At 36.1% G+C, this 121,896-nt stretch overlaps 2 protein-coding genes across 3 annotated transcripts; both read left to right on the top strand.

Annotated features, from left to right (window-relative positions):
* Nucleotides 1–1,449: 1,449 nt before the first annotated feature.
* Nucleotides 1,450–27,024, top strand: LOC139141724 (ribosomal biogenesis protein LAS1L-like). Of its 2 annotated transcripts, XM_070711336.1 has the most exons (11): nt 1,450–1,660; nt 7,263–7,388; nt 12,499–12,571; nt 12,742–12,948; nt 13,944–14,038; nt 14,759–14,844; nt 18,481–18,693; nt 20,112–20,223; nt 20,870–21,141; nt 24,874–25,033; nt 25,826–27,024. In XM_070711336.1, exons 1-11 carry the CDS (start codon nt 1,503–1,505, stop codon nt 25,965–25,967), a joined length of 1,644 nt encoding a protein of 547 aa, XP_070567437.1. In that variant the 5' UTR covers nt 1,450–1,502; the 3' UTR covers nt 25,968–27,024. The 2 variants fall into 2 exon arrangements, with proteins under 2 accessions (XP_070567437.1, XP_070567438.1); XM_070711337.1 differs by lacking the exons at nt 1,450–1,660; nt 7,263–7,388 and adding an exon at nt 10,979–10,998.
* Nucleotides 27,025–30,180: 3,156 nt separating this feature from the next.
* Nucleotides 30,181–93,259, top strand: LOC139141723 (ribosomal protein S6 kinase 2 beta-like). The gene is given in 21 exon segments (XM_070711335.1): nt 30,181–30,357; nt 30,527–30,577; nt 57,650–57,772; nt 74,889–74,970; nt 76,062–76,142; nt 76,577–76,656; nt 76,873–76,979; nt 77,168–77,348; nt 78,821–78,891; nt 79,885–80,038; nt 80,446–80,545; nt 82,156–82,277; nt 82,940–82,996; nt 83,406–83,537; nt 83,540–83,572; nt 84,581–84,739; nt 86,303–86,464; nt 86,800–86,876; nt 87,177–87,294; nt 88,434–88,574; nt 89,593–93,259. Coding segments are annotated over 21 exon segments (2,214 nt in total). The 5' UTR covers nt 30,181–30,300; the 3' UTR covers nt 89,719–93,259.
* The last annotated feature ends 28,637 nt before the right edge of the window (nt 93,260–121,896 follow it).

Genomic DNA, 121,896 nt, shown 5'->3' with positions numbered 1-121,896 from the left:
CAAATGGTCAAAGAGTGGAATTTTAAGGCTTAGGGACATCTGGAATGATGACAGAAATGACTGCCTTCAACAATGGGAAATAATTGCAAAAATTAGAGGAGGTACAAATAGACATGTGCAAGAGGAAATCAAAACAGAGTATGAAACACTCCTCAATGCTATTCCAGATTCCTGGAAACAAATCATTTCTTCAAACATCCCAAATGAAGAAAACTATGATATCTTAGACTTAGAGAATTATGGTCTGACAAAAAGTGAGGTCAAAACCAAGTCACTTTATTGGAAATTAGTTGATAAGAAATGGCATGCAGTCAGAGTTCAGATTGGTCAAAAATGGGCTGAGAATCTAAGTCTTACTGACAGTTACAAAGCTACTCTATTCAGCCGTCTTAATTCAACAGAAATTGTCAGCAATTCAGTAAATGATTTAAATTGGAAGATTTTCCATCGAGGCCTAGTCACAGGAAGCTTGGCCAAAACTTTCAATTTAAGTGATGGGAAATGCCATATTTGTGGCCAAGAAGAAACACTGGAACACATCTTATTTGAGTGTAAATATGTTAAAGAAATCTGGCAGAAATGTATTTCTTTCTTTGTCAGAAACCACAACTTTGATAATAATATCAATATCAAAAGATTAGCAATTGCAGGAATCGAAAATGATAATAATGCAACATCTGACATTATTTACTGTATTACTTCCTTTGTAAAATATACAGTTTGGAATATTCGAAATTCGGTTACTCTTGATGGGATTAAAGTTTCCCTTCAATCCTATGTCATGCAATTGAAATGTCATCTCTCCTCATGGATGAATACATTGTATTTCACTTATAAGATGATGAACAATACTGAGGATTTTATGACAAAGTTTTCAAGCCTTGCAAGACTGGAAGGAGAAGAATGCATCCTGAATGCATTCATATGATGATCTTTGTAATCAAACAGCTAATTATTTGTTTTTTTTTTCACACAAGACGCAATGTAATTTTAACGCATTCACAGTTATGTAGATTTGTTTTATTTTGTGACTATGTTGAAATAAATTTATCTTTTTCAAAAAAAAAAAAAAAAAAAAAGAACCATGAGTGATGCTCACAGGCGCTCCTTAGTTGGGTAGTCTGCTAAGTGGATCGATTTTCGGATCGATCTATTGATCCCGTAGTCGATATGCCCGCCACTGCAACCTAAGGTTGCAGTGGCGGGCATATTGACTACGGGATCAATAGATTGATCCGAAAATCGATCTACTTAGCAGACTACCCACCTAAGGAGCGCCTGTGGTGATGCTTGAGTCTTGAGATGCACTGTGAGTCATAGTGTTATGCTTACGCAAATCATACAAAAATCGTTGTATTTCAAACTGGTTCAACCACAGTTCAATTACTTTACCGGGGCTCAGTCTTCGTTAATGTTAATAATGACAGTAAGTTGTTTGTCTATGTAAGGTGCGCTACGCACGGTCAAAGGGCAAAGTGCAAGAGTGTAAGGCTACAAACAATATGGCGGCCTCCGCAGGGGGAAACGTGACTCGTGGAGAAACCCGTGTTGTTGGATGGATTAACAGGGAAGAATGGGAATACGTGTATAAATCGTTGTATAGTGATGATATCGACTTAAAGAAGAATGCACTTGAAAGAATAGCAGCGTGGAGATGTCGGTAAGACCCACGGGCAACTATAGCAGCTGTATTACTTAGCTGCAAAATTGTAGCTCTACGGTGAGGCGGTCGATGAGTTTTGGTTTTTGCGACCTCGCTCACCAGTAGAGCTACAATGCCGAAGGCCCTGTAGCATACAAAATAAGCGCGCCGCACATGGCGCGGCATTTTCATGTAAAATCCCACATATTTACTGCATTTGATAGTACTGATTTATCACTACTGAAGACTAAATACTATACTTACACTAACCTTGTCGTTTATGGGGTTTGGTATTAGCACAGACACGTCGATCGCGTTCCATAAACATTGAACGTGTTTCTGGGAGCCGCCATTACCGGAAGTTGGTAATGGAGGCTCCAAGAAATGTTTTTGGAACGCGATCGACGTATTCGAACAAATACCAAACCCCATACACGACAAGGTTAGTTTAGTATAGTGTTTTATCTTCAGTAGTGATAAATCAGTATGACCAAATGCAGTAAATATATGGGATTTTACATCAAAATGCCATGCCATGTGCAGCGTGCTTATTTGTATGCTTCAGGGCCTTCGGCATTGTAGCTCTACTGGTGAGCGAGGTCGCAAAAACCAAAACTCACCGACCGCCTCACCGTAGAGCTACAATTTTGCAGCTACTGTATTACTGTAAGGCTGCGTTCACAAAGACATATGCTACTCCAAAGTGACAATACTGGAAGGTTAAAATATTCTATCAAATAAATGTTTTAATCTCTGAAATGTTGGGTGTAATAATGGCAAATTTGGTTAAAAAATAAATAATTCCATTTAGTTACATTTTAGTCTTTACTGTTCAAAGTTTTACTTTTGTATTATTTTATGATGCGAATTTGAAAATCAATCAGTGACCCCATCTTTTTTCTTTAATATTTGATTATTCTCATATGCCAGAATTCAAAATCCCCGATAACTTTTCAAGTGTCCTGGTCTTCCATGTGTTGCTCTCTGGCCTGATCTTGTGTACAAGTATGTTTCACTGTCATGAGCATCATTTGACCCAAACTCTTCTTCAACTACCATGTACATCAGAGTCAGAGCTATCTCTGTCACTGCTCAGGTATGCAGTGACAGTGACACTGCAGTAGCAGGGCAGCATCTAATAGTGACACTGCCCGTAGGCAGTAGCTGTATTAACTTTGATAATTTTGACAATATTCTTGTTCAGTTTATACAACTGCGTTCTTGTTCTACTCCCTACAGCATGTTGAACTGTCAAACATTCAGCTTGCTGTCACAGTCCCCCCTCTACTACCCCCAAAATTTTTGAATCCCCCCTGAATTCCTCCAGCCCTCCCTTACTGTTTTTTGTGAACGCAGCCTAACTTGAGGTTTGGCCTGGGGTTGCTTGGGCAAAGAATTAGCGATCAAAGTACATATAATTGTTTCACAATTAGGGGTCCAGACTCTTCGCACCAAAACCAGTTCACCCCACACAACTTCATCCCAAAGCCATTTTGCACCAAAACCACTTCGTCCCAAGTACTACCTCATCCAAGGCCACTTTGCCCAAAGTTTTACCACATCATACTGAAACCACTTCGCCCAAAGTATAGTACCATCAATTCGTCCTAAAACAACGATGCCACGATGTGTCATAACATTGTTTTTATCACAACTGGAAGTTGTGATATAGAGGTGGTTTCAACCTGTGTTTGATGTCGTCCATTTCCGTAAACGACAAAAAGTCAAAAACTGCTGAACAGACTGCGTTGATATTTGGTACCGATACATAGACTGGTTCCAAGGTTCCAATTCTGAAAAAGTGAGCCAAACGGAGCGGAGGTTATATAGTTTTGGGAAATTTCTAACCCCCTTTTTTAACTAATTGATTTTAGGGGTCTTTCATATATGTAGTTTTGGAATGTACACCAATCCTGCATTGTGGACTGTTTTATGAGTTGTGGAACAGAAATGAGGTTTTGATGAATGTTAGAAATATGCAGGATGGCTGATTCAAAGTATAAGAGATTTCTATGCTCTTTTGGGTATCAAAAGCAATAAAAAAAAACATATTTCATAGTTTAGATTCTCACTTTTGAGATGACCCTAAGCATTTGTTATGTAAACATCCTTGAGTCAATATACAATCTTTGACATTCCTGAGATTAAGTATCCATGACCTCACATGTTACAGTCTTTCACTACCATGGTATGGCCCAAACCCATTGTTATCAATGGTGAGTGTGGACCTGTCTACAGGAAATTGGGGTGAACAGGTTAGACAATGCCATGACAAGTTGCAAGGTAGCACCAGCATAGAGTCCTACGCATGTCCATGTGTTCTCACAGGAAATTGCAGGGAAAAAAATTATTTGAGAAGTTTCTCTCCTTTAAATAGAAGTATATTACAATTTAAACCTGTCATGGATGGATTGCTCTCAAATGATCTGAAACACAGTTATTGCCCATTAGCAACAAATCTATAGCAAGATTTATGTAAAGTTCATGAACTTACACAAGGTATTAGACAAAAGATGACCATGACTTTGCTACTTTTCAACATTTATTTCATTCAGATTTCCTCAGCTTAGTGTATAAATTTTGTAATCTTAATTACTGTCAACTTAGCTTGACTAACTTATTCTAACCTCATTATTCTTACACTACTGTTATACCTTATAACCACAAAATTTCAAGAGATGCATATATGATTGTCACTTAACAAACAATTTACAAATATGTCTTCTGCTGTTTTCTCCATATACATATACATGTCCCTTTTCTCATAAAAATGGGCTTAAAATCGCAATGTGAAAAATAGTCTTTCAGCTGTTTGTTGCTCATTGACTTCGTGGTCTGTCTAATTAGTCTCCACGGACACCGTCCGGGGGGACTTATAGGCTTGGTCATGTCCGTGTGTGCGTGCCTACGTCCGTGTGTGCATCCGTCCGTCTGTTCACGCAGATATCTCAGACATGCCCTGGTCAATTTCTTTCAAACTTTGCACAAGGATAGTACCCTACCCCATACAGATGCACGTCGATTTGGCCATGTTAGAGGACTTTTTAGTTTACACCACCATAGACTACCATGTATAAGTCAGCTGTCCATAGAATCCCATGTATCTATAAGGCCAAGTAAAATAAAAATTTAGTTTGTCATCATATTCATATTGCAAAAAGGATTCAGTGACACAGTTTTTAGTCCCCATGGATGAAGTCCAGGGCCTTATAGATTGGGTCATGTCCCTCCGTTCACGCAGATATATAAAATATTTTGACAAAATCTCCCGTGACCTCGGTGACCTTTGACCTCAAATATACATATTTGTCCATAACTCAGTAACCACAAGTGCTACACCCTTCATATATGGTATGATGGGACACCTTATGACGCCACATATTGTACCTCATTAATTATGTGCATATCTAATTTTGAGCGAGCCAATAGAGCTAGGTCTGATTTTTGGTATATAGGGATGACTTAGCAATTCAATTTTTTTGACAAAATGTCACATGACCTCAGTGACATTTGACCTGAAATATACATATTTGTCCATAACTCAGTAACCACAAGTGCTACACCCTTCATATATGGTATGATGGGACACCGCATGACGCCACATATTGTACCTCATTAATTATGAGTAGTTTCACAATGTGCCAGTTGTGATCAAGTGCCATTGGCGCTATTTTTACATTGTGCCAGGACATTTTGGCTACCACGAACCATTTACGCTTACACAAAACCATAAAAGGTATATAGAAAAAAGAAACAGGTGAACTACTAAATGCTGCAACCCAGGTGCTGTTCGCTGGATTGCACAGTCCCTATTCTTGAAATGTGTACAATTTCAAGATTGTAGTCCTGGGATGATAGAAAGGTGATTAAAACTTTGATGGCAGTGGTTCAGCTTTTAACAGTTAGCGATAAGTTGGGGGCGAAGTGGCACTTTTTTGGGGGGGAGGGGAAATGGTTTTGGGCGACGTGACTTTTAGGGCAAAGAGGTTTTTGTACAAGGTTGTTTTGGTGCAAAGTGGTTTTGGTGCGAAGTGTCTGGGAGCCCACATTACTAGTAATTGCCAGTGACCCAGGGAGTGGTAGAGTTAGGGATTGGGATGGAGTACCAGGCTGCCAAAGACCCTAGGAAACCTGTTTTAGCTCTTATCAAAATGTCTGTGTCCACTGTTGATGTTGTTGGGGTTGGACGGCAACCACCACCCATGACCCAACAGGCAAAACCTGGTGCTACAGTACTGCAGCTTTGCGTGGAGTTTTTGTTTGGAATGCATATCCAGATTTTGCAATCCAACTGACACCTTTTTGCAAATCCTTGAGCTACAGTATCTGAGTACCGCAGCAATGAATCATGGAGATAACGTTCAATTCCTTAATGTTACGTCTGGTATGTAGAAGTACCTTTTCACAACTAGTATCAAGAGATTTGTGAGTGTTGGAAGGTGAGAGTTACAGAGTAAAGGGTCGTAGGTCGCAGTGCGCCGGAGCGCCCGCACGCGACGGAATCTTTCAGTCTAGGCAGTGCAGAGATGATAGTGTACATGTACAATGTTGAGGTACTGCTGATGTTGTGCACTCCCTAATATATATAATAGCCAAAACATCAGAATATGAGCCCTATGACTATGAGGGTAAGTGACCATTTTCCTGATGCAAGGAGAGCAAATGGTCTCCAGTCTCAAGGGTATATAGTCCCTTGTTTGGGCTGTAATGTTTTTATTACATGCATCTCTTTACATAGTTTTCACTCCAAATATTTAGGATTAAAGGCAAATACTTTACTTCCATCTTAGACAAAAATTCGTTAAAAATGGAATGATTTTCATCATTTAATGGCACACTGATATATTTAAACCACTGTTATGCAGTTTATCAATTTTTTTATGCAAAATTTTCTAAAAATTAGATCTCCTATGCAAAACGTAATTTCAACAGTTGTCAAGTTGAAAATAGGTCTGGTTCAATTTCAGTCAAATGATAACTACATTTATGTGGCCTGCAACATCATCAACGAATTATGGAGCGTGCGACATTCAATTCATTCAATATACGAGGCATGAAATAAGAATTACTTCTGTCCGCTCAGAATATTACTATGTACATCAAATACATGCCCAACATATTTAAAGCCCAATTACAAGAAATTTTGAAAGGATATATATTTTTCCCTCCTGTCAAAATATTTTTGTTGTTCAAAATAGTAGCTCTACACCTGGTGGGGTTATCAGAGATTTCCACATTTGAAGAATGCTGCAAAGAAAGGGATTTACCATAAGCAAATAGGCAATGTTGAAGTGAGAGTGCAATAGTAATTCAGTACCATCCTCTGCAGTGAAACTGATTTTGGAGAAATCACTTCCAGGGTTGTGCAACAGAATCATCTCAAAACAACTTAGCTAATTGATGTGTTTAGCTTTTATAATTGCATATATGCATACATGCTCAGACACCCTTCTTGTATGTAATAACAATCTATCTAAGTCTTTCTGCCTTGGTTATTCCATAGAAACTTGAAAAGGATAGTATTAGTTTCTTTGAGATATCTCCCTTAATTGTCAATGAAATTTAAGACATACAAGACACAGGAAATTCCCATTGCTTTAACAATTTCAATTCATTTCAGGTTTGTTAGCAAAATACCAGTAGCCGTTGATTGCACTGCAGCCCTGGTTAATGCTGTAATTCAAGATGAACTGAACACAACAGATGACACTAGTTTGAGTTCCATTTACAGCATGGCATTAATCAGGTATGTAGTGTTATAGTGACTGGATAGACCATGTCCATTTACAGCATGGCATTAATCAGGTATGTAGTGTTATAGTGACTGGATAGACCATGTCCATTTACAGCATGGCATTAATCAGGTATGTAGTGTTATAGTGACTGGATAGACCATGTCCATTTACAGCATGGCATTAATCAGGTATGTAGTGTTGTAGTGACCGGATAGACCATGTCCATTTACAGCATGGCATTAATCAGGTATGTAGTGTTATAGTGACTGGATAGACCATGTCCATTGACAGCATGGCATTAATCAGGTATGTAGTGTTATAGTGACTGGATAGACCATGCCCATTTACAGCATGGCATTAATCAGGTATGTAGTGTTATAGTGACTGGATAGACCATGCCCATTTACAGCATGGCATTAATTAGGTATGTAGTGTTATAGTGACTGGATAGACCATGTCCATTTACAGCATGGCATTAATCAGGTATGTAGTGTTATAGTGACTGGATAGACCATGTCCATTTACAGCATGGCATTAATCAGTATGTAGTGTTATAGTGACTGGATAGACCATGCCATTTACAGCATGGCATTAATTAGGTATGTAGTGTCATAGTGACTTGATAGACCATGTCCATTTACAGCATGGCATTAATCAGGTATGTAGTGTTATAGTGACTGGATAGACCATGCCCATTTACAGCATGGCATTAATCAGGTATGTAGTGTTATAGTGACTGGATAGACCATGTCCATTTACAGCATGGCATTAATCAGGTATGTAGTGTTATAGTGACTGGATAGACCATGTCCATTTACAGCATGGCATTAATCAGGTATGTAGTGTTATAGTGACTGGATAGACCATGTCCATTTACAGCATGGCATTAATCAGGTATGTAGTGTCATAGTGACTTGATAGACCATGTCCATTTACAGCATGGCATTAATCAGGTATGTAGTGGTTATAGTGACTGGATAGACCATGTCCATTTACAGCATGGCATTAATCAGGTATGTAGTGTTATAGTGACTGGATAGACCATGTCCATTTACAGCATGGCATTAATCAGGTATGTAGTGTCATAGTGACTTGATAGACCATGTCCATTTACAGCATGGCATTAATCAGGTATGTAGTGTTATAGTGACTGGATAGACCATGTCCATTTACAGCATGGCATTAATTAGGTATGTAGTGTCATAGTGACTTGATAGACCATGTCCATTTACAGCATGGCATTAATCAGGTATGTAGTGTTATAGTGACTGGATAGACCATGTCCATTTACAGCATGGCATTAATCAGGTATGTAGTGTTATAGTGACTGGATAGACCATGTCCATTTACAGCATGGCATCACAGTCCCTCTATCCACCTGTCTGGAAACGTGGCTGGTTTCTTTGTGACACTCCGTGAATGAACCAACACACGATTCACACCTTAAACAAAGGACACTGACAATGTTCAACTGGCCGCTATATCGATGTCGCTACCCCACGATCCTATGACAGCCGCAATGTGATCGTTCAAAAACATGACGTTTGTGGTTGTTATTTTCAGAATATCACAAAACATTACAACTTGTTCACTTTAGAAACACTAAACAATTTATTTTTTCATTAAATGGGTAACGTTGCCCCTCTAGATAAAGCTTGAAAGGGACCACACATTATGGTTGCATTATGGTCACGATCGAAACACAAAATGGCCATGCACTGTTCGCAAGTGTCATGGACTATTGCCCAAATCAAGAAGACAGGCAAAATCAGCTGAATATTAACATCGACAGCTGAGTAGTTCATTACCAAACTTGTTATTGTGTTGACATGATAGCATTTTGTAAAAGGTATTTACTGTGCCTGAGCGCGAGCGTACGTATCGAGAGTTCGACATATCACAGTCCCTCTAGTGGATAGAGGACTGTGGCCATATTGACGCTACATGGGAAAATATATATGCGAAAAAAATCTACGTGCATTTCTGCAGTTATCGTTCCTATTCTGCTCAAATAACAGACATAATTTCACAGAATATTACACAGAAAACATAATTATTTAGATCATATTTGGAGGCACTGACTTCTAGCATTGCAAGAGAAATGGACGACAAATTTTCCGGTGTGTTTCCAGCCGTGCCTGAGCGAGCGTACGTATCGAGAGTTCGCCATATTGACGCTGCATGGGAAAATGTGCGACCACATGACACAACTAAAATCTACATGCATTTCTGCAGTTGTCTTTCCTATTCTGTTCAGTTAACAGACATGATTTCACAGAATATTACACAGAAAACATATTTAGATCATATTTGGAGACACTGACTACTAGCATTGCAAGAGAAAGGGACCACAAATTTTCCGGTGTGATTCCGGCCGTTGCTTGTACTACGTACGTCAACACACTCGCAACGGTCAACCCCAGAAATTATCGCACACTATCATCATTTACGATGGGATAAGGATCACGAAAAACACACACCGGTTTCAGGATATGATAATTTCTGTCTTCGTGTCGTAGATAGACGCAGAGAACACTTAATAGAGCCAAAAACAGCGAAAATTCGAGAAAAGCGTACACACAATCGGGACTGTGGTATGCAGGACAAACCAAGCTACGCATTATCACGTGACTGGCCCTCGTATCGCGGTTCGGCTGTGCGGTCTAGGTGATTGACACCTTTTACAATAGGCGTTTCCAGACCGGTGGATAGAGGGACTGTGATGGCATTAATCAGGTATGTAGTGTTATAGTGACTGGATAGACCATGTCCATTTACAGCATGGCATTAATCAGGTATGTAGTGTTATAGTGACTGGATAGACCATGTCCATTTACAGCATGGCATTAATCAGGTATGTAGTGTTATAGTGACTGGATAGACCATGTCCATTTACAGCATGGCATTAATCAGGTATGTAGTGTTATAGTGACTGGATAGACCATGTCCATTTACAGCATGGCATTAATCAGGTATGTAGTGTTATAGTGACTGGATAGACCATGTCCATTTACAGCATGGCATTAATCAGGTATGTAGTGTTATAGTGACTGGATAGACCATGTCCATTTACAGCATGGCATTAATCAGGTATGTAGTGTTATAGTGACTGGATAGACCATGTCCATTTACAGCATGGCATTAATCAGGTATGTAGTGTTATAGTGACTGGATAGACCATGTCCATTTACAGCATGGTATTAATCAGGTATGTAGTGTTATAGTGACTGGATAGACCATGTCCATTTACAGCATGGCATTAATCAGGTATGTAGTGTTATAGTGACTGGATAGACCATGTCCATTTACAGCATGGCATTAATCAGGTATGTAGTGTTATAGTGACTGGATAGACCATGTCCATTTACAGCATGGCATTAATCAGGTATGTAGTGTTATAGTGACTGGATAGACCATGTCCATTTACAGCATGGCACTAATCAGGTATGTAGTGTTATAGTGACTGGATAGACCATGTCCATTTACAGCATGGCATTAATCAGGTATGTAGTGTTATAGTGACTGGATAGACCATGTCCATTTACAGCATGGCATTAATCAGGTATGTAGTGTTATAGTGACTGGATAGACCATGTCCATTTACAGCATGGCATTAATCAGGTATGTAGTGTTATAGTGACTGGATAGACCATGTCCAAGGGAAGGCTACAGCAAGGCAATCTGCACCAAACTGGAGATAATCTCCCCATCAGGAGATGAAATGACACCCTCCCCCTCCCCTCCCCAATCTTGAGAAAAACTCTAGACTCGGAGGCAACTGTTGACAGAAAAGTTCTATGCACTGTAATAGACATACCGGTATCTGCACTTCTCTTCTAGAAAAATATACCCAGATGTTCATTGTTCAATTTGAGGGTATGTCTAATATATAAATCTCACAACCCCAAGGACCTGGGATCCGATTTCTCATACGAGTTGGCGTTGAGCGTGAGACAGAATTCTTAAAAATTCATTCTTCCACCATTTAATAGATATCTGTTTACCAATATCACTTCACCATCATTTCCGTCAGTGGTTTCCAAAATCATTAACTGAGTGGAGACTATGTCATTGACAGTGGCTTGTTTTAACTGTATCAGTGGCTGTCCTCTTTGTCGCAATGTAGTATTTCATGCCACGAACACGAACTCCGTGGCGAGTTTCACTGCCAATATTTCAACTTCTGCTCCGGATGAGATATCCATCAGGAAAAATTGGCGATATATTCCAAGTGGCCTATGTTCACTTGTTATTTGGAAAATTCCACAATCTTTTGAGAGTCTGTCACCAACAATGTACAACAATATCCAAAATCATGAAAACACTGTCATCTGCCACTGCACTGTGACCTGCTAACTTTGCAGTTCCGGTCTATGTGCATCAAAATATTGGATAATATTTTGCACATGGAACGAAAGGGCATTTATTATCCAGTCAGAGCATGTGTAATAATATACCACTTTTGAATATGTGAATTTATAAAAAGTGTGGGATTGATTTTTCCCACACCATCGATCCCACACTCCTAGTGGCCAGGAATGTGAGAATTGACCTTTGCATTGTTCCAAATTTATTCAATATTAATGATATCTGCTATGGAAAAGAGAAACAGCTATGTGTCATGTACATGAATTGTGGGTATTTTATCTGCATTGATCAACTCCATTTGTACTTTATTATGTCAAATTAATGTCAAGGAATTTAACAGTAATGTATTCAAACTGTTACACATGTAACAGATAAGTTTCCCAATCAGGAGATTTCTTTATAAGAGAAAATGCTGTAACTAGGCCTGCCTTATAAAAATATTTTGATTATGTTGTTGTCTGATGGGTACAGTATCTTTCCATCGGGACTATGTTTCCTTATGGTCTAGAGTGTGTTGCATTGCTGTGATATGGTAATGGGGTATTTTCAATGGTATTTGTAGTTTCCCAAACAACCAATAAAGCATTTAACCAAGAGATAGGGACATATGGACATCTGAATTTGTGTTCTGAAAGATTTGTGTTCTGAAAAACTAAGATACCTAATTAGCATATATTTAGACCAAATAATTTACATTATGAATGTATAAGTAACATGATGGTATAATTTTGAAACTATCTTTAAATTTTTCAGATTCGTTAACATGATCACTGACAAAGGTCAAACCAAACAGTATGCAAAGCCAGTGCACATAGTAGCTGAGGAGGTGAGTTGATATTGTTTTTAAAGTATTAAAATATTCAAGATTAGTAAAAATCAGATTGCCCAATCAAATGAGACAAGTACATGTTATGATTTATTTCTTCCTTGTTTCTTGTGTTTTGATTTATTTGATCTCCTATTTGTACATTTTGAATTCTGTTTAATGTGCTGTAGATGGGTCTACCAGAGTGGCTTGTCAACGTAAGACATGAAGCGACACACACAGATATGCCATCTCTCAGAGTATTAAAGACAGGTGTCAGATATGCATTGCTATGGTTACAACTAGAATACTGGGAGGAAAATAGTGATGTTTTAAATATTGATGATAGTGATGAAATGAGAGAGATCTTGATAAATTACCAACAGGAACAGTTTAAGGTAAGAACAAAAGTGAGTGATATACTCTAGAATTATTAATATTTGCTATTGTAGACATGCATATCAATGTTGAAGTTTATCCTGTTTAATTCAATATTAGATATTTAATGATAGTCTCATAAGGTAAAGAAAAAGACCAGAATAGTGATCACCATTATTGACGTTTAGTGTGTCGTAGGTAAGTCTGGTAGATTTTGATGTTTCACCAATCATGAAAGAGGAGATTTATCTTTATCTCCAAGCAAAGAGGAAATTTCAAAATGTTAATATTATTCATTAGGTACATATGCGTGTCCTGTTCCATGAAGACCAATGAACATTGGCATTTTAGTCTGTAAAATAGATCAGAGTGTTCTTTGTGTGATCTTTACCACTCGGTACCATTGTATTGGTATCATGTCATGTGGTTTGTTTCATCTGAAGTATTTTCCATTTTAATGAAAAGATGAACTTAGTAATATGGATCTTTAGAGAATAATGTCTGTGTTTTTAATTCCAATAAATTGCATTATTAAGACATCAAGGACATCTTTCTTCAGTGTTGTCAATTGCTACCTAGACAAAGTCCAATATTTTGTATGGGTTTGAAGAAATCTTAATTCAAGCACCAAAAGAATTGGTACCAAAAATAGCCTTTTTGCTACATTAAAGTTGAAGTCAGGTATATGGAACTTTGCCTTAACTTTGTTATAATAACATTTTTATTTTGTTCAATAATAATAGGTTCTGAGGTGTAGAGTAAGTGTAATTTGTGCGCTAGCAAGAAGTTTTAAAAAAAACCCAAATTTTAACTGCTCTGAAACTGTTGACACGAAACACTGTGTCAGTGACTTTGTAATTTTGCAGCAGTTTTAGCTTTGACGATTGTTGAGAGGTTCTGCTAAGTAATTCATACTGCCTGTCATCTAGCATGTATCTTTACTAATATCTTCGATTTCATTTTAAGAGTTTAATGATGAGATTATGATAAAGATATGAGTAAATTATCTCTACAGCTCATCAAAGACCCAATGACAGCCTCTCAAAGATCACGCAGACCTATAAAAGCAATCTTGGATGTGATAAAGGAAGTCTTACAAAGTAAAAGAAGGTAAACCCTATGCAGTATCATACCAGTATATAGATGGTGTAAATACATTGATTGTCAAACTTGAAATGCTAAAATAACAGTATTAGAGTTTTGATATACATCAATTACGTTAGAACCTGTTCTAGTGGCCCTGAATAGGAATTGTATAGTTTTCTGCATTGTAAATACGGATCAGGGAGCAGGTTATGTAGCTGTTTGGATGAATACAGTAAAATTGATACATAAAATAAATTAATAATGTAAAATTGCATTCATTTTTTATAATGGCATACATACATTCTTGCAATAAAGTGGTCAGGTGATATTGGGTATTATATCATACTAGTGTATTGATGGCGCAAATACAGCTATCCGATTGGTCTAGACACGAAAAGAACTGTGGTATATTGGTGATATACCACGGTTGGCATAGGCGCGCGCTCTCAGCTTGAGCAAAAATCCCTTTTTGACATTCCATGCCAGAAGAATTTCAACATACTATTATGATATAATAGCAATAAATCACACCCAGCAATGGTATACCACTCGATTTTGACCAGTTCATGAATATATGCAATTGCTATTGCTTGTGCATATACAGTATGTAGTGAACTGGTCAAAATTTCGTGGTATACCGTTGCTGGCTGTGCTTTATTGCTTAAATAACGGATTATCATATACCCATGCCCGTAATTTTACAATGATAGGAAACACCAGTGATCAAATTGCTGTTCATTTCAGACAGTCTCTGGTTCAGCAATTATTACAAGATGGCTTTCTAGTCCCTTCATTGGAACAATTACAGTCTTTGAAAATCACTGAAGATGGTAAGTGACTTTTGTAATGAACACTTTTCTTCCTGTTGAAGTGTTTAGTTTCACAACAAGAGTTGAAATTTTGAATTCTTTAAAGAGGACAGAGTTTGGATAGAGTGGGGATCTCTTACTTTACATCTGATACTGAAGCCCATAGACATGAGTTCAAATGATCCAATGCATTCTGGGATATCACATGGATGTTAACTCAGCACAAAGATTTCCCATCTGCTTGCTTGTTCTTCATGTTGATCACAAGTAAAATTGTCAGTTACTTATCAGAATAAACTTACATAACAATGAATTAGTAAGTAAAACTCTGACTGTGTCAGAATGAAATAAACTCAGAATAAACTTACATAACAATGAATTAGTAAGTAAAACTCTGACTGTGTCAGAATGAAATGATGGTTGACTGGTTACAATAACACTCATCATCTCTGTCTGCCAAGTGTCTCATATGTCACAACAATTCATTGTCACATAGTCAGTTCCTGGAAAAGTATGGAGTACATATTATAAAAAAAATTTCATGGAAATTCTATTTGAAAACCACATCCAAAAGTGAATCTTCTTGACTGTGGAATGAAATGAGATCACCTTAGAAGACTTACACAGCACCTGAAAGTCAAAAGAATTGTATACGGTGTGGCGTGCACCAGTTATTCAAGTATTGTAGTATCAGGGTATACTACATTATAAACTTGATATAAAGAGCGCTTGTCAACTATGGCAAATAATCACAGAAATTGACCACTTCCAGTGTGCAATGTAAGTTAAATTCCTAGGCCAATAAGCTTACAAAAATAAATTAAATACTTTCAAAATGAAATGCACTGGAAGTTGTTGAGAATACCACACAGTACATACAACAAATACCACTCAGTTTTGGAAGAGTTTTATCGGAAAGAAAAAATGTTGAAATGCTTCTCTTGGGCCATGTTACAAGACATAATGACCTAGCTACTCCCACTGTCAAACAACACACTACTACTTTAAGTGGTACATGTAGGACCACGGAAACAGCGGAAAAGGTAGACTCAGATTATGCTGGGCACAAAATATTTGAGACAAGACAGGCTTTAATATCTAAATTTAGGCAATTTGAGAAGCCAAATGATCTGGAGAAATATCATATGATAGAAGAAGTTAACCAGTTCACTCCACATATGCACTCGTGATTGCTTGTTAGTGTATGTTGTGAACTGGTCAAAATCTCATGGTATACCTGTTGCTTGGGTGGTTTATTGCTAATAAACATGAACTTAAACTCAGACAAGGTGTCATGCAGTTAACCTTTGAAACCTGACCCCTAGTGACCTATGTTATCATATAGAGATCTATCCCTGAACCCTAACTCTGAGTGACCCATGCTGTAATATATCACAGACCAAATATGAGACCATATGCCCCAGGTTAGGTGACCATTTGCTTGATGTAAAGAAGGCAAATGGTTTCCTGCCTTGAGGGTACATAGTCCCATGTGTCTATTAGTGCAAGAGCGAGGTATAATGATATTCAAATATGCAGATTACATTAATGAGCATTGTTTCTGTATTAAAATTCTATGCTAATGACCCTTAATCAATGTGGAATATTCATGTGATAATAATAATAATATTTATTTCTTACACGCACTACACATACGTCTCAGTGCGATTTACATATTTTAAAAAAGAAACAAACAAATACTAAAAACCAGCAACAGCAATAGAAGAAAACGAAAACAAACAATGTCAAAATCTATCAACACCTGTACCATTCTCGTACAATAAACAAAAGACGGTGATAAAAAAATTTAAAAAATTAATTGATAAAAATAAAATAGAACAAAAGACGGTGATAAAAAAATCATTACGAAAGCAGCAGAATAAATTAAAAATCCCAGTTAAAAAGTCCCAGTTAAAAACCATACAGAAGATGATCATAAAAACTCAATCACAAATAGCACTGATTAAAAAGATGAGTTTTTAAAAGACGTTTAAAACAGTCAACAGATCTGGCGTTGCGAATCACTGGCGGCAGCGAATTCCACAGAGCAGGTGCACAAACAGAGAATGCTCTCTGCCCATATGCCTTATTAAAGTTTCCATGAGGTGGCACCAACCGCAAAGAGTCAGCTGATCTGAGATCTCTGACTGGGGTGTAAATTTCAAGTAAATCAATTAAATAAAGTGGTGCGAAGCGATGAATGGTTTTATAGGTGATTAACAAAATTTTGAATTTGATGCGAGCACCAACTGGCAGCCAATGAAGATCAATGAGAACAGGTGTGATGTGATCGAATTTCCGAGTCCGGGAGACGAGACGAGCCGCAGCATTTTGAAGTGATTGTAGGCGATCCAGCTGAGTCTTATTAACACCATACAGGAGACTATTACAATAATCAAGCTGAGACGTAATGAATGCATGAACCATCTTTTCCGTTGTAGGTTTGTCCAATAATGGGCGGATCTTGCCAATTCTAGATAGTGCGTAGAAACCTTTCCTGCAGACATGACTAATATGATCAGAAGCAGAACCGTCGTTGTTGAGTTTAACACCAAGATTGCGAACTGAAGTGGACGGGGCGATATCAAACTCGCCTATCCTAAGGCTGGAAATTTTCACTGCATCTGATCTCAGGCATGACGAAAACTGAATCACCTCTGTCTTATTGTCGTTGAGAATCAACATATTGGATCTCATCCACCTGCGAATTTCATCTACGCATATCTCAAGAGAAACTTGCACTTCATCAGGTCTCTTGCACACAACATAAATCTGCGAGTCATCCGCATACAACATATAGTTGAAGTCATGCTTGACAATGATGTCTTCAAGTGGTGCTGTATACAGTGTAAAGAGAATTGGTCCCAAAACAGAACCTTGGGGGACGCCATATGTCATATTTGTACTGGGTGATGTAAATGAGTCTATCTTTACACGCTGATTACGATTGTTGAGATAGGATCCGAACCATGATAGAGCTTTACCAGTGATGCCAAAACGGAATTTAGGTCTGTGAAGGAGTACATCATGGTACCTCGGATCTTGCATTGTATACCATGTGTAGGCTATTATTATAATGTTTTTATTACATGCCTTTGCTCTAGACTGAAAGATCAGTCATTTGAGGATGCTTTAGAGGGGAGAGCGTAGAGAACACCCTGGAGAAATGGATCTTTCAGTGTAATGCCTCTCTTACATAATATTTTATCTCCAAAGTTTTGGGTTTACATACAAATTACAATCATATGCTTTATTTCTATGTTAGACAGAAATCTGTTGAAAAAATAAAATGATTTTCATCATCAAAGGGCACATTGATATATTCAAATCACTGTTATGTGGTTTATCAAATATTTTAGTCATAATTTTGTAAAAACATAATTTACTATGTCAAACATGTAATTTGATCATTGAAGTTGAAAATATAAGGCATGTACAACATGTTAAGATTTATGCCGGAACACCGATGTTCAGTGACCTTTGATATTATGTGTAGATTTGTCTAGATTCAATGGGAAAAGATGTAGAATGCAGATAGAATAAGATTATTTAGGGTTACAGATCATGCATGATAGTTGCTGCATCAACTTGTTTTTCATTTCCATATTCATGACCCTCAGTTAATGGTTTCCTGTTTCATTCATGTTTTATTTGCAGATTTTGTGTACGATTCCAAACATGTTGAGATTCCTCCATCATTCTGCGCTCTCTGGAATCCTGTACTTGATCTGTTTGACCAATCAGCTTTCACCGACCTCTTAATCTGTAGTCTCCTAACTGAACTCTGCAAATTTACAAGCCAAGATGTCTTTGCTGCAAAATGTCTAGCAGGGTGGACATTCAAACTTATAGAGACTGTGTCAAGCAAAGGTATCAATGTCACTTCATTGTCTAATCGGTAGCTGCCTGCCTTGCCTTGCACCCTACGGTAACAATGCTATCATCAGAGTATCTTTGTGTGTGTGAAGTAATAATGTATGTGTACAAAATTGATAGTACCGGTATGTTTAATTCCAAATGTGTATTAATTACTGTATGTTTGTCACAAAATTTCATGTACAGATTTTATGATTTTCTAGGTGAGCCAAAGTTTTAGGAAAGACCATAGTGGTGATTTTCTGTAATAAAGCAAGGAGTTTAAGGTGGAGCTGCATGTTGCCAAACAAGTTTTTTCAAAGCTATGTGTCTCAGCAAAGATGACAAGGACCTCCCCCAACTATATATTTTCAAAAAGCAGAGACTCTAAAGTTTAGTATGGTAGCAATAGTTTACTCAAAGGTTGAAGGGGTGCATATTTTGGGTGAAAAACCTCAATTAAGTCAAAAACTTGACACTACTTTCTGAAATGTAATATTTCACTTGAAAAAAGAGTACATGTAAAACAAAACATAACTATTTTGTTTTGCATTGTCTATCCTCATTCTAGAATGGCAAGGGTTGAAAGACTGACACTCAAAAACAGCGATTAAAATCATGATAATTAAAATGTCTCTTATTCAAAATTTAAGAACTTAATTGCCAAACAAAATAGTTGTTTTGTTATATAGCATTAAAGAACATAATGTAAAAATTTCAGAAAATTTGACCCAGCCAGAGTGGAGTTAAATTCTTTGGAAATATTGAAATTGGGAGAAAAGAGGAGCCAGAAAATCGGGTGACTTGCATACATTTGCATAAATTAACACTTCTTTATCACGCAATTTACGATTGCTTGACAAGCTTAAAGGTGAACCCAACCAATATTTTAATCTTTGGTTAACAAAGTAATTAAAGTTTAATGAATATTTGCAAAAAAGTGATTTTTGAGCAAAATGCACTGTGTTGGGTGCAGCGCCCCCTTAAAAATATGGTTTATATTAAATGAAAATATAGATTCATTTGATCAGAACATTATCATCTCAAGTTTACAAATTGGTGATTAGAGTTTGATTTGTCTTTTAAAGAAGTAAGATATTTTAATCTTACATGTAGTATGTAGAGAAGATGATCTTCATTGTGTAACTGCTGATATTCTTGAACATTATGTACATCAAATAGTAACACATTACTGATCAATACATTTAACATTATGTACATCAAATAGTAACACATTACTGATCAATACATTTAACATTATTAATGTGAACATTATGTACATCAAATAGTAACACATTACTGATCAATACATTTAACATTATGTACATCAAATAGTAACACATTACTGATCAATACATTTAACATTATGTACATCAAATAGTAACACATTACTGATCAATACATTTAACATTATTAATGTGAACGTTTTTCAGGTTCTGGATCTGGCAACACTCAATCAGATGCAAAGTTTGATGGAAACTGGAAGAGATTCTTTGAATTGTGTGTGGACAATCCTGGCAGATGGACAGTATCCATCATGACTAGGTAACCACAATGAAAAATCCAACTTATGTTATCATAATATCATAGATATCATAATAAGCTTCCGCCTTTTTTTTGCATTGCCATAAAAGAAATATTAAAACTCACAGACATTGTTATGTATACCATAGGTCTTGATCAAACATCTTTAATAAAATTTGCAATCCTTTACAATTTGAAAATAATTGTCATAGTTAGAAGATGGGAAATCCTGTTGTGTCAATGCTACATAGCCACTATCTGTTCAAATTCCATGTACACACAAGATAAATGCAAGCTAAGTATTAATTCAGAAAATTTGTTTTGTATGATGTGAGTTACCACCTTTCATCATAGACCGATGTATTGCTGAGTAGTCTATACAGGCTTGTAATACCTTACAGAGATGACAAACTTGTCAGCTGTAATTCATACAAATGATTTTCAAGATGTATGTTTGTTAGCTGTTTGTGAATCCTTGTTGCTTTTGAGTCTTTTAAACATTCAACTTTTCTCGTTTTTTTGACTGATCATTTTATCTTAATAAATAATGGAATGACAATAATTATTATATTGTCATTTGTTAATGTATCATTCTGCAGTTTCCTCATAGAATAATGTCATAGGTGATGCCTCCAATACCTGATACTGTTCAACATTTTTCTTTTAGAATCATGGCATACGTGAGGCCTCGAATATCTCCTACCGTTAAAAACAAACTCAGAAAACTTGCATCTGTATTTGTCAGCTCAGAAGATGACATAAAGGATGAAATAAAAGATGCTTGTAAAAGTATTTTCACGAGTGAAGATGTTCTCCTACATGCGAAGAGTAATTCTGATGAGATCGCTGACAAGGCCAATTATAGCATAAACGATAACCAGACAACAAACACAGAATGCCATTTGAAGGATGGAGCTCTTAGCTGGCAACTTAGTTCAGGTTAGAAATGAACAAAATCATCGATGAGAATATAAACTAGAAGTGGACACTGCAGAATATACACTCTTCTTACACTTGTTTTTTTGTTTTTATTTGATATATGATTTCAGAATATCAAAAGGTACAAAAACTGAAACTTACAATTACCAGTATCTGTACAGTTTCATGGGTTTTTATTCACACATGTGTTTTGCTCATTACCAGGTATGATTTCATTCAGATCTATTCAATCTATTGTAAAACTGAATTTTGTATTTTTAGGTCAATTGTTTCTGTTGAAGATCTTCTCAACAGCAATATAACCTCCTTGTATGATTTTCTGATGTGAAGAATTTTCCTGATTTAGATTTAGTCAAAGTACTAGTATGACTAGTAAAGAATAGGAAGAATATGTCACTTAAACAGGAACTTCCCCTACAAAAGCCGGATTATCATAAATCTATGCAAATGTAAAAAAGCCACGCTACTGATCAGACGTATCATGTTTGGTCCCAGAATCCCATAATTTTGCCATGTTTCAGGTGTTCCTTGTCATTGAATCTTGCATATGATGTCTGTGAACACCTTATATAGTGACTAACTTTGAGTTGAAAATAAACTGAAAAAATGTTCCATTTTTGTCTTAGAAAGCATATGTATCAAAATGTGTACCCTGTACAACCATTTGACCTCACTTTGCATATATCATGAAAGTGCCCATCATGATTATTCAAATTTATCATACAGTCAAAGTGACACTACAGTGTTTTGCCCAGAGTGCGTTCTTGCGTCTTTTGACGCAAAATTAGCAACAATGTCCCGCAAAAATACCGGACATGGGTCACAGGGACGCACTAAAATCAGGGCTAGAATTGTAAGTCCAGCGTCCACAGACAGACTACTTTTTTAGCTACCAAATTACACACTTGATAGCCCATACAGTTATTGCTTCTCTATTGAGACTATGAAACATTTAAAATTTAGTCTATTTTTTTGTCACAACGTAAACACTATTGGGAAATCAGTTAGTCTGTGGCAGTCTTCAGGGTATGAGCAAGGCGATGTGCGTCCACTGGCCCTGCAGCCTTGGGGACAAAAATCAAATGCCGGGCCACGTGTACGATATCGATAACCAGACAATGATTTCGGAAGCGGAAGGCTTGTAAAAAGAACAACTAACTTTTCACAAAGTAAATTTTATTGACCACCAATTTGAAATAAAACGCTTACATGTAAATATATGCTAGTACAGTGAAGTACGGAGAATCAAATTTTCAGTCATTATACTAGCCCGGGGCCGGGCACATGGCATCAAACGGAATTGACTGTACGTGTATTTGGTGTACTGGAAGCTCATGACTTCACCTTAAAATGTCATCAACCCCACAATTTTGTTGAAATACTATATCCCTGACTTTCATAGTAGTAATTTGCCTTACATTTCCCCAGAAGGAGTCTCATACAACTCTCCGATCGTCTGCAAGCCAGCCCAGGTCACCATGCTGAATTCCTTACAGCTTACTATGTGCATCGAACTATTGTCTTCAACCACTTCTAATTGTGGAGTCATAAGTGCAATGAAACTTCTTTATTTCTGTTAAACACATGTAATGCAGTAACTTGCAAGAATGCCCATAAAAGAAAACTGTGCATGAAATTGATTTTATCATGATGTCTTTTTTTACAATTCAAAACTGTAAAATACAACCAGTTAAAATGACTTTGTCACAAACCATTATACCGGTAGGAGACGTCCAGCAATCTTAATTTTAAAATGAATGTATGTATTCATGATATCAAATTTTCGATGAACAACAACAGCCCTACATGTTTACAATACCTTTCTGCCTTGGTGACTTTAATTTGCTTTGTGTTCTTCACTCACACATTGACCCCCTATTGTAACTCAGTGTCCCCCTACTTTAACAATCATGAGACGCTGTGTCCAACCTTCACAATTCCTGGGCAAAACACTGCACTATGGAAATTCAAAAACTCCCGCCCAGTGTATGCAAATGGTTGCGTCATCAGTAATCCCCCTATTGTGCGCCCACGGTCCTGTAACTTCCCGTTTAAAGTTAATGTTCTTTTGAATTATACAATACCAGACAAATTAGATCATTTTCTTTCACATTGTGAGTGAAATATCACAATAAAGCAATATTAGCTACAAAGCCATCAGTGTTGTATGTTTTAATACCCTGCTGACTCACCAGTATCATCAAATGACTTGAAACTTCTGTCAACAATAGTTGAAAACACTTATTTTTAAATCTTTAGACCTAAATGTAACTCTTGTTTTTGAAAATAACATTGTCATTTGATACTGATCTCAACAAAATTTATTCAGTAGATTGATCAGATGACAGTCACTAATGATCAACAAAGTTTGAAATTTAAAGATCCTCAGAAGTCAGCATACATCTGTCAGCATAGTCAGTGAAATTTCATTTTGAATTCTCACTCTGCTATATGAGAGACAATTCATCCAGCTCCACTTCAACACTGTTAAACTCTTACATGCAATTAAAACACAGAAAAGCGATGTCATAGTTGTTAATCTAAATCTGTTTGTTCCAAGAATTACACATTAACTGAGAGTTAGCATGGGAGGATGTAGGTGGTAGGAAAGCTAGGTATTTAAAAATGTCAACAGATGAAATGTATGGTTTGTCAAATTGTTTTCTGAAAAATAAAATATATACATATGATACTGATTCAGTTGAATATTAAACCAGTTTGAAAACACATTCAATGTGAAATTTGTGAGAGATATAGTTTGTAGTCTAGACCAGAAGAGTTAGTAGTACTCACTGTTATCATGAATTCTGAAAGTTCAGTCACTGTTCAGTTCCTACTAACATAACTTTCATTTCCATCAGATTCAACATCAAACGTTAACATTTCTATCTACCTCTTTTACTCTTTCTGAAATTCTGTTATTCTTCTTGAAAAGTGATTTTCTCCATCTACATCATTGTATTTATAGCTTGCAAAAATTATTACCAGATTTCTTGTTAACAGAAGTGGTAATTTTGTTTAGCACAAAAGGTTCTGTTTAACCCTTTCATCACCATGTTTTGGCCCAAATCTATCGTTATCAATGGTGCTTGTGGACCTGTATATAGGCAATCAGGGTGGAACAATGATGGCACATGAAATCATTCTACATATATATTGACTTTAAAGGCCCGTGAGCTGCAACTCTGAGAAATTTGTCCACCCTCAAGGTACCTCCAATTTGCTCAGATATTCATTGCAATCTGCAAATTGAACTATATAGTCATTAACCATGTCTCAACAATGTTTTCTTGTGGCAGAATAGGCAAGAAATTGAACATATTTTTGTTCATTTTAAATTTCCCGCCATTTTCAAAATCTTGCCATGTTATGTGAAAAACAGAGAATTTTTGTCAAAGTGGAGTGAATCCCTTTCCCGTCCTTTCAGTGGGTTGCACCATGTTGTATTTGTAAAGATTCAAATGTGTACATGCAACATTTATGCTGTTTATCATGTAGTTGTATGGAGGCGGCCATATTTGGGTGCGGCACCCGTTTATTATTTGTCTTACTGAAACCTCCCCATGCAGTCCCACTCAGTGGATAATTATACTTGAGTAAACATCTCTGAGTAAGAACATTTCTATGAACTAATTATAATCTAAATATAAAATCATGAAAATAATGCCAAAAGTTGCAGCTCATGTGCCTTTAAATTCTGGAGAAATTTTGACAATTCGTTTCTGTTGACAGATGCTGTGGACTGGTCAATGTATCCTCTTGGATTGGTTCCGGATCAATCCATGCAAGATCCACAACATCTGGAGTTACCAGTATCTATGGAACCCTTGGAACAATATGGCACGGACACGGAACAATGTGGCACTGACATGGAACAATATGGCACTGACACGTAATAATGATAAAGATTCAAAGTCAATGGCATTAATTTTTTGATTACAGATTATCACTGTTTGGCCAAAGCCCCCTATTTTGTTTCACAATAGCATGTCAACCATTTGTCACATATATGACAAGAAGGCATACAGAGTTAAATCTGTCTCACTCGTCATGTTAAAAATCTCACTGAATTTGCTATGGTGCACAGTTAAATGTGGATCAAACGCTTACAGTTTCTGTTTCCTAATATATTTCCCTTTGTATTTTGATATTTTGACAATAATTTCAAAAATGAATCCTGAAAATCCTTCAGAGAATGTTGAGAAGAAAAGTTAAATTGTGCCATTTCAAATGTCTCAAATTATTAGCAAGCACCAACAAATACCTACCTTACCAAGTCATTGACAAATTAGATCATCATCCATGTTGAGTTTCATACTTTGAATAATAGTCTCGTCCATCAACGACAAGAAGATCATCTTACTATCTACTTATCTGTGTCTGTCAGACATGGTCCTTGAAATTTTACATTTTCTTTTATCTGCCTTCTGACCTCTGTTTAAGTTTGAGATTTGCTATCTTTGATTTTGCTCCCTTCCTGTTCTTAGCTTCTGTTTTGTTGAAGTGTTCACATATTGGATGCCATCACATTGCTGCCCAGAAAAAAAATTGGATGGCAAGTCATTTTTCTGTACTATTCATAATTGGTTGAGCCAAAAGTTAGGTGACAAAATGACCTGAGATTCCTTATTGAAATGTAAGATGCACAATGTGATTGGTTGATATTCCACCATCTTTATTTCAGGGAAGAGAGTGAAATGGAGTGTGATGATGAAAGAGATATTCAAGAATTGATAAACGATAATGAGGCCATGGTTGCCACTTTCAAAGCTGGATGGCCTCCAAGAGAACTTGAGACTTTCAAGGAAAACATCAAATTATGGTAAATGGTTGTGACTGCATAGTGACACTGGAGTTACATAGAAAACTTGATGTTTAACTGTGGCATTAAGACAAAACACTTTTGAAGCATTTTCCAAGCAGTTACAGATGTAGATATGTCAGAACATAGAGATACGTCAATCTAGAGTCACAAATTTGGATAAAAGACTGCAACACTTTTTTTCACACTCAATACAAACACCTTGTTGTGTCTCAATGGTTATGCCAAGGCAATATGTACACAGTGAAAATATGTGCAGGAAGTTTCAAGATGAGATGATGTCAGCCAATGGAAACACTTTGCTGAGATGATGTCAGCCAATGGAAACACTTTGTTGAGAGTCACATCACTCTGAAATGCTGAGACCAGTGACCTACTCATCAACCATTCATTGGTCAAGAATCTTCAATAGTTGGCTTTAAAATGACACATGATAAAAAAAAAGTGCTTACCAGCTACAATAATTTGCTACCATAACAATATCGGACAAAAATATCTATCCTTTATTATTTTGTCCCACCATGTTCTTATTGAAAGGGCATTTGGTCATCACAATGGTAAATTCTCTGGACAAAATTTGTTCTTTATGTTGAGCAAGAGACAAAGTCAAAGAGTAGATTGTATTTAGATGTGTGTCTAAAGATTCACTAACACTGATGGCAATGTACATGAAATGCATTGAAACATATTTCAGTGGCGACAATCTTACCAAGGGTATCCTTGAAATGATAATGGCAAGGAAGCCAGTTTTCACAAAATTATGGAACCTAAAAAATGCATTTGTTCAATGGAGTTTAAAGTTTGAATATTTATTTCATGTCATAAAGAAGTGGAAAATAAACAACATTATATTTGAATTTGATGCCTTTGCTTGACCAGGACAATGTTACATATGTTTCAAAGATAGAACACTTCTTAAGAAGTCATCCAGTGCATAATTGGTCAACTGTGTAAATACTTGTCTTACAAAGATGATACAAAGTTTGAAAAAGATGAAATGACAGTAATAGTTTGTAATGGTGTATTTCTTTCATATTAAATAAAAAGGTTGATGCACTGAAGTGGAAATATCTCCATGTGTGAGTCATTAGGTCAACATTTTGTCCAAGAATTTTATTCGTTAATGAAAATTTTATTGAGTTATTCCTCAAAGGTACATTAGGGCATCTTACATTGTCCTTCCAACAGCAAGAGCCAACAAAATAGATAACAATACTTGTGCCATGCATATAGTTCTGAGTAATTTTGCTAGTTGAGATACATTGCCCCTGTAGGTATTGGATTCTGACTCTAAAGGCAGCATAGTACAGATACTCTGTGATGTGACAAGGGAGAATTTGAGATTGAAATTAGACCTTTTCTGGCATAGGATTAGTAACTAAATGTGAACATGTATGTTATACATTGCATGATTCATCTTGATCAGTTTATAGGTGTAAGTTTCTGTTCATAACTCCGTCAATGTTGTGTGACAATACATTGTATACATGGTCGCTTAGGGACTGATCAGTTTCTTTGGCCTGGGGGGGGTCACCCTGTTTTTGACTTTGGTGATGGGGGGGGTCATCATGTTTTTGAAATGCCCAACAGGGGGGTCAGTGTGTTTTGAATTTGATACAGGCTCATTATTGCCTAAAATGCATCGCGTCAGCCACAAATTTCATCATTCAGTTGCATTTTTCAGTGCGCCCTTTGGGCGCGTAACTTTTACAATCAGAGATATATTTCAGCATGCCCGACTTTAACATATCAGGCACACATATATCAGAGATATCTGTATGTTCAATATTTTTCAGTGTGCTCTTCAAGCGCATTACTTTAATATATCAGACATTTTTCAGCACGCCCTTCCGGTGCATGACTTTAATATGCAAGACATATATATCAGAGATATCAGGATGTTTCATATATTTCGGTACGCCCTTCGGGCACCATACTTTAATAAATCAGAGATATATGTCAGAGATATCTTGATGTTTGCTAAGTGAAAGTGTACCATTATGATATCTACAGTTCATATGGAAAGCATGACAAATTCCTGATACTTTTCTGTAGTCTCTATGAGAATTCAGTATGAGAAAGCAACATGCACAAATATTTCACAATATATATATTTGATACAGTGACTTATTTTAGAGATAGAAAAATGACAAGATATCTTTCGTTCTCATTGATGCAACTATTTTCCTTTGTGTCTCAGGTTTTCTCTAAAAAGATGCTTTTTTATGACTAAAATAACAGTTAAAAAAAGGCAGTTTTCGTCATAATTAGCTATGCTTTTATGGTTTCAATGTTAGAAGAAAAGGTCCTCTCAGACACTACACACATCAGATTTGGCTAAAATAGCTCTCTACGCCTCTCAGGAGATTTAATAGGATGGCTGGATTCACTGGGGGGTCACCCTGTTTTTGACTATGGTGATAGGGGGTCACCAATCAAAGTTTTGGATTTGCTGCTTTTTCCTCTCTGATATCAATGATTGACATCCATTTCTGTACAACAGTTCAGGACATCTGGTTAAGGATAGAAAGTGTGAAATACATTCACAGCTCATTCAAAATGTACTGTATTCAAACTTTAAAATTGACTCTTTGAAATTCCTATCTTATAACTGACATGTCAACAATTTCATTAAAACACAGAATGACTGTTGAAAATAAATATATATAAGATATAATATATATTATATATATATATAATACGAAAATGGTTTGCTTGTCAATGCAGGCAAAGTATAGTGCTCAATGCATTTCTGCAGGGCGGTAATACTGAGAATCTAGGAACTTGTAGTTGTCACTCTACAGGCTGTTTCATGCGCTAAGCAATCATCAGGAGTGAAGGTTTGGCGGCAATTGAACTGTTTATATTGTGTTGCAGGTGGGCATGCATATTCAAATAAGCGGTTGTGGCCAATGGCAAGTCAGTTATTACAGAGGAGGAATTTGCTGCGGTGTCTGCATTTTGAGAGGAATTCAGCACGTTTGTTGAGGGTTGATTTGCTATCTGAATAAATTATATGGAGTTTTTCTGTTATGGAAGGTTGCAGCGTTTGCAGCTCCCCCCTATTCAAATAAAACCAAACGCTGCAACCTTTGCATAACAGAAAAACTCCATATAATTTATTCAGATAGCAAATCAACCCTCAACAAACGTGCTGAATTCCTCTCAAAATGCAGACACCGCAGCAAATTCCTCCTCTGTAATAACTGACTTGCCATTGGCCACAACGCTTATTTGAATATGCATGCCCACCTGCAACACAATATAAACAGTTCAATTGCCGCCAAACCTTCACTCCTGATGATTGCTTAGCGCATGAAACAGCCTGTAGAGTGACAACTACAAGTTCCTAGATTCTCAGTATATATATATATATATATATATATATATATATATATATATATATATATATATATATATATATATATACAATTTATATCCACCTTTTGTTTTACCGTTGTCGTGTGGAGGGGGGATCACACTGTTTTCGAAATTTGGAATAGGGGGGTCACCCTGTTTTCAAAAGTTGGAATAGGGGGGTCAGTCACTTTTTGACGTCGGCAAAAAATAATCCACCGCCCCCCCCCCCCCCCGGCCGAAGAAACTGACCATTCCCTTATGGGCTGAGGTAGTCTGCTCGAACAATCTATCTTGTTCTCGGTGCTCTGCACTCTGACGTAGAGAGCAGAGTACCGAGTACGAGATGGGTTGATTGAACAGACCACCCAACCCACAAGTGCCTATCATGTCACTGTACAGAATGGAAAAAAGCAAACAAAAACAAAAGCATTTTCACCTTTTGTATCGATGGCGCCCGTACCTCTCATAATTCGTTAATTTTACTCCTTACATTTGATCTTCAAGTAATTCGACCATTGCGATACCCACGATACCCCTTTACTCGTTTTGCCAAGGCTAGCAGTTGTATCGTAATTGTGACGAAACCATGTTCTTACAATACATGTATTAAAATGACCCTATCTAACCATAGACAGCAGCCTGTGTCGTCCTGTGTAGAGAGTGAGTAAAGTGTAGAAACGCACCATTCCGAAGAGTTTGATGAGAAATTTAGATCCGAACACTTCATCCCTGGATGTCAATACATGACGTAATCTTCCAGTCTAGCAGACGATGGTATTCAGATAAATTTTTCAATTAGACATGCAAATTGAACATGCAAATTAGACTACCACATTTATTAGCCTCGTTATGATGAATTCGCCGCCATCTTGGATCCGTCGCTGAGGGAGGAAGTTATAGTGAAATCAGCGAAAATTGCCCGGCTTTTCAGCGGATTTACTTCATAAATCGTTGCTCTGGCCTACACATATTTCACAATGCCGTTAGCCCAGCTTGCCGATCCTTGGCAGAAAATGCACGTGACACGAGACACGGTAGGTTTTTAGGGTGACACCCTACTTGTCACACATTGTAGTAAGAAATCCCCACAAAGCGCTCGGTGGTACAGACGAAGTTTTTCCACTCGCCCTACACGTAATATTTCACTGTAACGTAGTCTGTGTCTCCAAAGTACTTATACATTCCTGATGTTTCACATTATAGGCTCCAAGTACGGAGGACATGCTCGTGGATGAAGGTGCACCAGAAAATGATGTAAGTGAAACTGTCAAACGATTTTCACACAAATTACGTTTAATGCTTGGAATGGAAGCCATTGCATCAATGTATGCGCTGATCACCGGCTAGTAGCTTCCGGTCTTTGATCTGATGATGTGTAGTCAAGACAGAGGATTTGCTTTCATGTCTTCCCACATATGTATAAATCAGTACTTAGTTTTGACCTTTTGGCTTCTTGTACCAGTTCAGACCATGTGTACTTTGAAGGGTGCTCAACTGTCACTGTGTCAGTCATCACTGGGAGTGGAGTAAAGGTTTCCCAGTCCCGTTATGTCAATATTCGTAGCCGTGAACTACATATCAACATCAGATTGTCAGCTCCAAGTCCAGCTGAATTTCCGTTGAAATAAGGAGGGTTCTCTCTCAACTTTATTGCCCGTAAAAGAATGAGAATAGACACGATTTTCCCTTTTTGCAGAGGAACCGTGATCATGGAAAGTAATGTACATGACGATTTGAATTTCACACCTTGTACGCTTCGATAGTTTCAAATCGCTTTTGAACCAGACCCAGAGTACGGCTAGAGATAGAATTATAGCGTATTTTAGACGATGATTCAAGTGATAGCCAAGGATATACAATAAACACCACCTTTTCCTGCAATAACGGGGCTCTGAGAAGAGTGGACACACCCATTAACGGATTGACTGGTATACACTAGCTTTCAGAAAGAGTTAGTGCAATGTTTGGGAAAGCGTTGTACAATTTTGAAGTTGTGTAGGACCCCTGAATGATAGTAATGGACTTCGTATAACTTTAAAATCCCTAAGGTGTATGCATGTATGTAAAACAGACAGTTAGCATTGAACAAGTCAGAGAAACTCAACTACAGACTACAGTATGACTTCAGAATTCAAAAATTAAGACATGAAAATTTCGGGGATCAAGTAGTGAGTCACCTTGTGAAAGAAATTCCCTCTTATTTTTTTTTCTATCTGGACAAGGAAAAGGAGAAATCTGTCAATTTGACCTTTACATCAGTTCATGAAAAAAAAGAATTCTATTCATTTCCAATTTACACTTCAATGTTTTGCCTTCAGTTTGTATGTGACTTATTAACAGAGTATGCCTTTATATAGTATGCTGGGAGCCAACCTATTCAATAATTGCCAAGATATTGTGTCAAAAATCTCACAATGGCAAATCATTTACTGCTGTTGTCTCATGCACTATTTGTGTCAAATTGGCTTTGTTAGAAATCAACCATGTCAGATAAATGTCTGTGACTGCATTCACAGAGCAATGGTTTTCACTTGGATGCATTTGAGTGAACAACAGTTCTTGTACCAGTCATTGGAATATGACTTCATGCTTACCATCAATTATAGCTGTGGTTGAAATTTTTATTTCCAGGACTAAGTTTTCTCAAGCAATGAGTTCAAGGAAGCCTTATTTACAAACTGTCAGTTTTCCCATTTGTTACAACTGTGTTTTACTCAGGTGTACATGAATAACAAACACCTGTTGATACTTTGCCAAAACAGCATGCCATCTCTGGAATGTCACTCTGCCAACGCAGAGTGCCATCTCAGCAATGTTACACACACACTATCTAGACTTTCTAAGTTAGTTTTTAAGTGTGTTAGTTAATTTGCATAGCTTTTAATAGTTCATGGGGTTTTAAACCAAAATAGTTGTCATGTGATTTCCATAATATATCTGTCTGTATGAACCTAACTTCATTTTAACCACTTTTGAAATACCGTATATCATAAACAAAACTTCTTTCTTGCAACTTCATCTTAAGATAAAAAAGTGACTTAATTTTCTTGTGTCTTTATACTATGATAGGTGTGTTATCATAGGTCTCATAGAGTCGCCTGCGTTCACCAAGTAGAATCATGTTTTGCAGAGTTTACAAAATTATGATTAGAATGTAAACAAAAACATTTTAATGTGCAAGAGCAACAAGACCTTTCAAGTCAGTTTTTATTTAAATGCACTGTAGTGCAAGTTTTAACTGATCTGAGTACCTATAGGCATAAACTAATTTCTGTTAAGGAAAGGTTTTCTTTTTATCATTTCAAAGGAAGTGCCATGAAGGATGTTTGCTGATGAATGGCATGGTTTATTCATCAAGGAAAATAAACATAGATAGTGTGTATAGAGTTTACTTTTAACTGTGTACATCACTAAGTTTGTCTATTAGAGGTTTCAATGCTAATTAAAGAAATTAAAAAACTTCACTAAACCCAGTAATCAATATAGATACTGGTAGTCATCATTGGGAAAATCTGCTATAAAGAAGATGTTGACTGTTATTTGAAATTAAATATGTCGATAGATGGAGACATGAATAAATCAAGAAAGATAATATATATTGTAAGCGTGTGAAAAGTTTTTTCCTTTCACATGAATTTAAAACACTTAAGTGAATTTACCATAAAAAATATTTCAAAGACAGGCAAGTATGTTTAATACAAAATGTAAGTTTATCATGACCAGTCATCTGTGGATTGATGATGAGGTTGTGTAGTAACCTGGATAGATTTCCGTTGATTAGTATTATCTGATGTGATAAGGTGCGTTAATTGTTGAGATCTGAGCAATGAGATCAGTTACCTGTTTAGTTTCAACATGTAAAATTAGCAGATATCTTGATCTCAAAATTGGTTAATGAATTTTTAACTATCCGACCCTTTATCCTTTCTCTAGCAAGGGCCTAGATCAAAGAAAATGAACAAAATTCTGATGGTAGGTATATTACAAGAGAGATTTTGGAAGTGTTTAGTTTATCCAGTTATCAGCTGATCAACTACTCAAAACCTTTGCATTTTGAAAATGTTGAAGTTTCTCTGAAAAAATCAAATTTGTCCTTGAAGGCATAATCTTGTTAAAATTTGAAATGAAACAAGGAAATACTGTTTAATTGCAGTAGGAAAACTTTGATATTCAGTCACAAGTGAAATAAGGATTGAATGTTTTAAGCTCAGTCATTGGAAGAGATGTTACCTATATCAATTGTAGAGACCTTCTTCAATATAAATTTATTATTCTCATAGAAACTTGCATAATCCCATAATATAGTGTTTCAAAACCATATGACTTGAAGCATCTTTCTTGAAGTTCAAAGGTCAGATTACACACTGACCTGCTGTCATGTTTCGTGCAATTGACACAAAATCGTACGGTACAGCTTGGTCCACATTTCACAGGTTTTAGATTAAATTGTATATTACAGTATACTGCTACATGCAATTTTTTTTTGCCTACATGTATATCGATTATATTCGGAAAATTTAATGAAAGATTGAGGAAACAAACAATAAATGTTCAATTCAGGATCAAACTAACAGTAATTGTGTTCAAATGTTTATAATTTTAGTTCTGAAACTAGAATCAGTGTCTTCTGTTTTTGTGTATGACCTTCAGTCTCTGTTTTGAGTTCAGTATCTGTGATGGTAAGCAATATTCATCAACAAAACACCATGGTTCAATACATGACAGTTTAAACCTATGTCAAGGTTAAATTAAAAACAGAAATTAAATGCTCTTTATCAAGCTGTGCATGTAACTGTAGGTTATCAATATATGCTTTTGATCTACCAAGATCAAGTGTACAACACATGTGATTTTAGAAGGGAACAAATATGTTTTTTTTCAGATGTTGCCAAAATCAGAATAATTATTTATTTTGGTGTAAGAGCACATGGTTAGTAGTGGTATTGGCTTTGCTTTGTGTTCACAATGAGAATCATGGCCGTCCTGTTGGTGTTTTTGATAGACAGCTGACTGACTTGAAATTGACATTATTGGTAGCTGTCAGCAAAGCCGTAAACTCACCAGTGTTCGTCAAAGTCATAAATGAATTGTTCATTCCAAGTTATCAGATGTATTGCTTGCATTTTCTGAAACATATATAGCTATTTGAACTATACATGGTCACACTGTCATCTAAAGATCAGTATTTCATGTGTGTGTCTATGGTGATAAAGAAATGGTACATTGTTGATCATGGTGGTAGACTTTGCAAAATGTCTGTCTTTGCAAAACCCATGTTGCTAAATTTCAAAGTCATTCACTGTAGTTAAACATCATTGGTAGCATTCTGTCACTGAGAAAATCACTGACTAGCGTCGATATATTCCCCTATTCCTACCAAGTGAATATTACCGACTAGTGATATACTGCCCTACCCCTAGTAAGTAAATATCACTGACTGGTAATATACCGCCCTACCCCTAGTCAATGAATATCACTGACTAGTGATATACTGCCCTACTCCTAGTCAGTGAATATCACTGACTGGTAATATACCGCCCTACCCCTAGTCAGTGAATATTACTGACTAGTGATATACTGCCCTACCCCTAGTTAGTGAATATCACTGACTGGTAATATACCTCCCTATATCACTGACTAGTGATATAATGCCCTACTCCATCACTCACTAGCGATAAAATGCCCTACCCCTAGTCAGTGAATATCACTGACTAGTGATACTGTATGCTGCCCTACTCCTAGTCAGTCAATATCACTGACTTGTATTGTAATATACCGCCCTACTAATAAGTGAATATCACTGACTAATGATAAAATGCCCTACTCCTAGTCAGTCAATATCACTGACTAGTGATACTGTATGCTGCCCAACTCCTAGTCAGTAAATATCACTGACTTGTAATATAATATACCGCCCTACTAATAAGTGAATATCACTGACTGGTGATATACTGCCCTACTCCAGGATCCACTAAGTAATGTAAATTGGTGTACTATATTACTTTATGCAAATCTTACTACAGAGCTGTGGCGTAGCAAGATTTAGCCTACAGGATAGATCTTACTTATTGATGTGATAGAGGACAGCTTTATAATTGCCTTTTCAAAGTATTTACTTGCATAATACGGTAGAATGATTTGCAAATGCATTTCGACCATACATAAAATATATATTGTCTGTTTCATAAGTAAATAAAGTATGCTGTAATTTAAGTATGATATTGATACATGTGGGTTTGAATGGCTTTCACTTAAAGAGTCACTAAAGATGTGCTTATCACATTGTAGAGTATCTGACAGCTATCAAACTTGAAGCAGTATAATAGTATGTTTGTACATTTTAAAATTATACACATCTTGGCTACTCTGAGACAGGTGGTGTTATCTTGTACTTGTATGTACAATATATATTTTGCCTTCAATAAAACAAACTGATTTGAATTAGTGTTCTTAATATTGATCAAGTAACTCTACAAGTCTTCAACTTTTTCCACATTTTACACAAGCAATATGAGCAAGATGGGATTATATGACCTTATTAGGAGAATGCAAACTGTGAGAGCAGCAGTGTATGTGTAGTTCTCATTTACCAATAAAACCAGGAAGAATAGGTCATGGTCATTGTTCAGAGGTCAATTTCATAATTTTCAGATGCTTTTCTGTAGAATAATTTGAACTTTTAGAAGTAATAATAAAGATGTCTTCAGATATTTCTGTGAATTGTTTATCACACTTACGTCATGTTGAGTGTTTTGAAACATGATCACATATGTGACATATTTTCAACCCCATCCACAAAGACATGATGAAAAGAATAACATGATTTCAGCTGTCCAGTACATAAAGATAAGGTAACATTTCACCTAATACAAGACAGGAAGCTCAACAACAGTGATTGATTAAGCAATAAACAACCCCAACGAATGTATACTATGAGATTTTGACCAGTTCAAGATATATGTACATATGTGCACTTGCCAAGAGTTCAGGCGTGTGCCAACTGTGGTATATCACAAATATACCATGGTTGTTCTCACTCTCAACCAATCAGATCACTGCATGTGTGCCATCAATATACTGGTATGATATCATAAGTTTTATTTAACGCATTGTATCACACATACATATATAGCTATTTTGTTTGAATTTGTAATTACATTAAATTCAAGAAAGATTTAGTTCCTGTCAACATAGAAAACTGAGCCAAAAACCCAGAAACTTTTCCTTTGAACGTGAAGAGTGGAGGGATTGCTTTTTGCAGTCAGAATGCCACTGTAGAAAGTTCTAGAATGTGCACCTCATGATCTAGGTTTACTCTCAAATAAAATACCCAAAAGAGGACCAAATGTATGACCCTATCTGACCTACCCAGGCTAGTCCTTATCAGGAATGTGTTACAGACCAAAAGCAATTCGTAACATACTAGTAATTTAAACATTGGTTAAGTTCTAGAGTTAATGTTTTGAAGTCAGAAAATGCAGTGTAAGATGCAAGAATGACTTTCCTTTCCATTCAGTGTATATCGCTGTGTGAATACACCCTGTAGCTGTGTGAATACACCCTGTAGCTGTGTGAGCTGTTAATGTACATTGATTAAAATTGTTGAAAATCTTCCAATCACCAATGCACTTCTTAATAATTGATTCTTCAAAATTGCTCACAGAGAAAGAAATTGTATACTCAACAATTTTCTGCTAATTCTTGGTAATCTTGTCCTCACCAAAGTCTTCAATTAAAGCCAAGACACAATTACACATTGTGTGCAGTATATTGAATGTTTTCAAATAAACACTGCCCTGGTCTACGGTACATGCTATAAACATTCAATGCTGTACAGCATTAAATCTCCCAGTAAATACTGTACACTTAATGTATGTGTACATATTGTACCAGGTTATACATTTGATGGTTGATTAGTACCAAGTACATCCTTAACTGACATAGATCCAAAAGGTAATGGAATTTCATGTCTTCAGATTGTGTAAAGTGCACAAATTATACTGCAATTTTATGTCTTCAGATTGTGTAAAGTGCACAAATTATACTGCAATAATCAACAGTTTAGTGGTGTGATGTCAAGATAAACTATATCTAGCTTTTCAGATACACAGTAAACTAAAAGAAACAGAGTTAACGGCAGTATTTTACTTTTTATGTGTTTGTACAGTGAGTTGGTTCAATAAAAAATGCTTGGACATTTTTATAGGGTGTGTATTTGGTTTGGACACTATGACACTAGTGAAGGGTAGAGAGCCCTCAATCTGTCTTCTAATACTTCATTCACACGGTTTTCTAGTTTATTACTCGTCATGACATTCATCGCCACAAGAATATCTTATAAGATCATGATCTGTGGCAATGAAATCAACACAGTTCAGTAGACCTTAGGTTTTCTAATTAATCCCCTTGGTAATTCTTCATACATAGATAGTGGTCTTGAAACGTTGACAAAATAACAAACATTGATGAAAAAAAAGGGTTGTTGGAAATTAAAAAAAGACAAAAAGCCACCAACATCTTGTCAAGATTTTTTGCACAAGTTGACAAGGCCATAGTTAGTCCATAGGCTGCATTCTAATGAGTTTTCAGCCTACTGGGGACAGAGTCATTGGAAGTTTCAAAATCTATGGCAGTTCAACAAATTACACTGAATGGCTTCACCTTTGATGGTAGAGCTTTCTGTGTTATGAGTTACTGCCCACAGAGTGTTCAGGACTATGTTTACCAACTAGATGCTTGATTATATGAAAATGTAATGTATGTGTCCTAATCTGAACTTGCTAGGAATCCATGAACCCTAATGGCTTTCAATATTCTTGGAGAGATTGTATTAAATTGAGTAAACATCGCAAAATTTTCATCTCAATTGGAAAATAAAATAAAGATCATAGAGTCATCAGAAATGAGTTTGGATGTTATTGGTATATCAAGAAGTCAATCAATGATTTGCCTTTTTGTGTAATCAAAAAAATTGGTTTCAGATGACTTTGTGTTCTTCCAAATTACAATTCTGTGCAGTGTGGTGAAATCAAAACAGCAACATGTTTTGTCTGTTTTGAACAAAATCTTCAAACAATCAAATTATCTCAGTTTTGACAGTAATACAGAGATTTCAGCCAATCTTAGCAGAGATTTCCAATACATAGATGGATTGATGTAACTTGCAGTTTACCATAAAGTGTTGTTTCTAATAATGCTGTCATAATTCTGCCTTTGTGTACGGTAATTAATTTTTGACTGCCATGTAGGAACTGATATGTTGAAATGACTTCAGTAAAATCTGTCAAGAAAAAAAACGTACTGAAAATTTTATGTTCTGTAGACAAATCATATAGTAACACATAGGAAATGAATATGTATTTATTGCATGTAGTTGATGCAGTGTACGGTGTGATTTATAATTACATGTAAGGTAGATTGTTGTATTTATGGTTTTGGAACAGTTATCCCTAAATATTACCCACAAGACACTTACCCTTACCCATCATCAACATTTACCCACAAGACACTTCCTCTAACCCAAATCCCAAATCAAACGTAGTTGGGAAATATCTGAGTGGTAATAATCAGTGATAACTGCCCTGATAGTGACAGTATTGTCCATCAAATTGATGCCATTTTGTGAATCAGAACCCTAAAATGCTCCAAAGATTGTATTTGAAATTAATGTACACATAAGATGGTTGTTTAGAGCTCATACAAACTGAAATGTTTTTCATGTCAAAGCCCTCTGAATTTAACAAAATAAATTTTTCACCCTTGTACCAAGAGTCTTCATAAATAATGGCAGTAACAGGGTAGGTGAATGCAAGCAATGGCGAGCAATGGCACTTTTTATTTATGCTAATTGTCATTAATGACAAGTAAATGACTATGTCAGTCTCTTGCAGAGATTTTTACAGATGCTAATTAACATAAAGAAACTTAACCATCTAATACATACGGTAGTCATAATAACAATTGTTGTATTGTGTTGACGTGGAAGTTTGCAGTCATTCTGTTGATCCTGTTTTCATAAATTCTTATTTTTGCGTAAATGTCACGCTACCCTAACCGTACAGTTACTAGTTATTAAGCATGTTGAAAGATAATTCCAATTTCTTTGACTTCCATTTGCATCTCTGCTACTTCAACAGAAGAATGAGGGCAGTATTTGCCTTATTTTGGGTTGAACATGCTTTCTTTGTGTACCGTATACCAACAGTGCCAATGGAGAATAATGTTGGATTTACTGCATGAAAGAATGAAAGAAAGAATAAGAGAAAAGTCAGTCAGCTTTGGCCAGTATTCTTTTGGCTGTTTACATCCAGAATGAATAGACACTACAGAAGATGTATACAGTAGATACTACAGAAGATGTGCACAAATACTATGATAGGTTTCCAAATGCATTTTTAGTTGTCCAGTTGAGAGAAGTTCAGTATTGTTGGCTGAAAATACACTTTCATTTTCATGCTCAAGGGAAGGTTTATCACTGCATATTCTGATCACTTCTCAAATGTGTATGCTTTCTGTCGTTACAAATATCCTCAGTTTATAAGATGTCTCCTGTGCATACATTTTGCTATTAAATCTGTGTTTTACTTTAATTTCTTCATCTCAAAGAATTTGCAAACCATGTGACACTGCAGTGTGCTTTGTGGAAAAAACATGTTCAGATTATAAGTTACATTTTTAATATAATAAAGTAACTATCACAACATGACTGTCAGTATGGCAAATATGTGGTATGGTCTGTGATTTGTGATTTGATTAGCTTTAGAAATACACAATATGGCAAAGCTGGATGCGCAAATTAATCAAAGGAAGGGCATATTCAAATGTAGTAATATTGCTTTCGATGGAGTTTAAGCTACAGACACTTGTATTGATTTTTGTAAAGACTGATGGACCAATATCTGTTGTATGTTTTATGTTCTGTTAATACATGACTGTCCAATAGTTGTGGATAGTTTGTAAATCAGTTCAACAAATAATTGCTGTTTACTGCTTGCCTGCTAATATGCTGCATAGATGGAATATGCCCACTGAGTTTCAATTATTTCTAAACTAACATTAGTAACAACTATTGGTGATTACATCATGATTTGAATGCCAAGATGTGAGGATGTGAGATGTCCGTGACAGGAAAGGATATTCAATGGTTCTTGTTACTCAATGAAACTAAGCTGGAATGTAAGCCACAAAATCTCATGAAATATGAGACTCACAAAAATGTGATGTTTCTGTACACCATTCAGAATAGTTCTGATCAGTAACATTTCTGAGATCTAACTTGTGGTCCATGTTAGCAGTACACTGTGCTTGTTAATAACATGGCAGAGAATCTCTTTAACATATTCCCAACTCTGTATCTTTCCTTTTCAATTCAAGACTCAAGAATAAAAAGGCTTACAGGATTACTCATATTCAGCAGTAAACGTACATGTACGGAGCAGAATCATTATCTGGAAAATTGTCTTTTGAATTTCAACCAATGTTATGATTAGAAACAAAATTAACATATTACTCTTTCATCCACATTTTCTGAGAAAACTTGTATCGATATTGTTGTATATTTAGGGGAGATTTATTTCTATGATGGATAATGAAATGGATATCACTGAGCAACCAGCAAGTTATCCCATAGTTAGTTACCATCAATAGCCAAGATCCTTCATTATTTATGGGCACTTTTGTTTATTCAAGGAAATATTGAGTAAGAGGAAAAGATATTTTTAAAATGCATAGAAAAAAGGAAACAGCTTGTGTTCACTAATCAGTTTGAGTAATTATATCTGTTGGGTGCAAAGGATAATCTTACATTATGAAATCTTCAAGAAATTGTGTGGGATCAGGTTTTTGATAGAAGGAAGTGATATTTAATTGTGTTTTAACCTCTACAGACTAAGTGATATTGCAGTTTTGAATTATCGTAATGATGGTTACTGTATGTGGATAGATCAACACTTCAAATTAAACAGAGTTTCACAGCACTGGTTTTGCTGTTGAATTAACATTGTAGCTGTAGCATTTGTTGTTTGAATTCTGAATTGATAGTTACATGGTGTCTTAAAATTATAATATCTCGAATGGAACATCATATCACAGCAGTAGCTATGTAGACTGTAGTAAGTACATGGCATGACAAGTAAATGAATGCATGTGGGAGTACTCTGCCTTCTCAGTGTTTGACATGCTGCAGTGTAGTCTAACAGAGTTCAAACACTTTGATTGGTTCTGATTGAACTCATAGTGTGCATACAACTCACAATCTTGCAATTACGTCAATTGCTGTCTGGTTTACATGTATTTATGAAGCACAATAACTGCCTTTCAGACTCTTTTCAGTCAAATTTGAACAATAATTACCTGATTTCATGAGACATGACAGTTGTAGCTGGCATCAATCACTCTGCCAGCTGTTTAGCCAGTTCCTGTCTGCTCTCATATTACAAAGAATAGTACAAAATTTTCAGCCATTACCATCAGTCTGCTGTCTCAAAGACTAGAGAGTGATTTGACAAAATTCATCTCCTCAACTTTTACAGATTTGATTGCTCTCTAATGTACCAATGGTAAGGGTTGTAGAAATGAAAATATGGAAAATATATATGATGTCTGCAGATAACCCTGAAAATATATATGATGTCTCTGCAGTCTGCAATAAAGCTATGAAATGCTGATATCATTCTCAGTTTTAATGACATGTAGATTTTGTTAAGACTTATTGCACACAGACTTGATGTACCATAGTGCTTGAACACATTTTGTGACTGAGCTCAGTAATTATTTGACATTTGATAAAGTGTATGGCTTGATATTACAGTGGAAAAGTGATATGCATGGAGTGTAATGAGGAATCTCAGGAAATTTAAGAATGTCAAGAAGAAACAACTTCAGTTCACATTCCTTTTATTGTACAGTAAGATTAAATGGTGTTTTCACATGTCATCACATGTAGCATAGTCAAGGATCAATTCTGGTGTTTTATTTTACGGTACCCCAAAAGCAAGTGCAAGTATTGAAACACTTTGTCTAGAACCTGTCCTTAGTGGTGGTATGATACCAAAGGTTTTTTGTTATCATACCAGAACAGCTGAGAGGTTCCAGACAATGGATCTCAGACTATAGCATGATCTCAGAGTACATGTTACTACCATACAGTATATCTGTATGTCAGTGGTCATTCATTCCACCATTTTCTGACATGTTGGGTAGATAGGGGTCAATGTACTTGGAAAATTTAGTATTGGCTTGCCAGGAATTAGGGATTATGAACATAGTTGAATGATAAAATCACTTTAAGAATGTTTTCCAAAGGCAATTGCATATACAGGAAGAGGCAAGACTCAGGAAAAGAATTTTACCTTTGCCATGCAGTATAACTGTATCTTGTGGAAGAGGAAGTCACTATAACCTGGAAACTTACTTGCTGAGATAAAAGTTGACCATATCTGAAGTTTCTTAATCAGTAGTATGACTTCCATGTCAGGGTCAAAAGGCAACTGCTGTTCCCCCTACCATGAAGTTCAAGTCTTTTCAATTTGGCAGCCATGTCTTAGCTTACAACGAGCTTGGTTCTGACCCAACTCAATCCATTGTCACTTCAGTGTATCAATAACCTGTACAATATAGTGTCTATTGATACAGAACAAGTATAGTTGGTTAACTGGAGATATAGCTTGGGAGATGTTCAATGAAATGAGATTCCAAACTATGCTTTGTTTCACGTGTAGACTCTTGATGGATGGAACCTACCATAAAATTTTAGTATTGTAGTAGTTGGATTTTGTTTCTAATAATTCATGGTAGCTATCAAGGATTAGGTTTAACTGATGACATTGGTGAAACCCACCAGGTTTCAGGAATTTAGGGTAATATGGCTGAAGACATGGGTGAAATTAACAGATTGGCGTAGCAGTTCATGTGTGAAACTGACGTGTGAGGAACTGTATTTAGCCATGGTCCCTCTATCACATAGAGGGGCCGTGGTTTAGATCACCATTCTGTCAAAACCTGTCATTAATTTCAGAAGGGATTGGGTTTAGCTGGTGCCATTTGTGAAATCTACAGAGTGGGGATTGGTTTTTGGCTGACCATAGGGATAATTAATTTTCAGTGCTACTGGAACAGAGAAACAAAAAATTACAGGGATGAGTTCAGTTGATGACACAGAGAAACCAATCAACTTATTCAAACACAGATGCAACAATTTGGTATTTCAAAGTTCTTGCTTTGGGACCAACTAAGATATAAATTTAGAAATGAGACAGCTGGAGTCAGCACACATTAGATGGACAGGGCACCACCCTGTGGTGTAGGTGTTAGAAGTGACTATATACCAAATATTCATTTCTAGGTTAACACTTGACAAATTGACTGACTATTCAGTAGAGTTTTGTCCCATCAAAAATGTTCTCCTTCATGAAGTAGGATGTACCTTTGTGAAAAATCTCCCTTCCATAACCACCTACAATAATCTGTGCGAAAAGTTTTGGAATACCATGGTATGATCAACTGTTGGTATACTATAAGAACTTCAATGTTGCAAGGTCTGCAGTATGCAAAGTATGTCATAGGAGTTAACTGACCTTTCCAATTATGTTCACTTATGTTGTGAAGTTTTACGCTTTGGCATTGAATGAAAAAGTCCAGGCAAAGAACTCCATAAAGAATTGTTGAATTAATGTAATAAGTGTTAAACAGATTCTGCATATGTCATTTCACTCTTATTTGTTAATCTCTTCAATAATTGTAAAGTTATTTTTATGATATTTTGGTAGCATACAACTTAACAAGCTACAATATACAATGTAGATAACTTCAAATGAACAATGATAGTAGGGGGTATCATCCTGGAATAAACTGAGCATGAATGATTGAAGAACAATCCACTTCCTGTCATGAAGGAAGTCAAACAAAACAATAAAGACAGGTGCTTTCTAAATTTATTATTCTCTCCATTTTTAAATATTGATCAACAGTTGTCGTGTTGATGTGTGTTCACAAGTTGATATACTTCCAAGCTTTGTTTCAAGTCATCAAATTATGGTGAGAGAGTTCATGACACGTTACAATTACATGTTGATCAACTTGATCTACAGTGAAGGTCCAAGCAGCCAATCATCTAACTCTTCATTTGAGAATGAAATAGACAACTAGATACTAGACTAAAGAACTAGTAACTACCGGTATGTTTGTTACTTTGATGCAATGTTGTTCTGCATTTTCTACCATTTACTACAAAATATGGTGTTTTGTGTACATGTCTAGAAGTAAAATTTTGTCCTGTAGAATGAATCAACCATACTACATATATAGTCCAAACATAGGACTACATGTATGTGCCCAAGGGTAGGTGACCATTTTCCTGACATCAGGAGGGTAAATGCTCTCCTGCCTGGAGGGTACATAGTCCCTTGTTTTGGCTATACCGTACTATTTTCTTACAAGCCTCTCGTACATAGTTTTCTCTCCAAATTTTCGGGTTTACATACAAATGAAAATCACGTGCGTTATTTCCATGTTAGACAAAAATACTTTGAAAAAATAGAATATTTTTTATTATCAATTAGCGCATTAATTTATTTAAATTACTGTTGTACGGTTTATCAAATTTGTAATGCGTAGTTTTGTGGAAGCAGTATTTCCCTGGTAAAACATGTAATTTGGTCATTTTTAAATCCCAAAGTTGACAAGTTGAAAATAATTCCGTTTCACTGTCTGTCCAGTGATGCGGCCCGCTTCGTCATCAACAAGTTATACTTGAATCCCATGATGTTCCTTATACAAAGCATGTAATATAGTGTACAAGTAAATTCTGGTAGGATGTGAAAAGCTGTACTGCTCACTCCATACCTGAAGCTAATCAGCAGATGAATCGTACTTTAATCAACTAATGGAAGAGAGGCCTGTGATCTTTTAGTTTATGTGAGGCAGTGGACAATTTTGGATACAGATTTGCCTAATAAAGTTATGTCCTACAGTTGAGTAAAAGCAGCAGCAGTCTGCATTATGCCACATAATTTGTGAAACTTAGCATACATGTATGCTACAAAGTCCACTGTTAAGTCATGACATGCGTATATCATACTACATACTCATTCAGTGAAAATGCAAGTCAAAATCTACCAATTAATATAATCATAATTTTTGGTCCAGTGCTGCCATTGTTTAATTAACCTGGTGTTTGTTGCCATCTTGTGATACTGATAATGATGAAATACTCAATAGGTCAGTGGTTTGCCAAACTATTGTAATGTAAATTAAGGTCATACAAGGTCAGGTCTGTTGCTATGTTAATGTAAAATAAGGTCATACAAGGTCAGCTCAATTACTACATGTTAAAACCTGTCACAGACCTGTTACAGACCTGTTTTTGAATTACCATACTGTTGGTAGAATATGTCAAAAATGTTCCTGATATCACTGTTGTTCCTAAATGAATTCTTCAAGTACTGGTTATACCGGTATGTGATCTACATATTATGGATCAAATTACCAAAGAAAGACCAGTGCTGTTTTTTGCATGTGTATCCAAAAGTATGATGGCACGTATGCAAAAAATACAATAAGTTAGTCAAACACTATTTGAGATTGAAACTTATTGGGTTAAAAAATGAAGCATGTACATGTACACTGCTTTTAATAAAAAGTGCAGATAAAAATCAAAATGTGAACTTATTTTTATTACTGTACATTGGCATGTCATTTATTTTGCTCGTTCAAGTCTTTCAGAAATTTCAAGAGATGGGTGTTATAAATACAGCTTTAGTGGCATAATGAAATGCCAGGTTAATCACGCAGTGTACTGTCATGACCTACCATTTATCATTGACATTGGCATGTCTATCATACCAAATAGCCTTGTATTTCATAGTGAACTCACATAGGGTAGAGTTACATTGTATAAGTACTAGCTGATAGCATACAATTCTTACAAGTACCAAATAACATGAATTTCATGCTGTACATTCTAATGTTTCATGTTGATGTGCTCATTGCTCAGGTTTAGCTGACATGAAAGTTGTTTATTAGGCAGTCCAATTCAAGATATAATTTCTGTCGTTCATCATTAACTCAATTTTACAAAATATTGATGACTCATTTTGTGTATCCAACGTTACATTGTCACCATTTACAGCAGATAGTCTACTGTGTTTATAAATTTATCTGAAATATTATCCCGATTGTGTAAATACCGTAAATGTGAACAAATCTGAAGGTTTAACACTCAGGGACCACAAACCTATTTTATTCAGATCATTAAGTGCCATTGCATTTGTTTGGCAGCTGTAAAAATATTTCTGGTACAATCATACTTTCCTATCCAGAAGTGACCATCAAATGTTAATCTTATGGAGCATATACAGCTTTTTTGGCTGAAAAGCAGCCTTAGCTGAATTCATTGTAATAGTATGTCAATTCAGTTATAGTTTCTGTAATATTAACACACTAATGACATGTCCATTGAATGTAGTGGGAAAAAATATCAACTCAGTGTATCACAACATAGTGTGTTGTATCAGTGTGTTAGGACAGTGTGTCCCAGCAATGGGTCATGTCACTGTCACAGCAGTGTGTCACTACACTGTCATGGCAGTGATGTGTCACAGCAGTGTGTCACATCACAGTGCGTTGTATACAGTAAATAAGGACAGTGTGACCCAGCAATGTGTCATGTCCCTGTCACAGCAGTGTGTCACAGCATAGTGTGTTGTATCAGTGTGTTAGGGCAGTGTGTCCCAGCAATGTGTCATGTCACTGTCACAGCAGTGTATCACTGCAATGTCACAGCAGTTTGTCACAGTGTTGTGTATGAGGACAGTGTTTCTGTGTCACAATGTTGTGTCGCAGCGCTGTATCAGGGCAATGTCTTACAGTAGTTTGAAGCTGCAGAATTTCTTGATGATGTGTTATGGTGGCGTGTCGAGTAGGTGTGTAGCTGTGTACAACGTATCATGGCAGTGTGTGGCAATGGTGTGTCAATGTGGTGTGTTTTCACAGTGTTTAACTGTTACAACATAGTAGATCTCCTGTGCCATCTAGGTTCACAGTACATTTCTGAATAACTTGAGTTTTTAAGATGATTTGGAATGAAAAGTGTTTTGTTGGCAAAGTCAACATGTTTTTGTAACTAAAGTGTGGTACATGTATCATAAGAATTCCATTTAATTTTAGACTAATCAGTAAAAATCTTATTTGCAAATTGTTTGTCAGTTATTATGCATGCTTTATCAAATTGTACAGTTATCTGAAAATCAGAGAACATCAATTGTTTATTTTGTGAATTTCAACACCCAGAAAGACAACAACAGTCAGAGATTGAATTCTAAATGCCTCCTTTGCTATACAGTCTTCACTACACAAGGATTGAAAACAGATGAAATTTATCCAAATTTTATTTTTGTTGAGGAAGCAATTATTATCACTGGCCACAAAAATCTCATCATATCAACATTTAGAGGTTATAAACGGCAAGTTAGGCGAGGGTAGTTGGTTGCGGATATAAGATCTCAGGGGTGAAAATTAGCATATTTGGGTGAAATAATCATCTCACTCAGTGATTATTTCTTGCTTAGCTCAGTGATTATTTCCCACCAAATATGCTAATTTTCACCCCAGAGGTCTTATATTTGCAACCAAATATCCAAGCGTACCGTTTATAACCTCATTATAATATGCTAAAGTTAAATACCCTTACAGGTGGACAATATCATTATTTGGGACTGAAGTTGGAAGGAGTGTTCAGGAGCCCAGCCTCAACACAAACTCTAAAAAGAATGTTTCAGAACACATGCGCATGCACAGTTGATTCCATACAATACTGTAGCGCAACACATCGTTATCGCGATTACACATTAAGCGTGAAGAATTTTACGCTAAAACACGCTCAAAAAGAACTTTCAAAAATTATGTGGTTGTTACATTGCCGTCACTGCTTATGCAAACTCTTCATTTGTGGCTTCATCGAGCTGTACCAGACTAAATTTAACAATCTCAAGTAGTATAGACCTGTACAACATTATAGTGCGTCTTCTTGTTGAGAATATAAACCCCAGCTCCAGCCAATCAGATTGCTGGATTCCAGCTAAGCATATTATAATGTGGCAAAATTCAAAGTTCCATCAGAGTTGAAAGGATATTGACAGATGGCGATTTACAGTTCACTAGCACTGATGAATGCTGTATCAGTATAGACTGGGTTGATCAATGGATGCTATATCAGTGAAGATATACTTATTGTAATGTTGACATGCTATTCATTCTTTGAAGCATTGAAGAAAACACATCATGTAAACACAAAGACTACAGTTCTCATCTGAATGTTTCAAGATCTTGATATCCACATTTACTATCACTCATTGGTGTATCTTTGTCTTATGATATCATTTCTCAATGTTCATATTATCAGTTGAATCACTGAAATTAGATAACATGAGGACACTATCACTGTATACATGTAGCGCTTTTTGTAGAATTAGTTAATTTAAATTAATGCAGTCATACATTTCTCACTGACTGGAGTTGGTTACACATTGTATGGTTCATGCATGTGTTCATACATGTAAACTTGACTATGTTGGTAAAGTTTTTTTGAAATATGATGGTTATTGAATACAAGTGAGCTATTGTATACTGAATAATCTTTGATCGTACTTTGTATTTCATGTGTATTAGAACGTATTTTTAGGTGTCCCATTCTGCTGATGATCTGTCAGTTTCTTTGCTAATAATTCAGAGAAAATTAAAGTTAAATTAGCAAATCTTGAATGATTTGCTTAAAACATAGGAATAGACCTACTAGGTAGATAGCTGGTTTATATCTGAGATAATTAAATGAAGTACAATGTGCAGTGAACTTCACACAGACATGGTCAAGGATTTTTAACATGCTAGTCTATGGGGAATTGTTTGTTAGTCCCCACGGACACCGTCCGGGGGGACTTATAGGTTTGGTCATGTCCGTGCGTGCGTGCGTCCGTCCGTGCGTCTGTGCGTCCGTCCGTTCACGCAGATATCTCTGAGATGCCTGGAGCGATTCATTCAAACTTGGTACAAGGATTACTTCATATGTCATACAGATGCACGTCAATTTGTTTTGTGATACGATCCAATATGGCAGCCAGGCGGCCATTTTATTACGATTTTTCATGTACAGAGCCATAACTCAGGCATGTTCCAACCGATTTTATTCAAAGTTGGTACAAGGACATCAACCAATGTCATAGATATGCACGTCAATTTGTTTTGTGATACGATCCAATATGGCCGCCAGGCGGCCATTTTATTACGATTTTTTCATGTACAGAGCCATAACTCAGGCATGTTCCAACCGATTTTATTCAAAGTTGGTACAAGGACATCGACCAATGTCATAGCTGTGCACGTCAATTTGTTTTGTGATACGATCCAATATGGCCACCAGGCGGCCATTTTATTATGATTTTTTCATGTACAGAGCCATTACTCAGGCATGTTCGACCGATTTTATTCAGAGTTGGTTCAAGGACATTGACCAATGTCATAGATATGCACGTCAATTTGTTTTGTGATTCAATCCAATATGGCCGCCAGGCGGCCATTTTATTACGATTTTTTCATGTAAAGAGCCATTACTCAGGCACGTTTCAACCGATTTTATTCAAAGTTGGTACAAGTTTATTGACAAATGACATAGCTGTGCACGGCAATTTGTTTGTGATACGATCAAAAATGGCCGCTGTGCGGCCATTTTATTACGATTTTTTCATGTACAGAGCCATAACTCAGGCATATCTCAACCGATTTTATTCAAAGTTGGTACAAGGACATTGACCTATGTCATAGCTATGCACATCAATTTGTTTTGTGATGCGATCCAATATGGCCACTGTGCGACCATTTTGTTACGATTTTTTCATGTCCTGAACCATAACTCAGACATGTATCAAGCGAATTCATTCAAAAGTATTTTTATCACAGACCTAATGAAGAGGACTCTATCCTCTCTGAGGACCTGTAATCAAAATACCCATTAACAAGTGGGGACTGTGTCATCAACGATGACTTGTTTGTTTAATATGTATTTCATGTCTGCAATTAAAATACCAATTTGGTATCCAAAGCTATGTGTCTAGTTTTCCATTGATGTTTTGTGAATATTTTTACCAAAATTAATCATTTAATGGTGATAAAATTCATGAAATTCAGAAGAGAATAAGTTGTTGAGATAAAAGTATCTGGTATTCTACCATAGGAATCCCTCTGTTATCATGGTATTTTGACCTTCAACATTCCAGTAATGACTGTGGTTTCAGGAAAAGTGTTTCCGCAAATTTGTGTGCTGTAAAGCTGTCAAGTTCGATGTGCTAGATTGTTTGGGTACAGTGGTTTGTGGCTATGCAGTGGAAATAGGTATATCATGTTTAATTTATGAGAGTGAGGCCAATAGACGTAAACAGCTGATTTCTTTTCACCCATGGGGAATACTAATTAGCCGTTGAATCCGTATATGGAAATGTCACAAGGAAAGAGTGATGCTACAGATGAATGCCATTTGTGTTGGTTGATTCATTCAATGAAAGGTGTGGGAGACAAACAAGCTCAGTAGGGACTGTCAGTGAGTGTTAATATCCCACTGGCTTCCAGTCAACACCATCAAGTGTCAGTTCATCAGCTTTTTCATAGAGGAGAGCTCTTCTTGTAAATCACAAGTGTGAATGGGATAGTTCTAAATGGTTCACAGACATAAACTATCATCTTGTTCTTGTGGAAGTATGAAAGGAGCAAGAATTTTAGATTTAATGGTTCGGCTTGGATTTGTAAGTATGACTTTATTAACCTACATATGTTTACATGTATCTACCAGTATATCTGTACCTAACAAGGAATACATGTACTTGTGTGATGCTACTTGTTCATCAGAATTTGGTGACATTTATGCCTTGTATTTTACACAAGTGAAAATATCAGACATTCTGAATAAAAATGACATTTTATCATTGGATATGTTCTTAGAATAACTTTATGTTATGAGATGATTTGCTGTATGAAAACAGAGTAATGTTTCATACTACTGTAGGGAATGTGTGAATCTCTTCCTTATTATAATTCCTTGAATTGGATCATCTGTCTCCCACCCAGTGTTTTGTTGTTATGTGTCTTCTATTTATGACTGTTATGCTAACCTTCCTTCAGTCAGGTTTCCTGTAAATCGAGGCGTAATTGGCTCTGACTTCAATTTTTCCTACGGTGTATCAGATCTTCTGTAGGAAATATGACATGACAAATTTTCTTATTTATTTATTTTTGGTATCCAGTGATGTTGACACCCATATTTGTACTGAAGTGTATATGAATATGGTGGGGGCCTTCATAATGATTGTATTGGCAATTTTTGATGTATAATTTATGGACTATGAGCTGTTCCCATCGTAATCTACTTATTAAACAAAACAATTACAAAAGAAAACAATTACAGTTTTAATACCATAAATTCAGTATTGTTCAGAGATCTATAACCCCCATGATACAGTACCTATTCTGTGGCATGCCATTTTTATGTGCTAATATATTCTTAACATAAAATCAGTTTTTCATTTTTGATGTTAGATCCTGATGTTAAAATCTAAGACTTTCATTTTGGGAATGTGTCCGCAGTTAAATTGTGTGTACATTTCAAATTCCAGTTGCATTTAACATATTTATGCTTTGATGCTCTGCTCTACTGAGTGCTGTCTGTTTCCATGACAACAATTGGTTTTAATTCTAAAAATAGCTTGAGGTGATGCTGTAGTGTGATCTTCGTTATTTCCATCTGGTCCATGAGAGTCAAGGAACTGAAAGGAACCATCTATGAAATGTCTCATCTGTGAGTTTTCTAACCATCATCTTGAACTTGGCCATACTGACATTGCATTCTTAGTTCAGTGGTACAATGGGCATTCACATTCTTGATGTGAAGTGATTATCCAAATTTTGCTTCACTTGTAATTTATTTTAAGCTGAAGCCAAAAGTGAAAAGCATAGAGAAGTATGGCATAATAAAGATGTATTTTAATGAGTAACCATGGGAATGGTGATTGTCCAGAAGTAATTCACTGTAAAAATACTAATTAGACCACTCTAAACTAAAAAAGTGATATTAGGGGTAACCTCTCCATTGCATGCATTAGTACATTTATTTTCTGTCTATGGAAAGTGACAGTCATTCTTGGTGGCTAATGACAGAGTCACTGAAGTTACCTACATCAATGTGGAAAATAGCTCATGAATATGCATTTGACCAAAGTACAGAGATGGCAAAAACAGGATGTCTTAGATATACACACACATGTGCACTGTTTCTCTAGAGAAAAGTTCTCATTGCTTTCTCATGTGTCACACATGTATTTTTGGTCAAACTTCAGGGACTTTATTTTTGTAACCGGAACCTTAGAGGTCGTGATCTGTAGTGTAATGCATTGGCTGACAATAATTACCATAGAGTGGATTGATCAGAAACGCCAATACATCCACAGCAGTTTCTTTAAGAGTTAGAACTAGTACAGTAGAGGAGACTTTGGTGACAGGAAGAAGCTCATAACAGCTTCCATTGTGTCTGAGTGTTGCTGGAATGTGGTTGAAGTTTGCTGTGAATGCCTCCTTCACCATAGTCCCCCACACAAACCAGTCAGTATGTCTACTCAATTCATTGCCAGCTGTCTTCAAAATTCCATTTTACACAGATACAAGTGCTGCAAAAATATTGGTGAAGATGTTAAACGGTATGTTTTCTACGGCAAGCACTTTGCTTGTGAATAAACTACCCTAAACCATCGTGTCAAGTGATTTGACCCACCTTGTAAGATATTTGATCATACAATTTACCTACTAAAGGAGAAAAAGTCAAAGACTAGGATTTATGAACTGTGCTTCATACACAAATAATCAAAGCAGAACATTTACCTCTGTCAGGGCTTCAGATACCGGTACATGTATACAGGTACTAAGCATTACATGTCACCTTTGAAATAACAATTGCAACCTCACTCTACTTATTTACATGCATGTTAGAGTGATATGTTTTAGACATACAAGAAATGTGACTGAAATCTGAGAAGTTAATAACCAGACAAGCATTATGTCTGTCACATAATTGCTTGTGTGATATTTTTTGAATATTTCAGATTCATGTCATACAGATGGATATGGATGAGTTGATGATTTTTCAGTTACATGTATTAATTCGAAGTCTTGCTGTTTTAAAGTAATGTGCACTTTGAAATTGAAAGTCTTGAAATTTTGTTCAAACTTTTCTCAGGAAACTTGAAACCTTTCCCTTATGAAATCACAAATAAAAACTCCACAGGCTTCAAGTGTAGCCCCACAAGTGGTAGACCAGAAATGTATAATTTTGAGAGTCCAAATACCGGTATTTGTCCCTTTGGCACATTCTACAGGCAAAATAATATCCATTATCAGGTTTGATGCAAGCGCTGCTAAAGTCAAAGCGGATTTGTCCATTGCTGCAGTTAACTCAGTTATTTTGATGCAACACATATGCAAAAAGTATACACTGTTCAATTGTGATTGACAAAATATATACATGTACAGTATATCACGTGCTCACTGGTACTGTTAATAATATGGAAATACAGTCTAAATTTTGGATTTGTCGGTTCAGTTATTGCTTTGAAACAGATAATTCCAAGCTATAGATAACGTGTGATTTTTCCTGCTGGCCCTGTTCCATGCTACACTGTATTTTGCCAACTCCTTAGGAAATGGCATCATATTGTCTGTAAGCAGAAGTCTACAAGATCCATGACGTACCAGGCATTTGGCAGGCAACTCGCCAATTTTCAGGACAAGTTAGCTGTCTTTATTTGCTCCGCTGTCAGCGACGCGGAGCTTATCAAATAGGTTGATTATCCGTCGTCGTCCGTCGTCGTCGTCCGTCGTCGTCCGTCAACAATTGCCTTCTCCTCTGAAACCACCAGTCCATCGCTTTGAAATTTTATATGCAGTTCACTTGGGGTGACCTCACTTCAGTTTGTTCAAATCATGGTGAGATTTGCATATTTGTATTTTTGGGGCATTTTTTGGTGTTTTTGGTAAAAAAATCTTCTTCTCTGAAACCGCTTGTCCAATTGCTTTGAAATTTGATATGCAGTTTGCTTAGGGTGACTTAAATCAGATTTGTTCAAATGGTGGTGAAATTTGCATATTTGTATTTTTAAGGCAATTTTTGTCATTTTGGGTAAAAAAATTTTAAAAATCTTCTTCTTCAAAACTACTGGTCAGATAGCTTTGAAATTTGGTATACAGGTTTCCATAGATGAACTAAATGATATTTATAGAAATAATGATGACATCTGCAATTTTGAATTTTTGGGGCAATTTTTCCCATTTTTGGTCAAAAAATGTGTTCTCAAAAAGTACTGGTCTAACAGCTTTGAAATTTGGTATACAGGTTTCTATATATGAACTAAGTGTGATATTTTGAAATTATGATGAAATCTGCAATTTTTATTTTTGGGGGCAATTGTTGCCATTTTTGGTCAGAATATTTTATTCTCAAAAAACTACTCATCAGATAGCTTTGGTTGACATGTTCTTAGGGATGATCGGAGTGATATATTCAAAGTATGATGAAATCTTCAATTTTGTATTTTTGCAGCTTATTTTAGCCACTTTTTTCTGGCCACTGCATTGAGTTATCAAAGATTTCCACCTTCTTCATCAACATGTGTCAAAAATAGTTATTCTGTACATAAACACAGCGGAGCTATATCGGCCGCTAGGTCGCTTGTTTGGTTGGACTTCAGTAAGTTTCACATGCTCATGGACATGTGAAGGCGAACAAGGATTAGCACAGGAAAATCATCACATCATTGTACTAGGGGAGCGGGACATTTCTTTGCCATTTGAGGTATATTTTTCTGATGTTACATTAGTGCATTAATACATCATATAATGGCAGTACACAAACACCACTCAACAGTTAGTTAGCAACCAAGGGAGTAGCCATAGAGGTGGTACAGCAGCTGCACACTTTCATGTTTTCTTTGTTCTGTCCAATTCTACCATTTATTGGAAAAGGAAAGGTTTGCGGTAGCCAAAATGTCATGATACAGAAATGCATCAACGTTGTATGTATAATTATGAATGTAAAATGTGACACTGTGACCCCTGGTGGTTTGGGGACAAGCCGGTACTTGGGGTGAAGTGGTTTAGGTATAGGTGTACTGCCATGTAGTCACATGGGGTGAAGTGGTTTAGGTATGATGTGGTACTTTGGGTGAAGTTACGTGGGGTGAGTTGGTTTAGGTGTGATTTGGTAGTTGGGGTGAAGTCATATGGGGTGAGTTGGTTTAGGTGTGATGTGGTAGTTGGGGTGAAGTCATATGGGGTGAGTTGGTTTTGGTGTGATGTGGTAGTTGGGGTGAAGTCACATGGGGGGATGGGTAGTTGGGGTGAAGTCACATGGGGTGATGAGTTGGTTTAGGTATGATGTGGTAGTTGCATGGGGTGAAGTCACATGGGGTGATGAGTTGGTTTTAATAGGTATGATGTGGTAGTTGGGTGAAGTCACATGGGGTGAGTTGGTTTAGGTATGATGTGGTACTTGGGGTGAAGTCATATGGGGTGAGTTGGTTTAGGTATGATGTGGTAGTTGGGTGAAGTCATATGGGGTGAGTTGGTTTAGGTGTGATGTGGTACTTGGGGTGAAGTCATATGGGGTGAGTTGGTTTAGGTATGATGTGGTAGTTGGGGTGAAGTCATATGGGGTGAGTTGGTTTAGGTATGATGTGGTAGTTGGGGTGAAGTCATATGGGGTGAGTTGGTTTAGGTGTGATGTGGTAGTTGCCCAGGGTGAAGTCACATGGGGTGATGAGTTGGTTTTAATAGGTATGATGTGGTAGTTGGGTGAAGTCACAAGGGGTGAGTTGGTTTAGGTATGAGGTGGTAGTTGGGGTGAAGTCACATGGGGTGAGGTAATACTTGGGACAAGGTTGTTTTGGTAAGAGATAGTATTGTTTTGGAACAACTTTGTATTGGGTGACCTGGTTTTGGTGTGAAGTGTCTGGACCCCTGGGGAGCTAGCTGAATAGGTTTCTGTGTCTAACCCTAGTGTGTAACCCTGTCGGAAAACCTGCCCTCAGGGAGGGTGAGAGGTGTATAGGATGAGCAATTAAAGTCACACTGAGTTGGCAGGATACTGGAGAGGAAAAAACAGCCCAAAATCCACCAAGTTTGCAGGATAACAGCTAGCAATGCACATCTGGCTACCCCAAATTTAGGGCCAATTTTGACTGAGTTGGCAAGAAAAGGGTTAAATAGTTGTAACAGCAATCATTCTTGACAATATGACCACAGATTAGGTATATGATATTCTGCAGTATACTTAATTCTGATCAACCTAATGATCATACCATTTTCCAACTCAATATAGGGTTTGAATGATATCAAATCAGTTTTGCTGTATTCAACTAAATGTTCACATTATGTCATACCTAATGTAAATAGAAAGTTTTTATATTTATTTATATTATGTAAATAAATAAATAAATATAACAACTTAATTGTGATCAACCTAATGATCATACCATTTTCCAACTCAATATAGGGTTTGAATGATGTCAAATCAGTTTTGCTGTATTCAACTAAATGTTCACGTTATGTCATACCTACTGTAAATAGAAAGTTGTTATATTTATTTATTTATATTATGGAAATAAATAAATAAATATAACAACTGATCAACCTAATGATCATACTATTTTCCAACTAAATATAGGGTTTGAATGATATCAAATCAGTTTTGCTGTATTCAACTAAATGTTCACATTATGTAACACCTACTGTAAATAGAAAGTTGTTATACCGGTATTACCAATCATCACCTAATCTTCTGCTCATAGTCTGTCAAATGTCAAGGCACAAGCTGTGTGTCTATTAACCTCTTTGACATGTTTTGTAGCATACAAGGCAACAGTACTTATGTATCCCAGTCACACCATTCAATCTGAAGAAAGTCTCCCCCTAAATTTCAAACCACACTTTGTGTATGGAAATTGTGAAGTATCAATCAATGATACAAATCAAGGGTCACATTGCAAATTGTCAGGGTGGATTAGCTAATTACTACAAATGAACCGTTCAATTTGAATTCCAAATGGTTATCATTCTCTAAGTGTGTGAAAGTTTTGATTTCACAAAACAAGATGGTGTAAACTGAATGTTTTGTGCTTGTTTTAGAATGACTTCCCACAATCTGAAGACGTTGACAATCCTAGTTGACTCTATTCCCAATGCACATTTTGACCCCACAATAGAGTAACCATACACTAACACAGAGTTGTTTCATTGATTTTACAGGAAGATGGAGACCATAATATGTCAGAGTTTGAATTGAAGGATGTCACTAGAGCTGGCTTAGAAAAAGCAGATCCATCTCACTTTGAACTTTTAAAAGTTCTTGGCCAGGGGTCATTTGGAAAGGTAAGAGATCTAGTCTAATTTTCCCCTCCTGTCTGTACCTGCATATATACACACATGGGCGTTCACATATACACACAAATTTAATGATTCATCTTTTAGGTTGTTGGGCTTGTCTGCTTCAAATACATAGTATATCATTGAAGTCCTTATTAAAATCATCAATGTATAAGTTTGAAATGTCTCTGTGATGTTATAATATTATCTTAAAATGATTTATTTGTTCTTTAAAGAATCCATGGCTATATTTTCTTGACGTAAGAAAATATTTACATTTTGTGAAGATTAAACCACATTTAATTAGATATTCAGTGCCCTACTCACAGAGTGGAATGGCAGGAATTAAAGTGTAATGAGAGAATCCCCACATCAGAGGAGACCTGTCAAAGCTTGCAATAAATGAAAACTGACAACATAAAGAAACAAGTTTGAAGAAAAAGGACTTTTATATGGATGACAATTTACTTAGAGTAAGGAATCAGACTTTCTGATGAACTCTTTTTACAAGTATTCGTGTCTGTCAATACATTGAGTGATGGTACTTTAATACTGATTTCCGATTTGAATTATGAAAAGGTTAACAAGACTTGATTTGTACATAAAATGAATAGATGAAAAGCATGTAAGTTGTCTCCCAGTGACCACTCAAAAAGCCATTACAAAGATTTCAGCTATGCTGTCAGTGAAAGATTTCACTTTCTTTAGCTTTAGCTGTCACAGATGTACGGTATCACTCAATTTCTTGTACTAAATAGAACAATATACGATAGTTTGTCAATGTGATCCAAAGAACAATGTTCATTGTGTAGAGTTCTGTTTCAGGTGCTGTCTGCATAACCACAAAATCTAATTTGCTTATTTCTGCAACATAATTTAGCCCATAATGGTATATGACATGCAAATAAGCCTTGATAATCATAAGCAATTAAATATTTTGTATCTCAGAAAAACCAAGTTGAACTCAGACAGGACTACAATACATTATTCAGTTTCAAATTTTAATCTTTGTATACCACACACTGTACATACATGCAGATGTACCGGTACACACACACTTGTGTACATATATACGTACATGTATATATGGATGTACCGGTACATGCATATATTTTAATATAATATCATGTATGTATATATGCATTTATGTAGTATGTACATAATCGACATTTCTTATCATTCTTGTTGTGGTATGTTTTTCTGCCATCTTGTGGTGAGCTACGGTACATCTTTGTATGAGACTCTATTATAAGCAAACCAAGATTCATGATTTTATACATTCATGTAAAAGCTTCTTGCCAAGAAGTATGCTTTTACATGAATGTATAAAACCATGAAAATTTACATGTACATGTATGTGGTTTGTAAATGCTTTATTTTTTTCTAGCATGATGTCTGATTGATTTGAATGTGTCAGTCAGTAAAACTTACATTGCAGACATGAATAAAGGACATGAATACTATGCTGATTGAAAATCCTATCAGGCAATGCAGACAATTTACAAAAAATGCTTTGTTTCCATGACAATGAGTAATAATACTTCATTTACATTTGTGACAATGGGACATTACATAATTTTGAATATAATGTTAACACACCTTAGTTACCTGGTTGGCAATGGTTAATGAATCAAGCAGTTTGATAAAGATAGTATTTGTGTGTGATATGAAGTAATGCATTATGTAGTCATTGAAGCGATTATTGCTAGAGTCAGATAGTCTGTACACAGTAATGGTTAATGTAGCATAGTCTGGATAGCTTGGATTCCATGGAGACTTCACTGTTTTCAAATGAAATACGTCATTCATCTAAAGTGGAATAAATCACATCAAAGAAAAGTACAGACAGTTAACTTGTCGACCATCTGTCAAAGAACTACCTTGTAAAGGTAGAATACGCCTCGGGGACAGATGTTCAAACTCTCAAATCTATAATAGTTTGCTGCATTTGGTGTTTTTGAACAAATTTGGAAGCTTGTCGTGTAGATGAAATTTTCACAGTCTTGTTTTTGAGAAAATTTGAAATCAGATTTTTCCAGATACAGTTGCAGTCATTTGAATTGCAAACATTGGTAAGTTTTAGGCGATTTTTTCTCTAATCTAAAATTTGCACAATGACCTGTGATTCTTATCATTGATTTTAAAAATAGAATGGTTTGAAGTTTCCTTGAAGAAATTTTTAAGAAATAGTTAAATGTATTTCTGCGTTGAATCACCTTGTACAGTAAAGCTTTCAAAGCTTTCATCATTGCCAAGCAAGATAACTGTCATCAGTTATGACAGTTACTTTAATCTGTGTGCACATCTATTTTTGGTTTGTTCAAAATAATATCAGGCCAAGGGCCAACTTTTTAATTAAATGGTGTCCTTGTAACATTGAGCTCCTTGAAGTCAAAATGGTTTGCCGTGATAAGAACATTTAATTCTGTTTGTGTTGTATCAGTGTGTTCTGGTTTCATTTAAAGCCCCAATAGCTGCGAATGCGTGATAAACCAATCTCAAAATATCCCAGTTTTCCAAGAGTTTTCTTTGAATAAGACCCATTAAAGACTAAAACAATGTATAACACTGTCATATGTGTCGAAAATTGCATGTAAATTCAAATGTTTTAACACCATTTTTGATTTTTCCGTCATTTTTAAAAACTGATCATATGACAGAGAAAATAAAGGTTACAACAATAAAATGTTGGCCAAGGTGTGTGGTGCATTCAAGTAAATGTCATCATCCTTATTTCTTTTATAATCACGATGTGTATGCGCAGGAAATACTGTGTTTTCGTACTTTTCCATGGGGCGCCATTTTATGGGTGCGGCACCTGTTTATTATTCAGCCTGTCAAAACATGTAGCCATGGTCCAAATCAGCAAGCGGTGATACTTCTACACACGTCCTTTAATTAGCACATTTACATGAACTAACTTTAGTTTGAAAATAAAATCATGGAAATAATGCATAAAATTCACAGCTATTGGGGCTTTTAGAAACCTGAGTTTAGCCCTATAAAGTCTGTCTGGATTGGATGATTTACTGTGAAACTGTTGTATTATACTTAACTCAAGAAGAATGTTAATGTTTGTAACAAACATTTTGTATTTTTTCAACAACCAAGAAGATGATCATCAGATAATAATAGAGTTACTGACAAAGTTTTAAAGTTGAGCATACACCGTAGCATGCATGTGTGACATCGCATAGAATTCACAGGACAGCTAGTAGAGCTGTAACTTTCAATAATATTGACGGTAGTCTTGATCAAGAAAACAATCACATTGTCATAGTCTTCTCCCTAATGTACAATGAAATGTGGAATATACATGTACCCGGTATCTATGCATTTTCAATTAATTGTATATGATATACAATGGTATAGCTGACAAATAATTTTTTGTCCAGACTTAATTCAAATGTCAACAATAACACCAGAGACTGAGCTCAAGACCTACATATTGTACATTTATTCTGTGATCTGTAATAAACTCATACTCCAATGCATCACAAGATCTTGTAGATAAATTGACTCAGAGTTCTAAAATATCAAGAAAGGTGAAGCTACGGGTGTTGTTTCTCATTTTATGTACATGGAATCTACTGTCCGTGACATTTTAGTATTGGTTTGCACTTCATTGATGTGGAGTACAATGGTATGACCCCCTTTGATGAGGAGACTCATGAACTTGTAAAGTTTTTTGTTCTTTATGAGAATCTAGGACCTGGATAATTCACATTTATGACTGGATAGTAAAACCACACAGGCATGGTATATGATATAATTTATGCATTAAACCTCATCTATTATATGATGGAGGTCTTCTGTCCAATTATTTATCAGCACAACATTGTGTGCCAATATCTGTAGATGTGAGGTAACTGGAATAATATATTTAATGTAAAATGTTGACTAGACATAAGAATGTCAGTGTACCGGTACATTCTATTGCAATTGAATTGTTCCTGTTGAATTGATGATGAAAGCATACCAGCAGTGTTTGCATTATGGAGTCATTTGAAAGATCAATCTGTCAAAGTGATGTGTGATTCATCAATTATATTAAGACACTTTCCATTTATTACAAGATAAAAATTTCTCAAAAAATGTTGTAGCATTTATACAGAAGGTCAAGGAGACCCCATTAATGAAAGATACCATACCAGTAAGTACTATGAATGCACAGTACTGGTATAAGAGGAAATCAGACTATCTGATGTTTGAAAGGAAGCAACAGCTGTTGACTTTGTCGTTTGTTTATTTGTTATTTGTTTGTTGTTTTGTTTATTCCACCACATCAGTTAAGAACATGTTGTAATGTTACAGATACTTACCTCGGTCCAAGCTGTTTATCTACTGACAGATAATCTTTGAAATGGAATTAAAACTGATATAGCTTCCATCAGATAACAAGGAGAATTTCAGACTTTCATTTTATGTAGTCACGATACTATTATAGGAATAATCTTATACATCTGGGATGACAAGCTGAATTCAGTGTAATAAACACTGATTCAAAGTTGCGTTGCTGCCACATCGACATAACAGCGACACCGACGTAACTTTTGTAAAAGCAATCTGAACTCTAGGCATCGGCCTGGCTTTCAGACCGATTTTGTGCTGAAAGTGAGGGGGGTCTAGGGCTGACACAAAATCCGAGTTGGCCCAGATTTTCTTGTTGTGAATGCGTAATTCTGGCCTTGGTCCTAGATGATGGCCAAGTCTGATCACAGACCTATTTTTAGGTCTATGATTTGCTCACATTTACATTTACCCAAAGTTTTCTATCTAGTCTTTATCATCCCATGTAGTCAGAACGACATTTTCCCACCAAGTTTTCCTCCACAAATGAGACCATGTCACATGATTCATAGTGTTAGTACAACCGAGAGACACACATGGTAACATATAGGTCATTAAAAACACCATGTACTGAATATTTCTCCACTGCAGACATATCTGATTCTGGCCTATATGCCCAGCCTGTATGCTCAGTAAAGATATGTTAAAGTTGTCTCCAATGGTTAAATAGTCGTTGGCCGCCATGTTAGCCATTCTTTTGCATAAAACATGTACAAAAAGCATGAACAGTACTAACATCATAATGTTATCCAAGTTGCCAATTTGAACTTTGAAATGTCAGAGGTCACATAGAGCTAAAGCTAGCCCTGCTTATTTTTTTGGAATATTGCAGGGGCTAGATTAATTTCAGATGGACTCTCTATCCCTGGTAATAAATTGCATTTATTATACACCCATGCCCATATCGCTTCATCCTAATGATGTTTACCATAAAATATCACCGTGATATTTCACGGTAAACGTCATCAGTTTTGGAGTGTTCCCAAACTACATTTGCAATTTGATGGTAAACAACGTAAACAAACAAAATGGCTGCTGCTTTCTGCCTTCAAAGCGATGTCACTGACGTAAATGTTTGAAGGGCTTTGAGGGACACGGATGTTTCATGTTGCTAAATACAGAGATAACATGTTGAGTCTTGTAATGTTTTCCCATGGATTTTTCTCTTGAAGTTCTTTATTTTCAGACAAGCACACATTCTTCCATTCGCACGGCATGGTCTACCTCTGAACAGGTAGCAAGGGTGTGGTGTGACTGTGATGTCGCGTGCGTGACGCCTGTTAACATAGTAGCTCTCAGTGTAAACAAACAATATTGCTACCCCTCTCTGTGCCATAGGACGATCAAACGCAATCGAAATCAGGAGATATTCAAAGCAAAGGATAGCATTACAATTGTAATTATTTTTATAGCATATTGTACCTTAAGTCATTCCCCTTTACAACAATGGATCCCCGTGTCTTTCTTCTCCAGGGGTTCATTGAGATGCATGTAAGGAGGAATCGCGATGTGGCACGTGATGTTGACTCCTTCGTATAGTTTATGAATGGAACCTGTTCACACAAATATTTTGATATTTATGCACAAGGCATAATGAAGTAAAGCCTCAAAATTTAATGTTTGTCATAAGTATTAGTAAAATTCTGGGCATGGGTATATGATAAAGTGGTTATTACCCAATATCGCCTGTTCCTTGTGTCGTATCAGCATTCGTGTCATTTGTGTTGCGTCACACACGAGACTTCCTCTTGTGTCTGATGCAGCACAAATGACACTCATGCTGATACGACACAAGGGACAGGTGATATTGGGTAATAACCTCTAAATATGTATTGTAGGTATTACGCTTGTCGTATCTTCCTGGACAATCTTGACTCATTCTCAATATTCAAATACAAAATTCAGTGATATCACCTGTTTATTCAGGATGAAGGATTTATAATAAGAACATATGAAAAACACAAAATCGATATTTTTAGCAGTTTGACTTCCTGAGGGAAGATTAATGGTGATTGCTTGCTACATGTTACAGTTCTTGTCATAAATTTTGAGTTCAGTGTCATTATACTACATATATTTCCTGTTGAGGGTAAAGTTGCAGGTGTACTGTGCACATTTACTTTGATTCTCTATATGAAATGCATAGTAATAGCATTTCTGTGTTTACCAAACCATGTCCATTATGACATCAACAGTATGACGACAGACATTTATCATAAAAGTACACCTAAATGACCTTACATCGTGTTTTGTCATTACACCATAATGTTTTCATTTTGCTTCAACCAACATACTTTGTACTGTGTTCATTCAATATGATTGCTAAGCTATCACATATACAGTTGTTTTGCTGGGTCGTGCATGTTATCCCTAAGCCCAATCACAGTGTGAGTTCAACCAAGCTGCATTCAAGTTGTGAAATAGTTCACGTTGAATTCAGTTCATTTACTTACCAGTTAGGGATGAATTTGACATTATGAAATGGCACAGTTGAAATGCAAATGATAAGATGATTCTTCATGGAAGTTGTGGAATCATACAAATTGGAATTTGATAAGGTTTCAAATAATAGACTGCTACAAAACATGAGATGCATTGTAGAGTCTTCATCACTCAGCTGACTGACCTCCTACACTGCTGTGCATTTGTAAGTCTGCAACCTGACTGCAGTGTCCCTCTCATGACCTCAGCACAGACTGAGTCTGTATACACATCAGTCTGGACAGTGACACAGTAAACACACAGTGACTGATAAACTGGTAAATAAACAAACACCTGTAGCTATCCTTAGAGTAGCAGTCTGCAGTCCCTTGGTCTTGCAGTAGTGCTTACTGACATAACTGTTCACAGTGACTGTAGTCCTTTGTTCTCATGTTATCATTTTGATCAGAGGTAAAACTGATAAATTACTTGCTGGTTGAACCAGTGTTGCCCATGCTTGTCTGTAGTGTTATGACGTTTGACATATCATACAACACCTACAACACAGTGTTGACTCAGTGCTGACACTGTTGACTTAGGATTGGTGTACCTAATGGAAAAATGACATGCTATCGGAAATTAACTTTCCATCACTGATATTACAGTTTGGTTAGTCAGTTTTTTGCTCCGCTGTCAGCGACGCGGAGCTTATCAAATAGGTTGATTTCCGTCGTCGTCCGTCGTCCGCGTCCGTCGTCGTCGTCGTCGTCGTCGTCCGTCAACAATTGCCTTCTCCTCTGAAACCGCAAGTCCAATTGCTTTGAAATTTTATATGCGGTTCACTTGGGGTGACCTCACTTAAGTTTGTTCAAATCGTGGTGAAATTTGCATATTGTATTTTTGGGGCATTTTTTGGTGTTTTTGGTAAAAAAATCTTCTTTTCTCAAACCGCTTGTCCGATTGCTTTGAAATTTAATATGCAGTTTACTTATGGTGACTTCAGTCAGATTTCTTCAAATCGTGGTGAAATTTGCATATTTGTATTTTAAGGCAATTTTTGTCATTTTTGGTAAAAAAATCTTTAAAAATCTTCTTCTTCAAACTACCGGTCAGATAGCTTTGAAATTTGGTACATATGTCCCTAGGGATGATCTATTTAAGATTTGTTCAAATTGTGAAGAAATATGCAAATTTGCATTTTTAAGGCAATTTTTGCCATTTTTGGTCAAAAAATGTATTTCTCAAAAAGTACTGGTCTGATAGTTTTGAAATTTGGTATACAGGTTTCTATAGATGCACTTAGTAATATATATTGAATTTCTGATGAAATCTGTAATTTTGTATTTTTGGGCAATTTTTGCCATTTTTGGTCAAAAAATGTGTATTGCCAAAACTACTCATCTGATAGCTTTGAAATTTGGTATAGAGGTTCCTACACATGAACTAAATGATATGTATGAAATTATGATGAAATCTGAATTGATGAAATCTGCAATTTTGTATTTTTGGGGCAATTTTTGCCATTTTTGGTCAAAAAATGTGTATTTCCAAAAGTACTCATCTGATAGCTTTGCAATTAGTATACAGGTTCCTACAGATCACCTTAATGATATTGTAGAAATTATGATGAAATCTGCGATTTTGTAATTTTGGGGCAATTTTTGCTATTTTGGTCAAAAAACGTGTTTCTCAAAAGTACTGGTCTGATAGCTTTGAAATTTGGTATACAGGTTCCTACAGATGAGCTAAGTAATATATATTTAATTTCTCCTGAAATCTGTAATTTTGTATTTTTGGGGCAATTTTTGCAATTTTAGGTCAAAAAATGTGTATTTCAACAACTGCTCATCTGATAGCTTTGAAATTTGGTATACAGGTTTCCATAGATGAACTACATGATATTTATTGAAATAATGATGAAATCTGCAATTTTGAATTTTGTGGCAATTTTTCCCATTTTTGGTCAAAATATGTGTTTCTCAAAAAGTACTGGTCTAACAGCTTTGAAATTTGGTATACAGGTTTCTATAGATGAACTCAATTTGATCTTTTGAAATTATGATGAAATCTGCAATTTTATTTTGGGGGGCAATTGTTGCCATTTTGGTCAGAAAATTTTATTCTCAAAACACTACTCATCAGATAGCTTTGGTTGACATGTTCCTAGGGATGATCCGATGTGATATATTCAAAGTATGATGAAATCTTCAATTGTGTATTTTTGCAGCTTATTTTAGCCACTTTTTTCTGGCCACTGCATTGAGCTATCAAAGATTTCCTCCTTCTTCATCAACATGTGTCAAAAATAGTTATTCTCTACATAAACACAGCGGAGCTATATCGGCCGCTAGGTCGCTTGTTTTTAATCAATGTCAACTGTAATATTTCATTGTCACTTTCATACTTATCCAAAACACAATTCAGACTTGTCACAAATAAAATGACATATACAAGAACTCTATTCCTGTCACTTCTCTTCTTGAAAGCACCTGTCTGGTATTGTACAGGTAATTGTAAAAGGTTCTTAGTTGAAGCTGCTGACACTAAGAATTCATTGCTAATCAGAGAATGTATACAAACCATATGTACATGCACAGTGTGTGGGGGACTGTGGTACATGAATGTGTTGGGTTATTGTGGCCAGGAAATACATTGTGATATGAGTTCTATTCTTGTTATATGACCACTCATTTACAGGATTATCAATAGACAAAAACTTTAGATCTGGTATTAAGAGGAAGTGATATCTAACTATAGATGAAGACTAGTTGATAAGATTCTATCATAGCTATATCCGGTCATGAAGTGTTCAGTAAAGCTTTCTCCACCCTGTTTGTAAACATTACATTTTACTTTGAATTTATTTTGTCATTAGCTGAGTAGAACTATGACATCATCATGTGCTGTAGTCAGGAGGCAACACAGTAGTGTTTACAATACACTCCAAATGCTCAGTCATAATGAGTCTTGGTATTTATGGTTCATCATCTGTAAATTGGATTTGATAGTGTTTTATGGAATATCAACGTGGTATTTGATCTTGCTAATATTACCAAATCAGATCAGTTAATCAGAGATACAAGGTGTGTGTCATCTTAGTTTGGAAGTATGTATTCCATGATTGATTGAAAAGAAAATACTCACAGATACATGTATATATACAGGACATTCACATGTTACTGCACGACAGGTATAAACTTTTGAAATTTAAATATCAATTTGGCTTTCAGAGATAATGTCATAATTGTCATAACTTCATTAGAAATATACAGGAATATAGTATGTAATAGTAAAACTGAAAATTTAAAGATCTACAAAACTTCCCATTAAAGTAAGAGTGTAGCATTATACTGGTTGTGTTTTGTTGCATTGGATAGCAAAGATGGGAAGTTTTTAAAGTGTTAACAAAATAACATCTTCACTGGTGATTGAAGGGAAATTCCCTGATAAAAAACCAATGAGACCTGTGCCAATTGAGATAAAATGTTTTCAGATTGAACACATTGTTTTCATTCTGATCTAGTGGTGTTCCTTTGTACATATTGGTGCCAAATAGTCATAGGAATGCATGAAGCCTTTTTTCCTGGCCAAAAGAAATTCCTACAATGTTTTTCAAACAAAATTATCCAAAAAAGTAGAACCAGTGCAAATTTGTGTCATAATTATTGCTTATCATATATAACAAAATACTTTTCATAATTTATTTTGATAGTACTGTATGATGTGTCTTGTGTTATCGTGTTCACTCTGATGACAGAATAAGAAGGATAAGTTATTCATGAAGCATGACAGTATTCAGAGATGACATTTACTAATAAAAATTTAATAAATATCTTCAAAATTACATTTACTGGCTTAAAAAGAATTTGTAATCATTTCAAATTTTAGAAGGTATGGTTAATCAAGTGAAGCATGGCTTGTAAATTCTCCCAGTTTGCATTATTTTCTTTGGAACGTCATATACATCTGTATGATTGCCTGAATTAACTCCTTGTTCATGTCCTTTGACTTTCCAAGGAGAACATCAAAGATCTATCTATAAGGTATCACCTTAATTGTTGTCTATGTCATATAAATCAGTTAGGGTAACCGCAGTCTCAATCTCCTCCCTTATAGGCAAATCATAACTTTCCGATATCATAAATATTTTCCACAGTTATGTGTAATAAGTGAGTAAGATTTGATCTGTCCAAAAAGTACTGAGGTTTTTGTGCCTGTGTTGTTTCCACATGTTTATTGGAACCATGTAGATAAGTTTTTACTTCTTAATGAGTACCAGTAACTGTATACCAAAATTGTTTTGAAGAATCTGTCTGTTTACTGTTGAATAGGTCAGATAAAGTCACTTGATAAAAGGATATTAGGCCATGTAAGGTTAAAAGTTAAATAACGTTCATGAAAGTTCATAGAAAAGAAGAAAAAATACCCCATGGAGCAATGTTTTAATATTTATCAATTACAACTTTGGAGTTATCAAAAGCAATGATCTTGATACAAATCAAATCATTGATACATCATTTAATTCTTTCTGATTCTGATCTTCACAATACAGAGTGTACAATGAGCAGCAATTAAAGATAATTTGAGGAGACAATATTAGAGATTGAGGTTTAGTGAGTTGAATCAAAATCAAAAGAATAGGTTTGAAAACATTGAATTCTAAGAAAGTCTGAATTCGTTTTAGCTACTATAGACTATAGTCTATAGAAGCTATTGGATGGGTATCCGTCCGGCGTCCGTCGTCAGTCTGTATGTATGTATGTATGTATGTCCGTTTGTGAGGCGTCCGTCCACTCAAATATCTTGAGAACCGCAGTACTTACTGATTTGATATTTGTTGTGTAGATAAAAAGTATGATTTTGAGAAACTATTTTTTTTAATTTTTTGATATTGTTGAAAATTGGCAAATTAATGCCAAAAAAGGTGTTTTTGGTAAAAAATCATCTTCTTCATAACCGCTGGTCAGACAGCTTTGATATTTGGTATACAGGTCCCTAGGGATAACCCAACTTAGATTTGTTCAAATTATGATGAAATATGCAAATGTGTATTTTTAAGGAATTTTTTTGTCATTTTTGGTCAAAGTTTGACTTACATTGTATGTAATTCTTGTACTGTATAAACCCTATCAATTCACCCAGAAAAAAATAATTAATATGATTTTAAATAATTGAATTAATAAGGAAATCATCAAAGCCAAAATAATTTTAGTGTGGAATTATCAGAAAGTTCAATTTTTTTATGACAGTTCATAGTGAATTGAGGATTAAAACATGTAAAGGCAACTCTCCTGAATCCCAACTTTGATATATTCTGAACCACCATTTATGTTATCTAAAAGAAATTGCTCATAATAGTTTGTCATGATAGGGTGGTCAAATAAATAGAGATAGAGAAAGTTCTAATTTCCATTTATGGTTGACTTGGTAAGGATAAAATAAGATTACTTTTTGAGGAAAAAAATAGAGTGGTCAATTAAAAGAGTGGTCAAAGTGATAGGGTTTTTATGGTAAAGCTGGGCTGTAAGATTCCTCATGTGCTATTTATAGCAATTATGCAATCTGTGTAAACAGTGCAATGAAAGTGTAACATGATTCCTTATAATGCTTTTGATGACCTTGAACTTCTTAAGTTTCAAACATTTGTCTCTTCAGTGTGCTTTCTCTGAGTACGTACAGTCTCAACTTATTCAACAGAACTTACATACAATGTTAACTTGAAAGTTAAAATGTGCTTGGTTAATAGGATGAAAATACTGATATTAAAAGATAACCAGCTCAAGATTCTTTATAACCTGACAGATATGCTGTTTTATTATGACGTATATCTTGATTTAAACAAGTCTTGTTTACTTTAATTAGAATGTAATTAACTCTCGTTTATTTGCTATCATAGACTAATATAATCTGATGAAATATGCAAATCTGTATTTTTACGGAATTTTTTTTCCATTTTTGGTCAGGCCATCCTGAAATGAGCTATCAAAGATATCCACCTTCTTCATCAATACATGTGTCACAAAAGGTTATTCTCTACATAACACAGCAGAGCTCTGTCAACTGTTGAGTCGCTTGTTTTTTCAAAACCGCTGGTCAGACAGCTTTAATATTGGTTTTTACATGTCCCTAGGATGACCTTAGTGAGATAATTTCATACAGTCAGGAAATACTTAATTTTGTATCCATGTCTATAGTAGCTTCAGGGACTTTGGCCCTATGTTTACACTCTCTGCACATCAATTCAAGGATGTTCATTACTACTATCATTACCATGGTAACAGACAAGTCCTGCGCATTTTGCATCTCACAGATGACATAACAGGTAACTCAAGCATGAACACACTAGAATACAAGTATGCAAGATTTATCAAGTCACTTAGTAAAGTACCGTATACTGTGTAAGTTACATGTATGCATAGAAAACACACATTCACAGATGAGCAAAGATAGACATATAAGTTAAATTCAAAGAGATTTGTACAAATGTCTCTGGCATTAAAATGATAATGCACACTTCATATGAACTCTCAAACTTCAAATTAGTCAGAGTTATGCTATGATACCTGTCTGAAAGCTGAAACATTACATGTCTCAGACTTTTTGACTTATGTTGGTCAACACACAACAACAACAAATTACTAATATTCACAGTTCGTTTAACCAATCTAATGATGTTATTCGATCTAACAAAGTTCCTCCAATACTTTTAATCATAAAAAACAAATATTTATAAGACAATAGTGTAAGTTATGAATCTCAATAAATTTGAATTTGTCTTCAATAAAATCTGCAGTAATGCATTGAACACTGATCACTGTCACTGGAACTGGTGAGTGTTGCCATGAAAACAACAATCAATTTGTGAAGTGTGTTGCAAGGTTTGGATTTCATGCCATACTGACCAGAGATCAACAGTCATTTCCTGCTATATGCTGATGAGAGCCACAGCACTATGCATGTGTTAAAGAAATTTCTAAATAATGATGCTATGGCATGGCATTGGTTATGTCAAGGAAAATTTGCCAGTTTTAATCAGATTCGTAAGAAAGAACTTTGTACGGTATATCTGCTGCTTTTAGAAATGTGGATGTGTATTACCCGATATGTCAACAGACTTGAAAGAAGCTGTTTGTCACATCTCTCTCTCTCTCTCTCTCTCTCTCTCTCTCTCTCTCTCTCTCTCTCTCTCTCATGTGAGATGAATTCTCTTCTGTCAAGATTAATCTGTGTTTATGTATCAAAGGGATAAAAAGGAATGCACCATGTCAAAGCTAATTTTTATGGTGAGAGAAAATATTGATAATGATATTGCAAGGGTGTTATAAAATTTTTATGCATTTGATGCCTTCAGACAAGAAATAGGTCAAATATATGTAGAATGTACAGCAGGGTTAGGTCAAATATATGTAGAATGTACAGCAGGGTTAGGTCAAATATATGTAGAATGTACAGCAGGGTTAGGTCAAATATATGTAGAATGTACAGCAGGGTTAGGTCAAATATATGTAGAATGTACAGCAGGGTTAGGTCAAATATATGTAGAATGTACAGCAGGGTTAGGTCAAATATATGTAGAATGTACAGCAGGGTTAGGTCAAATATATGTAGAATGTACAGCAGGGTTAGGTCAAATATATGTAGAATGTACCGTACAGCAGGGTTAGGTCAAATATATGTAGAATGTACTGTACAGCAGGGTTAGGTCAAATATATGTAGAATGTACAGCAGGGTTAGGTCAAATATATGTAGAATGTACAGCAGGGTTAGGTCAATATGTAGAATGTACCGTACAGCAGGGTTAGGTCAAATATATGTAGAATGTACAGCAGGGTTAGGTCAAATATATGTAGAATGTACAGCAGGGTTAGGTCAAATATATGTAGAATGTACTGTACAGCAGGGTTAGGTCAAATATATGTAGAATGTACTGTACAGCAGGGTTAGGTCAAATATATGTAGAATGTACTGTACAGCAGGGTTAGGTCAAATATATGTAGAATGTACAGCAGGGTTAGGTCAAATATATGTAGAATGTACCGTACAGCAGGGTAGGTCAAATATATGTAGAATGTACAGCAGGGTTAGGTCAAATATATGTAGAATGTACAGCAGGGTTAGGTCAAATATATGTAGAATGTACAGCAGGGTTAGGTCAAATATATGTAGAATGTACAGCAGGGTTAGGTCAAATATATGTAGAATGTACAGCAGGGTTAGGTCAAATATATGGTCATGCCATGTGAATGGTTATTCCATTCAGAGTTTGGGCAATAAAGAAAAACCACAATATTAAGAGTAAAATATGTGACCTTGACAGGAAAGTTGTAGTTTACAGGGTAATTGCCGGCAGATATCTTTCCCTGAAAGAGAATGAACTGATAGAGGATCACCACATGTATGGATTACATTATAAACTTGTATTATCCCTGATATATCACATATTGTACATGGTTGACTGGTGTTTCAAATTTCAACACCACATGTTTAATCCCCAGCTTACTGAGCAATACAATGGCCTTTGACCCCTGGGCTTAGGAAGTTTTTATTGAGAAACTGGATTTTGAGAATCAAAATATTGAATAACTACTACATGCACAAAGACAGTGATATGTACAATCATTTGAACATAATCAGTCAGGGTTTGATTGCTTTATGGCCTTTATTTTTCTTTCAAAACTCATAATAACAATAATATTGTTATTTCGTGATATATTCATGCTGATATAAATTATACCTATTTAATGATATTTGATACAGATGTAATTTTTTTTATACCAATCAAAGCTGAAGTATCACCAAATTCAACACAGTTTCTTTATAAGAATGTCTCAGCAGCAGGAAAGGAAACTGCCAATTGATTCATGGAGGGTCTGTTTTCTTTACCAAGAAATTAGTAACGTTGACCTATTGAGAGCCAAACTCATGATAAATGCAAGGTATTTTAAGATGTATGATGTTCTTACCAAGCCTGTACTTGATTTTTGTCTGACACCCAATACTTAAATTGGCTTAAAGTACAGAACTAATTTTAATAATGCATACAGAATAGATGAGTGTAAAAATTGCATTTTTCTCATGAATTAATCACATGAATAAAACCGTATATTTATACATTTTATAATTTGCTACAATCTACCTGTAATTGACTCTTTTTAGTAGAGAAGTATATAAAGCATGTATAAATGGAGTTGATCACTGTCTTTGGTTTGATAACTAAAATAGATGCATGTACCACAGTTTGTAGGTAAAATATGACCTGCTTTAATTTGTCTGTGTGTGCAGTCAACAGTTTTTAGTGCATTAGTAAATATAGAGAATATTCCAAGATATGACCTATGCAATTAGTACCCTGAGGTTATATATAGTATGGAGTCGTGATTACATCTGTAATTTTGTGCAAAGCTGATGAGGTTTTCTTAGAAGCCATATCTAAACCATTCATTTGGCGTCCATCTCATGCTAGGATTCATTTGCAGAGACAGTCAGTTAATTCAGATATGACGGAACTACTGTGATGAGTTTACAGTATTTCATAACATCTCTGATATTGAAACACATCTCATCCACGTAATGACTGTTTATTGATACAACACTATATTCAGTGATGGAGATCTGTTTGGGATGACCAGAATTGTATAATCATGTCTATCACAAACTGTGTTGTTACAGTTATAGCACAAATTACATTACTGGTAAAGTCATGTAAACATATTTTACAACATTCATTATCTTTCATAAACCTAAAGTCAAATGGCATATACATGTACCCATTGACCCTCCTCATAGTACAAGTGACAAGTTCCAAATGTGCAGTAGAGAAGATATCAAATATCTGGTGGCAGAACATACATGTATAGTGCTGTGTGTTTAAACCTGTGTTTCAATAGAACTAAAACCTTCCAGTATCCACTTGAGTGCATGTATACAACTGCATGCACAGTAACAGAAAGAGATACTCTGTTGCAACCATGGTCAGTTCAAGTGTTATTAAATGTTTGTGTGGACAAAGTACCATGCAATTGCTATCAACATGATTTATATGTATTTATTCAATTTATCTTTGAATACAGGTATTTTGGTGTGGTAGTTCTTGCATGAAAAATGATTATTGTGCCTTCTTTTCATTGACACTCTATAGCACAATCTTTAGTGTGTCTGTGTTCCCTGAGCCTGTACTATACATGATATTCAAACTGTCAAAATGATATCAGAGTACATTTCATCACTTGATCAGTGCTAGTGTATGGAATAATGAAGTTGACAACACATACAGTCAGGATTACAAAATATATTGTTCCCGGTTGCTTAACTTAGCTGATGTACATGTATCTTTTTGTGTTTACTTTGTAGGTTTTCCTTGTTCGTAAAATCCGTGGCAATGATGCCTCTACTTTGTATGCAATGAAAGTTTTGAAGAAAGCCACTCTCAAAGGTAAAGAAATCAGAATTTTCCTCTTTTATTTGAAGTAGAATAATGATGTTTAGAATGGCAAAGAGACACGCTCTGTTCTTGAAAAAACACAGAACTGAATTGATTGCTATTGTGCTATTTCAGTCCACTGGCAATGTAGAGTTTGAAGTGAATTACTACAGATAATAAATTCCCACGGAATAAATTCCCAAAGATAGTAATATTGTTATAAGTATCATTACTCTATGTAGTGTAGTGACCTTTAGTTTTTCTGGAATTGACCTTCATCAAGTCACTGTTGTTCAGCCTGTAACCCTCAACATGACCTTGGTCATCTAAGGTCAAGGTGAAATGATGACAGAAATGAAGAGTGGTATGTCTATGCTTTGCGATCCTGCCTAGTCAGAATTAATGTACTTGGATGTCTCATTGCCATGGTAACTTCAGCCAGCCTTGTTTTGGAAAATAGCTTGGCATGTTGTGCCTATATATCACATGAGAGTTTCAAAACAGAAGGTACTTGGAAAAATTTGCTTTGCATCTTACAAAATAAGGAATAGGTCAAGGAAGGACAAATTGATATTTTCATTCTTTATCTAGGCAATAAATTTTTCATTTAAATAAAAATATGAGATTGTTTAGTCAAATCTTGTTCTAAAATTACATCAAAAAAGGTGTCTTTTGTTTCAAATTGAGTACTGAATTTACAATTGTTAGTAGAATGATAGCTATCAGTAGTTCCTCTCTATACTTGATCAATATTGCATTTCCTTAGAGTGGCATTGCATTCGACTGAATGTCACAGGGTCAAAGGTTAAAAGCAAGATAAAATGCTATCACAACAGTTGATCCATTAGGATTTTCATGAAGGACTTTTAAAGCAATGATACACAAATATTGTGACTGCCCTCAGTGTTGGCAATTGTTGAGAATCTTTAAATAGTGTATATTTGGATCCTGTTCATTTCGAACAGACAAATTTGGGAGTTGTACAAATCAATCTAAAGCATATACTGAGTCCACTGTATTCTGATATCATTAAATGATCTTTGTTGGGAAATCAATAAACATAACTATGACATAATTTCCATTCTTTTCATTTTCATTTACAGTACGAGACAGAGTTAGAACAAAAATGGAAAGAGATATTCTGGTCGAAGTTAATCATCCCTTTATCGTAAAACTGCATTATGGTAAGGATAGACTCATACCAGTGTATTAGCTAATCAACTTGAGAATTTTTCCTTTCATATAACATCCCTTCACATCACAGCCTTGACAATAGTGGTCAGATACCACTACATTCCACAGATAAAGGATACATTATTCTTGTTTAATCTTTATGTATTTACATCAGGAGTTGCCAAGTTAAATTCACTCAACTAACAGTAAAATGTTCCAATTTCTTTCACTGGGAATGAAACTATAACTATCATTGCATGCTATCAATAATAATGAAAAATGGGGAAAAAAGTGTGTTTGAAAAATTCTGCCAAAGTCAAAGAGGTATTTATAGTGTTACAAATCTGTTGCAAATACAGCAGCAAAATAAGTATATCTGAAGCAGGGTAATGGTCTTTCCTTTTTGTTATGTAACTGTCTAATTGTTGTGTATGATTTATTACAGCATTTCAGACAGAAGGTAAACTATACCTTATATTAGACTTCCTAAGGGGTGGTGATCTTTTCACAAGACTTTCCAAAGAGGTAGGTAATAACACTTCATCCTTAAGCCAATCACCATAGCAACATTTCACTATTTGTCAATAGCTGATATCCGTATATACAGATATGAAACATTTCATTTGTTTGCAGCCTAAAAATATATCAATGTGTCTTTAGAATGTGGTGTCACTGCTGTCGGGCTTGTAGTCACTTTGTACAATACGCTGAGATTGATTCAATCATTTCCCCATTTTGTAGGTGATGTTCACCGAAGAAGATGTGAAGTTTTATCTTGCAGAATTAGCCTTAGCATTAGATCATTTACACAGACTTGGCATTATCTACAGGGACCTTAAACCAGAAAAGTAAGTAAAAAACTTCTAGAAAACAAAACAAAATACATCCTCTAGTACTAATAGTAGTATTAAAAACAGTTAAGAAAACACTTTTAACAGTTGGTACTTTTGGTATTGCCCTCTTTGGTTTCAGTTTTTCAAGAATTGGTAATTGACATCGACATCTAATCATGTTGCCTTTACTGCTTTTTCTGCAGTATTCTTTTAGACACAACAGGTCACATAAACCTAACAGATTTTGGACTAAGCAAAGAAGCCATCTTGGAAGACAAGAAGACATATTCATTTTGTGGTACTGTTGAGTATATGGCCCCGGAAGTTGTCAATCGAAGAGGTCACACAACAGCAGCAGACTGGTGGTCATTTGGTGTTCTCATGGTAACCACAAAATAATTTAGTACTTGTAATCTAGCACAATAGCACACTACAAAATTAAGTGTGGTGTACATGTTAATACATTTTAATAGGTAATTGTCTGGCATGGACTGTTGCTGGTATGATTGTTTGATGAAAATTTTCTGTAACACTTCATATTGATTTTTACCATAACCTGTCCATCCCCCATTCCCTGTGAAACAGGTACTAATTCACCATTGATAATAATGGGTTTAGGCCAAACCATTGTGATGGAAGGGTGAAATCAGCTATGCAAATGTTTCTAGGATACTGAACTTCATCTTCCTTTGATCCATGTATTTGCTGGAAAACTTGATGGACCACTGCAATTTAATGACTTCATTGTACTGGAAACATAACTGCCACTCTATTTAGCAGTCCGGGTCAGCTCCAAAATTGGAGACGCTATACCATAATATTTTCCCCTCTCATTAGCCAATCAGTGGCCAGCGCGCCATCAGTAAAAATTGTATTTCCTGGCAACCTCCACATGCGTCCTTCGTTACGTACGCCATACTGTGTCGAACTCCTGCGCCGTATTCTGTCATAATGTCGAACAGTTGTGTGGCCACTCTGTCAAAACACAATTTCAAAATCGCGTACCAGTTTTATTCTGCTAAGACAACCAAACCCCATACATCGCTGTGATTCCTAGACTCTGGCTTGAAGTCCTGCGAAATATAAATCGTGTACCTACACAGATCGTTCAGAATACCCCATTTGTATCGGAGATGGCAGCGATACAAATTCTACCGTATGGGGAACAGTTGTGTGGCCACTCTGTCAACACATTTTCAAAATCGCGTACCATTTTTAGTCTGCGTTTGACAACTACAAAACAGGTATCGTTTTAAAGCTCTGACATTGCTCTTCTTTCTTGCAAAATGTTATACGCGTACCTACACAAATAACCTTTATAACAGTATTTCTAATAGAGATGACGAACATCCACAAAATGATTCTCGGTACTTGAGCGAAATCGATAAACTGGGGGTAGAAATGAATCGTCAATATTTCGAATATTTGTTCACTAATCGGACTCCTTGTTGGACATGACCTTCTGCAGAACACGTGGATTATGTTGACTGTCGAAATTCGTCGAAATTCACAAGACGGGGCTTAATAAGCGGACCAAAACTGCCGATCACACTTGGTGGGTAATTTGTGACCCAGCGTGACCTGTACTTTATTAATGATGTAATCTGGTCGATGATTGGCTGAATGTCGGAATACATTATCATAATGAGTCTCCAATTTTGGAGCTGATCCGGACTGTATTTAGCAGTCAATAGGTCATGTCCTTGGTATTGATGTGAAACTGAAATATATTCAGACATTGTAAAAACACATGTTGATGACAGACAGCAGCAAATCTCAGCTGAGGTACAATGGTACATCTTCATCGGTTTGATGGCAGTTGAAGTGACTGTAAATTCTTTGACTTGATTCTGTAGTTTGAGATGTTGACTGGAACACTGCCATTCCAAGGTCAGCACAGAAAGGAAACCATGACAATGATCCTCAAGTAAGTAACAGAAGATAAAGCCAGTAACTTACCATGAATTCATGATACATATAGATCATCTGCATATTCACCCTGCTATCTTTCAAAGCTGTGATTATGAGATCATGTTTTGTTTCGCAAATTGCTGATATGATTTTGTCTGTGGTTTGCCTGAATAAGCAATGAAACCATGAGGACAATTATTATAATAATAATAATAATAACCTTTATTTCGAGAACCAGCTCATAGAAAAAAAGCAATTTGAAAGATAAACAGACAAATACGAAAACAACAAACTACATGCTTCCATAAAAAAAAATGTCTCAACAATACAATACAGAGAGTCTTTAGCCCTATTTGTACATTTAATCCATGCTATCGGTCTGTTCTGTCTTTGATATCAATAACATCCATCTCTACTTGTGTCTGTCTGAAGAATCTAAACTATCACAGTTCCATGAACTACAACCAGATCCCTTCAGATCAAAAACTGAAAATTACTAATTGTACATATAAACTTACGTAGTGTGAAACCACAGTGGAAAAAAATTGTCAGTATCAATGTGCAGTTTACATGGCATATACATGTATTTGCATTGTTGCATTGTGGTTCAGATTTGATATGCTGACACACTGTATTTTACATAGTTTCACCGATAACACTTAATCTGCAGATAAACATTGAGTATGTAGTCATGTCTTATATTATGCATCTGGTAGAAGTTTAATGCTTTAAATGTTTCCTTTATGTTGCACAGTTTTTAAGGTTTCTGACATTGAATATCAAATAATACAAATTTCTGAAAAATAATCACCAAAAGTTTAATAACTCATGGAAACCTTGATTCATGTCAAATATGCTACTCATTAATTTGCTGGATGATAAAATGGCGATAACATTGAGGAAAATTTGCCAAATATTTGCACTGTCACAAGCAACACACAAGTAAATATGTATGCAAGCAATGTTTGAAGTTCTCGGAAGTAAATGATTGTATTATGTTTGTACACAGAGCCAAGCTTGGGATGCCACAGTTTCTAAGTCCCGAGGCACAAAGTCTTCTCAGGCAGTTATTCAAGAGAAATCCAGCAAACAGACTAGGTTCTGGAGAGAATGGAATTGACGATATCAAAAGGCATCCATTCTTCAAAACAATAGACTGGGAGGTCAGTGAAGTGAAAATTTCTAGTTAAGAGTGTAACAAATACTATATGTCTGGCCATCAACAAACTACTGATCATTGCTCAACAATTCAAATGTTGAATTCTAGCATAAATTGACCTCAGATATGCCATAATTACTCAACAGAATTGAAATGACAATTCTGTATTATGGTTTTCATCAATCAGTCAGGTCTAGACATGTCATGTACAGAATTTAAAGTGAAGAATGCCAGTAGATTATTGATACTTGAATAAGATACAATGTATTGAGTGATAAAACACAGTCTGCATTTACATTCAATTTTTGATATTTTTCTTGTTTTCATAGTTTTCATTTTTTCATCCTTTTTTCCTCAATTTTTATGTCTACCATGTCAAAATTACCGATGTGTTTATTTGATTTTCATCAGAAATTACTTAAGAGGGAAATTTCGCCACCATTTAAACCAGCCTGTGGTAAAGATGATGCATTCTATTTTGATACAGAATTTACGTCAAAAACACCAAGGGGTAAGTGTTGAAAAATCCAAACTTAATGTAAGGATGAAAATTTAGCAGTAGGGAAAATGTGATAAGCGATGCCATGCACTTGTCAACATAGAACAAGCTCAGTATTTTCTTCAGTACCAATGCAATGCAATGCAATGCAATGCAATGCAATGCAATTCAATGCAATGCTATGCAATGCAATGCTATGCAATGCAATGCAATGCAATGCTATGCAATGCTATGCAATGCAATGCTATGCAATGCAATGCTATGCAATGCAATGCTATGCTATGCAATGCAATGCTATGCAATGCTATGCAATGCAATACAATGCAATGCAATGTAATGCAATGCATTGCAATGCAATGCTATGCTATGCAATGCAATGCTATGCAATGCAATGCTTTAATTACAATGTTATGCTATGCAATGCTATGCAATGCAATGCTATGCAATGCTATGCAATGCAATGCTATGCAATGCTATGCAATGCAATGCAATGCTATGCAATGCAATGCTATGCAATGCAATGCTATGCAATGCAATGCAATGCAATGCTATGCAATGCAATGCTATGCAATGCAATGCTATGCAATGCTATGCTATGCAATGCTATGCAATGCTATGCAATGCAATGCTATGCAATGCAATGCTATGCAATGCAATGCAATGCTATGCAATGCTATGCTATGCAATGCAATGCAATGCTATGCAATGCAATGCTATGCTATGCAATGCTATGCTATGCAATGCTATGCAATGCAATGCTATGCAATGCAATGCTATGCAATGCAATGCAATGCTATGCAATGCAATGCTATGCAATGCAATGCAATGCTATGCAATGCAATGCTATGCAATGCAATGCAATGCAATGCTATGCAATGCTATGCAATGCAATGCTATGCAATGCCATGCTATGCTATGCAATGCTATGCAATGCAATGCAATGCAATGCTATGCTATGCAATGCAATGCAATGCCATGCTATGCTTTGCTATGCTATGCAATGCAATGCAATGCTATACAATGCAATGCTATGCTATGCAATGCAATGCTATGCTATGCAATGCTATGCAATGCAATGCAATGCTATGCAATGCAATGCTATGCAATGCAATGCAATGCAATGCTATGCAATGCAATGCTATGCAATGCTATGCAATGCTATGCAATGCTATGCAATGCAATGCTATGCAATGCAATGCTATGCTATGCAATGCAATGCTATGCTATGCAATGCTATGCTATGCTATGCTATGCAATGCAATGCAATGCTATGCAATGCAATGCTATGCTATGCAATGCAATGCTATGCTATGCAATGCATGCTATGCAATGCAATGCTATGCAATGCAATGCAATGCAATGCAATGCAATTCAATGCTATGCTATGCAATGCAATGCTATGCAATTCAATGCAATGCTTGTATCATGTTCCTGAGTGTATCCATGTTTGTGTTCCAAATAGCAGAATACTCTAGCTATAGCTGCTGCTTGCCTTACATGATATTGCACAAACAAGTTAATATTCAACATTGTTTTGAATGCCTATAAGCAGAAATTAGAAAGCAAAATTTGAATATGTGTGAATACATGCCAGTGATGAATTGTGGTGATGATGTTTTCAGATTCACCAGGCATTCCAGCCAGTGCAGGGGCTCATCAACTATTCAGAGGTTTCAGTTTTATTGCACCAGTTTTACTCAGTGAAGAAAAGGAAAAGATGGAAACCAATGTTATCCCACCAAAGGTTAGTCAGTGTCTGTAAACTCATTGGTTACCCCACCAAAGGTCAGTCAGTGTATTTGTAAACTCACTGGCCAATAATACTCAAACCTTTACTTTCTTTGTCTCAAATACAAATACAGAATTTGAAATCAAAACATGTGAAAAGTATCATCACATAATATATCTAGAAATTTCCCTTGTTGGATTATTTCTTTTGATGTCCACCTTTCATGTTTGATATTTTATAATAATCATGGTTTATTTCACCTCCAAATGGTGACCCTGAGGTCAAATTACAAGAGGTGTATAATTCTAAAAAAATATCAAAATACACAAGTCACACTACAGCAAAATTTTACAAGTCTTATCAACAACAACAACCCGAAAAAATGACAAAAACCCACATTCAGTTGATGTATTTTCTGTGACTCTGCCCATACATGTATGTATGAAACATATATTTGTCACAACACATACAAGATATTTGATATTGATTTACATCAGTGTCATGGCAGCTATTATGTTAACATGTTAAAGTGGCCATGTCAATAATTCTAAATTGATGTGTTACTGTAGTTGACTCTATCAATGAAAATTACTGCAAATTAGAAACCCTTCGGGCTACACCTTATTATATTTTGTTTTGAAGACTGATAGCCCATGACTTTTGTAATTTTCTTTCAGACTGTTGTTCAAGGGAAGAGGACATCAACGTTTTATGATGAGTATGATGTTAAGGAGGTACAAACCATTTATTTCTATGACAACCATATTATCATGTACATCATTACTTGCTGTTCAATGATGTCTTTGACAAAACTCATGCATTTTGTTCATTTTTGTGTAAAATGTTGCATAATTTTCCATGAATTGATAGCATGGTTGTCTATTAGAAGACCTAACATCTTGACCTACCTATCTTGACATATATTCTTTTAAATGAACTGATTATTCTTACTGTTAGAGGAAAATTGTGAAATAACTGTTTGTGGTCAATAGACACAGAAATCCCATTCAAAACATGCATTTTAGCAGTCAATCATTACTTAATGCAAAGTAAAATCATCTACAATGTTAGACAAGGTTTATTAATCACAAGAAATGAAAAGACTAAGGTTTGTAATGCTATGTTGTTGTCTTTCCAACTAAGGAAATTGGCAGAGGTTCTTACTCTGTATGCAAGAAATGTGTACACAAAACAACAGGTCAAGAGTATGCAGTGAAAATTGTTGACAAAAGTAAAAAAGATGTCCAAGAAGAAATGGAAATCTTACTTCGATATCAAATTATCATCCACATATCATAACTCTTCGAGATGTAAGTCTTTTATCTTTGTTTCATTAAGATGTTCTCTCAATGAGAAGAATGTGTCTTATTTTAGTAAGGAAATTATTGCATTGTTCTACATTACAGTGACATTCAATGGTGGAAAAAGCATTGTAGCTTTGTTTCAACCTGATACTGAGTGCAAAGTTGTACATGTTTTAAATAGAAAGAGTTAAGAACATTTGTAGTATATTTGTATCAATCTGTTTTAGTAGCCAATTGCAATTATTCAAACTTTTCATTTATTCCAATTTAAATCGTAGTTGATATAAATATAAGCACTGTCAATTTTGTGAAGATTTGCTTGATATTGAGTGTCCAAACCACCCATAATAATTTTTCAAAGAAAGTACATTGATATATGTACACTTTGGTGAGATGACTTCATATACTCACCAAGTACTTGAAGAAAAAATGGCATGTCATCTGACTGCTTTAACTCACCAACATTCACTCTATAGCCTTACAGTTGTCTTGATATTATTCTGCAGGAATTTTTGTGTCATTCATAACCGTTATCCTGCCAGGTCTGTTATTTCCCAATCTGCCAAGTTGGTAAAAAGTATATTGAACAAAAACCTATACATATTTTCACCTTCATTGATGGTATGTTACAACGTGTTAAGTCAGTAAAAATCATATTTACAGGTTCTAGTGTTTTCAAGAACCTTCAAATATTAAAATCTTTGTTAAAATGTAACATATGCGACATGATGTGCCTTGCTGGTTTAGCCAACCTTAACTGACAGTGAAATATGAACTTAGCAGGACAAGGGTTTGTGAGGTTCTCTGTTATGAATTTAACAAAACAAATCAATATCTCATGGTAAATTGTTTTAATATGTTATATTGGAAAAATTTACTTTGAAATGGTCAGATATGCTGATAGTCATGATTCTATTGTCACATTATGTTGCTAAGTGGTTTTTTTGCGACAAAGGTATTTAGATTGTTACTTTTTCTAGTGCTCACTGCAATCTTCCCCGTACTGTGTTCTAGGTATATGATGATGGTAGTTGTATGTATCTGGTAACAGACTTAATGAAAGGTGGTGAACTCTTAGACAAAATCCTGCGACAGAAATCATTGTCAGAGAGAGAAGCTTGTGAAGTCATGCAGACAATCTGTAGAACTGTTGATTATCTTCATCAGCAAGGGGTAAGTTAGATTGAAAATAACAAACTGAAACTGAAATCAGTGTAAACAGAGATCAGTGTTAGTCAATGACTTATCATATTTATTTGTTTTCAGTGTTAGTTTTTAAAAAAAGTTCATGCTACAAATATATATGATGCCCTCATTCTACATATGAATACCATATGACGGTTTCCAAAATTAACATAGGGACTACAGTTTACTTTAGAAAGTAATTGTCGCTCAGACAGAACTGGTGTCTGTCAGTTTGATACAAATATAATGTAGTAATGATTTGTGTCTGGACTGAAAATTTAACTTACAGACATTAGTATTTGACATTTTAGCCTTGACAGTTTTCAAAGACCATGGTATGTTACCATGTAAATCACTATCGCTGGTAAGTTTGTTGGTGGGTGTGCCTTCATCATAAATAAAATTTTCCATTGATAAAATATATTTTAGAAAATACATTACAAGTCAGACATAGCAAACATTGCATTATAAAAATATCAAACTAATTGCCCAGTGAAATGTTATATTTGTTGTATAGTGTTTTCAGGTTAAGAGTTTGATTTGATTGATTTATGATTCAAGGTACAGTACTTGACCTGTGAAGGTTTTTTAACACAATTGGTAATTTGAAAAGCAGTCACCACAATATTATATGAAAATACACAAAGGTACAAGATAATTCATAAACTCATATTTTAGTGATACAAAACCTTGGGCGTTGATATGTAAATACAATGACAATGGCAGACCTTACAAACTTACATTGTAACATACCATGGTCTTTGATGTCAAAATACTAATAGAATTGAATTGAATTGAATTGAATGAATTTTGCCTCACATTAATTTCCTAACAATGAGAACATAGCTTCCTAGCACCTAGCACCGTTGTACATTTACCGTATTTCACACTATGACGTCATGTAAGTTCCATTATTATACATCTGCCATCGAGGACAATAGAAGTTTGTGTGTCCTATTTATAAAAGTTATGTGGAACATGCATTCTGTAATTTAGACTGTTTCTAGGTGCCCAAAAGCACATTGCATTTTGCGAGTGCCTCCGTGCCCACACTTTTGGACTATTTCAAGGGACCCATTGGACAATTGCCAGAATATTCTTTGCAGTCTATACATGTAGTTGCACAGACTGTCAGAGAGTATCATATATAGCATTCCCTACTTGTACAGTAAATTTTGATAAAAACTCTTGTGACATTACACAAAAACTATGACAACTCTGCCTGTTTGACACCCCATTCACAAATGTCAGATGTACATTATGATACGGTCATCTTGAAAATCCCACAAAGGATGCACTTGGACATTAGTGCTGCAATAATGCCCTCATGTGTCTTTTCAAGTATATTTGTAATAACCTCATATTGTGTTTTCTATTGAGGAAATTCACAAGTTAGGTTTTGCAAAGTCAATAACAGAGCAGTTGTAAGAGTTTCATATCTGCTACTGTCTTGTACTCTGCTGCCTCTATACAAGGTCTATGAAAGCAGCAATATCCATGGATATTGAAGCAATCATGGGTATCTGTTACAGTGGTATTGTATTGTTACAGGTTGTACATCGAGATTTGAAACCAAGCAATATCTTGTATGCACATGAAAATGGATCAAGCGAATCCCTTCGGATAGCGGATTTTGGATTTGCTAAACAGTTGAGAGCAGATAATGGACTCCTTATGACACCTTGTTACACAGCCAACTTTGTCGCGCCAGAGGTTAGTACTGTCCTTGTGTTTCTGTCTTATGGCAATGATACAGTGAATATACAGAATGCTATGATAGGTAGTTGACAAGATAATGAGCTGTATGTCTAACATTCTATTTGCCTATGTCAGCTGTATGTCAACAGGAATTACATCACAACTTTCTTGTATCTCAGAGAGTTTTCAAGTGTCTGCTGGGCATACAGAACACACTGCTCTTTGAGTTTGACAAATTTTACTTTGTTGTAAGAGAATCAAGTTGCTGAAGGAAGCCCTCTATAGTTTATCATTAAATTCATTGGTACATGAGTGATATAGCATTGCGTGTTGACTTGTCTATTTTGCAGGTACTAAAGAAGCAAGGTTATGATGCTGCCTGTGATATATGGAGTTTAGGAGTTTTACTCTATACAATGTTAGCAGGGTATGTATCATCACAGGACATGTTGCAATGGTTATGACATTAATGAAGATTCACAGCAAAATCTCTACTTCTCTGACTGTGTGTGTTTTTTGATATCAGTTTGGTAATGAAAAGAATTCAAGGACTATAAATTGTGTTGTGAGCTCTACTTGATTGCCAGAAAGAAATATGTGGATTTGAAAATAAGATATTGAAATGAAAATAAAACAATGCAGTAAACAGGAGCTGGATTCTTAATTTTAATTTGAAATTTGTAAATATCAAATACTTAAGCTGCATAATTCTTTTCTACTGAAACAGATATACACCTTTTGCCCATGGACCTGAAGACACACCAAAAGCCATCTTAGCGAGGATTGGAGAAGGAAAGTTCCGTATGCAGGGTGGCAATTGGGATCATATTTCACCTATGGCAAAGGTAAGACAATATTTTAAATGAACATGAGTCAAAGGTGAGACATGTCTACAATGAATGTGAGGGCAAAGTTAAGAATGTTTTGAATGTTTGCTATGGCAAAGGTAAGATAGTATCTATAATAATTGTCAGCACAGGGGTACTTTGACAGTTACAGGAAAGTGTTTTTTATTACACATTTGTGTAGAAATATGTCATTTGTTAGATAGCGTCTCACAAAATAAAATGAAAATTGTAAACACTTTTAGAGAAACTATCATTGGGATGGCAATCAACCATCATGTATTCTCAAGCTTTAACTTCATGTCATTTTCAAACTGTCTTTAGAATTACACAAGTAAAATCACACAAGATTGAGAAGTGATTCCTGAAATTGATTCATTCAGAGTTGGAATTATTGTGAAATTATACTAGAGCTGATATGTTGTCTTTGTACATGATTTGATGAGACGTATGTTACATGTTGATATGTTGTCTTTGTACATGATTTGATGAGGCGTATGTTACATGTTGATATGTGTCTTTGTACAGGACCTGGTTAGGCGTATGTTACATGTTGATATGTTGTCTTTGTACATGATTTGATGAGACGTATGTTACATGTTGATATGTTGTCTTTGTACAGGACCTGGTTAGGCGTATGTTACATGTTGATATGTTGTCTTTGTACAGGACCTGGTTAGGCGTATGTTACATGTTGATATGTTGTCTTTGTACAGGACCTGGTTAGGCGTATGTTACATGTTGATATGTTGTCTTTGTACATGATTTGATGAGACGTATGTTACATGTTGATATGTTGTCTTTGTACATGATTTGATGAGACGTATGTTACATGTTGATATGTTGTCTTTGTACATGATTTGATGAGACGTATGTTACATGTTGATATGTTGTCTTTGTACAGGACCTGGTTAGGCGTATGTTACATGTTGATATGTTGTCTTTGTACATGATTTGATGAGACGTATGTTACATGTTGATATGTTGTCTTTGTACATGATTTGATGAGACGTATGTTACATGTTGATATGTTGTCTTTGTACATGATTTGATGAGACGTATGTTACATGTTGATATGTTGTCTTTGTACATGATTTGATGAGACGTATGTTACATGTTGATATGTTGTCTTTGTACAGGACCTGGTGAGGCGTATGTTACATGTTGATCCATCTCAGAGACCCTCGACAGGACAAGTGCTGACTCATGCATGGTTTTCTAGTAAAGACAATTTACCTCAGAACAAACTTGAGATTCGTAGTGATGCAAAAGCTATTAAGGTATGTTGCTGCACTTTCTACAACACTATTCAGCTGAAAATTACAGTTTTCTACTATATGCCACTACTGACCTTCACTTGAAAATCAAATCTTCAGTCTTTCAGTCTTCTGCTCAAACTGAATGTCAACATTCAATTTGATAGTTGATCACAATAACAAAAATTTAATATCCCAGGCAACAATGTGTGGAGACACTGCCTGAAAGTTTGCTGGCAAGATTACATGGTGTGATTGGTCTGTAGAAGAGGAACCTATGTGAAAGCTTAGCAATAAACCATCCCAGTAATGGTATACTGTACCAACAATATTTGACCAGTTACTATTTTACCAGTTTACATGAGTCAAAACTATGTGGTATAGATAGCAGTCGGATGGTTTACTGCTAATATATTATGACAGTACATTGAAATTCTTCAGTGAAATGTTTAATAGTTGTGTCTCTGACCGACATGAATAAAACTGGTTCTGAAATATGAATAAATACAGTTTACCAAGGTTCCACACAGTTTACATGTATTGCTGTACACACACAAGTGACTGTAAGACTTGCAGTTGCAGACAATGTTACAAATAATAAAAAAAATCGGTATGAACCATTTTGAAAAATAGAAAGAGATTTACTCTAATTAATGTACCTCATTTTATTTATTTCAATAGATAGATCTTAATTCCCTTCACATACAATAACTTCCTCAAGTTTACTGATCAGCAATATCTTTTTGGAATATTAATAAATGTTTAGAGCCATTTGGATTGGGTACAACTGTGGTATATTATGATTTTAGTGTTAAGTTTTGCATCCCAATGAATTTGATCACTGTCTTTTTTGCCATCAAATACTGGTATAATGTAAAATGATTGGTATTCACTGTTATGGACTTCAAAAGTAATACATCATCTGTGTTCAGTAACTGATGCATGTAGCAGACTCTTTGTACTTGTATTTTTTTGAGATATACACTTACATCATTTGTGCATGTAAGATTCTCACATCTTGTATAAAATTAATTTTATTCAGGGAGCAATGAGAGCAACATACACAGCCATCCAACAGTCACCTCCACAGCGCCCTCTAGAGCCAGTCACTGCATCTACCTTGGCACAAAGGAGGAAAATCAAGAAACTAAGCTCAACCAATGTGTAAAAGATTCCAGCTGTGGTACATGTGTTATTCTTGAACTACCTGAATTTTTTGCTTGAAGACAAAATAAAGAACATGATCATGAATATATTGCATGTTAACCGTGATCTATAAACAGGATGATGTATAGATCCCCTTGAGAATTTGAATAAGATCTTCCCATAATGCATTTGAAGGTAATGGAAAGATGGTATTGAAAGTTTTTTTTTCAGAAAATAGGTTCAAAGAATGTGGTATAGTAAGAAATCTTACACCAATTATTTCACTTGCAAAAACAACATTTTGATGAAAGTGCCAAGCACTTATTGGTATATTACTCACATATTTGTTAAATTTTCCAGAACAAAATATTCACATTGTCCTCAAAAGATAAGGTACATTGAATGAATAAATGAAATGCATTGAGAAGGAGTGGGAAATGATAAATCCCAGCTGAAAATCATAAAATTGTGATTAAATGAAACACTCCAAAAAATGAAATTTCGCTCCATCATGTAATGATGTGATCTTGTTGATTTTAAACATTTGCTAACTGCCAACGTCAAATAAATTCTTGTACACAAGTTTTCTCACATGGAAATGATGCAAGTGATACAGAAAAATTACCGCCACCGAGTTCAGACATAAACATCTACAATTAGAGAATGGTAGAACAAACTGCAGAAGTTGAAACCATTTTTCAAAATTCTGTCAGGGTTAGGGTTGTAGAAGAATTGAATAGTTAATTGTGCCGATACAAATCATTGCCAAGATGTACAATGTTATTGTGTAGCAAAGGAAGATGAACTTAGACTGTTGTAAATAATGATAAGATATCAAAACCATGTTGCAATTCATATAAAAATCCAAAGAAAATTACGATCACAAAGCTTTTTATTTCATTTCTGTGATATTGTTTGACATACAATGCATTCTGTACTATCTCAGTATTTTCTGATAGTTCCATTGGTTGTGAGTAAATTAAATTTTATAAATGCCAATCGCAGAGGCAATCCTGAATAGAAATCTCATTTTAACTAACTGTTTGCTTCTCCTACTCTTCCTGTGTTTCCATGTATTTTTTGATTTAGAATAACAGTAACTAAGACTGAAGCAGCTCTCAATTCCAAATAAAAAAGTTGTGCTTAACTGAAAACCTAATTGATTTCAGCTTGGAAATAAAGTTTGGTTTTTGAAGTCTTCCATTGTGAAATCATTTTCATGTCAGGGAGCTTAAATTGGTCATAGCTGAGGTTTTTAGCTTAGATGTTAAAGGTAATGTGCTTGCCTGGTTAGAGAGAATGATTTGTAAACTTATTGTATTTCATGTTTCAAAAGGAAAGAAAAATATAGAACAACATTGTGAGATCACTTGGGTTCTGATGGTTTGTTGCAAATTCAGGAACTAGAGTACTAAGGTATTGCTCAGTATCTCATATCATTTATCCTTTTTCAAGTTTTTTGTCCACCAGTTTAGTATTACCGGTAATCTCAAAAAGTTAGACCAAAAGAAACGCTTCATGAATGTATATAACTTGCTTAAAATTCATCACAGTTAACATTGTATCTAAATATATCAATGATATCTCAGAAACCAGCAGGCAATAGAGCTATGCTCTCTTCATATCTAAACTTAAAGCTTACACAGAGTATAAATTGAGTGAAGTAAGTGTTAATCTTTGTTCCAGTGCTTTTACAGGTAAATACTTGGAAAATCCAACCCAGCACAACAAAGATATTTTGATTGATAATGAAAGAAAGCAAAGTAAGTTCTGATTTTTAAGTCAAACAAGACGAGAAATTTTGTCCAAGGGACATGTAATGTATTCAAGTATGCAAATGACAAAACAGCAATATTTGCATCAACTTAGTATCTTAAGAGTCGTACTGATGCTCTGAAATGATCATAGATAATGTGTTTATCATTTCTTAGTAGCAAAGACAGTGTGAACAATTTTAAATTAATGATTTGTTCTGACTTGGTCAAAAATATGTCCTGTATTTATTTGACAGTAACAAAATGACAGAGCTTTAGAGAAACTAGTACTTGGTGCCAGTGCTATTGACTGTCCATACTGTCATTCTTTATTGGTTTGTATACTGCTATTGCCTTGACGTATGCATCAAGCCAAAGACATGACTCCATTTTAGAACATTTCATTATGCAGTTACTTGGCAGCTTTATACAAAAACACAATTCTAGAACACAAACTTTTATTTTTTAGCAAGCATCATGAAAGCTGCTTTTTTTCATGATTGTACCAAGAGTTTCCAAAGCATTATTTGAACCTTATTAGTGACAAAGGGAAGGTATACACATAAGACAGAGGCAGTTAAGTTGATCAATTGTAATCGCACACATTCTCCAAGGGAGATAAAATTAAGCCAATAATTTCAGTCTTGTTAAGACAACCCTTGGTAGTATTCTTTTGTACAACTCACTGTCACTAAACTGTACCTCAACAATGTGTGAATTTGTTTAGGACCAGGAAAACCTTGATAAAATTGTACCTCTGCTCATTGGCTTTAGAGATTCCAACTGCTGTGTGAAATTTCAAATCACTTTATGTTGGTTTTTCATGATAACAAGGACATGCTGATAGTTGATTTAGAGTTGAAAATGATGTGGTGAATCATATCAATACTTTGAAAGCAAATATCAATATATTGAACAGCCGATTTTATTGAATATATTAATCTTGGTTGGCAAGATTTTCTTTGAAGACATTCTGCCCAGAAAATGCTGCAAGCTTTCCTTTAAAGATTATGATAATATTGAATAAATCAACAGTGTCTTCACAGCATGGTGAAAGAGTTTCAAGAGAACTGTGACTTTGATCCATGAATTCTGATTGTTTGCCACAGATTGGGCATAATGGAGGTCAGTAACTCAGAAAAGCTATGATAATGTATTGACATCTGACATAATATGCAGATAAGATCATTTTTGCAGCGTATGGATATATATCATTCTCCTGACATATATCCTTGCAGAGGAAGAACCCATGAAAGTGTAATACATGTGAGCCAAGTCCAATAGCCCAGACTGCTTTGCTGTAGTTTTCTTCCATATATTAAACCAATCAGCAAAGCTGTTGCCTGTAAAATAGATAATCATTTTGGAGCATTCCATTCCTGAGAACATGATAGAAGGGAACAATTGATAAAACTTTTAAACCATTAAGTAAAGGAAACAGTAAGGCAAATGTGCCCACAACAAAGATACTTATCATTCTTGTGGCATCATGTACAGTTGATAGTGAAGCCAAGTTTTTTCTATCTAACATTGAACTTAACAGTGATTGAATCAGTTATGCCACTAAAAACAGACCTCTTTTATCTTTTGTAAAAATTTCAAAGACGAACCATTGTTGTTATTTTTCTCACTAGTTTTTGTCAGGAAGGAACTAGAGTAATGGTACAAGATAGTGTGTGGTGTACATTAACATCATTGTACCAAATAGCACTGGATTTACTACTGAATGGTCATTTGGGTAATAAAATGTCATTGTAACATTGACATTAACATATAATATGTTAATAAAAATGTACACCTGAAAATTAAGTCTGAGGCATGAGTTATTTAAGTATTTCCTTAACACATACTGTGCTGTAAAGACTTTACAGTGTCCCATTTGCACACATTTAGAAATACATTTTACTCTCAAATTGACACAATGAAAATGACAGCAGGGTTTTCAATTTGATAGTAAATAAAGTAAACAAAAACAAATTAGCTGCCACTCTCCACTTATGATGCAATATTGCCAACATAAAAAATTGAAGTGCTCTGGGGAACAAGGATATTTCAGGTAGCTAAACACAAGAATAATATGTTGAATCTTGTAACGTTATCACATGGTTATTCCATTACAGTTCTTGTAATTTTTTAAGCAACCTTTGCAAACATGCTACTCTTTGCACAGTCTACCTCTGAACAGGTATAGTGAGTGTGTGGCCTGACAACGTCATGTATGTAACATATGGTGACATGGCAACTCAGTGTAAACAAACAAAATGGCCACCTCTTTCCACTCCATACAACAACAATTGAGTGCCATCGAAATCAGAAGAGATTTATAGCAAAGGAAAGTTTTTGATCAGTAAAAATTTTAATAACATGTTGCACCCTAAAACGTTCTTTCTGTGTGACTACTGCATTAAGAAATGCAAAAGTGAAACTACAGATATATTAAATCATTCAATGAACTAACTGAAAATATGATAATGATGAAAACGTCATTGAAAATGTGTACTCGCATTTGTTCAAATGTTGAATAAACTAGTAAAAACAGACAAGTCTCTGTTGCGAATTCAGAAACAAAGTCAAGGCAACAGGTATTAAGTAACACAGATCTAAAACTTTGACGACAAACAAGTTTCAGCTAAATGCAGAAAAAGCCATAACTGATATGGCCGAAAATTTCGTTGTTGCTTGTTCACTCTTGTTGTGGTGATGAAGGCATTATTCGGTATTGAAACATATATTATAGCTACACCTTGGCATTTGGATATTACTAGAATTGTTGACACCGTCAACACCTTAGTTCTAGCTTCCTGTACACACAAAACAGGCTAAGCAGCGAGATGTTTACTTTTCAGCACAAATTTTATACTGTATTCATGAAAGCCAATATGTTGTGTGGTGTCCATGACTCAGTGTTTTCATTAAAAGTCTTTTCATTAACACTTGCATATGACAATAAAAACCAGTATTAAAAAGACATTTCTGTCTGACATGTGGTAATCGCTGCTCCATTCATTCCTCTCAGAGTCTCACTGTTTATCCACGTGTCTCGCAAAAAAATCCTAATCAGCGTCTGTCTGCATTCATTGTATCATGTTTTGTCTACCTAGAGTGTTGACATAGACCGACAGCAAACTGTTTAGATATCATCAACATGATAAGTATTTCGGCACCTCCGTATCCAAACACTCAAATGAGTTGGTTCTTTTTATCTACAATGTTATCTACAGAACTTGTGTGGACGTACAAAAAAGTTAAGCGTAATGTATATGAGACTGTTCAACCATCCTGTTTTTTGCTGTATTTTGAGTCCTGGTATCTTGTCTTATGGTGTTCACTGAGATATGGAGGATTTGTCGCACATGGTGTTGAATTCTGCTAAAAACAGGTCATTATAGTTTATGAAGACAGGCTGTTTACACAAATATTTTCATATTTATGCATATGTACAGTACTACCAATTCAAGCCTGTGATAAGACCAACTTTTCTGCCCATCACAATGCCCTGAATCTGATAGTTTCTTTATAGTGCTAAGAAAACAGGCAGGGGCCATGAGCAAGCAACAAAATTACTGTATATTAAACACATGTTAAATCTCTGCCCTGGATTCAGCTGCAGTTCCAGATCTTGTTTGTTGACTGTTAAATTAGTCTTAAAGTAGAGACACACGTTAGATGATACTTATTTTAAACTCACTTTTTCACAATAAATTTCACTTTTAGACCCCACAAATTATATATTTTCTGTTAGCCCTATATCTCAAAATTCTGAAAAATATGTTTATTTTCCGAAATCACAATGTTTGTGACCATTTCTCTCAAAAATATGCGTTTTTGAGTTTTTTTACCTAAAAAAAATTAGGTGTTACAGGACTATGGCGACTTGAGATCTTTTAACAGAAATCAACAATTGAGTATTCTGGGGAAAAAACGGTGTCCCAGATTTTCGGTAAAATTGTATGCATGTTATGTTTGGTCATAACAATGGATGCAATCAGGAATTATATATTATGTGCCATAATTCTGCCACAATCTTGTGAAATGCTCTAAAAAGTTTTCATAATCAGGAGTTATGCCAGTCACTGTTCATAGAGACTGCCAAGGCAGTACTCTGACTGTGCAATGCTACAGTAGTAACTATATTGAATATATTTCTGAGGGTCTGTGCTACAGGTGTGTGAATTTGGCATAAATACAGATCATCATTCAGGATTCAAGTGCAGTTAGATACTTTTATAAGTATACAATAATGACAGAAAGACTGAATTTTTCACAACAATATTCATAATCATAAATTTATTAGTAACAGAGTCTGTACTGGAACTGCATGAATTTGGCATGAAAACTGATTTATCATTCAGGATTCGAATGCAGTAGGCTATTTTTGTAAGTATACAGTAATGAAAATATTAGATATCAACCAGTATTCATAATCAAAAATTTATTAATGACTCTCGCTATGACAGGTGAAGTCTTTATGGCCCTGTGATTTCATTGAATCGGTTGGTCTTGTCGCACTATACCCCTCTTTATTCATGTTACAAGTGTAATTGCACAGGCGAACTGGAAATAAATAGTCTAAATATGATATTATTTTCGTAATTATTACAAATAATAAACCATAAATTGATATCACTAAAACCGAGTTAGTATTTCATCCGGGTTGAGCTTCCTTTCTGAGGAGCAGCACTCGACTTGTGTATGACATAGACGGCCGGCCACGGCGTCGCCCAGGGGGCGTCGCGCCCATTACACTAACACTAATGCGGAAAATTGCCCGTCCTTGTATTCCTTATAAGGAACACAGCTGGCACATAGCTGCATAGCATTGCATATAGCTGGTACAACGGTAGAAAATCCCTTGCACGCATGCAAAAATATCACTTGCGAACAGCTTCGTTGGGCCTCCCCGTAAAAGTACGATTCATGTGCCCGTATGTGCGCCTGCTTGAAATCAAAAGTTACGACTTAAAGTAACTTTCAGTGCAATATTTTATTTTTGTTAATATAGGCTATTGCGAACGTATAAGGAAACATACCTCATACTAACGTTTTTAAATTTTAGCAGAAGAACACGCTGCAGTGTCCCGCATAATGTACAACTTGGTTGTGGAGAACTCGTGATCTTTTAACATTGTTTTTCCTGGGTAAAACATTATTTTTATCTACAACATATCATGAACATCTGGATGATTAAAGTAGCCAATCATATTGTAGGTTGCTGACGCCGGCTGTCAGTGAACAATGTTATCTGAGATATTACAGTAACGGTTTACAGACTGAATTTGAAAACTTCGGTTGTTTACCATTTATGTTATCGCTTGCGAAATGCACGGCCCCTCCGAATGGAAGTGTTAGGACCATGGACGCACAGTAAGTTAGGCTACCCACAATTCCCCTTGATTTGTTCACTCAGACATTTTTTGCTAAAGGCTTTTTCAATTTTATCAGTTTCTTAACAATTTTTAACTTACAATTTAAGTTCAGGATTATTTGTTAAAACTATGTTCCAAAATGTTTGATTATGCTTAAAATTCAAGAGTAAATTGAATGAGAAGTCGATGTTTGGAGGTGCTAAAAATTGCACACTTGTCAAGATAAAGTTATCAGCAACTAAGATGGTCTCATCATACCACCTGTCAGACATGCAAATTTCCTTTGTTACAAACATTAAAAAAAATCAATACCCTTTCTTTTGCCAACACAGATGCAACTTATTCCCTTAGTTTCCTTGAAAATATTGTGTATGGCTGTCAAAAATCTGTGTCGACAAAATTACAAAATTGCTATCTCCTCCGCGGAAAAGGGGTTGATCTTCTCATTATTCACAGTGAGAAATCAGAAAATTATAATGATCAGAACTATGTTGCCAGAATTTTGAAATATGGACCGAGTTGTTCTCTGTACAGAAGAAATTTGCTTCAGTTCAGAGAGTGATCTCCGTGTGTACAGATCATGGAGAATTGTGGGTAGCCTCACTTACTGTGGGACGTGGCTACACAACTTTTTAACTCGGCAAGTGGAGAAAAAGCCGAAATTGATTATGTGACTCGGCTTAGGCGTGGTCTACAATTTATATCGGCTTTAAACCCACCCTTCAGACCGACAACTTTACTTCCGCGAAGACTTTGACTCAAACTGGGAGTTTTTTCAAGAATTATGAAAGCACGTGAAGCATTGTTCGAGATATATTAATAGATGTGCAGCTGAATCGGCAATGAAACTCCTTATGAACATTGCGCACATTCAGGGTAATAACTTTCTGGCACGTTTCCTCCGCTACACAGTGTTTGGTCATGAGTTGTTGTCCACTATGATAATTTCAGATTGGCAAGTTATAATGGAAATGAGAATCTTAATATAGGGGTGATTTCACCTTCCGTAGGCCCTACTATTGTAGTTCGGAAGCATTTTACAAGTGGTTATAGCCACAAATTGGTGACGCCAACTGGTAAATTTCATGAATTTCTCAAAATCATCACAAAACATGTTTTGAAGGCTGATATACTGATTTTTTCTTATTTTGACCTCGACCCAAAATTTGGAGGGGAAAGTAGAGCTGTCGTTACTGCCCTCCCACTGGCATACACGGAAAATATGCCCTCCCACTGAATTTTGATGCCCACTGCCCTCCGGTATCTACAGTCTGCCCGCTCCCCACTCCCACAACAATTCAAGCTCCCCGCTGCCCTCTCCCCACTACTAAAATTCCCCATTGCCAACTATATGCCGACTAGGCAACTAGATTAACACAAAACCATGCCAGTAGTTAGCAGTATACTTGGAACATTGCTCCCCTCTAAGTTAGGCGCTTAATTTCTGCTCAAGTTCTATCAACCGCGCCACTTTCCCCTCCCTCTACGTATTTTCCGGTGCCCACTGTCAAAAATTTTCTCCCCGCCCGCTGAAAGTAATGAAATTTCTTCCCCGCCCACAGTAAATATCGATATTTTCTCCCCGCCCGCTGATTAGTTTTGTAATTTGCCCGCCCGCTGAAGAACTTCGCACGAACACCTTTTTGCACGAACAGCTTAGTTGGCGGCACCTGCAAATTGGTGACGTCAAATCGCCGTACGCAAAACACAGACGCTTCGTAATTATGGCACTGTGTATTGTGTACGGTGATTTGACGTCATCAGTTTGTGGCTATATAACACATGTAAAATGATGCCGATTGACTTGCATAGGAGACCGGACCGTCCAAGAAATCAGAAACAGTTGATATTTTGTGCATTTTTAGTCTAACCATTAGTCTCTGCATAAAATAAAATATAATCAATTTGCATCGTCAAATAATGGTCAATCTTTTTTTGCGTCAAAGAAATGTTATAAGGAAATTGAGCATTAAACCTCCGAAAATGTTAGTTTTCTGCTATAAAAGATTACTGTTAACTATTACTGCAAGATATACTTGCTGCAGCGTTGGCCAAAAGATCGGTGGAGAAAGGCCAATGTCTTGAAGTATCTTATTTCTGGTAGACTACAACGATATCATTGTATATCCTCAAGGACTGCATACTGGAAATAGGAAAACCAAATTTCACATGTCGGTTGCAGGGAACTTGAATTCATTTTAGTTTCGAAGACTTTATATGCACTGTCTCTCGCTGTTCTTGAAATGTTACCACAATGTCCACGTGTGACTTATTAAAGGGACAAAGTCGATATTTTTTACCTTTTTGTGATATAAAAACATGTAATACTTGCATAAAGTTACTTAGTGTACACACTGATGACAGTGCATAACTGCAAAAGTGTTATAAGTTACTTAGTGTACACACTGATGACGGTCCACGTATAACTGCAAAAGTGTTATAAGTTACTTAGTGTACACACTGATGACGGTGCATAACTGCAAAAGTGTTATAAGTTACTTAGTGTACACACTGATGACGGTGCATAACTGCAAAAGTGTTATAAGTTACTTAGTGTACACACTGATGACGGTGTATAACTGCAAAAGTGTTATAAGTTACTTAGTGTACACACTGATGACGGTGCATAACTGCAAAAGTGTTATAAGTTACTTAGTGTACACACTGATGGCGGTTCAGTTGTAGTTTCGAAGACTTTATATGCAGTGTCTCTCGCTGTTCTTGAAATGTTACCACAATGTCCACGTGTGACTTATTAAAGGGACAAAGTCGATATTTTTTACCTTTTTGTGATATAAAAACATGTAATACTTGCATAAAGTTACTTAGTGTACACACTGATGACAGTGCATAACTGCAAAAGTGTTATAAGTTACTTAGTGTACACACTGATGACAGTGCATAACTGCAAAAGTGTTATAAGTTACTTCTTTGCTGAATGCAAACTGATGATTTCGTATGAGACTCCTGAACAAAGTGGAATTTCCTGTCGATTTGCTTTGCTATGATGAATAAACATTAGCATGATGTAGGAAATAGCTGTTAGCCTTATCTACATGAAAGGCAACGCTAATTAAAAGTTTATTACAAAGCTTACACCAGGTCCAAACTTTATGTATCAGTGTATGTTCAGTCATGTTGTGCATGGAACTTGATTTTTTTGTACAGACCGTAAAATATTTCTCTGAATGTTGAATCTTGTCTGGCTACAAGCAGAGTTGAGGTTGTGCACAGCTGACCAGTACTTCAACATATTTCATGAAGTCAACTCAAAGTAATTTTCAAAATCAAACAAAATTCATGAAAAAAAATTTAAAACAGCGACTTTGTCCCTCTAAAGTTTTATACGAATGAAGGTTTTACTGTAGCAGATCCTCTGTCAAAGTATTATAACTATTTCATGGCCAGGGGGTTGTAAGGTCGACGACATCCATTGTCACATTATAAACATCTAATGCACCACAAGGTATGACTTACATGATCTTATGTGCTTCAATTCAATTCAATTCTTTCGTTGACATTTTTACGTATAACGTCAACCCTATAGCGGAGATCAAAAACGCCTTCTATGGATAGATGTACGCTGGTATTGTGCGCGAAAGTCAGAATTTTCCTGCTAATGTGCAGCTGGCTCGGAAGGTTATATCTGATTGGTCGATTTTCATTATTCACAACTATTTAAGAGTCTATTGTGTATAATTCAATGATAAAGGTAAGATTCAGCCAGCCAATTGGATAACAGCTTCCGAGATGCTGCACATTAGCTCGAATTTTGCAATTTTCAACCGCGGCTACGGCCTTGTTTAGCTTGCTGCAGTTGGTTATGTTATTTGCAACACTACTGGTATTGCCGTGAAGTTACAGGAGACTGAATAGAATGTTGAGACTGTTGCAGCAATGAAACTAGACAACGGAATGCAGTCTTGGCACAGCCATGATTGTAAGGTAGCTCACGACTACTGCCCCGTACTCCCGTAACGCCACATCAACCAATCACGCAGCACCACGGGAATATAACCAAGCAGTTGAAAATATAAAGGTTAAAGAAACAAAGGTGAGTTTACCAACACAACCAATTTTACGTAAAAAGCATAAATTTAATTTTTTTTCTGAACACATTTCTATACTATCATGTTCTAATGTACAGAACATCGGACCGTGTTAGGCAATGCACTCATGTTCTGCGCATGTTAAGTTTTAAGGTATTCGGTCACCTGGTTTTTTTTCATAGCCAATCAGATTTTACGCGGGTGGCCGCTTTCTAAAAAGGGCGCCTCACACGACCAGCCATGGCATCCTTAGCAGCGTAGATCACTACCACGTTCTTTGACGTATAAAATATGGAGGACCGACAGCTACAGGTGTTACGTTGTAGTACGCTAAGCCTCGCCCCTTTACCATATATGGAATATGCAAATTTACGGCGACCGGTGGGCGCTCTTGTTTTCTTTAGGGCAGTATAGACAGTCTCCGTTTGTACACGTTTGATTTTAAACTCTTCAGACTCTGTTGGTACGCACATTCCTCAACTATTGGGTGTGACTTTATATAAATTTCAACAAGACCTATAGGGTTCACAATTCTTGCAACACAGGCTGCCAGTACTTTACATCTAGCATGTACATAGCTATATCGAAATATTTACGCAATACTAGACTGAAGACAAGGACAGACGAAAAGGAATTATATCGGAGTCTCAGGGCGTTAAAAATTGTCCAAATCTGCGGAAATTCTCGAGATTGTAGAGCAGAATGTCGGTTCGCAGACGAATGATATTGATTATTCATGACTATTATGAGCGACTACAGCAGATCAGTCACATAAACGGAAGTACGTAGACAATGCAACACCTACAGAATTGAAATCCACCCAACAGAAACTTTTTGTTCTCATTTTTCAAAATTCAATCGTGATTTCACGCCTTTACCCTGTTTTTACTGGGGAGTTAAAAAGGAAAAATACAACTTTGGCAAGCACTGGTTTCAAACCCGACAGAGCAACACGCAATCCTTCAAGATTCAGCCTTAAAAATTCCGAAAGACAAAGGTGTGAAGATGTTGGCTTGTTTTTCTCAGAAGGAGATACATGCACAAACACCAAACAACGTCCGGATGTATGCGCTAAACTTGGCACCAAGTTACCGTCTTGTTTGAAAGCACGTGACCATACTCCTTTTCCACAAGTGCATTTTCCCGTACCTCTAAAATACGTGACATGGAAGTCTAATATTAAGGTCAGTTTCACGGGATTTTTAGTGAATATGTAAAAAATAGATAGCTTCAAAGGATCGTCGTGTCAAATACTTTGCACTCTCCTATTTAGGATGAGTAAGAGGAGCTTGTACAATGTCTTCACCACTGAGTGATACTCCTTTACAGGCTGTCTGTCTTCTCTTGGGAGTCCTACATTGTCCAATCGATCGAATCTTCCATCAAAGAAGTCTTCATGATCTTTTGTGTCATTTCTCTGTCTGGCAGCAGTAGCATTAGTTTCTACAAAAGCAGTTAAGGTAGCTGCAATAATTGCAGCCATCGGGACGTGCACCGGCTTTTTTCTGTCATGTTTGCTGTGTAGCGCCAGTCCGCGCTACACAGCCAACACGACAGAAAAAGCCGGCGCACGGCCCGTGGGCTGCAATTATTGCAGCAAGTCCTAAGGTAGAACGCGCCTCGAGGACAGATATTCGGACTCTCAAATTTCTACAATTCTTTTCTGATCTACCACTTGTGGTGGCTCATTTTGACAAGAGTTCCTTTAGGCCCCACTCTTGGAAATCACTTTAATCGCGAACTTGGGAAGAAATACAACTTTTGGAGGGGTTAAGGGTCAGGGTTAGTTTTATGGTTAGTAAGTACACTTAAAATTACTGTATATCCTACCTGAGAAACAAAATTAGGGGGAGCTTAAGGAATCTTTCTCTCGTTTTAAAGGTGTTGGAGAAAGAAAAACTTCCACCGTCTTTGCTTTTCGAAAATCCAAAATTTAATCCCCCCCCCCTATACAGTTAAAGCCCCAATAGCTGTAACTCTTGAAATTTGTTGACCTCAAAATATCTTCCTATTCTCTCCAGGTTTTCTCTGAATACTACCCCCTCAAGGGATATGGTTTTTACGACATTTGGAAACCATTTCTTTGTGAGACACTTGACAAGTAAATTCAAATTTTAACATTCATTTTGATTTCCTGCCATTTTCAAAATTTAGTAATATTACAAAGGAAACAGAACATACAATGTCACAGTTGACAGACATGCACAGTATCCACGGTTTTTGCTTCTTTTGCATACGGCTACGATTTCATGTTTGGGCAAACTAATCGCAGTGTAATCTTTGTCTTGTTCGAAATTGCACATACTGTCCCAGCTGGTAGTTACATGTAATAATAAGTGTATACACACACCTAAAGTAGTTCATTCTCACATACTTATTTAAGTTTCCAAGTAAAATCATAAAAATAATGCTAAAAGTACAGCTAGTGGGGCTTTAACTCAGGAATGGCGGCCATGTTGAATTTCAAATATTGCAAAATGCTGGGTAATTTGTTTCGCTAGTTCCAAAATTTGGACGGCGATCCCCCTAATTTTACTGTTGACTTGATAACAGAATGGTTGAAAGTTTCATTTCGGAAAATTTGAGCAAACGTCTTTATCTTCCAAATGTTGGTAAGATATTGGTAAGATATTTGCCAAATTGAACTTCATCTCTACTGTCAACGACCCTGAACTTGGTGACTATACGATGTCATACTTACATGTAGGGCAGTGGTGCTTGTGGTACCGGTGCTTGTGGAGGCACTTTGGGACAGTGGTTAGGGTACCCGACTCACTATCGGAGGATAGTGAGTTCGAGACCCGGTAGGTCCAGAATAACAAACTCACTGTCAAAAGATAGTGAGTTCGAGACTCAAGGTCGGTGTTGTGTCTCTGAGCAAGGCACTTTACTCCTCATTGCTCCATGAGTAGTGGGTTCAGTGGGTTGTTGGTTCATCATCCTGTTGGTTGCCTTCTGTATCATGTACTGACTGTTGTTTGGGGTTGAATGTCCAAAGTATCTGCAAGGAGAGATAATGTTAAATGCTTCAGTATTTTTGTCGTCATGCCTATCAATATCATACCGACTATGTATCGTAAAGTTCATGACACTGAGTTTAATTTACTTGTTTTGTTCCGGGACTGGGTAGTATTGGTGACATTGATCAGACTATGACCTGTACTCGGAATAGTTAGGGGTAGGGCGTCTGTCGGTAGAGTAGGATGATCAGATTTCATAATGTGTAACATTACTACTATGATATGAAATTAATGGGTTTTTGCAACTCAGCGATATCACGATATACTCTGCACCGAGGTGAGCAAACCAACCCACGACACTAAAATCGGATCGGTGTAATCGTTAACTGGAGCATTTTGCGAGTGAAGGTAAAACATGAGATCATCAGCTGCTATGAGATATATTCTCAACGATTATCATGACGATGGCCGAACTTAGGGACTGGTCAGTTTCTTCGGCCTGCGGGGGGGGGGGGTGGATTATTATTTGCCGACGTCAAAAAGTGGCTGACCCCCCTATTCCAACTTTCGAAACAGGCTGACCCCTATTCCAGCTTTCGAAAACAGGGTGACCCTCCCCGCCGCGCGACAAAGGTAAAACAAAAGATGGATAATTCAGTGTATGTATAAACATTCAGTCATTCTGTGTTTTAATGAAATTGTTGATATGTCAGTTGTAAGATAGGAACTTAAAAGTGTCAATTCTAAAGTTTGAATACAGTATTTTGAATGAGCTGTGAATGTACTCCACTCTTTTTATGCATAAGCAGATGTCAAGAACTGTTGTAAGAAAAATGTGATTGTGAAATATTAGTGCATGTTGCTTTCAAATACTGAATTCTCATAGAGGAAACAGAAAAGTATCAGGAACTTGTCATGCTTTTCATATGAACTGCAGATTTCATAATGATTAGTACACTTTGCAAAACAGACTTTCAATTTACAGACATCAAGATATATCTGACATAATATCTCTGATATATTAATTTACTGCGCCCGAAGGGCGCGCCGAAAAATATTAAACATCCAGATATCTCTAATATATGTACATATCTGATATATGAAAGTCATGCAGCTGAAGGGCATGCTGAAAAATATTGTTTGATATTTTAAAGAAATGCGCCCGAAGGGCGCGCCGAAAAATTTAAATATACAAGTATGTCAGATATATATATATATATATATATATATATATATATATATATATATATATATATATATATATATATATATATATATATGTCTGATATATTAAAGTTTTGCACTAGGGCGGGGCTCTGAAAAATGTCTTATTATTATTAAAGTTATGCGCCCGAAGGGCGCGCCGAAAAATGCAACTGAATGATGAAATTTGTGGCTGGCACAATGCATTTTTCGCAAGTATGAGCCATGTCGAAATTAAAAACTACACTGACCCCCCCCCCCACTATTGGGCATTTCAAAAACATGGTGATCCCCCTACCACCAAAGTCAAAAACAGGGTGACCCCCCATGAATCCACCGCCCCTGTGTCAGTACTCCAAGAGGGCTGGATAGCTCTCTGTATCAAATCATATCGTTACCCCAAGCAGCCATTTTCTTATGGTAAGACACATGGCAGCTGTTTTAAAGTCCATGCTTTATCCGGGTTTTTTTTTCTAATCCTGCTTTTTAGGGACCGTTCAGATTTTACAGCAGGGGAAATTCTTGCCGTTGTTTCGATTAAAAAGATGGCCTCCTCTTCATTCATAACCGACAAGTTATGACCTCCCCTTTGACAGGAGAAAAAATATGATGACTACGAGAAAAAGATAACAAAATACTATGAAACAATATAATAAAGAAAACTGGAAATAAATTATGATGTACGGTTATAAACTATGATTTTGCTCCAGTTTATGTATGTCAAAGTATGTAGAAATCACTTTCTAAAGAGGCAACACATATTCAGAAGAAGTCACATGATGCTTTGGAGATTTAATAAAAACACGTCTATGATGTACAAACAAAACAAATCAAATTATGTCAGTTCTATTGTAATGTTAGTCCTCATTATTTGTAGGCATGCAATCACTAAAAAAGTACTTGTTTCCGAAATCCTGTTCACCATCCAGATCTTGTGTACACTGTATACCCTGTATCAATCATCTCCATCTTCATCATCAATATTCATCATCAATATTCATCATCAATATTCATCATGCTGTCTGATCTGTTTGATAAGTTATCACAAGAACCTGGAATATTAAAGCAAACCTGTCCTCTACATTTTCAACAACCAGATTGTCTGATGCATTGAACACAGATAATTTTTTGATGAGTGGCGTGGCCACGTCAGTAACAGTAAGCAAACAGAGAACACTATTATATTAAGATATTATCCTTTGAAAATGCACTGTCTCCCCCCCCCCTCGCTATTTCGTGTAAAAGGGTGACCACTTTCTGTGATTCAATAACTAGGGTGACCCCCATGGCCCTTAAAACTGCCCGGTCCCTTAGTTTGCCTCTCTTAGTGATTACGTTCTCATCATATTGTGATGTAGGTTCCTGGCAACGCACAGGGGGAAACCAAACGATACCGGAAGGAAGTGGTCAAAATCATTTCTTTCCAGGGTGTCAAGATTTACCCGTAACGAACGCGTATAGGCTACAAAGGTCATAGGCCAAGTGCAAGACAAGACGACAGTGCCTTGTTTTCTTGGAAATACCACGGATCCAGTTTGAGTATGGGTTCATATAGTAATCGACTGAGAGGTCAGGGTAGCGTCATGACTCTTTGCGTCCTGTAAGTTTCTGTTGAAATTAAAGCTCAGTGACGTACGGTGGCCCATAAATCTTACAATGACGTTAAAGTTGTCGCAACCCGAACAAGTGCCATTTACATTTATATCGATAAAATTATTTTGTTTATAACTACTTTTTTATTCGTTCCGAATTCATATTTCAAATTTCCTGCTTATACTGTTCATTTGACATTTTAAATACAAATGACTATCAACGAATAAACATTTGATCCCTCAGTGGGCGTGGGATCGTGGAAGCCAAGCATAATACACCCCATGTCATGAGCACGGAGGTGAAACCTCAATGGTTAGGGTAGTAACGTTGTTCGCAGTTTTCATTTGTCAGTGTTTTGCTCAAATCTACGTAAAATATACATGTGTAATATTTCCGTTCAGTCAAACTTCAGGGAAGAGGAGGGGTAGAGGAATGGTGTTGAGACGAAAATGGAATCCGTACCGAATGTAACACTACAGTCACTGTCTGGATCAGCAACTTTTTGGAAAAACGCATTCCTGTCATTGGGTTCATGTAGTTTTTATCGCGTATTGAACGCGTACCAACCTGAATTCGTATCTCGCTTACAACTTTCACGTGTGTATAAAGCAGGAAACTTCTGACTCGAATCGTTTCTGGAGAGTGAACATTGGATGTGATATCCTGACAGGTGTGAAAAGGGGAAAGTAAAACTGTACCCTTCAAAATTACAATGATCACGACATACATATACGTTCATTTCACAGCAACGTTTCTTGTGTGGCGACGTCGTGACCAGTGCGCATGCCGCTGACTCACCTGTATACCTGTATTCTATTGTCAGAAAGGTTCAACGACCCGTATAATACTATCTAACTACTTCCGCCGATCCTTCCGGCGGACTTTTACACGGACTTTACGTTGTCATTCCAATGTAGGAAATACAGTCAAAATTCCTCTGTGTTGGTTCTATCTTTAGAAACAACCAAACAATATATATGTGTATTTTTGCGACGTGTTTTCTACTTTTCATTTGATCAAGTCAATTGTCTTCACACCGAGGAGGATATTATTCTCTTCAGTCCAACCTCTTCCCCATATCCAGAATATCAGAGAAATTGCAAGTCCTTATTCCATTCTTCGTCCCCTTGTCGGGACCTAAACTAAATCGTTAGAAAATCGCCAAGTCGCTAAAGACACATAAAAGGTGAGTAGCTTTCGAAACTTATGTAACTGTTCCCTAATCGTAGAGTTTCAAATATACACCTCAATTATCCGTGAAAGACAGGCCAAGGCTGTGTCTTTTCCTGTATACATGCTAACGTTTCTTGCATCTGTCTTAAATTTGTACTTTCGAATTCCCAGTCACGACTTTAGCATCCGTGGAATGGTAATCGTCTTACTTGGTAATATTCAAGTTTGTTCCTTGCAACCGCACAATCGGGATTTTACAGGCAGTTTTGTTTTATAAGTTAAAAGTAAGATAGAATGTTTTCAAAGATGTTATACATTATTTGTCGCATACGTGTTGTGAAATTGTCTATCTGTGGTATTCCGAACACCAACACAATTTTGTATAATGATCGTTTGGTAAAAATAGCAATTAAAATCTCGGCTATTTAACACCATGATATTTCACATGACTATGATGTCCCAGGAATCGCTTCACACATTAATTCTCCCGATCAGCAGATCTTTCATCGATCATTTAATCACTACAAATTACCCAGAGATATCTTACTTTCATCGTATCATGCTGTTTCTATGAAAACTGAATTACGAGTGCAATCAAGATTAGATGGAACTAACAGTGTAAGCTTGAAGTAGACAACTGCTGTAGCAATGCATATCTTAATATCGTTTGACAGTGTGTGATATCGTCAATATCGTTAGACAGTGTGAGATATCGTCAATACATTAAGGTAGTATGTACCGCGAAATTGACTGCAACTTTTTGCCCAAACTTGAGACTCGGTAAAGAAACTTTCAAGCTTCCCGTTTCGAAATCAAGAGTAGAAAGTCTGGGGTTACAATGCAAAATTTTGCACCAGATAAACAAAAAACTCAGAGTCCATATTTACAGAGATCAAGTGTCGCAATCATATTTTGATCTTTGAGAGTTCGAGCTGTTTTTGCTCGCGATGTATGTGTGAAAATTATTGACATATACGCAGGCTGAAAAGTCACTGTAGAATTGCGTGGAGTGTAAATCGGTCAACTGCCATTCCTGATCGTTGTTTTGTTATGTAAATGTGGATGATGTTTTATTCAAATGATGACACGGAACAATAGCTGAATGACTTATCTGTCAATGCTTGAAAACACACAGCTAAACCACCCAAGCACAACAATGAAATCGAAAGAAAATTTTAAAGATTCTGATCCCTCTACATTTAGGACATTACGTAATTTAAAAAATACTGGTGATCTTGAAAATTAACACAGATATGGAATAACTGAAAGAACTCAAATTTTAAAAAAGGACATCAGAGAAAAAACCCGAAAAATACATTGGTTAGCGCGATACGGTAACTTGACATTGCGACCAATCGTACTGTAAGAGAAATGACGTAAAGGTTGTGAATCGTATGTCCCCCAAAATCTGATGTACAAGAAGTATGATGACTAGAAATAAGGCCATCGATGATTCTACATACATTCCCCGATTAATGATTATGGTGATTTAATTGCAATTTGAAACAATCAATCGTCAGGAGTTCTTCGAAATGCTGAGCCTTGTCATCGACGTGACGGTTGTGTACTTCGTGACGTCATTCTATGATGTGACGTCATCACAATACGCGGCCTTGAATAGGTCATGCAAACATTGCCCCTTTCCGCCTTCAGTGACCTTGAGAGGTCATTGTGTTTGTTCTCAGAAACCTTGTGTCGGTAATCAAATTTCTCTATCGGAGTACTTGCCGTAGATGTGTCAAATAACAGTGACAGTGCATTATTTGCGCTGGATAAAAAGGGCAAACCGCCTCATGTTTGATCATACATATTACATGTGCGTTAAATACCAGCATGTTTATGGCTAGTTGTAACTTCAGGGCAGCCGTATATAACACAAGTGATATGTCTTTCTGAAGCTTCACCTCAGTTTACAATAAGCTGAACGAAGGTTACGGTTATTAACCAAAACGTGACGGCTTTTGAAGGTAAACATTCTTCACTGCTCAGGCTGTAATTTTCCCGCCCTACCCAGCATTGTCGATTGTACATACGGGATATCAAACGGATGATGAAGTTGCAAATTCCGTAAAAAATTGCGAAATAGAGTTTACATATGACCGTCACCATCTTGACTTGTCTTGTGTAGACTGTATACTTCCAATGATGTCAGACAAAATATCAAAAAAATTTAAAATTACAAATAGACTAACTTTGCAGTAGGTGCATCAAATGTACGTATTTCTGTCTGAGTTTACAATTGCGAGAGTCTATACACTATACTGACGATGAATATATGACCAATCATGACATTCTGCAAACTTACTCACAAATTTAAACCATGTTGACAATCTTTGTATAAATGAAAACCAAAATACACGTCTGTATGATGTATACAATTTTATTTTGAGTTCTGCACTAGTCACTCTCATAATTATATTAGTACAATAATCTGTCTTCAAGCTTCAGGACTACCTGAAGGGCCGTAAACTAACTTGAAATTCATAAAGTCAACAACCAACGGAGTCTATCATGGCTCTCGAGCAGTTCTTGTAAGAAATACTTATAAAATACAATTCGCGACGTTCGGCAGTAAACAAACTTCAGCTTATGACAGTAAGTTGTGCTTTGTCAGTGTAGAGCACTATATATCGTTTATACATTGTCAACTCATTTTTTACATTAGACTGGTTTGTTTCACCAAAGACAACCTGGAATCGTACAGCAACACCTTTATTTCATTTCCAGACACTTTGGAATCTTAAGCGCAAACAAAGTCCGTGAGATGAATAAATTTCGTTCAAAATCACCTGCAAACTTTGTAACCTCAATATCTTTTTGTAGCAAAATTATTTGTGCCACTAATGGAGCCATGTTATCCAAAAAGTTGACATTTTCCGTGTCGTAAACTGAGTCTCATCCAATATTTTGCATCTAGACTCTGACCACCGATATCAATAATTAGGAATCCCTAAGCTGGGTAATTTTTACCCAACGGAGTTGATTACGCTCTGTAACATTAGTTTCAAGTGAAATACGGTCACGACTCACTCAGCCCCTGTAGGACGTAGCTGTGCTCGCTAAGTCGTGCATTGCTTTTAGATGTCCTACCCTGTGTCTCCTCAGGCGGATCATCTATCCTGCAGGTCTTGCTGCAGGGTATATTTGTGAATTGTGGAGTACCTAGTTAGAAATCGATTCCCAAGGCACAGCATTTCGTGATTCAATTCTGGCTCATCTCGTGTCGTGCAGCCAAACAGATTGATAGATTTACTTTCATCTCCAAGAGTTTGTTACCCACCAGCTTGCTTGCATTTTCAATTTTTAGATGCTAAATAGAAACAATTCTTCTAAATCAATGAAAAGTTTTAGATGAAAAAGTAATTGAAAGGGTACAAAAAAAATCATAAATCTTTGGTAACCCTTATGGAAAATTGGCCTATATAAGGGAGCGTTCAGTTATTATGGCTGGGGGTAGGCAGGCAAAATCCAGGGGTTCACCTTAAATTTGAAAACTGCAAAGGTGGGGGTCATGAATTTTTCAAACAGCTCAGAGGGGGGTCACTTAATTTTCATAAGTATCCGTCCCGTCAAAAAGCAGTTTCAGTGTTCAGAAATATTCTGGGAGATAAAAATGATTCGCTGCATGATTTCATTCTCTGTAGTCATTTAACTGTAAATATGAACAAAAGTATAATTATCTGTCACATGAACATCTTGCCTTGGCAATTCTGAGGCTTGTCTTATTGTAAATCGAGCTCACTGAGGGCAACTAACAATTCCTATTACTTACATATAAGAGATGTAGCAAGTTTTGTCAGGGAAATTATTTAACAGTTACCTGTAGACTACTAGTACCATGAAAAGTGAAATTATACTTTTAGGTGAAATTCCAATATCATACTTGTTGTCAACATCTGAACTTTCAAATACCCTATTTGAATCAAGTACATTTGTATCAATTATCAAACACCTATAAAAGCACAATTTAATTTAGTTTAGCATTGTAAAATATTATTCATTGTTTTTTCATAGACTCCAATGTATACTGAATCAACATTTCGGTGAAATTCCAAAATCAAGTTTCTTGTACACATATCAATCTTTAACCATCCTAGTCCAACTAAGTACTTTAAAATGAATTATCAAATGTCTATAAATAGACATATTTAGATAGTTTTGTATTGGAAAACATTATTCATAGTTTCCTCATAGACTACCATGCATAGTGAATCAACATTTAGGTGAAATTCTAACATAATTTCTTACACGTATCTATTTGTAACCACCCTAGTCTAATCAAGTCAATTAATATTAATAATCGAGAGTACATAAATATACAGGTTTACCTATTTTTGTATTGGAAAAAAATCATAGCTTCCTCATAGACTCCCTTGTATGGTAGATTGACATGTTCAGTGAAATTCCAAAATCAGATTTCTTGTACATATAATATGCACCTTTAACCATCATATTCTAATCAAGTACAATTATGTTAATTATTGAACGTCTGTATATGCACAAGTATAGCAAATTTTTCATTGGAAAAAAAATTATTCACAATTTTATCATAGACTCCCATGTATAGTGGATGAACATTTTTGGTGAAATTCTAAAGTCAAATTTTTTGTCAACATACCAGTTGTAACAACCCTATTCCAATTAAGTACATTTATGTCAATTATCAAATATCTATAAATGCATAGATATAGTTTTGTATTGAAAAAGTATTACATAGTTTTCTCATAGACTACCATGTATAGTGAATCAACATTGTCAACAGCTGAGTATCAATTAAATCCAAATATCAAAATTTTGTACATATATGCTTGTGCAAAAATATTGTGATCCACCTGTAATTTCTGTCCAATCCCTTTGAGGGGTAAATTCAGAATTATAGGAAGTCAGAAAGAGAAATTTTAACATTAACACCTTGCGAGTTTGTAAGTAGGGTCATTTGAAAAAATATGAGAATTTTTTTGTTTGGATTCTATCATGCCCCCCTCCAGAGGTGTTTGTGTGTGCAGCTTTACTCAAGCAATGTGTGTGTGTGTGTGTGTGTGGGGGGGGGGGGGTCATGAAATTTTGTCATCTTAAAAGGGGGGTAATCAATTTTTGGTGCAATGGGTAGGGGGGGTTTCACTTATTTTGACCGATGCGCAGGAAAAATTTGCCGGCCCACCCCCGGCCATAATAACTGAACGGTCCCTAAGAGTTTTTACGAGTAGGGACTTTTTAACCAGCAAACATTTTTGAGTCATGTTTTTCTTCAATTATGAATTTTTCTTGTTGTTCATGTCTTATTTAATACCCCCTTCTTTGCAAGAAATACTTTGAATCGTGTTTGCTGTATTTGTATATTATGAGAGAAACATTTCATCCTGCAAATTCGTAATAATTCTAGTAGAGGAATTTGAAAAAAGACACAAAATAACAAATGACCGACTCTAATAGTTTGTCATAACCAAGGATTGCCATTTTTATCATATTCTCATAATAACTAATGCTTTCCTCTAGGCCTATAGCCGCTGGTAACACTGCGCTGTCATAAAACATCTGCCTTCACCATCGACCTTTACGAGCTACGTCGTGACTCAGTTGGTATTTACCAATGAACCCACACTGAACACGTCCAACCTTTCTCTCTTCTCGCTGTCTTTTATGTTAAATGTCTGTACGGACTTTCAAATTTCCAAGTGTTTTAATGTACAATTTCCTCTCAATTAATTCGTTCGTTACGTGGCATCGGAACTGTTTGTAGCCCTGGCGACAGAGAGAATGGTTCAGAACACAAAGTTCTATCTATAATACGAAGTTAACAGCAGCGAATACAAATGATCATTCTGTTCGTTTCTGCGTTGATAAATGATCACGCCATGTATGCGAGTTTCCATCTGTCTAACCAAATAAAACTGTCTTCGCTCTGCATTGAAATCATGTGAAATAGCGCAAAACCAGGCGGCACGAAGTCTCAATCTTGCCGATTTCAAGGATAAGATGTAATCGGTTGTGCAATCTAGTTTGTAAAAGAGGTTTCTACATGCCTGACAACGCGCAGATGCGATGGCTATGACAACGGCTGCACATTGCTATTGTGAGCATCTATGGGTGGCTGGTCGCTCTGAGTTTCCTAGGTAGGCCAATTCAATTAAACTCAAACAATTCTCTTTCATCTGAAGAATCGTGTACTAATAATTTGATATTTAAACACGATATTAAACCAAGCGGTTACTGGTATAGTCGTGCTAGCATGCTGCATGGTACAGCTTCCCACGTCCAGCAACATTGCCATGGGGTCGTTATAGAGTTTCAAATCAAACTCATGTACCAACTGTCAGTCAACAAACCTCTTCTATACGATTATACGATAATCTCTTTCAGCTTCCATATATTCCATTAAAAAGCAAATAGATATAATCGAGCGAAATGATTCTTCGAATAGGATACATTTCAAGCTACAATTTCAGAACTGTTCCTCTTCTCAGCATATGCTAAGGTCATTTTGTGTCAGACTCTCTGATTAGCTTGCTACGATAATGATCATATGATAACATTAAACTTGACAATACTTCCTCACATTTCTGTCTCTTTGTAGGATATTCTACTCTCCACATGGATTTTTAATTTTGATCCATTTGTTATTGTCTGACTAACCATGCGTGAGATGTTCTTTCTGTGAATGCTTCATAATCATTGCCATATAGTTACTGTCAAAATTAGGCAAGACTGAAGATTAGTGGACTCCAGGAAATGTTGATTTTCAGTGACCTAGGGAGTCCACTCATTATCTCATACCATCACATTTATTTAGAGCCACTAAGGAAATCTGTTTTAGTTAGCAACATAAAAGTGTGTCCACTAATCTTAAGTCGTCCCCAAAAATATTTCAGTCCCAATGCCATGCCCCAATGCCATGCCCCAATGTCATGCCCCAATGCCATGCCGTAGTTTTGACGAGCCAGGCGAAGAGCGAAATAAACAAAAGTGGAACATACATTAAGGTCAGTCGAATATTTCGCTCAATGAATGTCACGTGCCACGTTTTTTTCCGCCCTCGGCGACCACGATTTTTCTCAAAAATACACAATACCATTCAAACCACAACCATGAAACACGAATTATTTAAAATCGTTTAGCCTATGATTTGCATCACGTGGTGGATTGTGATCGCTGTAAGATGTGAATCGAATGAACATCACAAACCCATGATTCCATCTCTCTTGAAGCTTTCAATGGACTTCCTTATTTTCATTTCTATATTGACGCTTTCAAGGCCTTGAAGTCACGATGTTTTCTAATGAATTGCTTTTTTTTGATGGCTATGTCATGCAGCAAATAAAATATAATAACATTTATCATATATCAGTCGTTACACTGAAAGTGTTTTACCATATCGATGCTGGTATGTATTTGTGCCCATATCAAAAGCTGATGTAGGCATGTTTGTGAGCTCCATAAAATTGAGTTCGTGCAGTAAAGGTCCCAGGATCTTACTTTACATAATCCCTGCCGTGTGTCCGTGCGTTTGAAACGATGACACTGTTTTGTGAGAAAATCGAATACGACGATATAAAGGGAACTTGATTATCAGTTGTTTTCAGAAAATCAAACCAACGATTAAATTCATGGACTTGCGCAGTTATGGATCATGATGTTTTGGTTTAAAAAAACAAGCCATTGAATATAATCGGTTTGCTAAATTTGCCTTTGGCAATAAATTGAAAACTAGAAACACGAATTTCCTGTAGCATTGCTAAAAAATGGGAGTTGTGCATTTAGAGCTTTATTTCATTCTCGCTATGACGACAGGAAACAGAAAAAAATCTTAAATTCACATATTATTTTCGAAAACATAGAAACATTAGTACTAAAAGTATAATACAGTTAAAATATTAATCAAAACAACTATTTCTCGACCATAGACCTTTACAAAAATAATCTTTAAAGTAATATCGCTTTAAATGGAGGGATATTGTTGGTTTACAGTAATCTATACAAAGTATGACCTTCATGATACAAGTTCTTTGAATCTCACTGTTGGTTACCATCGTCCTGCTATCGCCGTTTTTGCTAATTTGCTATTTTTCTTTTCTGAAATGGCAAGAAGAGATGCATCATACAATGAAGTTAGATGTTTCATCTGATTCTTGTTTGAACGACGTCCCACCACAAAGGGCTTAACGGGAAATCATTTGTCCTTTATTGTAGTTATTTCCCATGTTAAGGAACCTTATTTCCTTGACTGATTGGCGGAAGTTCTTCCCGAGATTGATGTCTGTGTATCCGTCATTCCAAATAATCTAGCATTTAATCATTTATAGCGTCATTGACTGACAAGTTTGGTGGTGGGACCCCTCGCTTTATAGACACCTTCAGCTGAAAGTGTACCGAGCAGAGGTCCATGGAAGTAGGCTATGAAATATTCTTTCCAGTCTTTCCCTGTAACGCCAGTGTGCTTAGGCAAATGGGCATCTATGTGTTTCCGCGTGACAACCATCCGCACCCAAATCCGCACACACCGTAAGTCATCGCAACTCTGTTGGGCACCTATCTGTCCTTCCGCCTGACAAATATCCGCACCCATACACGAAGTCATTGCAACTCTGCCTTACAAACACAGACTCTAATCATTTCAAATTATCAGTTCTAACAAGTGTTGGCTTCGTTCCTTTGCTACATGTCAAATATATTGCAGTCTTAACTTTTCCCTGGGGTCGGTCTATTGATTTGTCTTCACAAGGTAATGTAGGATGTACCGAGACAGAACCATACGAGTATAATAGCTTGCTCACTTCCCGGAAATATTTATACATGTATGTCCATTAACCAGCGAAGCGCCGTGAAGCCAAACCTGAAGGTGTGCAGGTTCGCGATTCTAGAGTGTACATCGATTTTTTTCAATCTGAACTTTACAATAGAATACTCTCTGATCATACTTGGCAACTAATCACACGTTAGACAACCTCACTATAGGAAAAAATTGCGAGACTGGAGCGAGAAAGTGACAATTTCTCGCAATTTGTGAGAATCTCTTGTTATTCTCACTGCTGTCAGTGAGACATTTTGAGTTCTAAGGGGTTAGCAGTGAGAAATGCACTGCCTGTTGAGAATGAAGGATGGTAACAGATTGATTCTAACCAGTGAACAACAAGTCTGGCTGATTCTCTAACTGTGCTTGGTGAGAATTTCCAGTCTCACCGGTAAGAATCTTTTATCATACTTGATTCTCACCAAGGAGTGCATTTCTCACTTCTCACCAGTGGGAATTTAAAAATTCTCACTGGTACAGAAGATTCTCACAGATTCGAGAAAGCGTCACTTTCCTGCTCCACTCTCGCATTTTTCCTATAGTGCCTCTGAACCCGAATTAAAGGCAAACAGGTGTCAAAGTAACAATTAACCTGGCAAATATCGTCTTATTTTTGTTTAAACCGTCGATGTATATATACGTAGCGATATGCCGATATGAAAAGGTACATGCGAAGCAGAATAATCAATTATAGCAAGCTTCGATCATAGCTTGTAGGTCTAGATTTGTGTGACCGTTAGTAGAATCGTAACGATACACTGTACATGTATCGTTAACCAGGAGCACAGCCACAAATTGCGCTACATTTCCCCTGTTTCGCTTCTACGCCTCCGTATCAATGTTTCGTCAACTCTGTGTAAAATGAACTAACCGTAAAATGAACATGTCAAAATATTTGCTATCATATAACGACGAACACGTGCAAAAACTAATATCACGTGCATGCTAGAGTAGCGAATGAACAGTTGCTAAGTGACTAGCACGTAACAACATTCAATCTTAAGAAATATTGAACGATAGATACAAATCCGTACAGATCCAAATTTAGATTATTGAATTGTGAGTATAAAATTTGACTGGAATTCCAGAAAAATATCGATAAAATGTCTTATTATTTATGATTATTTCATCAGGGTCATAATAAAGGAAATCGCTGAAAGACACCCGGGCACTTGTGGATTGGCGGGAAGTGCACGCAGGGCGTACGTTTATATTAGCAGGTTGCCTGATGTCTACGCTGTTCAGCGTTAAAAGAGAGATCCGTCCTGCCTTGATACGCTATATCCATGTAAACTACGAGTCCGCTTTTTCCCTACGATTACGTTATAGTATAAAAAACACAAATCTTTGAATTTCCTACCTCTAAATTCAATGACGATGACTAGGCCCATATCTACATCTGTAGAAGAAGAAACGTATGGTTTCCAATATCGGCTTAGGTGACATTCGGTCACATTTCGAAGAAAGTCTGCGTTTAATCTAGGCCTGGGGGCTTGAGAGTAGCTCTGTAATGCACGTAATTAAGGTCCGGTCAAAGACGGAACTCAAGTGATAAAGGCCACCTTAATTTGTTTTAGAACACACGTGAGCGATACTCACTCTGTATGTTGATTGTTATGAGTCAGTTCAAGACCAGAGTGCATTGGAGGGTCGGAACTGCATCCGGGTTTAATTTGGCAAGCTCTTGTAGTCAGCATTCCAGATCACCAAAATTGCTTTGCTTTATTATTTCAAGTCAGTTATCTTGATTACTGTTGGTTGAAAGGTTAGATATTGAGCAGGGGAAGATTTTCCTATGATATCTTTACAAAATAGATTTCAGGAATTAATGAATCTGAGTACTCGGTTATTGCAATTATCTTTGAACAACGTCTGCACTGAACTGAACGGCTAGGTTGCTACAAAGTGATCAACTTGATGTAGATTTCAAGGAATCAAAAAGAACTAACAACATGTTAACAGTTAGCGTCAGCAAGTGCGCTAATAATGCGAGAACTGGGGATTGATGACTGTGGCTTTAAGTGCAACTTTGGTTTAACTGGGTTTTTACATATTGCGTAATTCAGGGTGTCACAAGCCTTGGAGGTTTGAAATTAATATCTTTAGTATGGTTTAGAAAACATGACCAATAGTTGCATGATATTCAAATTAATAGCTTGCGACACGGGAGATAAATTGTTAAACGATAAAAATTAAATCTGGTGCTTTCGTTTCGACAAAAGGCGAAGACAGCCCCTTGATAACATGTGAACACCTTTTGTTGTGTTAGTGAATGAACGTAAATGTTAGCAGTACAGACGGTGGCTTTCTTTACAAGACGCAACAGAATTAACATTTTAAAAACTCCATTGTAATTATGAATGTCGTCTCAGCGACGCTGGAATTTTAGAAAACTTCAATCTTATAGCTGTTTTGAGTCACGATAGAGCTTAAGCTCGAGTTACACAAGATAAACAGTTCCGGTTTAATACTGTCTACCTGCCGGATGCGATACATATTGACGCCAGCATTGTCTAGTTTCCCCCTCTATTACATATGACAGATAATCTAAATATTATCACGTGTGTCCAAAATAAGAGATCTTCATCTTATCAGTGGTCTGATGTAACCCTTTAATTTGGTTTAGCCTCGATATAAACTCACTGATATTTCTAAGTGGTAGCGGATCATGAAAATATACATCCAATGAATACTGGAACAAGGTAAGATTTCTTTGCCTTATCATCTGTCTTCTGTTGCCCTGTGTTTGCTGAGGTATCTTCTTCGGTGTAGCAGTAAATTAACGAACAGAAGGGTCAGCAATACAAAACAAAACAAAACAAACGAATCTCAAAATTTTTATGACAATAGTCATTACGTCGAGTTGACTTCCATTGTGGCTATTAGTGGTGACGTGCTCAGAAATTTATCTAAGGAGCTTTACTGAACTATAAATGCCGCCCGTCCACACCCATAGCTAGATGTACCCAATTAAACAATAACGACGCTATTAGCACGAAGAAACCATGACGTGAAAAATCAGTTTCCGCTATTTCTCTACACCAATGACGCTTTTTTTTACCTTTTCTAATTAACTCAATTCTTGTAATGTAGAATTATACAATTTGATCATTCGTTGTCAATTATCTTTATGGGAAATCGTTACAACTTTGCTAAGGTGCCGGGGATAGATATTCGATTCTAACATTTTTACAATTCTTGACTGATCTACCATTGTGACGGCTCATTTTAAAGCTGTTAGTGTAACAAAGCTTTCCACAGTTTTAGTTTTTCGTAAATCAAAAGGTTATTATTTTTCTCATAGAGTTAACACAGGGATAGCGATCATTTTGAATTTCAAATATCTGTAAATGTCAGGTAACGCTGGTTATTCTCTGTTTGAAAGAGAATGGTTGAAAGTTTGGAAAAGGAAAATTTTGATCAAAGGTTTTGGGTCTTACACTTTAGGGCGCATACTACCTCATCGATATTATCTACTCTACGATAATGAAAGCGAATCTTTAAAACTACTAAACATTCATGTCGCATTGTTTTCATACCGTCATTATGGATATACAAGGAAAAGTGTAATTTTCGTGCAAATGCGACTTGACTGTGTTGCAGAGCAATGCAGAGATGTAGACAATGTATAAACTGTTATTTCATATGCAGCATTATTATGGCTATCCTTATTTCCTTCAGTACAGCCTTCTCTCGCGGAAAACTTCCGAATGTACAAAGGTGTTCGTTTATCTTAACCAAACTTCTCATAGAAAAGTACGAAATATAGTGAACAGGTTTTAAGGTATCGTGCGCCTCGAAAATGACTGACTTAAACTTTTGCTCAAACTTTCCTCAAAATATCTTTTAACCATTCTCTTTCAAAATCAAGCATAAAAAACGGGCGTCACCGTGCAAATTTTGGTACAATAGAGACAAATTACCCAAGACTTACTGATTTTTGAAATTCAAAATGGCCGCCATCCCTGTAATAATTCTATCAGAAAAAATAAACGTTTGGATTTTCGAAAATCTTTAAGCTTTAAAATGAATCCCCACAAGTCATAGATCAGAAAAGAATTGTGAATGTTAGAGAGTCCGAATATCAGTTCCCAAGGCGAATTCTAACTTTAAAGAGACTGCTTGGAACAACTGCATCATGATTGTCATCGTTGTCTCGGCCAGACTATAGACCAACTAGCCTTTAGTTTGTTGAGAGACCATCTCAGGACGGGATTCTCTAAACCAATGATACTATCCGACCATAAAATGAAACCAGAAGTTCTGACGGCAGAATGCTTTCGAATTATTTCATCCATCAATGATGATATTGAAAACCTATAATGAACTGAAGGAATGAAATATTGGACGGAATGATAATATCATTCAAGTCGTTGAATATAAATCGACATTTAGATTGATTTACTAAGTGTCAACATGTTGGTACCAGTACAGGGTTTAAATTAGTTAGTGGACGGCAGAGCAAATATTGTGATAAAGATACCAAACCTTAATATAACGTAAGAACGGTGACCCGATCCCACATTAGATACTATTTCTGACAAGCAAATAAAAACGAACGAACGAACGAACGAACAAACAAACAACTAGATATACCTAAAGGATTACACAGGCCTCTCTTGCACACTGGTTTTTAGTTAAAGGCACATTTTGTGAAGATTAATCAAATTTCAAGTTCAGTTAGTAATAAGAAAGAAGACGCTTCGATCAATATCGGACGGTAGATTCTGTAATTGTTTTTTGCAAGTACATGGCAGGTTCCTCGTTTCTGCCATTTTCTTGTAGCGTGTAATTACAGGTCATACAATGACCCATCACGACATCGGTTTTATCTGTTTGTGTACTGACAGAAGAGGGGCTTTCCCTTTACTGTCTATGGTTTGTGATACACATCCACGTGATACACATCCATCTGATCACTCACCAAATTTTGTTTATTCAATTCAAGAACCAGAGTTAATCTTCAATTTCCGTTCACAATAATGTTTAATGGCAAGTGGTGTTGATTAAGTAAGATTAGCGGACTGACTGTCAGCTTCTTTTAGAGAAGTGATTCAGGTATAGGCCTACTGCGTGTTATGCAGAATGTTGCAGTCATTTGGGCAAGACAAAACGTATCTCCGTGTTTCAGTATTCTTTCTGATGACCAATTTATTTGCTTATCAATCCAAGTTAAATGTATTTGCAGTGAAACTGTGCATCGCACATTATATTTTTAGGTGTTAATAGTACAGTTTAGCCAACGTGACGTTGTAAGCTGTTATCATCAACATTGATGTCCTTCAGTGGAGTCTAGCTCATGTCAGCATGAAGC

The sequence above is a fragment of the Ptychodera flava genome, chromosome 10 (genome assembly GCF_041260155.1).
Source record: "Ptychodera flava strain L36383 chromosome 10, AS_Pfla_20210202, whole genome shotgun sequence".
NCBI lineage: Eukaryota > Metazoa > Hemichordata > Enteropneusta > Ptychoderidae > Ptychodera > Ptychodera flava.
Note: the sequence above shows the minus strand (reverse complement) of the source record. Positions and strands in the feature narration are given on the sequence as shown.

Bases quoted from the DNA above. Each gene is read 5' to 3' on its own strand.
- LOC139141724 (XM_070711336.1), top strand. From the start codon at position 1,503: ATGGCGGCCTCCGCAGGGGGAAACGTGACTCGTGGAGAAACCCGTGTT. The intron at 18,694-20,111 runs GTATCAATGTCA...AACGTTTTTCAG, and splicing joins AGAGACTGTGTCAAGCAAAG to GTTCTGGATCTGGCAACACT. The intron at 21,142-24,873 runs GTTAGAAATGAA...TTCTGTTGACAG, and splicing joins TAGCTGGCAACTTAGTTCAG to ATGCTGTGGACTGGTCAATG.